Genomic DNA, 144,179 nt, shown 5'->3' with positions numbered 1-144,179 from the left:
GGGATGATTCACATCCCAGCAGGACAGTGAGACGTTTCATCGCCCTACTCAAAGTGGAGCGCAATCGAAAACTTACAAATTGCTTATTTCTGGAATTGTCCATTTGAGCTTTTTTGGACTGGGGTTGAACATGGGTAATTGAGGCTGTGGAAAGTGAAACAGCAGAGAAGGGGGACGGCTGGAATAGACCCTCCCTTGCAAAATTGGTAATTCACTTCACATTGGATTTGTCTTCCACACGAGAACCTGAGAGAGAAATGTATCCTGCAGCTTGCTTGGGCACTGTGATAGTTACTTTATGTGTCAAACTGGCTAGGCCATCAGGTGCCTGGATAGTTGATCAAACATTATTCAGAATGCTTGGGATGAGATTACCTGAAGCCATTGCAGGAACTAGGAATAGCAGGAAATTTTTTGAAATATCCTGAAAGGATCACCTACAACTAACAGTAAATGACAGCACAAAGCACCCAAGACTCAGCTTAGCTGATTTTATTAAATAAGACAGGATACCATCATAGGACAATGAGAACTGGACTATAACCCACCACCAAGCCCTTTCCAAAGAAGAAAGAGAGAAAAGAAGAATCTTTATGGATTCAGTATTAACCAAAAGTCTTGGATTTAAGGAAGTCTAAGGGACTTATGAGATACCATCAATCAAACTAATATACTAATAATGGGAGTCCTATAAGAAGAGACAAAGGAGCAGAAAGCTTATTTATAGAAATAAGTAACAGAAGGAGAGGAGCTACTGGGAATCAGAAGATTAAGTCAAAGGACATGAAGGAAAATTTGGGGATGATGGCAATTATATCCTGATGGTGGTGTTGGTGGTGGTGATACAACTAAATTTGTGCAAACCTATCAAAGCATATTCTTAACGTTGCTGTTTTTCGTATGTCTATTATAGTTCAATAAAAGCTAATTAAATTTTAAAAATCAGAGTAAACCCACGGCTTCAATCTCCTATTTCTGTTTAACCCCCAGAGGCACCAAGTGAGAGAGGTCCTCTAGATTGTCCACTTCTTGAATAATAAAGTTTTATGTGTTCTGAAGTTGAGGTTAAATGTTAAGGTGTGTCTGACACCTGTAGATTGTACAGCCTACCTTCAAACTCCTGTGGTCTTAGAGCAGTGAGAGGAGCTGCTAGGGTACAAAGGACTCAAAAGCTACTCTGCTTATTATGTCTAGAATCATGTAGTAAATGAACATTACAAAGCAATGTTACAATGCTCTACTGAAAATATATCATCGTAAGTCATGTCTAAAAAGGAACACCAATAGCTTTTTATTGACATATCTAATTGTTGATCACTGATTTCCCCAGAAAAGCATTTGATTTTCAAATTATTTTCACTCTTTTTCACGGGATACTTGAAAATTTATTCTGTTGATTAACTCTGAGAAATCTAATCTCCTTATCTATCTGGTAAAACCGGGAATGTTTAATGTTATAAAATCCTACACATTACAGATATTTTGCCTGTCATGCTCACTAAACATTACATTTAATCTGTTTTGTGCTTGTATAAAATTTCAAATCACGTACCATATTGGTGTTTAGACTTTCTAAGATTTAAAAATAATTTGTAACTAAATCGCAGTTTGAGTTTAAAAAATGATCAGCAAGGCATTTACGATAAACTGTATAGAATTCAGTTTATTAAACACTGTGTTAAAACAAAAATCAAACATGAAACACATCAGAAAAGCTTTAGAGAATTTCCATTTCTTTCATTTTACTTTTCTAATGCAAGGGGGAGAAATGCCAAGACTTCACTGAAAATACAGGCCAAATAAAAACACCTATGAAATTAGGGAAGTAATTCCAATTAAAATTGCTACTTGGATAACATGTTTTCCATATTCACACATGTTACAATATTGTAAATATTTTTTATGATCAACGTGTGCATCTTCATAAAGAAAAATAATGGGTTATGAGGAGGCAGAAAACCGATCTTATTATTTGGTGTTTCAGTGACCTACTTCTCTCTTCCTCTTAAATGTCTGGCTGCACTTTGGTATAGGAAGTCCTGTATCAAGGGATTATCTGAGGCCAAAGCTGTACACAGATGTTCCTATTAGAACTGTAGTTCTTGTTCCCATACTCGGGGCCTTGTTCTCGCTTCCTTCTTGCACATTGATTTGCTCAAGTCCTGCCTTTTGGGTAGGATTGTCTGACTTCATCACATTTATAGACAGACCCCTGACTGAGACTTGCTTGGTCATTGTACCCAGCCCTGTTATACAAATGAGAGACCGGTCTTGTTCCTTGGCCTGGGGCTTGGTGTGGGAAATGCCTGAGGTCCACTCAAGGAAGAGCATTCCTTGTTTGAATGAACCCCAGAGGACACTCAGAGCTGGCCCAGTAGTGGGGGAGCAGAGATGTGGGGCTGTCCAAGGGGGCGGGGTACCATTTTGCAGTAGAAACAAAGCCCGGTGGACCGATGGGATGGAGGAGCCAGCAGGAAGGTGTGACTGACAGACAAGCAAGGGATGCCTAAGACTGAAGGTGAGCAATGGGGCCGAAGCTGCCGGAAACCACGGTGATATTTTCTTTTTCTTAAAATATATTTTATTGATGTTTTTATAGAGAGGAAGGGAGAGGGATAGAGAGTTAGAAACATCGATGAGAGAGAAACATCCATCAGCTGCCTCCTGCACACTCCCTACTGGGGATGTGCCTGCAACCAAGGTACATGCCCTTGACCGGAATCGAACCTGGGACCCCTGAGTCCGCAGGCCGATGCTCTATTCACTGAGCCAAACCGGTTAGGGCACAGGGTCAAGACTTAAACGTCAGATAAGAACCCTTCGCCATTTTAAACACATCAACACCCACCAATCACCTCTCTCCCTGCCCCATGGCTTATCTGCCCTGTGTCATCCTCCAGTTACAGAAAGCATTTCAGAACAACCAACAACAACAACAATGATGCAGGCTGGATGTAAAGGTTTCTTTCTTTCACCAAGGCCCGGCCTCGGGCTGAATGGGAGAGTTCTGCCAACCATCAAACTTAACAGCCTTTAAACATGTGCAACATTTCTCCAAGCAAATTGGTTCCTTAATATGGTCAACTGAGCAGCACCCAGGGGGAAGGGCTGGTGATCTCATAGCCCAAAGCTGACGGAGTCACAGTGCCCTGTTCCTGAAAAGCACTCAGACTTTCCATTTTGATAAAACCAGGAGCCAATGGGAGGGCAGTCGGCTTTGACATCCATTGTTCATTCTCCCTGAACTTTCTCTCTCCTATGGAGCAGAGCACAGTGGTTTAATTCATAGCTTATGGGGTTTTTAAAAATATCCACCTTTCAGATTTTTTTTTTCTATATTCATCAGTGGTTTCTAAAGATCCAGAGGGATAAATAAACGCTGCGAGCTGGCCAGGGTTTCTCAGGGCAAAACTGCTGGTAGTTATAAACAGTAAACAAAACGTAGTAACCGTTTTAAGAACAAGAGATTGCTATATCACACGGGGCATAAATCATTAGCTTCATAATTTCAGCAGCCGTGTTTCCATAGCAAAATTAAGCCAACAGTTCCCCCTGTGGCAATAATGAAGTACTGTAATGCCGAGAGGGGGGAAAAAAAGGGGAAAAAAAACAACAACCAAGAGAAGGCATTATTGTCCCTTGGAAATGATTGAAAAATCCAAGTTCAATGAATGATTTGTAGGGCTCTTGTCTCTGTGCCATTCTTTTGAGGGGTGAGAAAGGGGTTGCCTTCAAAACCCATGTCTATTCTTGTAGACCAGCGGTTCTCAACCTGTGGGTCGCGACCCCTTTGGGGGTCCAACAACCCTTTCACAGGGGTCGCCTAAGACCCTCGGAAAACACATATATAATTATATTGTTTTTGTGATTAATCACTATGCTTTAATTCTGTTCAGTTTGTAACAATGAAATTGGGGGTCACCACAACATGAGCAACTATATTAAAGGGTCGCAGCATTAGGAAGGTTGAGAACCACTGTTGTAGACGGTTTGACAAGCTCAAGTGCATTTGCATGCAAGCCCCCCACGGCCACCACGTGCTGGAGGTAGAGCACGAAAGCGATGACACATTACAATTGAGAAGATGACAAGTTTCTCTCAGCTGCACAGGCGGACATTATTCACGGATTTAGAGAGAGACAAACGAATGCTAGGCGTGGGGCAGGACAGAGGGATGACAAGGCTCTTCCCGCTCTTAGGGGCGCAAAAGCTGGATGGCCAACAACCTGAAAGAAAACACTTCCAATACTGAGCTGGGCCACTGGACCTAGCCAGGAGGTCAAAGCCGTCCTGATTCCCCCATGAACGTCACCAAGTGCCAAAGTTCATTAAAAAAAAAAAGTCTGGCCCCAAACTACAAACTATCCAAATGTCCACCAACCGATGACTGGACAAACAAAATATGGTACATCCATACAATGGAAGGAATAAAATCCATAAAAGGAGCTAAAGCACTAATACATACTACGCGATGAACTTAAAAACATGCTAAGAAATCATACACCGAAGGCCACAGAATATGTGACATTTACAGGAAGTGCCCAGAACAAGTATATCCATACAGATAGAAAGCAGACCACAGGCTGATGGGGGGAAATAATGGGACATGACTGCTAATGGGTACACAGTTTTTGGGGGGTTAATGAAAATTTACACAGCCTTGTAAATATGCTAAAAACCACTGAAATTTAAAGGATGAATTTTTGGTATGTGTATTGTTCCTCAATTTATTTGATATTAAAGAAAAGGTACCAGATACCATTCAACTTACTAAACCAAAGCTAGTAATTACCTCTTTCTTCCAACTCTGATTCAATGCAAAATAGGGTTTTAATTAAGTGATATCTTTCTATCCTGCTGTGTCAAGAAATGGTTCACATGACTGAGAGTCAAATTGGCTATAGCCTAAAGGAGGTTCTAGAAAAATAACCTGAATGGTACGTGCCAAGGTACTCAACCACCTTTTCCTAAGTCAGTGGTGACTTTTCTGGGAACATACCTCTTCACTTTCCCTTCACTTACTGCCATCCTTTATTATTCTTATAAAAATGAGACAAATGCTGTATCTATTCATTTTTGTTAGTTGCTTATTGACTATCTTCCCCTCTAGAATGTCAGCCCCCATGAACCAGGAAGCTGGTTTTGGCACAGAGCAAGGTAGGCACCGAAGAAGTGTTTGTGGGGAGGAAAAAAAAAAAACTGGAGTAAGTTTTTTTTCTCCCATTAGACGATGAGAAAGAATAAAAATGGTGGAGTTATCCACTACCTAAAGTCAAGAATGTCGAATACCCTGCCCCCACCCCCCACCCCCCCCGCCCTCTCCTTTCTGAAGGTGACATGCCCGTATCCCTGGGGACACCAACATTGAGCTCTTCTGCATCCCTGGCCCTAAGTGTTCCCAATGTCAATATCCCTAACTTCATCCTCTGCTTTCTATGTCTGCTTCACTCAGAGATCTCTTCAAGCGTTTCGGAACCCAGTCTGAAAACCTAATCCGTATTCCCAATTGAACTATTTGCTTGATAGTTTGGCTTGGGAACCCAAGGTCTGACCTGGCAATAAATTCTGAGCTCTGGTGTTCTGGTGGCCAAACCAAAAGATCAAAGGTCTTTCCCATGTCTACTACTGTGCATTCAAAATTCTATTTCGGCCAAACAAAACATTCTATTATGCACTATAAGGGTTTTGTAAGTCACAGCCTTTGGCCTTCGGAAGAAATTAAATTTGTCAATGAGATCCTCTTTAAACACACACACACACACACACACACACAAAAAAAATTCCATGGCCTCATTTCTGATGATACACTTGTTTTGCCCTAAGTTTGATCTAAGAATTCATTTTTAAATTTGTGCATGTAGGTCTCTGCTGAATTATTCCAGCTCATTCAATTCATTTATAGCTGCCTTCCTATACGTCTAATGCCATTGTGTGTTAAATAAAATACATTTGCCTTTCAGATAGTGGGATTAAAGGAACTAGATAACATTTATTTTTGAAAATTAACTGCTCCATCATTTCTTATACACAATTCTATCACTGGGATCCAAGTCGAAGCCCCTGTTCATGCTGTCAGGGCTACTGAAGCAGAGAACGGGAACTACTCCTCATCCTAATGCAAGTTCCTTATAAACGGAATGTACAGATGGCTTTTATGGCTTATTCCTACTTAAGCCTCTAGTTCAGTATGATTTCAACTAATGAAAATATCGGGGGGAGTACCCCACACCCCCCCCCAGTGATGGCCCTGATGACAACACACATCTGGAGGCTCTGAATCACCCCGATGATTGATTTGATTTTCCCACTCTGCACCTAGACTTCTGGCATTGGCTACACAGAGCTCTATCACTGTGGGCTTTGGGCTGCAACTTGCTTCCAGCTGTAAGCTTTGTACTACACTCTGATTCACCTTTCTTCTTGGCTACACTCGGCCCGGCCTCCATATGTTCCCCCTCCCACCCCCCCACACACACCTCCCCTGTGTCAACGTAGCCTAACTGCCAACCAAGCCTCACTCTGCTCCCCGTCCAAGACACACGTTTGCCTCCAATCCTGCTCACTCACAAGTCACTGGCTGTCTAATTGCTCTTTTACAGCTTCATAGGAGATAGCAATGGGTAGGACCCGTGTGATCAGAAATGCTCACCACCTAATTCAGCAGCCAATACACCTTGGTATGTGTAGCAGGCAACCAGGTCCTGAGCACCTGAATTCTGACTCCACTCTCTCACCTTACCTCACCGCCTCCCAGTGTGAGCTGCATAGAACAATGTCATTTGGCCACTGTGGACTCAAGGGCACACTGCTAAGATCCCTCAGGAGTTAACAAAGATCAATAGCACCCCTCCGCTGCCTTCAGGCCGGTTTCACAATACTCCTATGTGTATGAAATCCGAAATTATGAAAAAGTTGAAATTGTGGGGTTAAAGAAATGTGTGTGCCAACCTTGGAACGGATGAGAAATCCACTTTGCTGAATTCTTGCAGAATTGCAGAACTTGCAAACAGAGTTAATTGCACCCTGTTTATGCGCCCGCCGTCACCTACAACACAGTGAAGAGAAGCACAAGCCCTCTTTTGTCAGGGGCCTGAGACCCTCTCTTGATCCCTTGAATCAGAATTTCTGAAAGTGACTGTGGGTTCTCTGATGTGAGCAAGCACTGTGATTATCATTTCAAATCTCATTTTTTTTTTTAAAAAAAAAAACCTTTTCACGATGGTATCCAAATGCATTAAATGGTGCTGCTCACGTTAGTGCTGAAAACAAATCCCAAGTGGGTAACTTGGGAATAGAAGTGAGATGGGATACAGCACCACAGAGAGCAAAAGAGCGCCGACATCGATTTGGGAAGGAGCCCTCAGCAAAGTAAGAAAATGTAAAAAGTTAACCTCAACGCAAATGGACACTGAAATAATTATCGATGTATATGCTCCAAAAATGCATTCCTTCTTGGGGAGAATTTGTTTTGAACTATTTGAGTTTTAAGTTGGACAGAGTCTCCAGGAATAACATTTCCCTCCTTTGAAAAGCAAGTACTTAAATTTTATTTCCCACTGCTCTACCTTACAATCCCTACAGTTGAGCTAGAAAAGACTCTTTATGATTCCACACATCCTCTGCCAAGGAAACCAGTATTATCCCTCTCACTACTCCTTTCCTTTTGCTTCTCTTCCTGTTTGAAATATCTTCACTCGTCCTACCCACTAATCCAAATACATGGCCCAGCTTCAAAGGCCCACTCCAGCTCGACCTCATCTGCTACGTTGTACCTGACTTAGTAGAGTCACAGGTTTTATACTTGGAATGGACCTCAGAGACTATCTACTTCATATATTTTCTGATTGTGCAACACAGAGACACTCAGAAGCCTTTCAAAGGAGAGTCAGAAATAGGAGAGGGTGGGGGGGTGTAAGTGGACAGCAGAGTCCCGGGCCTCTCACACTCTATTCTAGCACTGATTCCATCATTTTCATCATTTTGCCTTTCCAAGAAATAAATTGCAGGACAATAGGTCCCAGAGCTTTGAGGGAGGGAAACCTCAAGTCCAGCATGATAAATGAAGAAATTAAGGTGGTCAGTGGAGTATCTTATCCTGGTTTTCAAACAGTCCAGGAGGAAATGTAAACTAAAATTTAAGATCTTTGGACTCACAGCCCAGCTACACTGATCTATTTTCTTTATAACTAAAATCTTATTTCCTATTGATGGTTCTCTGGTGTCTTGTGTTATTTATACATTTGACTGTTGTCTGTCCAATACACTGAGTGAGGCTGTGGCTGGCCCATGCCAAGGCATAATTTATGCTCTTTGTTCTTCTCCTGGCCCAGCCCTAGGTTCAGAGAATACACATGTCCTATACTCCCTTCTCAGAAGCACAGACATTCCTGATTCATATATAAAATTAGGCAAAAGAACATTCAAAAGATCAATATGAGGGTATTGACAGAAATAGCATAAACACCATCCTACATAGACACTGTCTTCCGTATCCCAACTTTATTCACTCAAGTTGGCATAAAGCATAGTCAGTACAGACTTTTTTGGCACAAAAAAACGATATTTCTGTCCTCATTTATATTTGTGCCCTGATTAGCACTGACAAATCTAGACTTCATCAATTACACTCCTTGTTCTAAGTTCCATTGTGTTTTCACCCCTCGAATCTTGCTTTGGTGACCTTTTACAATTGCAACTCAACACTTCAACAAGAAAAGATGACCTCTGATAAAAATGCTTTTAATTTTTTAAAATAATTAAAAACACTTCTATTCTTCATTGACTATAAGCTCTTTCCTCCCGCTGCTCCTTTCTCCTGATAAACTTCCTGAAAGTGTACCCTGCACATGCTCCCTTTGTCTCCTCTCTCCTTCCATCTTCAGGTTCTAAATTATTTACCTCTTCAATGTAGGTGCTTTTCCTCCATCTCTGTTCTTCCTCTACGCAGTCTATTTCATCTGCTCTCTTCTCATCACTGCCTTTAGAGCAGGGAAAGAGGAGTGTGTCTTCTGGATTCCACCCTGACTTCTACAGCAGTGGTTCTCAACCTTCTGGCCCTTTAAATACAGTTCCTCATGTTGTGACCCAACCATAAAATTATTTTCGTTGCTACTTCATCACTGTCATGTTGCTACTGTTCTGAATCATCATGTAAATATCTGAGATGCAGGATGGTCTTAGGCGACCCCTGTGAAAGGGTCGTTCGACCGCCAAAGGGGTTGCAACCCACAGATTGAGAACCGCTGCTCTATAGGGTATGTAGCTCACAGTGCACATGGGATGTGCTCACCTGGAGCCTACACCTCCCCATCTGAACCCCACTCCGGATACCCAGGACTTCAGATTCCTTATCTGAATCTTGCTGTGCCTGCTTCTAGGGCTCAAGTGTCTTCTTCTGGACTTTGGGACCACACTCCTGATGTGCACGATGTATCCAGGTCCTGGAAGTGGCCCAAAAGTGGCTGTTTGTGAGAACGGGGGTTGCAGGCAGTGGGGATGGGGGACACAGCTTGAGTCTGTAGGCTGGAGCTTCCCAGAAGTGCACCTGAGGCCATGCCATTCACGGGAAGGGTCAGAGTGGGGGCAAGGGGAATGGGGAGATTCTTCCTAAGCTACAGCCACCAGGTTCTAGCACAGAATTCTAATTCACACCCGGCCTTCCAGGTAGACATGAAGGCAATTTTGCCATGATGGGAGGTTAGATTATATTTTATTTAACAAATGGCATGTGGTCCTCCATTTTCACTCTTACCTAAGGACCTACCAACCTTAGGGAAAGACATGAGCCTTTTCTAAGTCAAGATTAATTTCTAACCTCATACTAACTTCATTCTTTTTAAAGGTGCACATCCAACTTAAAACATCCAAAGCTAAATTAATCTCTTCTTTCTCATCTTGCACCCACTTGTCCAAATTTGTGTCTTTTCTTAATTAATAGCATCACCATCTGCTCAGTTACCAGCAAAAGGTCTTGGAGTAGCCATTGACTTTCCTCTTCCCTAATCTTCAGGATTTAATAAGAGATAAGATGTAGCTGACGTCTGAAATATCTGACTTTTTTCAAGCCACATCATTCAGTTGATTCATTATAATCGTCATTCGACTGCCTTCTCTTTCTGTCCCTCCCTCCTTAAATCACTGACCACATTTCCACCAGAATTATTGGGTTTCCACTCATCAGCTGTCCACCATCCCTGCCCCTATTTTCTATAGATTAGAAAACAAATTCCTTTTCAGTTTCAAGGTCTTAATAATCTGTCCTCTAGCCCAGCGGTTGCCAACCTTTCAGACCTCACAGACCACCCGAACCACTGGTTGGCTGGCAACCACTGCTCTAGCCTAACCTTCCAACCTCCCACAGTCGATCTTGTCTCTTAGTCTTCAAACCCATCCATACAGTCACACACAAGTGCTCTTTAATCTAGTCAATCCCAAGTACTTGGTGATCCCAGATGACTTGCTAATTTATAAATTTGTCATAAACTTTGACATACATGTATATTTACTTAAGCTATTCCTTTTGTTCATATTCCTTGTACTTCTATAAAAATCCAACTAACTATTCTATCGCCATTTCCTCCATGAAGCCTTCCACAATTACTCCACCAAAATCACTTCCTTGCCTATGTTCACCTAACATTAACGTATGCCACTTTTACAATGCTTACATTTTTGCAAGTTATGAATGGATGCCTTTCTATCCCTTAAGTACAAATTCCTTTAATGCAGAACTGGTGTGTACTCATTTCTATATAATCCTCATGCCTTTCACTTTGTCCCACACATAGTAAGTGCTTTTAAATGTTTAATTTCTAAGCCAAATCTAAACAGAGATAGTTTTAATAAAATTAAAACAAATCATATACCGTATTCACTTAAAGAGGATTCTCAGGATGTCTTTGATCTGTTCCAATCCAGGGGGAGACCCTTAAACATTTACTTGATCACAAGATTCTAAGATTTCTCTCTCCCAAATGGGTTTACCATCTCCTCTCAACGCTGCAGTGATAGGTCTGCAAAGCTTGTCAAGAAGCGCCGATGAAAGGCAGGGCAGGGCCGCGAGCATTATTACAAAGACAGGTGGAGCGTTCCCTCCAGCACCAGCCACCTGTGTGTCCAGGCCTCCCCGAGTCACTTATCACCCTGAGAACAATGCTCCTTAGATGGGGACCATCTGGGATTGCAGACTTTTCCAGCCCCAAGTCCTCTAATTTTTCAATCACCTGCTCTGACATAAGCCTGGTTTGGTTTTGTGTTTATAGTATGTCTCCTGGGCAGTTTATGAACCTGTGTCTGGCTTTTCCCTTCAAATCATCTTCGGTATCACAGGATGAAGTTAGGGGAGAAGTCCAAGTCGCGGGATTTGCACATCCTTTTGGTTTTCAGAGCTGGTGAAAGTCAAATGCGGTGTCTTGACTCGCTAAACAGGCAGGTGAAAACCAACAAGTCTAGTAATAGTGACAGTATTATAAAGTACCTGGCAGCTCAGAGGCAACTTTCATGTATATTGTCTGATTAATTTCTCATTACAGTCCTGAAATGTATGCATCCTGTTTCACAGATCAGAAACAACAGCTCCCAGGTTTTTTCTTTTCTTGGAAATACAGAGCTAGTAAGTGGCTAAGCTAGAATGTCAGTCTTCTGAATCCAAATCTCATGCTCTTTAGAACATGTTGCCTATAACATACAGGCAACAGCCCAATAATTAAGTGTTCTGTTTATTTGCAGAACTAAAAGTAATTTACAGGCATAGTAAATTCTCGTTCAGACATGACAAAGTGTATTTGTGAGGAAGTACAGTTCAATGAGGAAAAAAGTTCAAATTGCATTTCTAAGGCAGTTTTATTCCTAATAAGCCTGGTGTACATGACAAACTAAAAAGTAAATAAATAGTAAGTATAGTAAATACTTTCAGTAATTTTCATGTAATTATATCAGCAACCATTGTTGTTATTCCTCCTTTTAGATTGGTTAATTGGGCAGAACAACCAAATCTACTATTTTACTTGTCTGCCATAAACAGAGTCTAAGCCAGAGTGAAATAATGTATAGGCAATCCGAGTCCCTTTAGCGGCCATTATTAAGAAGAGGGGAATCAAAGGAAGATTCTTGCAGCTCTTGCATATCCACTCCCTACCTGTTTCTACTTCACTTCCTACATACTTAGGAGAGATAAGCTTTTCCTAAAGCCAAGTCCAACAAATTATATCATCAGTTGCTGAGGGAATAACAACGCAGTCAGTCAGAATGAGGGATTCTTGGTTTTCATCCCAAAATGGATTTCCCTCGGCCACTCCTGTGCCATTTCTCCCTCTCTTTGTACAGATTTATAATCCGTGTGCCTAATTTTCATGGCTCCCTAAGTCACGTGGAAGACACTAGCATTTTTACCAGAATAATTCAACGGGTACGTGACAGCTGAAATTACATCTTCTCCTTTAACTCTATATTCTCATTTTACTCCTCTCCAAAAACAAAGCTCTGTTGACAGAGAAGAGGTGAATTTGATTTGTGCGCCTGGCTACCATTTGTGGGACCCTTGCTACTTCTGTCTCCTGACAAAGCCTGAATTGTCATGGCAACATCAGTGTCTCCATCAACAAAGAGAGAGGAAGACCAACCATTAGAACTTATCTAAATTAACCTCTCGTCAAATGTCCTCACCGCTCTATTTCACTTAAGTTTGAATGTGCCACTTAAGGCACTGAAGTATTCTTCTAATGGGAAAAGCCAAGAAATAACGAAAATGCCAATAAAATGTGATTTGAAACCAAATATATTTAAGATGAGGTTGAGTTCTATACACATATGTGCATTATTGGTCAAGTAAACTTTCTACATCAACAAAAGAGTACAGTTTTTCCCCTGCAAATTAATAGATTATAAAATCAGTAGGCTTTTCAAGAAGGCAATTAAGAAAAATGGAGGCAGAAACAACTTCAATCCTTTTAGAATATTTTGCCTACAAAAAAAAAAAAAACCTTTCTGTAAAATCACCTAAAATGAAACCTAAGTTAACTCTGGTTCTACGAGTCCGGTGGAGTCAAATTTAACTTGAAAACATCTTTCATTTCTATAGCTACTTTATTATATTTATACAAGACTACAAAAAATTAATTGGGTGATTTAAGTGAGTCAACTGTCACATATATTATGAGCTCTGCATGTGTGTGCTATGAAGCAATGCTGACTATGAGTTCAGCCTTTTACCAATTTATTTAGCCAAGGTTGCAAGAAGTTACTTAATGAGCATGAACACACAAACTGTCAATAAACCAACAGGAGGAAAAGTGGTGCATGACCTAAAAGGACCTCTCTGTTAGGCTAGGGAGATGATGAAGTAAGTTAAGTCACCAAGTCCTCTGGGTGATGCTATGTATGCTGCCAAGGCACGTGTAGCAAATGTGTAGATTGGGGGACTGGGGTAGGCAGGTAAGAGAAGGTCAATCCCTAAACACGTATCTCACAGTGTGCATTAAATAAAATGCCTGGGAGAAATACTCTTTCTCAATTTAAATGGAAGAATGTATGAATATTTGCAGCAGCATCTAGTCTTTGAACTCTCAGTACCTCAGCGATTCCTGGATTGCACTTGTCAACCTGTATTGAACCTTTCAGTTTATTGAATACTAGAGGCCCAATGCACAAAGATTCGTGCAAGAATGGGCCTTCCTTCCCCTGGCTGCCAGCACCGCCCTCGCTCTGGCCAGAGCCGCCTTTCTGCCTTCCCATGCTGACCAGAGGCCCGGAGCGGCGTCTGTGTATGCAAATTAACCCACCATCTTTGTTGGGTTAATTTGCATACTCATTCTTGATTGGCTGGTGGGCGTCGTGAAGGTACAGTCAATTTGCATCTTTCTCTTTTATTAGTGTAGATTAGTGCCAGGAAAAAGGCTGACAAATTATTAAAAATATGGAAGGGTTAAGATCGCAGTTCAAGAATCGGGAATATTGTGTCCTGACTCCACTATTTATTTACAAGCTGTGTGGCACACTATTTAAAGTCTTGAAGCCCCAGTTTCTTTATCTGCTAATTGAAGAAAATAAATAGTGCCTGTTGGGGAGAAAGTTGTAAGAGTAAGCAAACTAAAACAAATACTAATAGACTTTCATTCCCTCAGAGTATTACCTTTCTACACTTGTTGGGGTTTTAAGTAATAGTAAATGACTTTGGTTCAGTTAAACAGAAAAGGAATGAATTGGCACTATCATCTGTAACTTAGAGAATCAACTGAAAGGGTGGGGGATGAGGCTCTGGCAGAAAATCAAGGGAAGCTGGTCATAGGCACATAGTCCGCTCAGAACACAGGAATGGATACTAGATTCTGGCTGCCACACCACTGGCCTCTCAACTCCTCCATATTGGCTGGGGGAAGATCTCTAACTGACCCCAGCCCTGCTTTATTCAAAGCCATGGGCAAGGGAACCTTACTGGCTAAACTTAAGACATATTTCCATATTCTACAGTTCAGAGGGCAGGGACCCCTGTGTTTCTATAATGGAAGATGGGTAGAACCTGTTTCCCCATCTTGTAATTCCTCCAAATAGGACTAGAATGGGATTCAGGGCACATCACTAGCTTGAAAAACAAGCCTCACTAAATGTCAAGGAATCAACATCAACTAAATGGATTCTCTGACCGCAATTCTAATTCCATTAAACTAGAAGGTGGTAAATAGGGGATAGATTTTAAAACCCCATATATTGGTAAATTTTTAAAAAGTGCTTTTGACTTGATTCAGTCAAAAAAGAAATCCTAATGAAAATTATGAACTACTTGGAAATGGATGATAATAAATATAGCAAAACATAGGGTACAACAAAACTGGTAATTTGAGGGAAATTTATAGCCTTAAATTTTAGAAAGAAATAGAGTCTGAAAATTAGTGACGCGACTATCCAGTTAAGAAGTTAAGACAAGAATGGTCAAATAAACTACTAGGGGCAATCAATGAATAGAAAACTGATGAAAATTGGAGTAACAACAAACCAAAAGTTGGTTACTTGAAAGAATTAATAAAATAAACAGACTTCTAATAATATTGATCAAGAAACAGAAATGCAAACTAATCTATAGTGACGGACAGCAGAGCAGTGGTTGCCTGGGGAGCGTGGGGCAGAGATTATAAAGAGCACAGAACATTTGGGGATAATGGATATGTTATATTTGCTCTCTTGTTTACAGTGATAATTTCATAGGTGTACACAAATGTTAACCCTTACAAAATAATTCCCTTTCAACCTCTTTGGTTTATATTGTATTTTTACTATATTTGAGTGGTGTTAAAAATAGTAACTATATTATAAGAAAGAGAAAAGGAACTCCATTCCAGATATTGACCAAACTCTAAGCTACCCCAAAACCCACTAAAACTCAGCTAAGGATACAATGACTGCCACTTTTTCATTCACTGTTCACTCAAGAAATCCTTGAGACAAGCACCCAATACAGCAGTGAGGGTCTAACAGTGAACAAAACAAACTGCTTGTCTTCATGGAGCTCATATTCTAGTGTGGTGAGTTTTATAGCAAATAAATAATTAAAGCAGGACGAAAGTAGGTTTACAGTTGCATTGTGACATTCTTTTGAGTTAATATAGCTATTGCAATAATCATAACTTGCATTTTTTTCCATACAAACAACTATAAACCTAATTTTTCCAATCCCTTTAAGTACCATCAGGGCAATAAATGTTAGAGAGAGAAAGCAGAATCATTCTTCCTGACACTATCATATTTCCTCCAAATTCACCTATTTGCATTCTTTATACCCTCACCCCGTTGAATTGTTTTTATTCAATTGCATTTTTGGAGTTATGTGATCAACACACACTGAAGGATTCATAAGAAACAATTTCACAGAAGTCAAACATAAAAGAAAATAGAAGATGAGTCCACTGCTAATTGATTTTATACAATAAAAACTTATTTAACAAATATTTTATAGCACTTCATATATACCAGGCACTATTCTACATGCTTTGTAAAAATTTGCTCATCTAATTCTAATAATGGTGCTATGAGATAGAAACGACCATTCTCTCCAGTGCAGAAGGGTAAACTGAAGTGCAAAAAGATTGAGTTACTTGTCCAAATCCCCATCGCTAACAAATGGTGGAGGTAGACAGCTGGCACGAGAGGCCATACTCTGAACTCTTACTTTATGCTGCCTTCTTTGAAACAAGAAAGCTTTGATAGAGATGACAGCATTTCTGCTAGAGTTCAGCAATGATGTTCAGAATAGGCATATTCCAGAGGTGGTCAAGAGGGATAATGGAGGTTAAGAAGACAGTGTTGTATAGAAAAAGAACAGTCTCAGCAAAGAATACAAATAGGAATTGCCAAAACATTCAATTTTGCAACCAATATTTAGTAAAAGCCTGCAAAGAGCTAAGTTCAGTTGCTGAGGTGATAGAAACACAATCACTATTTAGGGAGTTAAGCACTAAGAGTATTAAGCATAGGGAGTTAGGGGACATCTGGGAGAGTCACCAGTTCCAATCTTTTTATATATATACTAGAGGCACAGTGCACAAATTTGTGCACGGTTGGGGTCCGGCCAGCCCACCCCACTCAGGCCAATCCGGTCGTGGGGAGGGGCCGCTGGAAGTTGGCCAGCCAGCCCCACCCCTAATCAGGGTTTGGGGGGCCAATCGGGGGCTGGGCCAGCCAGGGGAAGGGGCCGCAGGAGGCTGGTTGGCAAGCCGCAGTGTGCGTGCGTCATAGTGACCAGTCGTTCTGGTCATTCCAGTCCCGTCGGTCCAGCCGCTTGGCTTTTAAATATATTTTATTGATTTTTTACAGAGAGGAAGGGAGAGGGATAGAGAGTTAGAAACATCGATGAGAGAGAAACATCGATCAGCTGCCTCCTGCACACTCCCTACTGGGGATGTGCCCGCAACCAAGGTACATGCCCTTGACCGGAATCAAACCTGAGACCTTTGAGTCCGCAGGCCGATGCTCTCTCCACTGAGCCAAACCGGTTAGGGCTCGCTTGGCTTTTATACATATGTAGATAGATAATTTTTTTTTTATTGATTTCAGAGAGGAAGGGAGAGGGAGAGAGAGAGAGAGAGAGAGAGAAACATCGGTGCTGAGAGAATCATTGATTGGCTGCCTCCTGCATGCCCCCTACTGGGGATCGAGCCCACCATCTGGGCCTGTGCCCTGACCAGGAATGAAACCATGACCTACTTGTTCATAGGTCCATGCTCAACAACTGAGCCACACCAGTGGGCAATCCCAATCGTTATAAGATTGGGGAGATGGAGCGAATGGGGGAAAGGCAAGCAGAGGTCAGAGAAGCCATCCATCTTAAACAAATAACCAAAAAAAAGGAGGCAGTCAATTGTAACTTCCATTTTCCTCTCCCCATATAGACTCCAGGGAGAACTACAGAAAACAATTTTTTTTCCTACCCCAAATGATTTTGTTTTCTTGACATATAGGTTTGTCTCCATTTTATTATTTCACTCATCTCCACATGAATCCAAAAGGGCGTGCAGCTAAATGGTTACAAGTGGCACCACCCTTACACTATCTGTTTCTAATTAGGAAATGCAGGCTCTCTCTGGATAGATGACTTAGCATGACTCTGCAGCCTAATAGTTTTTAAAGAGCCTGATTATTTTATGGCACAATTAAGTTCTATCACACAAAGCTAACCCATGCCCCGTTAACCAAAAAATATATGTCTTAACCTTGAACAAAGAGGTTACCAGTAAATTGCTTGTGCAAAGTGCACGTACTGACAGCTGCCTTTAAGGCATTTTTATTTATCTTAAAACTAAGTGCAGGCTCTCCGATAAGCAAAGCCTGAGTTTGCATTTTCCGAGGGTTCTTCTTGTAGCACAATTTCTCTCAGCAGCCTCCTTTGTTCATTTTTAGGAGCTTAATCCAAGTTGCAAATAAATGGATCTGTCATCATTTCTCAGAATGTGTTGTTTTCAACATGACCTGCTGATTTTCCCAAGTGCTCTCTGTTATTGCGAAGTCATGGTAGCACGGCCCATCAAACCCCTTTCACTTGCTTTTTGGCCACCAAATCCCTTGCCTTTCCTTTGACCTCCACCCAAGTATACAGCCTTGCATCATTCTCTTCTCCAGATGTCTCTCTCTTTTTTTTTTTTAAACTCAAGTCCAAAGTATTTTCACTTGAATTTTCTTGACTTAACCCAAGAATAAGAAAAGCTGCTGGAACAGAGCCCACTCCTGCACGGGGAAAGCTAGGTAGTAGAACTCCCTAACATGCATGGCAACTTCACCCTCAGAGTTCTGCAAACAGCCCCACCCATTTTCTTTCACTCCCCACAGCCTTGTGGGAAGAGTCAAAAGGAGATCCAATATGTGAAACTGCTTTGTACACTGTAAAAATATTAGGGGGGGTGGATCACTTTCTTGTGGCTTTGTTCTCTATTTGAATTAGCTTTGTTCATCTGGAGAACGGTAACTTGAGCAAATGGCGTGTTAGATTGGGATGCAGAGCGACTGATTAATGGTGACATCTGCTTTATGGACTTCAAGGCTTGTCTCAAGGAATCGCGCCCTCCAAGAACCTACTACTGCGAAACCTGGATTCTCATCATAGCTGCATTTTACAGTCAGCCAAGGGGGCTTTTAAAAATCCTGATGCCCAGGCCACACACCTCAGAGCAATACATTAGAAATTCTGGAAGTCGGAGCCAGGCATCGGCATTTTTTAAAAAGCATCTCAAATGATTTCAGTGTGTGGCCACACATGAGCATCAATGATCTAGGCCCCTGGTCGGCAAACTGTGGCTCGCGAGCCACATGCGGCTCTTTGGCCCCTTGAGTGTGGCTCTTCCACAAAATACCACCTGCAGGCGCACACGTACAATGCGATTGAAACTTCGTGGCCCATGCGCAGAAGTCGGTATTTTGTGGAAGAGCCACACTCAAGGGGCCAAAGAGCCGCATGTGGCTCGCGAGCCGCAGTTTGCCGAACACTGATCTAGGTTCTTACACACCATGTGCTGATCCTTGTCACAGTCCTCGGCACATTATATCAAACCTGTCCGTCCATGTGGCCATCTCTCCTACTTTATATTATTTACTTCATGTCATGTCTAGAGTATAGCACAATGAATACCATACGCTAAGCATTCAATAAATGTTAAATTAAATGAAAGAGAATTGTAAATTGCTCCAGATTCCTGGAGATGATTTTTCCTATGATACAGACCAGAAAAGGCTCAAAAGATGGGAAAAGATGACTGGGTAGAAGTTCAATTTTTTCGTTTGTTTTCAATATTTAAACTATTGGCTGTGAATTTTAATAGATAGTTGCAAAGATTATTAAAGTTTCATCTCTGGGAAATAGCTTTTTGATATGCAATGTTTAACTTGCTGAGTGAAAGTTACTGAACTGAAAACCAGGTGGTCAATTTGTTAACAACTTTTAACCATTTTAAAATAAAGTTATTAGAGTTCTCTAAAAATAATATTTGCTTGGTATTCTAAAGCACTGATCCTGGGACTCAGCATGCTGAAGGATGAATTTGCAACTTTGTTCAAAATACAGGGTTCCAGTCGTTAGCCCCAGAATTTCAGATTCAGGGGTAGAGCAAAGGCATTTATGTAGGTAGTTTGCTGTTGTTGTTTTTCTATGACTGAAAAATGTTTTATTCTCTAGACAAATGTATACTGTCTCAGGCACTAATCAAGATCATGGAGAAGTGATGTCTGAGATGACCACTTTACAAAATGAGATGCCACCATCAAAATACCAGACTAATATCAGAATAGCTCCATGGGCAAATATTTTCAAGATACATATTCTACATTACATCAGGAGCATTATTTTACAAGAAATGAATAGAAGAGAGCCTCGTTCAGATGCTCAAATCATCTTGTTGGCCATACAAAACTAAATGAGTGCGGCCAAAGGAGTTAGATCCCCCTCTCCCTCCTCCTCCCTCCCACCCCCCTCCCCCCAAGCATTTCCCTTCCTGCCTATGGTCTTGCTATTATTCCGTTTGGTTTGGTCCCAGTTGAAAATAGCTGCCAGCGATGTTGTCAGCCCTACAAGAGCAATTATCAGATAGACTAATCTGCTTAGTTGTGATACCAGAATCCATTCTACTTACTTGAAGAAGAAAGGGTTTTATTAGGAGATTTGGGTGGCTCACAGAATCCTGAGAGGCCAAGGAAACAGACTTCAGGCTCAGTTCCAGGAAGGACTCCCAGAATCACACTTCAAGGGGCCCACCCAGGAAGCAGATGCTCCTGCCAAAATAAGGAAGTAGCTGCTGTTAACAGCTCTGCCACAGCCCGCCTGCAGAAATGGAGGCATCACACCCATTGGTTTTCTCTGCATGATTCAGTTCCAAGCCAGAGTCCTCCTCTGATGCTTCCGATTTCTCGAAACCATATTAAATGTTTGTTCCCAGCAAGGAGAGGTTCTGCCTGGAAGAGTAGGATCTACCCATAGGGAACTATACACGTGTAGACACGGTATGCTCCAAAGTCTGGGGGTCGCTGATGCCCTGTACTAGGTAAGACATTACAATGATTAAGGTTTTGCATCCCGAAACACCCCTAAAATGCATTTTGCTTTTTGTGGAGTATCCTGAAATGGAACAGCAAAATCCCTAGGTGTTCCTCTAAGCCAGTGGTTCTCAACCTTCTGGTCCTTTAAATACAGTTCCTCATGTTGTGACCCAACCATCAAATTATTTTCGTTGCTACTTCATAACTGTAATGTTGCTACTGTTATGGATCATCATGTAAATATCTGATATGCGGGATGGTCTTAGGCTACCCCTGTGAAAGGGTCTTTCGACTGCCAAAGGGATCGCGACCACAGGTTGAGAACCGCTGCTCTAAGCATCACAGCGACTTCAAAATCAACGCTTGCACATTTTTTAGTTGCATCGGGACTATTCATCTCATCCCTGGAGATGGGTTTATTTCTGGTTTTGTATGGATAACAAAATAGATTTCGTCAGAAACGTTTGAGTCAGAGGTTCCATTTTACACTTATACTTCATCTTCAAGGGTAAAGATAATATTTGTCTCATTTTGTGAGTGAAGAGTATATTAAAATGTTTAATTCTTGAGTGGAAGTAGGAGACCAAAACTTGCCTACAGAATGGGCTGCAAACAGAATTGCCAATATCCTTTAATTTAACAACATATACCTACTAGTGGCCCAGTGCACGAAATTCGTGCACGGATAGGGTCCCTAGGCCTGGCCATCGATCAGGACCGATCGGGGCTTTCTGGCTGCCAGCCAGGGCCTTCCTTCCCCAGCTCATTCTGCACTGCCCCCTGGTGGTCAGAGCACGTTATAGCGAGCGGTCGAATTCACGGTCAGTCGAACTCTCAAGGGGACAATTTGCATATTAGCCTTTTATTATATAGGATAACATGTATGCAACATACTTACCAATACTACCCTATATTCACCAGTACAAAGGCTGATTCAAAATATTGAAATCAAGGAAGAAAAGAAAGAAGGAATGAAAGAAGGAAGGGAGGGAGGGAGGAAGGGCAAAGGAAGGGAAGAGGAGGTGGGGGAGGAAAGGAAAAGAAAGGGAAGGAAAAGAGAAAAGGAGCAAAGAAAGACCATTTGCCTTAGTTTAGACCAGTGGTTCTCAACCTTGGCTGCACATTAGAATCACCAGGAAAGGCTAATATGCAAATTTCTTTGAGAAACAGAATTTCCGGAGGATGAGGCCCAGAAATCAGGATTTTAAAAAGATTCCCAGGTGATTCTAATGTGCAGCCAAGGTTGAGAACCACTGGTTTACACAAAGCTACCTGACATCTGGGATGGATGCCAATTAAAAAAATAGACAAAGTTCAGCCAAATGTGATAATTACATAAAGCAGCATGGGTTTCCTTTAAACAGAAAGGGAGGTGGCTTGAAATTAATACTGGGCTTAGCTCATTGCCTCTCATGTGAATTATCTAGTACAAATTCAATGCATGTGCAGAGCTGCCGGGAGCCCATTATCACTTGCTATTGGGATCCCTGCATGTGCCCGTGAGGAAAACTTCCCAAGTCATCTCATGAAACCCAATCTGCTCAAACTTCATTCTTGTGAAAGGTTTTTCTCTCCGTATTGCATCACCTGGCCAAGACTTTGAAGTAGCCACAAATCTTTATTCTCAGTCATCTTAGTCTCCCTGACTCAGAGCATAACTAGGCCCTTTGCTCCACCTAGGGGACCAGGAACTTGAAGCATCTACCTTATCCTTCATCTCCAATCTATTACCTGATTTCATTCATGTCAAGGAAAAGGCAACTGGTAGCTTAAGGTTCCATATCCTATCAGGAGGTCACTGTTAGGGTCACCGAAGGAGGAATGCACAGGCCGAAAGGGGTGAAGAGTTGTGAATTTATTAGGTCATCTGGAAAACCAGATAGGCTGAGCCCCAAAATGGCGCCAGCAATGAGGGACAGGGAGACGGAGATTTTAAAGGACTCTATGCGGGCTTTTTCTGGGCGGAGAATTCTCTGGGCGGGTCCTGAGGGTAAAGATAATGGTCTTAGCAAGAGGAATGTGGTCTAAGCAAAAGGGAACATTGGCTGTGAAATGATCTAAAGCAGTGTTTCTCAACCTTCCTAATGCTGCGACCCTTTAATACAGTTCCTCATGTTGTGGTGACCCCCAACCATAAAATCATTTTCGTGGCTACTTCATAACTGTGAATTTGCTACTGTTATGAATCGTCATGTAAATATCTGATATGCAGGACGTATTTTCATTGTTACAAATTGAACATAATTAAAGCATAGTGATTAATCACAAAAACAATATGTAATTATATATGTGTTTTCCAATTGTCTTAGGCGACCCCTGTGAAAGGGTTGTTCGACTCCCAAAGGGGTCGCAACCCACAGGTTGAGAACCGCTGATCTAAAGGTTAGTTCCCAGGGGAAGGGGGATCCATTCAATTATTTGATCAGACCTAACAGTAACAGAGCTAAGTCTTACATTTAAAAGAAGAGAAAAAAAGACACTAATGGCAATCAAGGGTATTTCCCAATTAACAGAAGGATTTTAATATAGGTTTAGGAGAAAGATGGATAAACATCTAAAGAATCCATCTCTCCATTTAAAGGTGAAGCTCAATGATCTGTAAAGGAACACATGTAATGCAACTGTCTTTTCAAAAAGTCTTAAACCACATCTTTTTCAAATAAAATAATTCATAAAGGAATAAATTGGTATACCCTATTTCCACCCCCAATGCCATTAACTCAATTCAACCCATTATCAGGTAGCTCTTAGTAAGGCAAAAAGCCTCCTAGGATTCCAAGTTTGCAAGCCCTCCATAGCACCACCAGAGTCGTTTTCCAAAAATAAGTACTATGTTTGTTCACTTCTCAAACTTCTTCAAAAATTACTAGTTGCCCAAACAATAAAGCCTAGATTTTTCATGATGGCACAGAAAACCCTTTGATTAATATCAGCACAGCCTCTTTGGCTCCTACTCAGTCACAGGTTCCAAAGATTTTTCACTCCAAAGTCTCAATCCTGCTCAGGTTTGGAAATGATCCTGCACGAGCTAGTCATATCTTTTGGGAGGATCGGGCCCTTGGGGTCTGGAACTAGCCTTGTTCCCCTAAGATTGGCAACTGGTATATGTTACAAGCCCACCAAGAATCAGCCTTGTCAATGACCTCCCAATATTTGTCTTCTCCTTATGACTGTATCTAGGCTTTAATTTCCTATTTTGCCCTACACTTCTACCACCAGGACTCCAGCCTTGTTCAGAAGCTCATCCTATTTGTATAGGCCTATAAAACCCTATAAACCCAAGGCAGATGCTATATGACCAGAACCATCTTAATCATCACCTTACGAGGAACTTGGTTATCACCATCTTGAGACTCCGGTGCTAGCCAATAGGTCCAATTCTTTAGCATGTCAATGCTAACCCAGATGGCACCAAATTATCTTTTTTTAAAAAAAAAAATTCTTTATTGGTTAAGGTATTACAAATGTGTCCTCATCCCCCCATTAACCCCCAACCTACCCCCCCCTCCCACTCATGCTCTCATCCCCCTATTGTTGGTGTCTATTGGTTTGGCTTATATGCATGCATACAAGTCCTTTGGTTGATCTCTTCCCCTTGCCCCATCCTCCCCTACTTTCCCTCTAGGGACTGATAGTCTGATCGCTGTTTCTCTGTCTTTGGATCTGTCCCTGTTCATCAGTCTATGTTGTTCTCTCCAAATGACCTTCTGAAGCCAAAAGTATGGTGAATTTTCTCAATCCTAGCCCTACCTGCACCAGGCTGGCTCCTTAGTTTATACCTAAGAGGTCTCAACATGCTTTCTGTGTAATCCACATAAATGATGGCTCTACAGTAGCCACTGATCCTTGCATACAACATGATGGTCTTTTACATCAACCCTGGTCCAAGTGGTTTGCTCTGCCTAGACTTTTCTTACCTTTGTCCCATCATCTGACTCCTATCAGTCTGTCACATGCCACTCCTATGAAGTCTTCATTAAAACCCTCAAGTTTGCTCCCACTTGGCACATGCCTTGATTATAGAACTTCTCCGATAACATTGTAATTTTCTTTTTTTGTTCTCACATATGTTTACCCCAAAAAGATTGATACCTCCTTAAGGACCAGCTTAGCCCTTAACAGCTCCTTCCTCACTCACAGCTGAGACCATATGTGCCCTGTAAAAATGTCCCTGGGACAACTCCAACTTTTCCTGGAGCATGTCCAGGGTCCGCTCCCATTCTCTTGTCCAAATCCCTTGTTCTAGGCTAGTACTCACTCGCCTCCTAGCCAAATGCCTTGTTCCTGGATAAGCGGGTGGGTTCTGCCCCTCTGGCCTTGCCTCTTGAGGCTGAGCCTTTAAACTTTCTCCCTGGCTTTGGATTTCCATTCCATCCTTGGATCTCCTTGAGCAAGTTGCTCTTCTACCCACTGGCCAGAAACACTCCAGCCTGCGTCCAGCCCAGCCTCTAGGGACTCTCACTTAGGTCCTGCTTGTCCAGGCAGAAAGTTGGAACAAAACAAATAAACATCTTTGCGGTTGGGGAAGCTCTTCCTAATGAAAGAGAACAAAGGCTTCCTTTTCATAAGAGTATTGATTTATGTCTTGAAAAGCAGAGCAGATATCTGCAAACCATGATTTCAAGCCAAGCCAAGGGCTAGAGGCTCCATAGATGAAACGCAAGGGACATCAGGTGAAAACGAAGACCATTTCAGATACTAATTTATTCAGTGAAAAAGATGACCACAATATGAACAGTCATGGAAATACTTCATCATTTCATCCCTCATACTTCCTACCCTGCATACTGACTTTTCTAAATTCCTTGAACATGTCATGGTTTCCTCATGCTGTTGAGTCTATTAAAAACTCTCCATCAAACAGTCTTGCCTCTACCATTTTCCCCCTGCTCGTATCATTTTCATCTTTCAGGTTTCAGGTAAATACCCTCTCCTCCTAGAGTCCTTTTCGACTACCTTATTGCACACAGTACTCCTCTCATTAAATACATTCCTTGTTCATTTGTTTGCAACTCCCAGTAGACTCAGGATGGGGATGGTGAGTCTAGATACCAGAGCACCTAGCACAGGTTATGGCATTTCGCTCATGTTCAATAGGTATTTGTTGGGTGAATGAGTGGACAGCAGTCATTGCTACCTCATATCGAATGGGGCGGATCACAGGAGGAATAACACTTGTATACAGATGTAGCCAAAACAGACTGGATGTGTTCACTACAGGAGAGGAACATGGGAAGGGGAGGGAGAAAAGACAAAGGCCATTGATCAGGTGAAGACCTTGAGCTGAGACTGTGATGTGTGGCACATGTCACAGCCAGAGAATGGGCTGATGTCACCACTGATTGTATGGCTTATCTGTTTGTGGCTTTTATCTCTCTGACTTTTTGCAAAATTCTCCTCTTAAAATTTATTGTTGTTATTGGAGACGGACAGAGGAAAGAGGGTATATGTAGATATATATGTCTTAGTATTTGTCCCAAATCAGGGTCTAGCTGAATCAGTTTGAGAAATTAGCCTTTGAGGCCTCAGTTTCCTCATTTGAAAAATGGGTTAGCCCTAGCAGGTTTGGCTCAGTGGACAGAGCTTCGGCCTGTGGAACAAAGGGCCCTGGGTTCAATTCCGGTCAAGGGTACGTACTTTGGTTGCAGACTCCTCCCCAGCCCGGGCCCTGGTCGGGGCTCATGAAGGAGGTAACCCAGTGGTCGGCAAACTGCGGCTCGCGATCCACATGCGGCTCTTTGGCCCCTTGAGTGTGGCTCTTCCACAAAATACCGACTTCTGCGCATGGGCCACGAAGTTTCAATCACACTGTACATGCGCGCCCCCACGTGGTATTTTGTGGAAGAGCCACACTGAAGAGGCCAAAGAGCCGCATGTGGCTCGCGAGCCGCGGTTTGCCGACCAGGGAGGTAACCAATTGATGTGTTTCTCTCACATCGATGTTTCTCTCTGTCTTTTCCTCTCTCTTCCATTCTCCTTAAAAATCAATGGGAAAACAGCTTCAGGTGAGAATTAACAAAACAAAACGAACAAACAAAAAATGGGATAATTACTAACTTGCAGATAATAATGAAGATTAAATGAAATAATGTGCACAGGGTGCTTGTATATAATAGATACTAAAATGGCAGTGGAGGAGGGAGGAGAGAGAGGAGCGAGGAGGAGAAATGATGCCATGTGATATTTGCAGGAGTGAAAATAACAGGATAGTAGAGTAACCTCCATGGCCAATGAAATACCAGGATACTGACTTCCTTAAAGAAATGAAAGGTTTTTGTTGTTGTTTTTGTTGTTGCTTTGTTTGTTTGTTTGTTACTATGGAGATCTTTGTAGTGAAGAACAAGAATATTTTCTATAATTTTAAATTCTTTAATCATACTCTTTCTTGGCTTTCTGTTTTTCTTAGCCTAAATCTGATGCCCCATATTGTTTGGAAAGTCGTCTATAGTCATTGTTCTCCCAATTCCTTTGTGGGAATATAGTGCTTTATTTTAGCATGAGATGTTTTTTATTCATGTCTTTTTTTTTTAACATTTTGCCTCATTTGCTTTACCCTTTATGTATGTCTTCTTTCTTCCTTGTCCTTGTTTTCTCTCTCTCTCTCTCTCTCTCTCTCTCTCTCTCTCTCTCTCTCTCTTCCCTAATGTTTTTTTTTTCATTTTAAAATATCTATGGGATAAAAGATGAGCTCAAATATTTTTTATATAATAACATTTCAGAAAGTCATGGTAACAACTAGATTGAGAAAATACAAGAGTCCTGGTTTCAGAGGCCAAATTTTATATTATATAAAATGTATTTGAGGGCAAGAAACCACAAGGAAAAAACAGAAAGAAACATTCATGTATTTTATCCAACTTTCAGGAGAATGTACATAAGATGACCAAATATGAGTTCAATAGCCAGCTAAGAATATGACAGGAATCAGCAAAGAACTGGCTTTGAAAGAGAGACAAAAGCACCCTGATTGGTTTTTCTGAGAGCTCCTGGGACACATACTATAAAAAATTTTTAAAAAAAGAAATATAGTTAAGAAACTGCTAAAGATCCAGCCATTGAAAATGTTTAAAGTTAAAACTCACCAGAGTTGGAATAATGCAGGCCACTACAGTAAAGTGGAGAAAGGGATATAAAACTTTTATATGCAGAAAGCCTTCAAAAATATATAGAGAAATTTAGTACAAGGGGCTTGGAGGTGCCATGTGTAAAAATAAGCAGAAGAAGGAGAGATTTTAGCGTTAGCCATGAGTGAAAGGGTTATAAGCCAAACCACAGGGAAATATTTCAGTGGAAAATAATGGGGTCTTGAAATATATTTTCAGAATAAAGGAGCAAAGGTAAAAGCTGTCCCCCTGACAAAACACTAATGAGAAATTAAAGACGGGAAGAGAAATGACAGGGATACTAACCCCAGGGATTGTTACTTCCCTGAGAAGCAATAGCAAGAGAAGGAGAGCTGGCCAGCACTGGGAATCCATTTCCTGGAACAACTGGGGAAATGTTTTAAAGTAAGAGGGTAGAAATGAAAGCAGCAGTGAAAAGGCTAGGAACTGATAAGGCCACATATACACCAGGTCTTGATAGTATATCATTGTTATTACTAGATTAACAGCTCGCTGTTCCACTATATCAAAACCTTTTGTGCTACAGGATCATATAAAAGGATCAATAAAACAACTCCTTAAAACAATAAAGCAAACATATTCCATATGTTTTAGAGGAAATGAAGAAAAAATTAGTGAAGATTTAAGCTTGTTTAGGTCTCTTTGGCCAGGTTAGATTAGTAGAAATTCAAAACAGAGGTAAACATTATTTTTGTAAAGGTTAGGGATTTAAAATCAAAGGAGGAGCCTGGGCGGTATGTACTGAAGATCGGGCAATTTTCTGGTTAATTTGTTTAATGTGGAGAGCCTCCAAATATGTTTTTTTTTAACTAGTCCTGTTAAAATTATTTTTCCATAATATTAACAATGTATTGGCAAGTTTCCCTTTTGTTCTTCATGAATAGCACAAGCATGGATGTATAACTTAACATTTTTCAGCAATATTTGTACCAATAAATTATGATATAAATATATATTATACAAATATTATGTATTAAATCCTGTGGATACAATATGCATGAGAGACTACTTAAACATCTAAGTCCTTTATATTTATGAATTTATTCATTCCTTAGAAAATGCCTATAAGGTAAATTTTATTATCATCCACATCTTATAAGTGAGCACACAAAAGCCCCCAAGATTAGAGTGAACTGCCCAAGATCACAGAGCCAGGAGCTTAGATTTGAATCTAGGCTGTCCGGCGTTCCTGGTCTCTTAAGGCTGTGCTATGTAGCCATCAAACAAACAGGGAGGTCTATATACTTATGAAATGGCTCTGTTAAAAATATGAAAAGCATGGCATGAGAGCAAAGGAAGGCGTATCTAACTGCATGATGGGAGGAAGGGAGGGTTGGGAAAGTCTTGCTTGAAAGATAAGTAGGAATTCTCTTAGGTAGTCAGTTGGAGAATGACAGTTCTTGTCAAGATGTAAGTACATGGTGTGGAAGAGAGAGCATGCCTTTGGAGAAGGAGGGGTTACAAATGCTTCAAAGTCGCTAGTACAGAAAACTGAACCATGCACATTCACTAGTTTATTTTTACAAATCTGTGGCACACAACGAGAGTTTTCAATATGCTCAACTTACCCTTCTTAACCTGAAGCCAAAAAAATGTATTCCCTTCAAGTGAAGTAGACTTTCCTGTTAACTTAGAGCAGTGATGGCGAACCTATGACACGCGAACTCATTTTTTTTGGTTGATTTTTCTTTGTTAAATGGCATTTAAATATATAAAATAAATATCAAAAATATAAGTCTTTGTTTTACTATGGCTGCAAATATCAAAAAATTTCTATATGTGACACAGCACCAGAGTTAAGTTAGGGTTTTTCAAAATGCTGACACGCCGAGCTCAAAAGGTTTGCCATCACTGACTTAGAGAGATGATATCGATTGGTAGGCTGAAGGTGTATGATCAGGATGATGACGGTGACTGGCTAATCATTTTAAATCCCAAGTACTGTGATTTTCCCAAAAAGCAAAATAGATAAAACATTTGATTCAGTGTACTGGTCAGTCTAAACTGTAAAGAGACAGATCATTCCAAAAATCGAGTTTTTTACATCCTATCTATGGAATCCAGCCTTCCTATGGAACACAGCTCTTTTTGTTTCCATTAGCATGTCTGTTTTTATAGTCCCTGTTTTCAAATTATTCAAGCATTTTTGTAAAAATACCACAATACATTCTATTTTTCTAACAGAAGCTTTAGTGAAATCAGAATACAAATGATGGCAACAATATTATGAAGTAACTCCCTATGATTAAGGTAGACAAGGCTGCTATATTTGAAGCCTTTCCCTAAAATCATTGGGGTCTCCTTTCTTTACTTTTTAAATATTGAATCATATTCTCAATAAGATAGGCTTCTTGGAATGCTTTAAAATTTTCTCTAAGAAAAGACTTCATGTTTAATGCTCTATACGTAACTGGTGTCCCCAATAAACAGAATTGGACAGTTAATTTTGAGATTGACCAAATTTCACTTCCACTACTCACTAGCACCCCAATGCTCTACTCCCACTCCCCTCCCGTTTGAATTCTTTGATAGTTTCCTGAAATGCAAGAGGACCTGAATTCTGAAGCATGACTGGGCCTCTTATTTCCTGCCACTATTTCCACCATTCCCCGTTCCCACCCCACCGCGGTCATCCTTCGCGGGCAATGACTTATTGAGGTCTTCCTCATTGACAACACCCAGCATACCCTTGTCAAGAACCAAGGTTCCTTCAAGATAATGCTGCTGTCCTTACTCAGACCCACGGGTAAGATCTCAGGTATGGACACCAGTGAAGCCAGAATCTTCATCATGCTCTTGAGAGAGCTCCCAGTTCCTGCTACACACTTCATCCCCCCAACTGCCTCCAAATGTTAGTGCCATAAGGCCCTCAAATCATGCACTTTGTAGCTGAACACGTACTGATAATGAACAAAACACTCCCCCCTACTTGACTTCCTGTGCAGACTGAGAGTGCTGGGGCTCTACTCCTCCCCCCTTCAGAGTTGCCCACCCCACCACCTCCCCCCAGGGCCTGGAGTGGCTCCCTACCTCCCTACTGCAACCTGCTTCAAGCCAGCAGCCACCACCTTCGGGTTTTGATGACAGCCATCCCTCCAATGCAGTGGTTCTCAACCTTCTGGCCCTTTAAACACAGTTCCTCATGTTGTGACCCAACCATAAAATTATTTTCGTGGCTACTTCATAACTGTAATGTTGCTACTGTTATGAATCGTCATGTAAATATCTGATATGCAGGATGGTCTTAGGCGACCCCTGTGAAAGGGTCATTCGACTGCCAAAGGGGTTGCGACCCACAGGTTGAGAACTGCTGCTCTCTAATGGGATGGGACTCAATCAGATCATACAATTGCCTAGACACCAACTCATGGCAGGGGCCTGAAACTACCACAGCTCCCAAAGAGACTCAGTTTCAAGGAGTTGCCTCTATCAAAGGCCACTGGCTGATGGATACTGTCAGCCTAGGATGTTGCCTTTTCCAAGAAAAATGAAGGAAGAAGGTTTGGTCTCTTCAAGACAGCTAGAGAGCCTGAAAATAATGAACAGCATGACACCTGTATGTTGCAGCAGAGGTAAGCACTGCCGTGCATATATCCATCAGTGTAGATGAGTAATATAACTTAATGAGATTTTTTTTTACAGTTATCATGTATTGCTTTCTGACACTTAAAGTCTAGTTTTCCCCTACAGTCTTTTCAGTTGCTAAATGATGGTCCTTAGTGTGTTGTTGTTGTTTTTATATTGCTGTTAGAAAGTAAACAGGAAGTTAATCTGCCTTCTCTTCATTATGCATTTACTGTTGCATTATGTTCTATAGTGAAATTAGACATATTCACTGGATGACTCCAAAATGCCAATGACAAGAATACAATCTAATTAATCCAATATTCTCTTTCACTCGGGGGAATATTAATAAAAAACCAGATTATCTTCAAGAGTTTCCAATAGAGGGTAATTCCCACCTCTTTTTAGAGTGAAAAACGATTTACTTGTGGTGTATGCTAAATTACATGACCATTAACTGCATGAATTTCTGTCATCTCTGCACATGGGTAATGGACTCTTCCCTGCTTTTATAAGAGTCACTTTACAAAGAAATCTGGTAAAATTGCTTTAAGCTGTGTAGTAAGGAAAACCATACCTCTGATTTTAGGATAATTTAGCATGGGCTGTAACAGCCTTATATATTCCTTAAGAGCATGATCCATGTCTGTTTTATTTATTTTTCAAAATGTGCCTGTCCCCAAACACGAAGGGACAGTGCCTTAAACAATGTGAATGCTGATGGAGGAGTTAAAATAATTCATGTACTTGAAAGGATTCGGTTCAATATATTATATAATTTGACTTCACCGTTTCACAATTTAGCTTCTTTGTAATTGGTCCAAATTCCCTTGGGTTTTGAACATAGTTGAATCATTAGCTGAGCTAATCTTCACTACTTGGGATTAATATAAGTAAACAGATTGGTAAATTCACTGTAATATATTATTTTTATTTATGAATCACATCACCTAAAGATTTAAGTTTAAAGTAATTGAGAAAACACACTATTTGAAAAAAGAATAAACGGGAACAGACTCACCAGAAAAATGTTCAACTATTTTGGTGGATTTTGGTTTTGCTAAGTTCTTAAATATGTTTGGCCTAACACATTTCCCTTTAATTCCCTTAATATACCCTGTGGATTTCCACAGAAATGTGAACCGTATGTTTCTGATTCGGTTATACTTAACTCATCAACATGTTTGCTAGGAGTGATCTGAAGCACAGAGCCTCGTGAACAGTCTTCGTGGGCTCTTTCATTTTAGTTAGTAAACAACTGGAACCTGAACCCAGAAATCTTGGGGCTTCATTTAATACTCAAATTCCGTAACGAATGAGAGAGTTCTTAACTGGACCCGGCACACTCTGACTTTGCCGGTGCCTCACTCCAAATCTTACAGCTGGGAGGAATTACTTTGATCGTTCACTCTATTTCTTGTCACTTTTACTTTAGAGAATATAAGCCTTTGATGGCATAAAACTTGTGAGTCAGGACTAGATGATACCTCTCCAGTTCTGTTTACATAGACCTGGGTAGGTAGGCGCTGTAACGGTCCCAGGAGCCTGTCCATCAAGACACTCTGAAAGGGTGGCTCTCCCCTCCCAGTCGGAAATTAAGAGGATCGAGCATCCTAATTCCATAATCTCTTGCGACCCACCCGCTACAATTTATTTATTTAGAGAGGAAGAAAGACAAATGTTTACCCGACTCTCCCCAGGAAGTGGGTGAACAAGTATAAAATTATCTATTTCATGCCTATGTTCATCGAGGTAATTATGCCTTCGTTTCCTAGTCCAACACTGGCATCTTTCATGAAGCTTAGGGACACATCCATTCCCTTTCCCTCCCAACGTGAGAAACATACATTAAGGTCTGTGCCTGAGAAATTAATGAAAGATGCTTAGTCCCAACATAATGACTAGTTGCTCTCTGCCATTAGTTTCTCATTGAAATGGCTGACATCTCCTCTTTTGGGAAACCAGCCACCACACCTCCCAGCAACCACACCTCCTGTTCCTCCTCCTCCTTCAAGGGCATTCCTCCAACAGCTGTCAGATGCCGGGTTTCCCTGTGGTTTGTATTTATAAAGACCCTAAACACGCTGCAAAACATTAGAGATAATCTGCTTATGTTGGTGTGGACTTTTCCCTCCACTCCCCCTGCCCCCCACTACCTCCTTCATTGCCGAACCCCACAACTTCCCTGTTACTTCTAAGGACTCCTTTGGAAACCAGATCTTAGGTCTGGAGGCATTTCTTTCCATCTGCTACTCACTGCAAATTAGAAATAAGAATCCCCTGGCTCTGAGATATATGTAATTTCTGCAGAAGAAACTCAAAAACAGAGGATTAGCCTACTGAAATAAGAACAATCCGAAGGAAATTCCTAAAGAGAAAAACAGCTCTCTCACCGGCTCTCTCTGGAATTAAGGAGAGATGAAACAGATATGTGCGGTATTTGCAGGGGGGAAAGCATAAAAATCTACCTTCTGAGCTTCATAAACATAGGTCCTGATTCGTTTGCTTTTATCAAACTAGAGTGGCATAACTTATCAGAAAAATAAAAATAAAAAATAGAGTGAAAGAAATCTGTGCGGAAATGGGTCCTGAACTACTCATTTAATAAACATTCCTGGACCAAGGTGTTGTGGAAAATAAGGCTCCAGGGATGGAAGTGTGTCACCCCTCATTTATAATCATTAAGGACTTTTTATTTCCCTGTTTACATAAATCATTCCACCCTATTAAGATAAAAGTCTGAGTGGCCCTGTTCCAAAGGGGGGAGAGGAAAAACATTCCTAGGATGTCCATTTATTATTTACTTTTAACTTCATCCTTTAAATTTTTCGTTTAAAAATCTATGGTATGACATGAACAATACACTAGTTTAGTACATGGACATGTCTTACAGGTAAATATACAGATGTTGGAAGAACAGACTCAAAATTCCGGATTTTGTTTTAAGCATGTTTTACATAGATTTATGTATTCAATCTCCACATTAACCCCTATGTATTAGGTTTTGTTATCTGGTCCATTTTGCAGATAAGAAAACTGAGGCGTGCGCACACACACACACACATACACACACACACACGGATATGTAACTTGCCCATGGTCACACAGTTAGTAAATGGTAGAGACTGGGTTCAAGGGTAGGCAATGTGGTTCTAAAGCCCAACCACTTAACACTAGGCTACACTGTAAAGCAGTGGTCGCTAACCAGTGGTCTGTGGACTACTGGTGGTCGGTGATGTCCAAAAGGTTGGCGACCACGCTGTAAAAGACAAAGGTCTAAGGCAGTGATGGCGAACCTATGACACGCGTGTCAGAGGTGACACGCGAACTCATTTTTTTGGTTGATTTTTCTTTGTTAAATGGCATTTAAAAATATAAAATAAATATCAACAATATAAGTCTTTGTTTTACTATGGTTGCAAATATCAAAAGATTTCTATATGTGACACGGCACCAGAGTTAAGTTAGGGTTTTTGAAAATGCTGACACGCTGAGCTCAAAAGGTTCGCCATCACTGGTCTAAGGAGTTCAAGGAAAAGAGAGATCAGAGTGCTGCCATCAAAAGAAGCCTTTGAGAAAATAGCAGTGATGTGCTTCTGTGTCTGTGAGTTATTAAAAGCTGTTGTGAAGATATGATTTAATAGCCTTTTTCTCAACAGTTGCTTGGCTGTTCTCACCCCCTCTACACCCCTGTCACAAATGTCATTCTTAGAGTTGGTGGCTCTGGTTGATCGTAGTATGAGTTGTCAGAAGACTTGGGTTCTCAGGGTGGGGGAAGTCTAAGAGTTATAGGAATCGATATCTAAGTGGCACCTGAAGATTCCATATAGAACATAAATAAAAAGGTAATTTTAGGGGAACATAAATTAACATAGTCTTCACTGTGGACACACTAGAAAATGGGAGCAAGGCATTTATTTGCCTGGCTGCTGGACCAGGTTATGTAAGATTTATCAAAAATGCAAAAAAACATGGAAGTATAGACTCCAGACTAATTCAACCTCACCAGCCTGAAGGTTGGTGGAGAATGCAATTTCCTGGGGTTGGGAAGTCACTGTTTGGGTCTAGAGCAGTGGTCGGCAAACTGCGGCTCGGCAAACCGTGGCTCGCGAGCCACATGCAGCCCTTTGGCCCCTTGAGTGTGGTTCTTCCACAAAATACCGGCTCTTCCACAAAATACCGATCTCTGCGCATGGGCCACGAAGTTTCAATCACACTGTACATGTGCGCCCGCACGTGGTATTTTGTGGAAGAGCCACACTGAAGGGGCCAAAGAGCCGCATGTGGCTCGCGAGCCGCAGTTTGCCGACCATGGGTCTAGGGTAATTGCACAGCCAGAGTAGGTGCCAATAGGCCTTTAACACTTTAGTTGCCTCTGAATAGGAAGGGCTGAGATGCAGTCATTGTTTCTCAGATTAAGGCGAGACAGTTCTGGTTTTGACACCCAACTGTCATTGACAAGAGGGATATAATATCAAATACATCCTTCCAAGGCGGCTTCCTGATGCGCTGATTGCTCTTAACAAGACACGAGGGACTTGGATCTCAGTGATCAGAGGAAATGGATCAGTTTAGAAGGGGTCTACGATAAGAATTACCTGTGTTATGGAGATCGACAAATGCTTTAAGTCAGTGGTCGGCAAACTGCGGCTCGCAAGCCACATGTGGCTCTTTGGCCCCTTGAGTGTGGCTCTTCCGCAAAATACCGACTTCTGGGCATGGGGCACAAAGTTTCAACTGTACGTGCACGCCCGCACGTGGTATTTTGTGGAAGAGCCACATTCAAGGGGCCAAAGAGCCACGTGTGGCTCACAAGCCGCAGTTTGCCGACCACCGCTTTAAGTCATCAAGCATTTTTTGAAGGCCTGCCATATTCCAGGCATAACACTAGACTCCATGGAAGAATATCCAATAGGACAAGAATTGATGGGAATAAGGCAGGTTCTGGTCACTACATCTAGTCAACAAACACAGGAAAGGACATAACATACAGCATTTTTCTGAGAGATAGCCTTGAACGCTGATCAACATTTCATGGTAAGATTTATTTCTAAAAAATTATCTTTCCCTCAACAAGGTAGGATGATTTAAAAAAAAATAAAAAAGCAAATCCTACACATAAAGTTGACAAAGGGGAAGGTTCTTGGGGAAGAAAGAATATGCACCAAAAAGTACTTTTCAGCATTTGTATTTCAGTATAATTCACCCTGCACTGAAAATGAAATGTGAATTATTCATTATCAAGAAAGTTCAAAGCCCCTTCAACTGAATTTGTTTGACCTGCTTGGCAGCAAAATAAATCTGGTGGGTGGTCTGACTCAGGCACCTGTCCAAGTGCAGTCACATTACATTTTCATAGTCTCAACATTTACAAGCCCCATCCCTACTGCATCAGTAACAGCACATGGGAATGTCTCCGGAACACACGGCACCCGAAACGTTACACAAACAAGTTGTCCAGGAGCCAGAGCCTGTAGTTTCCCAGAAAACACAAACTCAGCAAATGAAGAAGGAATTTGCATGTGACGACGCCTCGGAGCTCTACCAGTTGAAATCCATCACGTGAACTTGGGGAGTGACGATTCATCTCCTTAATAGTCAGGACGCTTGGCAAGAGCCTGGACATCCTCCTCCAGCTCAAATGGCAGAGAAGAGCTTACATGCAAGTTTTCTTTCTTTCTTTTTTTCAATTATAAGAGAAAGTTTATTTAGAAAGTTACAGAGGGAGTAGAAGCGAGCCAGCTGGGCTGCGTAGGCTCAGGAAACAAGTTAAAGAAGCAAGAGAAGCCCTTTGGGAGCATAGGATAGGGAAAGGCAAAGGTAAGGCGCCTGGGGGAGGGGGCGGGATGAAGAGGGGAAGGGAAAGGTGTGCGCATGCTCCAGAGAAGGAGGGCACACCAAAATGCAAGTTTTCTGACTTTTAAATCAGTATATTTTCCATGACATGGGATGCTTCTCAGTTCAGTTTTTCATATCACCGAAGCTGGAGATAGAGTTACTGACTATCAACTTTTCCTCTTTTCCTTTAATACATATGGTGTGGCCTGTAGATCAGATAACCTAGACTTGGATGCATTAGTCTGCCATTAACTCTGTGTACCTAAACTTTCTCTCAAGTTCATTGTCTAGCCTATAACTACAAGTCACCTAACTTCTCTCAAGTTAATTGTCTACTGACTACATCGAGGGCCTTTAAGATAGTCATAGAAAGAGTCTTACAAATTGTAAGTACCATACAGTATTAATAATATTCATCACCTCCCTAAGGTTAAGCGTTATGTATACTTAATCCTTAAGTGTACATTTGTTCAACTAAAGTACCTTGTGTATAGTAGTACTAATTGGCCATGATTAAACGCATGCTATGTGTCAGATATTGTTCTAAATACTTGCATAGATTGATTTAATCTTTACCAGAAGTCTAAGAGGAGTTACAATTATTATTCCCATTCTACATATGAAATATTTGAGGCTTGAAGAAATCATCAAGGAACTGAGATTCTGATCCCAGAAGCCCGACTTCATGACCACTAAGGCATAAGGCGTATGATATAATCCATAGCATAAGCTAGCATATCTTCGCTCTGCTTCTGGTTTAGGAACCTTCTAGCAGAGCCTCCGTGTTCACACAACATTTACTGAACTTCTTACAGATGACCATCATGTTCTTTCACAAGTCTCTGAATCCCACCTCATCCACCCACCTCCCTGAGAGGAGTGAGGCACAATGAGAACACAGGGGTATGAGCAGTATTTGTGAAGACACAAACGATAGCCTTGAATAGACAGCGAGTCTGGTTTGCTACACTCTAGTCTAGCACATGATGAATTCGGCTTAGATATCAGGATAGAACTTACTGATCATGCTCCCAGAAATAGAAGAATCAGGAGACTTTGGAAGATTCATGCAAGGCCAAGGATCTTGCTGTGAGTTCATCCAATAAACCCACCCTGGAACATGGAAGGCCCAAGGGATGGTTGTACTGCCAGATCACTTCCTGTGCTCTGTCCTGAGGCCTCCACAGTGTCAGGCACTCATCCCCGGAGGCCCTCCTCTCTACAGCTGGTCGGGCCGATGTGAAATAAGGCAAGCATGAGACCATATTATTCCCACGTTTAGTGGGCTGAAGATTGTCATTCCCCCAATCTGATGTCTATACAGAACTTCAGAATGTGACTTTATTTGGAAATGGGGTCTCTGCAGATGTAATCAGCTAAGGATTTTAGACAAAATCATCCTGGATGTAGCATGGACACTAAATCCAACTATTGGGGTCCTTAGAAAAGAAAGAAGAGGGAGAGTTGGGCACAGAGACACCTAAACACATGCCGGAAGCCGGTCCATCCTTGCTGCTAGACACAGTCACTGCAGGGAAGAAACAGCTGCACAGCATATGTTTCAAGGGACCTGGCGTATATGGCATACTGTTCTTAATATGTTTGCTCCCCTTCTTGGCTCTATGTGTTTTAACCAAAGTCACCTCTCTGAGAAAGGTTGTTTCCCCAGGTAGGGATTTTTCCCTGAAGTTAGGGAGGGAATAAAACCCCTTAACTAAGTGCCAGGCGGGTAGTTAATCACTTTAACTACGAACTATCACACTTAAGCTACATAATCTTTACTCCCTAGAATGGATATAAGAAACATCCTAACCTTTGGAATAGAAATTGATAGGATTAAAATCAACTGGTATAAATACAGATGTAACAAGACAATAAAAGACAGAGCTTGGCTAGAGAATCTGGCTGGAGAACCTGGATGGAGAATCTCACTATGCTGATCAACTGAACGCTGTCTCTGTGTCATTCCTTCTTCGCCGACTCCGTCCACACCTTTGGGAACCCCTGGACCTGCTGGGGCCGAACCCAACAGGAATACAGGGAAGAATGTCACATGAAAACAGAGGGAGAGATTGGAGTGATGCAGTACAAACCAAGAAAGAGCAAGGATTGCCTAGAACCACCAGAAGCTCAAAGAATCAATGAGGAATACTTCCCTAGAAGCTGAGGAGGGTCAATGGCCTTGACCACATTTGATTTCACACTTCAGTCCCTCAGAACTGTGAGAGAATAAACTTTTGCTTTTTAAGTAACCCAGTTTGTGCTAATTTATTATGGTGGCCCTACGGAGTCAATGTACCACACCTACGGCTCATTCTATAAAGAACTAGAAAAAGTATCTCAATGACTTTAGAATTCACCAAAGAATCAGAGATCCTAAATATAGAAGTAAATGAAAAGTTCTGTAAATCACACTCTAGGTGGGGAAAAATTCTGTTAATCACACTTCTCATGGAGAAAACACAAGTCATTACTGGCAACATTTACTTTTACTTTTGATGGGCTAATAACAAGAACAAAACCCACTTATAGTCGAGCGACCTTTTTGCTTTGTGTAGCACACTTCCACATAATTATAAAACAACATGCTCTTAAAAAGCATGTTCCATAAAAATAAACTTAAAGGAAATATTTTAGAATGAATTCCAAAAATATAATAAAATACTGTCATATTTCTGCCATCAAACAACCATTTCAAGGAATATTTTTTATTACCCTTGGTTACTACTGATCTAGCCCAGTTTGAAATCTATTACACAGTAAAGTTCATTTAAAAGAGTCACTAATTCACATTTTTCCACAACCTAAATAGCTAGGGTCCATCTAAGATCATTTTTTAAAAACATACTTAGCTGGGTCCATTTATGCACTTTTGACTATTTTGTCATGGATTATTACCCAAATGAATCATAGAAGAGACCCCAAATTTTAACTTATTAAGGAGGAAAAAAAAGCCTATAAAAATTTTATGCTTTGTAATCAAAGGTAGGGCTCCCAGCATGGTGCCTGCTACCCTGGTGCAGCTGTGACCAAAAAAAAAAAAAAAAAAAAAATCAAGGTGTGATTAAATGGTCTTTTTCATATTATCCTCTCTTAAAGCTTTTGAAATTGGAATGTAGCCATCATTAACAGAGCCAGTTCCCCAGAAATCTCGGCTCCAAGGGACGAAAGGAGCCACCCAACTTCTTTTTTTTTATTTAGCTTTTTAAAAAATATGTTATTGAATGTATTGGGGTGACATTGCTTAATAAAACTATATAGGTTTCAGGTACACCTCTTCGTGCCAGGCTAATGCATGCTACTGTCACCTCTCCACCGTGTACTCCTCTGTCGCACGCCAGTTTTCATGAAGAAAATGCCATGCTGATAAGTTCATATAATGAGTTCTTGACATCCTGTAGCTTCATCAGATTTATTTTTTTCACGGCACAAATAAGCAGCATTGGGTGGGCCCTATAACCGGTCTGGCTCAGTGGATAGAGCATAGGCCTGCGGACTGAAGGGTCCCAGGTTCGATTCTGGTCAAGGGCATGTACCTTGGTTGCGGGCACATCCCCAGAAGTGGGTGTGCAGGAGGCAGCTGATCGATGTTTCTCTCTCATCGATGTTTCTAACTCTCTGTCCCTCTCCCTTCCTCTCTGTAAAAAATCAATACAATATTTATTTTTTAAAAAAAGCATTGGGTGGATCCTCTTGGGTGGAACATTTTCCCCTGACATGTGCTACCCTACACACTCTTTTGTCCAATGTCCGCACATCCCCCAGTGGTAGCGTTATTTTCTGGAGCCCTGGCCTGATAACTTTAGAAGCACCGTAGCTCTTCCCTTCTGTATGTACCCTGCCATCAAATGCCATCATCTCTGAACTGGTGCTGTCTCATTCACAGCATTCCTCCAGTTCTCAGACCTCCCATCTCCTGGCACCTGAGCCTTCTAGATGACCCTCTTAGGCATGGATTCCGTCTCTCTGAAATCCCTTCCACAGTCTCCATCCAGGTAAATGTGCCTCAGACATTAATTTCTTCATGGCATTCCCCTGCTTAATATCTTTTTTTTTTTTAAAGGACATAAAGCACATATGTCGAAATGACGGAACTTTTAAAAAAAATATACTTTATTGAATTTTTTTTTTTTTTACGGAGAGGAAGGGAGAGGGATAGAGAGTTAGAAACATGGATGAGAGAGAAACATCGATCAGCTGCCTCCTGCACACCCCCTACTGGGGATGTGCACACAACCAAGGTACATGCCCTTGAATCGAACCTGGGACCCTTCAGTCCTCAGGCGGCGCTCTATCCACTGAGCCAAACCAGTTAGGGCCCTGCTTAATATCTTGTTATGGTTGCCAGTGGTCCACTAGATAAGAGCCCTAATCCTGTAATGGATTTTTAAACCCTTCTATAATGTAGGAGGGCTTGAAACCCTATTTAGAATCCATCTTTCTTTTTCTCATCATCTCCACTACAACTTCTGTTCCAGACAGTTGGATGTTCATTCTGCTTTCTTTCCAGCTAGACCTCCCCCTCCTGCTGGCCTCATGATTACTCTTTCAGTCTGTCCCCACTGCTTTTTATTTTTATTTTTTTTACTTTGGACACACAATGTCCTCCTTCTTCCCCACCATGAAAACTCTACCAGTTCTTAAAGATCCTGCTCAATCCTACTTCCTCAAGGTGTCTTCTCACACTGCCATACTCTACATGATAACAGTACATCTTGGCTATGCTTCACTCTCCATGTCCTTCATTGCATGTAACTTCCTGTCCTTCACCCCTCTCATTCCCTGCTTCTCACTAAATTGGCTCAGAGACCCCAATACAGACCTGCAGGCTTTATCCTCTCATTGTCTTCCCGCTCTACCTGTCCTTTCTTGCCTTACTTCTTTCCCTACACAGTACTGCATTCTCATCAACAATGCCCCTCACCTTGACCTTCTGTCCTGCTATCGACAATACAAAGTCAAAGAATTGTTTATTTCTGCTGTTTCGATTCAGTCGCTACTGGTACAAATTAGATGACAATGTAGATGAGCTCCTTTAAAATGTCTATATGCATTTATGGCTGTTGAGCTGTTCTTCCCCATGCTTACTCACTTCCCTTTCCTTTGTAAGTCCTTCATCTTTTATTTTTTTAAATATATTTTATTGGTTTTTTACAGAGAGGAAGTGAGAGGGATAGAGAGATAGAAACATTGATGAGAGAGAAACATCAATCAGCTGCCTCCTGCACACCTCCTACTGGGGATGTGCCCGCAGCCAACGTACATGCCCTAGACCGGAATCGAACCTGGGACCCTTCAGTCCGCAGGCCGACGCTCTATCCACTGAGCCAAACTGGTTAGGGCCGTCCTTCATCTTTTTTCCCTGAGCTTGTCAGGTTAGCATGTTGCCCCTTTTTTCGTCCACACTCCTATAGCCTCTTGTAACCTACCCGATATATCGTCCCTGAAGTTATTTCTATGTTGTCAGAGCTGGTCTGTGACACACGTGACCATGTCACATATATATATATATATATCAACTCTGAGCTGAGAGATGTTTCTAAAAGCTAGCCTTCTTTTGTGTCTTCCCGGGTTAAAACAGGGTGTATACAGGAAGGCTGGTGAAGACCTGCGTATAACTTTTGCCCATGTAGCTGTTAATTGAGAGATGGTTCCTATTTTCTCCCACTGCTCAAAGCACCAGGTGCTGTCAGTGAAACCGTTTCTTCCTCTTGCCAAATGCAGTTCCCTCTGCTCCAGGTTGGGTCTCTCCATATGTCCATCGCGACTCATTTGCCTGCTGCTGCAGTTTCCTGGGAACTCACAGCCCTGATTAAAGGTTGGGATTTGGGCTTCAGAGAGGTCTCTTAAAGATGCCTCGCTTATTTCTACACTAAAGTCTCTTCACTTGGCAGAAGGGTTAATGTCACCTTTAGAAATGCCTGCTGAAATGTCCAGTGTCCTGGCTTTCCATCTGGGATAAGATGAGGAGTCTGAGGTTTAAAAGAACTCACCCTGCTGAAGATCGCCCTGGATTTTCAAGATTTTAGAAGACTTCATGATGGTTACTTTGCATGTGACATGTGCAAACAAAGCCGTGAGGCCCATTCAAGCCACTGCTAGTTTGCTCTGAGCACACGAAGATGCTTTACCTGCTGGCAGGGCCAGCCTGGGCGTTATGCAAGCCCTGGCGCATGGGTCTGGCTGGCTGGGAGAATCTGGCATATTTTCCAAGCCCTGTTGAGGATTTGTAAAGGCTCTTCCATGCTGCCTTCCAGTGTGAAGCATGGAGAAGGCTGAAATACTCATTGTGTGTTGACTTGTAAGCCTTTCACACAATGTAAATACGAAGAGTTTTACGTGAGTGTACGTGCCCTGTCTCACTCACGATGGATCTTGGAAAAATGCTCCGAGAATCTTCCCTTTGCTTGTCACGCGTTCGGGTGTGTGAGAGAGGCCCAACGCAGAAGTCAACGATTCCGTTTGTTTACCTTACAATTTTTAGCCTGTGGTCAATCGTTTCATTTGAATGAGCTACATCATGCGGCGGTAATTGTTTTAACCCATTTCCTCCTGGCAATGCCAAACCTTCTGGGGCAGCAATTTCATTCTGTATTTTTGGAACTGCTTTCCAGAAAACAAGGAGAATAAAGAACTGAAGCCAACAGATGAATAATTACATCTAAATCCAACTATTTAGGTCGATTTTGAGCTTTTATTTTTCTCTACTGGCCCAGTGTTGAACATACTTATCAAGCAGGGCATATAAACATATCTATTTTGCAGGAAATAAAAACACTTAGATTAAATGGGTCAATTAATTCATCAAGTAATTCATTCAGTAACTTCCTGCTTCACTTTTCCTCTATTACATAGCTATTAATAATCGTAGGAGAGCCAACGCCGATACACTGATAATCATTTCCATAAGGCACTAGTTCCTGTTATACAAGTTTTATGATGCAAAATCACACAATTATAATGTCCTTTAAAAGAAAAGAAAAAAAAAAAGAAACCCTTCCCCCACCCAAAAGAAAAGGTATAAATTTAAGCTAATATAAACTTGTCAGAGTTCTCCCTCGCAATTTCACACCAGGGCGTGGTGCGACACAGCTGGGGAGCTGAGCTAATAAGTGTTGAAAAATGAAAAATGCTGCTTTATGGCATCACATAAACTGGCAAAACGAAAACTTTTACCTCCACCCCATTTTTTGACAAACAAATGCCAAAATGTAGATGCCGTAAGAACGAAACTTTATGGTATGAGACCCGTGGGGCGAACAGAATTGCCGTGGGGGATTTTCTTTTTATTGAGGACTGTGCAATCAGGAGTGGCATAACATTTATAACATCTAATCACTTTTTGTTCCTTTCTGAACCTCAAAGGGGTCATTTCTAGGAAAGCTGTGGGAAACCCTGCGTAATGATCTATTTATCCAGTAGTGAAACAGGATTATCCCTTTAACAAGGAGACTGAGCTTGCCCTAACAAGATAAATACGTAATATGAATGCACAAATTGAGGATTTTGAGGAACACTACGTCTCACAAATATTTATTGAATAACGATAATCGCGTTCAAAGAATGATGCAAAGTGTTCTCGTGTAACTTATATTAAATAATAGAATCGGGATCCAGCTGTTTTCTTGGGCTGGTTGGCTTCCTAGCTGATGGCCATTCATTCCCTCTGTCACCCAGCTATTCACTAGGCATTCATTTCACACACTCAATCAGCAAACATATATTGAGAGTTTACCATATCCTAGTCACAGCGGCCTACTAAGTCATGCAAACTACACCATTACAGCAAACGTCATAGGTTAATCTTGAGAAGAAATCCCTTTATCAGGGCCTAGATATTAACTGGATGGAGCCAGAACAAGTTTAGCAAGAAAAGAGAGGCAAGTGCATTTGCAAGCTCAAAATCTACCTAAATATCATTTGGTAGAATAAATGACTTCAATAGACTCAACCATTATATAATCAAATACTCAGAGTGTCAGATATTTATTAGAATAGTAAACAAATACAAACATATAAGTGCTAATTGAGAGAGTGAAAAGCATACCTAACATTTGGAAGAAGTGCCATTTGGGTAGTCCAAAATCCTGTGCCAATTACTCAGTAATAGGATGAAAAGGGGGAATTCTGATGAAAGCATTTAAAATGTGCAATTACTGTGAAAAGTAACCTTTTTCAAACTCCCCAAAGTATTTGAAGTGTATTTCATTGGACACAATTAAGGGCTATAATTACATGAGCTGGGTTGTGTTACTATTTTTATCTTCCATAATTTACTTAATAAAATGCATCACTGAAGGACTTTCCTCTTAAAGAAATGCAAATCCTACAAATGGCAAATGATTACCAGTAACAGATCTATTTCCCTATCAATAATATTACTCTAATGTTACTACTCAATTTCCCTCACAAGAAGCACTTGGTCAACTGTAATAGGTTCTAACTATGAAGCAGACAGCCTGTGGCTATATTTATCCTCTGAGCTACAGAAAGCAAATGTACATTAAGACTTGTCAATTATCTTGGTTCTAGTGCTCAGGTTATAGATGGCAATCCACCAGTGCTGTTAACATTTTAACTTACTTGGTTACGCTGAATGAAAAGTTCCCCTTACCAATCCTCAGGTAGCAGTTACTAGGTTGATACCCAGTTGAACTTCTTGACTCACAACAAAAGGCCATAATACCCACATCATCTCTAGGAAGCCAATGCTAATTCCTGACTTCACTCTGTATGAGAGGGTTATCATGATTGCGTTTACAACTCGGACATTTGAGAAATAGAAATACTGGACCATAGTACGTGAACTTGAGACATCTGGATATGTGAGAAGTCACCGATTTTGTATCATTTGCCGTGAGATATTTTTTTCATCCATGTGAATTGAAATGCTGGCCATCACACAATACGGTTTCACTGGGCTAGGCACACAAACCCCAAAGACTTAAGAGAACTTAGGGGAACCAACTGCCAATAGCCAAGCCAGACAGGAACACTCTTAGAGATGCAATCAAGCATTCTTTCAAACAGTGTGGGAGGTGAGCAAGAAGCTTCTGCAGAACATCTTGGAATGTAGTAATGGGGAATATGGTGACATCTTGAAGAAAGGATTTAGCCAACCACAGGCCCCAAAAGACAATAATTATAAACAATGACAACCTCTGGGAACAACAGTCACAGCCACAAATTCAAGTTCTCTCTTCAAAGGGCTTCATTTTAAGCTTCAGATCCCCAAATAATTGCCATGATTAGCATAACCTTTGAGTATAAAAGCAAGCTTTTTTTCTAACATATGATATAGACCATTATTTAAAAAAATATACATATAGGGTGGCCCGAAAAAATATATATACACACTTTGAATAATTATTAAGTCAGGTTTATTAAAATACATTTCACTTTTAAAATGTAATAGAAATCAGTTCTTAAAGCAGGCATACATTTCTTTGGAGACACCCTGAATATTGGTTCTTCACAGTATTGTGGGCCGTTTGTACAAGCACACATGAATCTTTTTTTTTTTAATCTTTTAAATGAAATCCCTAGAGGAGGTTCTTGCATTGACCCTATTGGAAAAGCCTGAGAGATTTGGGGAACATGGTTAAGAAATGAGCGCTGTTGTGTACAAAGAGTATGGTTGGACTTTTCATATCACACTCTATATTTTTCTTCTCTCTCTTTTTTTTTGTCAGAAATGAGAAAGTCCCCTTAATGATGTTATAAGGGAAACAGGGTGCTTTACACAAAGTACAACTTGTAGCGGGAAAATGCATTCACCTTGTGTTTATGGCCAAGGCCAAGGGTCAAAATGAAAATCATGGCCGGTGTGAACTGAAATAATCAAGAGGTTGCATGTGCAGTGCATTTTTTATGTTTTCTGGAAGTTTGTTTTAAGACAAAGAACATGTTTATTAACAGTTCGGTCTTTTCAGGGGACTAAATAAGGGCTTAAAGACAATGATGAGATTTGTGTCTCTGTGTGCGTATCAAGGGAAACACCGAATTTGCCTTCTCGACATCCGTTCTAGTATGTCTTTGCTGAACAAGCAACAAGTTGGTGGTAGCTGTTACCCCGAGTGGCTTCCAGATGTTAGCCATGTGACTGAGCAGAACTAGTCCCTGACGAGAGTGGCAAGAGAGAGCAATTGTTAGTATATTCAGCGATTTTAATAACCATGAAATACTCTTTCTCGTCTATCAACTCCACCTGCACAATGTAAAAAAAAAAAAACCTACATAAGTAGCAATTTTTTTAATGGGAAAGGGGAAGATTTAAATCTATATAACATATGTGAATCTACTCTTTTTAAAAAAAATAAAAATATAAATAACTAAGTTAATGTATGCTGGTTACTATTTATTTTCTAATGTTTTAATTTTTTAGATTTTTAAATTTTATGTCTATGCTGGATAGAAAGGAATAAACATTCTTATAGTCTATGTTAAGATATTAAAAGCCCTTTTAATGTTTTACATAGTTTAGGTAAAAACTGTCATTAAATTGTTTTCAGCCTGAGTTGAACATTAGTGCATTTTTTGTGAAGTAAAATAAATAATTCATACTTTTGCAAGTAAAGGTATGTACTTTTTCTGGCTTTCTTGAAATTATATTTCAAGTGCCAACATACTTCATGGGTGGCATTCCTCACTGAGAAGCAAGACAGGAATCGATATTTTTACTACAGTCAACCACTTGTCTTCGTAAACAAGATATTGTTAATGTTTTTCCACTTAGACTTTAATGTTAGCAAGAAGAATACGTAAATTGTTAGAAGAGAGAAATACATTACACAGTTTTTTTAAAGATCATCATTGGTACAAACTGAAGCAAGAAGTTGAAATAGTCAATTGTGGTTCCAAACGCTGAGGTTTCATGTGTTTTAAAAAATGTAAATTATTCAGTAGATGGTTTGTTCATCTCTTGTACTTTTCCTATTGACACAGGTGTAGTTAGTGATATTTCTGAACATCTTTTGTCTATTATGCATCCTATAATGACCATGTAAATATAAACTAGTGGGAAACATGGGAGAAAAATTACGTGAAAATTATCTTCACACACACACACACACACACACACACACACACATCTGCAGTCTGCTTTCTAGTAAGAGAATACTTACTAAGGATTAAGCACAGTGGCAACATTAAAGAAAAACTCTTTATTTTTTGTTGATTGTTTTAGGCCCATTGTATGAGAGTGGGGAATGGGAAAGACAGAAAAGTAAATGATCAAATGTACAAATGTTGTAGAGCAGGTATAAAGGGCATTTGAGCCCAGATCAGGAAAATCTTTAAGATCCCAAGAACAGAGGCAATGGCTATGTTAAAGTTTATAATCTCACATAGCCATTCCTTTCTAAAGCGTTTAGTTCTGTTTTATACGAATTCAGGACCTTTAAGTTTTTTCCTAGTGGGTTTTCACAAATGGACAAGGGGAATGTATAAAGAAACTTACATTGTCAATTTATAAAATTTTTAAAAATCTAATGCTGGGCATTTTACCCGATGTATACCTATTGTTTATGTACTGTCCATGTGTTTCTCTGTCCCTTTGAATAATGCAACAGATAAAAACCAATGGCCTGGCTGGCGTGGCTCAGTGGTTGAGCATTGACCTATGAACCACAAAGTCACAGATTGATCCCCAGTCAGGGCACATGCCAGGGTTGCAGGCTGGATCCCCAGTAGGGGGCATGCAGGAGGCAGACACCTGTTGATTCTTTCTCCTCCTTGATGTTTCTATTTCTCTCTCCCTCTCCCTTCCTCTCTGAAATCAATAAAAATATATTTTTTAAAAGAACAACCAATGGAGAGGATACAATTGGATGCTCAAAAAATGAGTAAAACAACTAATGGATAACTGTGCAATGGCTGCATGACTAACGTGATTTCATTTAACTGCAATCATTTGAAAATACCAAACATTTGCTATCTAAGTGGCTAATATTTCAATCACTTTTTTAAGCCAACGAGTGTGCCCTAAAGGATTTCTAAACACAGAGTGTAACAGCAAACTAAACTCTGACCCTGACATTTATGTTTAGATCCCAACAGATATTGAAACTTTTGCAAAAAGGGAGACTTTTCTGTTTTGTTTTTATTTTGTTTACTTGATTCTCTGAGTTTAGACATTCAAGTTAGCAAAAAGAAGTGCATCCATAATGGGCACACAGACTGGCTGAAAGCAAATGAGCAACAACAAAATAATTAAAAGATACACAAAGAATAAAAGAATGTACCAATAAAAACCTTCCAGGGATAATTTCCCCCCCAAGTTCAACAGGGCAAAAGATCCACCATAAAAGAAGCAAACAACCATCCTGAAACTTAATTACATTTCAAAGTACTGCAGTCACATGAAAGGAACAAAACATTTTTGTTCGATAGTTTGCCTACCAGATGGCATTTCTAAATATAGTCATCTAAAACCTTCTGTTTGTTCTATAAATAAAGATGAAAGGAATAGCAACAATAGCTAAGCATTTAAATCACTGGAAATAAAAGAGCACTTTGATTAGTTTGGAAGAATCTGGTTTGATGCTAATAATGATCCTGAATCTGGGAAGGCTCAAGTTCAAGGTGAAACTCAGAATCTCAACCTTCAGGTACTGCTCAAACAGGTGGTCTCTGTGATGGAGGAGTAAACCAGGAACTAACACCAAGAGAATTGGGGACATCTGAAGAAACACAGGAACTCCTAATCGACAGAGATTCTAAAGGGCCACAGTCCAAATTCCAGAAGCTTTGTTTTGTTTTTGTGTTTAAATAACATAGTTGGGACATGTCTTGTCTTATTTTTGTGAGCTAATGTGTAAATGTGGGTACCAGTGAAGGACCTGAAGTCTGGAGTCAGATAGGCCCTACGTGTGGAGTCCAGACTCTACAAAGGACTGGTAGGAGGACCCTGAGTCAAGATCTTTACCTCTCTGAGCCTCACTGGCAAAAACAGATAGTAATAGTTCAGAGTTTTATGGGATTTTATTTAAAATGCTTCTTGGCACCTTGAATATGCAATGAATGTCAGTTGCTTATTATTATTACCAGCAATCATAATAAACACAGCTGTGAGGGAATTGTTTCTGATTTTTTGTTGTCTCAAAGGCATGGAGTCATGCACAGCAAGGTTTGTGAGTAGAACTTAGAGCCTTACCTGGCCTGTCTCCACGTGGCCTGAGTACAGCCCTATCCTCTTCTCACCTGGCTGTTGGAGGTTAACGAGATCCAAGTGGGGAAGGCGGGTCTAGCGAGAGAAGAATTGTTGTGAGAATTCATCATCAGCGCTCAACCCAACCCATCCTGTCCTCCTTAATGACTTCGCTCTCAAGATCTGTAGGTTTTAGTGAAAGGACTCAAAAAGCTCCTTTTTGAGCTGGGTATCAAATGGCCTGAGGATTCCCATCCACAGCATTGGTATTATAGTGGGATAGCATAGAGCAGCCATGGGCAAACTACGGCCCGCGGGTCAAAAAGTTTGCCCACCCCTGGCATAGAGCTTATCTTGGCAACCCACCCAGGATGATAAGCAGTTCAGCCACTTGGGAGTAGGGTGATTACCTTTAACCAAAAAGGTAAGTTGTAATTGCTTAAATATGATGTAGACGACAATGAATGGAAGTCAGGTGTTTAATAGCACTTAAAGTTCCACTGGGTTGTTTAGAATTTTACACAAGGTTAAGAGCCACCTGCTAGGGCTACAGCACTCAGTATTAAAAGATGTCTGTGGTTACATATTTACATAGAAAGTAATTCTATTTGGAGGGAAGGAGTGCTTTTATAAAATATGATAATATATACATAACATTAAATTATCCATTTGGCCCAACCATTGTGGCTCAGTGGGTTGAGCCTCAACCTATGAACCAGGTGGTTATGGTTTGACTCCCAGTCAGGGCACATGCCCAGGTTGCAGGCGCGATCGCCAGAAGGGTACATGCAGGAGGCAGTCGATCAATGATTCTCTCTCATCATTGATGTTTCTATCTCTCACTCCCTCTCTTCCTCTCTGAAATCAAATATGTATTTTTAAAAATTATCCATTTGGACCATTTTTAAGGATATAGTTCAGTGGCTACAGCCATTAAAGAGTAGCTCCCCATTCTTCCCTCCCCTCAGGCCTTGGTAACCACTACCTTACTTTCAGGCTTTTATAAAAACTGTCTACGCTAGATACCTCACGTAACTGGAATCACACAATATTTGTCCTTTCGCGACTGGCTTACTTCACTTAGCGTAATGTTTTCAAGGTTCACCTACGTTGTAGCACGGATCAGAACTGCATTCCTTTTTAAGGCTGAATAATATTCCATGGTATGTCTATACCACATTTTGTTTTCCATTAACCCATGGACGGACATTTGGGTGGGTTATTGTGAATAATGTTGCCATCAACACTGGTGTACACGTATCTGTTTGCGGCCCTGCTTTCATGTTCTTTGTGTGTGTTTTTCCTTTTGTTTTTACGTCTCGAAGCGAAATAAGATCGTGTGGTAATTCTGTTTAACTTTCCGAGGAGCTGCCAAACTATTTCCATAGCTGCTGCACCCTTCTGCAATCCCATCAACAATGCGCAGGACTCCAAGTTTTCCACACCATGGACATGGCCTACATTTATTTTCCATTTCTTTCAATAACCCACGGCTGTGAAATGGCCCCTCTTTAAATTAGATTTGCGTTGTAAACTATTTTTTTAAAACTATACAAAGAGTTATTATTACATGGCCATTGTATCCCGAGTATAAATAACTAGCTAGCTTCATCTTGTTCAAGCTCCAAAGTAGAAGGTAAGATAGGCGGATACCTGTTCCATTTTAAAACCTATGAACACCGATATATTCCCAAACAAAACAAAACACACACAAAAAATCCTGAGTTTAGGATTTCAGCTTAAAATCCTACAGCCAAATATATATATATACATATTCCTTGCCCTCACCGAAGCTGTCTCCTTTATAAAACCATTCTTAGCCAAAAAGCGAACTCACAGCATCCACAGAGCTGCTGGCTGCAGACTTGGCCCAGAGGCGGGACAGCGCCAGGCCTGCCGCGCATGCGCGTTTGCAGGCGCGCCTCGCCCCCAGCCCCGGCGCGTGCGTACGTGCGCGCGCGCGGGCACGTCGGTCCGACGCCGGAGGGGCGGGGCCTGCGGGACTCGGGGCGGGGCTGCAGCCATGGCGGCCGTGTCCGGGTCAGTTCGCCTGCAGCGCTGCGTGGTGTCGCCGGCGGGGAGGCACAGCGCCTCCCTCATTTTCCTGCACGGCTCAGGTGGATCCCAGTTTTACGTCCTGGTTTCCTGCCCCTTGGGAGCACCCTCCCCGCGGTCCCCCCACCCTGCCCCCCAGTGTTGCCGCCGCCGGAGCCAGCGCCGGGCCCGCTCCCCCATAGGGCCCGGCGGACTCGGAGAGGGCGGCTGCCCTTCGGTAGCTCCGCTTCCGTGGACACACGGGCAGCGTGGTCACCGGGCTCCAGGAGCCCCGCTTTGCCATCCTTTCTTCCCTGTTGGGGGTCACCGGCCCCGCGTCCTGGCTTCCGGCCTAGGGGTCCAGCCCTCCGTCCGCAACACGTGTCCGTGAGGGAGTGCGGGTTCCAGCAGCAGTGGGTTCCCTGCCATGGCTCCCTCCGGCCTCCCACAGGGGTGTAGGCCATTGAGACTCACAGTTAATGTAAATAATTTTTATTCATCTCTTTCCTGCTCCCCCCCCACTTCCTTTCCCAACCCCTTCACCTCCCCTCACCCCTTGCTGTCACCAAGCACCCCAAGGTATAGCACAAAGCCAAGTCCGCCTGCCTTTGCCATCCTGTCCTTCATTCTGTAGGTTTCTGAAACTCCTGGGTAATTCACACTCATGTCTGTCCTCCCCTCTGGATGTGGAGCTTTTCGGGGAGTAAGGACCCTTGTTTTTAGTCTTTGCGTCCCTAGTGCTTGGCCCAGGATAAGCTCTTGGGAGATGGTGTTTAGTTTTGGGGTTTTGGGTTTTTGGGGGTGTTTTTTAGGGGGGAGGAGGGTTGTTTAAGAAATGAGATGCAGCCATGCAGCCAGTGTTCGCAGGGGGCCGCCTGCCTCAAGTTAAAAAGCAATTCAATTCGTTCGAGTCAGCTGTGAAGGTGGGAGGGGGGAGGTGTCACTAGATGGTGCCTGGTTTACTGCCCAGGGAGTTGCAAGGGGAAAGCTGCGGGTTGGCCCTTTTTTAAAGGCTTTTGGAGGGTGAAGGGCTCCTGCGATTTGGCTGGGAACGTGGCCTTGGAGCTGAGACTTAGGTCGCCTTCAGGGGGATGGTGGCTGGATGGCGGAGGCCTGGGAACAGGCCCCGGTGCGAAGGCTTGTCATTTTGGAAATGAGCCTCAGGTGGTTGAAGAGCTGGCCCCGGGTCACGTGGATGCTATCACCTTTAAGTAGTGGAGGAGCTGGGGCTCGAACAGAGAGCTGTCTGGGGCCAGGGTCAGTGTTCTGGAGAGGTAAGGTGAAAAAACAAAATGCACACACACACACACAGAAATTGAACTAGGACAGTGGTCTGCAAACTCACTAGTCAACAGAGCCAAATATCAACACTACAACGATTGAAATTTCTTTTGAGAGCCACATTTTTTAATATACGCTATTGGAGCTGGAATTACCGCGGCTGAACATTTTTTAAAACTTAAACTATATAGGTAGGTACACTGTTATTAACTTAACTAGGGTACTCCTAAGGCTTAGGAAGAGCCACACTCAAGGGGCCAAAGAGCCACATGTGGCTCACGAGCCGCAGTTTGCCGACCACGGATAGGATGTTTCCTTTTGGAAACAGAAAAGGGCCCACGACATTCAAAGGGAAAGACTTGACTGATGGGGCATAATTAGGAGGTGAGGTGTCTACTACTAATTTTGCTCAGGGCTCCAAGGGTATTCATGGATGAGCACCCAGAAACCCCCCAGCACCATACTCCTTTTTGTAAGTTGATTATTTTACAGTGTTTTTAGGTCACGCTCCTAGGCTTTGGTTCTGTTTTTCCTTGGGCCAGTTTGCTTAAATGAACTATTCTTAGCTTTTTTTTTTTTCAGTTTCAAGATGGATGACATTTTAAAAACTTGTAGCTTTATAGCTCTGAAAACTTGTAACTATACAGCTCTGAGTTGTCCATTGTGTGTGTTTGTGTGTGCGTGTATATGTATATGTGTGTGTGTGTTTTTCCCTTTGTACTTAAAGAATTTATCCAACGAGTTCTGCCCATTTTACAACTAAAATGCAATTTCTGTACATTTCGAGCTCCATTTAGCGAATAAAACTCCTTATTAGGAGTATGATTTTACATTGAACTTGGGTATTTGCGGTTATGGGATAGGAGATGTTTGGCTTCTGGTTAATCCAAATATGGGTAAACCAGTTTTAATAGCTTTACCATGCTCTTGGAATAAGGTGCTGGCTTAAAAGGGGGACTTGGCGACTGGGTGCATGGGTGTTGTTCTGTAGCATTCTGCTTTGCTTCTCAACGTTGATGAAAAGAATTTAGAGGCACATTTCCGGTGTTTTGTTTTGTTTTAAGAGTTGGAGGTTCTCTTCTAGAATACTTATGGCAGCCATAGAAGGAATGGGAGGGAGTGGAAGTTATATAAAGCCAAATCAACTTAAGCCTTTCCTGCTACTAAAATACCAAAGAAGTACTTTTTCTCAGGACGATGAAAACAAATGATAGTTAACTAGCTTTGTTCAGCTTCCCAGATGACATTAATACACTGTTATATATTTCCTTAGGACCCTGTAGTTCAGTGGTGTTCATGATATTCGTAATGACCTAATTTAATGTCTGTGTACTCCACACTAAGTTACAAGGTTCATGCAGGCCCAAACTGTGCATGTCTTGCTTTCTCCACAAATGGTCATGTTACGTCACTGAAACCCCGGATTCTTGCGGTCTCCCGGGAGAGAGAGCACCAGAAACGAATGCAGAGCCTGGTACATTGTCTGAGAATTGAACCCAGGCCTTCCCGGTCACAGGTGAGAGTCCGACCACTCTCACGCTGGGTTCTTGTTATTGCTCAGAATAGAAATCAGAAGCGCTCACCAGAAACCAATGTCGAGAAAGGAGGTTTACTTGTGCACAAGGAAACCAGCACAACCAAGGGAAAGAACACGGCTGCTCCCCCAACAAAGGCAGGGAGAAGTTTAAAGGGGCTTAGGTGGGGAAAGTGACGGCTAGGGATGTAGAGGCCAGGTTTGTCTGGTTCTTGCGCAGTGTGACTGCATGCTTCTTTATGTGTCACGTGTCTCGGTACCATGTTATATCTCCACCCAGGGGTATTTTTCTTTAGCAGTTCAATGAGGGGAGGTCAGGAAAGGATAGCCTTTCTTGCTAATGTTCGTGTGTGAACAAGGGGAAAAAAAACTTAATTTCCGTCCCCACCCCACCCCCTGCCAAAAAAAACCCACACAAAATAAATGTTACAGGCAGCAGTGTACTTCAGCCTGGTGATGATTGGTTGTAAGGAGAAGGGAAGGTCTTGGCTTCCTGCCAGCTGGGCCCAGGGAGTACTGCCTATCTCAGTGAGCCTTGGCCAGCCGATTGGGTTGGCTCTTCAAGTTGCCAGTGTTGCTAAGTAATGGACATTTTTCAGTCTCCTCTTATTTGAACTGTCAGCAGCATTCGGCTTTCTTGAAACGCTGTCCTGGTTCTTTCTGCCTCTGTTCGCTTCTTCTGGTTTATTTTGCAGCCTCGTCCTCCTCTGGCTATTAATGTTGAGATGCCTCAATATCTGGTCCTAGGTCCTCTTCTCAGCCTACATTTTTCTCCCTGGGCTAACCTCCATGCAAGCCCACAGATTCTATTTTTACCTAAATACAGGAAGCACGGATGTGCACCTCCATTTTAGGTCACAGTTGAGCTCCAGACATGTTTCCCCAATAGCCTAGTAATCACTCGTTCATTAATCCACTCATTCAAGAAATAGCGGTTACATGGCCACTCTGTGCAAGGACTGTTCTCAGCGCTGGGCTCACAGCAATGATCAAGGCAAACAAATCCTTGCTCCCCTGGAGTTTACAGGAGGAAATATATAGTAGGAGATAGTACGTTCTATTTAAAAAAAAAAAAAAAAAAAAAAAAAGCAGGAATAAGGAGTAGCTGCTCCATGCATTTCCTGTCTCTGCACTATTTGTTCACCAGGTGTCCTGGCCAAAAGCCTCACCGTCAGCCTTGAAACCTTTCACCATTGACATCCCCCCCCCCCCGCCTTATCTTGCCAATTTCTGTTCATTTTACCTCCTAATATCTCTAGTTCCTAATTCTGTATACTCCACTGCTGTTCCCCTCGTCTAAGTATCTGTCACCTGAACAGTAGTCTCGGAACTGGTCTCCCCCATCTCCTTTTGTCCTTCATTTCCGTCTTCACAGTTTCCAGGGTGATCCTTAGAGGCAAGCCACCTTCCTGCCCAAAAATATGTCTGGCTTCTCTATGCTCTCAGGATTTGTCAGGTGCCTTCAGCTTCTCTAGCCGCATTTATTTTCTTCTAATTGCAGCTTTATTATATGGTGTAAGGATACAAGTTAGAACCGGCCAAAAGAAGAGCCATATTGGCAAAGCCTGGGAGGGTTCTAAACCTGAATCTTTTGTCATCCTCAGTAATGAATTAACTCCCAGCGCTGAGGTATGACAATACTCAAAAGAATATTGTCACAAAGGGAGCTTCACCTGAGCTTTTTATCCAGAGTTTTTATTTGGGTTTTATTGCATAGACATGATTGATTTGGCGTTGAACTCAAATCTCCAGCCTCCTCTATTCCCTGGAGGTCAGACTGATATCATATGGTTCAAAGCCCCAACCTTCTAATCACATGGTTGGTCTTTCTGGCTGGCCAGCTCCCACCCTGAGTCATCTTAGTGAAGCTATCCTGTGGTTTGCGGCCCTTCCATGAATAACAAAGACACTCTAATCGCTCAGGAAATTCTAAGGGTTTAGAGGTTACCTCTCTCTTAGGAACTGGGGACAAAGGCCAGCCAAACTCTTCATTACAGTTATTTTTATTTTTTTTTATTTTTTTTAAATATATTTTATTGATTTTTTACAGAGAGGAAGGGAGAGAGATAGAGAGTTAGAAACATCGATGAGAGAGAAACATCGATCAGCTGCCTCCTGCACATCCCTCACTGGGGAAGTGCCCGCAATCCAGGTACATGCCCTTGACCGGAATCGAACCCGGGACCTTTCAGTCCGCAAGCCGGCGCTCTATCCACTGAGCCAAACCGGTTTCGGCTACAGTTATTTTTAAATGGGTGTCTCTAACCTCATCTCGCATTCACTGCTCTTCCTTTCATTTCCTGCTCTTCAGTGCTTAGATGGCATACTGCTCCTTCCTACGGAGGGTCCTCGCGCATTGGCCTTATGCTGTATCTGAGATGCTCTTGCCACCATCCTGTAGATTTGAGTTCACACCATTCCACAACCTCCCGTGGGACGCCCGGTTTGTGTCCGTCCTGTTGTAAGCATTAAGTGAGCAAATGACTCGGTGGATAAAACGCAGAATGAACCTTGCAGAGCTTGTATTCCAGGGAAGTTACTCCTGAACTCCTTAACTGGGTCATTTCTTAAGACTGTAAACCCTGGCAGCACCACAGGTCTCGTTTTTGCTGTGGTTACATGTCTTTCACATACATGTATATGATTATTGGACTAATGTCTGTTTCCAACACTGAACTTATACTCCAGGAGGATAGGGGTTCTTTCTCCCCTCACCTTCCCATCACTGCCTCTAGCAGTGAACACAGTGCCTGACACATTAATAGGTATTCAGTAGGTGTTTTTTGAATTGTTGTCTTACTGAATTGATTAAAAAAATTAAAGTTGTTACCGTTTAAGTTTCCTCTTCAGGGTAGTATAGGGTGTCCCAAAATTCACGCAAGAAGTAATTTTGATAGAAAACCAGGTTTATAATTAAAAATTGAAAATTTTTTGTTGATTCATAAAGTATACAGTATAGGGTTATGTATGGAAAAGCACAACGGGTAAATGGCCTCCACGGCTTTGCTGGCACATACGCAAAGCCGTGGTCTTCATTGGTCTTCACTGTCCCTGCTCCTGGGCCATCATTGGTACTTGGTAATGCTTATCAAATTGCAGGGATTGAAATCAAAGGGCAACAGATATTAGAATCTGATTCAATAAACCAAGTAAAATTAGGCTTTTATTTTGTTGTTGTTGTTGTTGTTAGTGCTCACACAAAATTCAAATCTTGCGTGAATTTTGGAACACCCTATATAAGATGGGCTATATTCATTTTTTTAATGGATATACACATACATTTATTCTTGCATGAATTTTGGTGATTTTTTAGCCTTGGAACATATAATCATTATTTTAGGTCATGTAAACATGTTCTCAAAATTAAATTCTGATTTCTTGAGTTTAAAAATACAAACATGCTGAATACCCCTTTTGAAGGATTTTATTATTTTAACCAAGAAAATAGTTTTAGGTTGTTTCAACTATAAAAGTTTATAAGCACTTTAGGGATTAACTATTTTTAAGAGTAAAGATAAGAAATGGCTATTTAAAGTCAGAAAAAAATAGAATTTTTATTTAGAAAAATTTATTTACTTCATTTATTTGTTCCTATTATAACCTTTAAACAAATGAGGAAACTTACAACTCAAGCTTAAATAAAGTCTTTAAAGTGATCAGTGGTGAAATTAGGAGTAATCAAAATTATTCCTACTCATTGATGCCTGATCAGTTCATATTGATAAATCAGTTTCTGCAGTTACTTTTATGTATGGAGATTTTTTTTTATTCCTTGTTCCATCCTCTGTATGACATGAAAGTTTTAGACAGTTTTTAAATACACCGTATTGTCAAAATGTTTTATCTTAATCTAGATTTTTTTGGTTATTCATCAGGTGATTCTGGACAAGGATTGAGAAAGTGGATCAAGCAGGTTTTAAATCAAGATTTAACATTCCAACACATAAAAATTATTTATCCAACAGCTCCTGCCAGGTAAGTAGTAATTGATCTCAATGCTCAGGATAGCTCTTTGGCATACAATATACATATGTAGATGTACTGGCTACACATTCTTTAAGCTTAATTCTGTATTTTAAATTCGGATACCTTTTTTAAAAGACTTTATTTATTTGGTAATTACACTATCGGGCCAAGTTTTGAGAGGTGAGTAATTTATTCCCTCTTTGTAAAGCATTCTCTGGAGCTCTTATCTTAAACTTTGTCGCCAGCATGGCCTACAGGACTCCACTTCTGGCCCTGCAGATTGCTCCCCTGCAGCTGAGATATCACCAGACCTGCAGCTGCTGTGTGCAGGAGCCCAGCCACCCCTTCCCATTGGTGCACTTCCTACCAGTCTCCTTGCAGTCTCCACTTTCCGTCCTTGGTTATCAGTTTCTCTCCAGCGAATCTTCAGCTGAATTTTCATGGTGGTTCTTCTGTATTTTAATTGTATTTCCAGTTTGATCCTGGGAGAGTGTCAGAGTAGCTTCCACTTACTCTACCGCCATTTTGGAATATCCTAAGTTGTTTTATTAGGTACTGAAGAATGGGTATTAAAATCTCCAATTATGATTATAGATTAGTCTCTTCCTTCCCTTAGTTCTTTCTCTAGGTATGTTTTTAAGTGATATTATTAGGTGTGTGCCTGTGTGGGATTATTGTCTTCCTCATTAATAGCTACTTTTATATTATAAAATGGGAATTTTTATCCCCACTAATACCTGGACATGACATGTACTTTGTTTAATAATAATATAGTGTATAGCTGCCTTCCTATGTTACACTGTTTTTCCATCCTTTTGCTTTCCTTTGAGGAGTGTTACATAGTATGTATTTCTTTGTCTTTTTACCTTTAACCTATCTCTATCATTATATTTAATGTGGGTTTCTTATAGACAATATTTATTTGGGCTTTATTTTTTTCTTTAACCAATCTAAATAGTCTCTGTCTTCTAAGTATTTGTTTAGACCATTTGCATTTAATGTAACTATTAATATGTTTGCATTTAAGTCTGTTTTTTTTTCTGCTTTTCTCTTTCCATTTTCTTTTTTTATTATTTGAATTTTTTTAATACTCCATGTTCATTTATGTATTCTTAATTTTTTCCTTATTGCCTAAGGGGTATAAGATATTTATCAAAGCTTTTACCTATTTAGAGTTGTTATTTTAATCACTTTACATGAAATATAGAAACCTTATAGCCATACAGGATCCTTTATCCTCCCCTCTTTATGTTATACTTGTCATATGTATATCATCTGCAAACTGAAAACTCTATCAAACAAGGTTATGATATTTGCTTTCAACAGTGACACATACTTGAAAGAATTTAAAGAGAACAGTAGCATATTATATTTACCCTGCTGTGGTCTATTAAAGCATATCAGTATGTTCTGATTAAATTGTAAAGTGCCATTTCCCTATAAGGTATTCCTTTCCTCAGTCTTACTTAATAGTTTTAATCAGCTCAGTTGGGAGCATATTAAGTAAAATTCAGCAATTAGCTTATTGTGTTGATTTAAATGGAAAATATTGCTTCATTTTTTCATTATGTTAATTTGGACTCTATTTAACTGAAGTGCTCAATAAATATTTTTATTTCTGTGACATACTTTAATTGTATTTGTAATTAGAATTTTTCTTGGTTTGAGTTTATTATTAGAATTTCCATTTAAAAAATAACAATTTTTTAACAAGCCATTAATAATTTATATGATGATATGTAGTTTCTCTTGGTGTTTTAAAAAAATTTTTAAGTTACAAGTTTTGCATAGTGCTTCTACTTTTTGATTCACTTTTTTTTTCACATGAATTGCATGTTTATATTTTTCATTAAACATGTTTTCCAAAACAGTGTTAGGCACTTTTGATTTAGGTCCAAAACAGCTATTTTGAAGAAATAGTTTTACTTGTTTGGTTAGTAAACAGCATATTTAAATACTTATTAGTATGTAAAAACTTGTTTTCTTAGAAACATGTTCTTTTTTGAAAAAGCAACAAAAGAAAAATTGACCTTTTCCTAGAAATTAGAATATGGATTTTAGAAGAATTAAAGGGAAAAGAAATTCAGAGCAAAATAAAAGTTTTAGATATTTTATTATTTTTAGTTGACACAAATTATCCAAGTGACATGAATGATTATTGACATCCATTATTCAACAAAGACTTGTTCTTGGCACTGGGGATATCCCTGTCGGAAAGAAAGTCCCCACTCTTAGGGAACTCATACAGAAATAGAAAAAAAGAGAGAGAAATTAAGTATATTAATTTCAAATAGTGATACATTCTGTACAGTTAAGTAGGATAATGGGATAGGGAGATTATATGTCTGCATTATAGGGTGGAAGGGAGATACACTGTAAATTGTAGAGTCAAAGAAGGTTCCCTGCGGAAGTGACAGTTGGGTTGAGCCCGCCAGGCAGGGATGTGGCAAAGAGCATTCCAGCTGAGGGAAGATCAGGAACGGGCTGTCCTGTTTGAAGGAAAGCAGGAGGGGAATGTGGACGCTGGGCAAGCACCGTGAAATGAGGATAGAGAGGAAAACTGAGTCAGATGACATTATCTTAAAGGTTATGAATGAACTTTTGATGTTATGACTTTTAGGGAACGCAGATCAAAACAGAACTTGGTATCAGGCTGAATGTCAACTCTCTTTTTGTTGCTGTTAACTTTGGGCATTTTATTCCAGCTTAATATTTTGCCAGTGTGTAATAGTTTGATTGATTGATTGATTGATTTAGGAGCCACACAGATGTTCTGTGCCTAACATATTTATTTATTGTGGTAATGTCTGAGCTCTTTTATACCAGCTAATAAAGTGATTTATTTGAGGAAGGTAAATGAGTATAACATATGTACCAGTTTGTTAGCTGTTTTAAAAAAACAATCTTACTTTTATGCTTTATGTAACAGTTATTCTAACATCTTAAGAGAATTATTCTTGATTACGTTTTCACAACAGAAAAGTTCTAAAGTATTCCTTGCCTCAGTAAATTTTACCATTATCTTCTTTGAACAGAATTTTAATTTTCTTAGATAATAGAACCAAAAGCAACCATATTAGTAAAACTTACATTGGCATTTCACCTCCATGGAGCATCAATCCCTAATTAAGTAAGGCACTGTCAGAGACAAAAAGTTAAATGAGTGTCATTTTTTCTATTAATGGCCGAGTTCCCAGAATGATTCATATCATAGCCTATGATATCATCCTTACTTAAGTGCTTAGGCAGACAAATAAACACTTAGAGAAAGAGCAGAATAAAATGAAAAGGGAAGTAGAAATAATTCAAGCGAATAACCGTCGAATTCACCTTTAAAGTGAGTGATATGTTCAGTTTTCATTCAGAAGATCACTGTAGTTTTCAAGACAAATTGAATCCAGTCTGGAATTTCATTTTGTCTGGCAGTGACGTTAATACGAGGTGGAAAGTACCTGCCTTCATCTTCAGAGGACTTGAAGAAAGTTAATCCTGAGAAAGGGATTCTGGGATGTGAGAGCCTTGAATGTTTTCGATCTTCTCTCCCCTTCTGATTCCACTTTATTTACCTCTCTTGAACAGAGGCTTCTGAGGTCAGGAGGGTTGCAGGAGTGTGAGAGAATTTAGGCTCCATTGGAGCCCAGTATGAGCCAGTGCAGGGTTTGATCTCTGCACCACTGAGAGCCTGGGACCAAGGCAGGAGGACCTTTAGATGAGGATCAGAATGGGCCAGTCCTGGGAGAAACTAGTCTGCAAAAATCTCCCCTCTCAGACCTATGTCATAAAATGCAAATTCCCAGGCAATCATGCAAGATTCATTAAAATCCCACAAGGATTTTTTTAAGAAGAATTATTTTAAATTATTTTAAAATTGACTAAATATTGGATAATTTTTTTAGGTGGGTAAAAAAGAATGGATGCCTGAGAATAGGCAGGACAAGTCAGGTGCTGATGGTAGGAGAGGGGATCCACATTACCCCCTCAGAGCATACTGGGAAACCACTGAAACGTAGTCAGTAGGACTCTAACGCAGTGTAGGTAGGTAGAGCAGTAGAACAGCAACAACAATAATAGAGCCTTCTCAATTCGTGTTTTCACCTGAATCTCAGGACACACAAAAAATGATTTGAGTAACTATTTTCTTGGTTTTCCCAAGGATAGTATGGAACTAGCACCATTCTAGATGCATTAGAGAGAAGCCATTTATTATACATAGTGTATGTATTAAGCATCAGAGCTTAATTCTCTCATAGAACCTGGGTGAGAGAGACTAGCTAACTCAGAACTGTAGAATTAAATAAATAGCAAAGATGGAATTTTGCCTTTGTGAGGGAAGGTGTTAGTTTTTTTCTTTAATAGTTGTACCTATAGGCCCAATTGACTATCCATATAAAAGATTAACTTGAACCCTTAGTCATTTTATGCACACATATATTCCAGAAAAATTCAAGACTTAAATGTAAAAATGAAAACAATCGGAAGAAAATCTTGTGTTCCATATGTTCACCCCCACCTTCCCTTTTGAGATTCTACAGTCTGTTCCATGCTTCTGTGTCTCTGGATCTGTTTTATTCATCACTTTATTTTATTCACTAGATTCCACATATAAGTGAGATCATATGATACTTGTCTTTCTCTGACTGGCTTATGTCACTTAGCATGATACTCTCCAGGTCCCTCCATGCTGTCTCAGAGGGTAAGAGATCCTTTTTTACTACTGCATAGTATTCCATGGTGTAAATGTACCACAGCTTTTTTATCCACTCGTTTACTGATGGGCACTTGGGCTGTTTCCAGATCTCAGCTATTGTAAATTATGCTGCTAGGAACATAGAGGAGCATACATTCTTTCTGATTGGTGTTTTGGGTTTCTTAGGATATATTCCTAGAAGTGGGATCACTGGGTCAAATGGCAGTTCCAGAGTTAATTTTTTGAGGAAACTCCATACTGCTTTCCATAGTGGCTGCACCAGTCTGCATTCCCACCAACAGTGCACGAGGGTTCCCTTTTCTCCACATCCTTGCCAGCACTTGTCATTTGTTGATTTGTTGATGATAGTCATTCTGATGAGTATGAGGTGATATCTCATTATCGTTTTAATTTTCATCTCTCTGATGATTAGTGACTTTGAGCATTTTTTTCATGTCTATTGGCCATTTTTATGGCCACTTTGGAGAAATGTCTATTTAGGTCCTTTGCCCATTTTTTAATTGGATTGTTCATCTTCCTTTTTTTTAAGTTGTATGAGTTCCTTATATATTTTGGATATTAAACCTTTATCAGATGCGTCATTCTTCCATACGTTGGGCTTCCTTTTCATTTTGTTGATGGTTTCTTTTGCTGTGCAAAAGCCTTTTATTTTGATGTAGCCCCATTTGTTTATTTTCTCCTTAGTTTCCTTTGCCCTAGGACAGTGGTCAGCAAACTCATTAGTCAACAGAGCCCAATATCAACAGTACAACGATTGAAATTTCTTTTGAGAGCCAAATTTTTTAAACTTAAACTATATAGGTAGGTACATTGTTATTAACTTAATTAGGGTACTCCTAAGGCTTAGGAAGAGCCACTCTCAAGAGGCCAAAGAGCCGCATGTGGCTCGCGAGCCGCAGTTTGCCAACCACGGCCCTAGGAGATGTATCCATAAACATTGCTACAAGAGATATCTGAGTTTTTGCTGCCTATGGTTTCTTCTAGGATTTTTATGGTTTCACGACTTATATTTGTCTTTTATCCATTTTGAGTTTTTTCTTGTATATGGTGTAAGTTGGTGGTCTACTTTCATTTTTCTGCATGTATCTGTCCAATTTTCCCAGCGACATGTATTGAAGAGGCTGTCTTAACTCCATTGTATGTTTTTCTTCCTTTGTCAAATATTAATTGAGCGTAATGGCTTGGGGCCGCTTTATGGGGTCTCTGTTTTGTTCCATTGATTTATTACCTGTTCGTGTGCCAATACAATGCTATTTTGATTACAGTAGCTTTGTATCCACTCGTCTACTGATGGGCACTTGGGCTGTTTCCAGATCTCAGCTATTGTAAATTATGCTGGTAGGAACACAGAGGTGCATACATCCTTTCTGATTGGTGTTTTGGGTTTCTTGATATCTGGTACTATGTCCAACTTTGTTCTTCTTTCTCAAGATTGCTGCAGCCATTTGGGTCTTTATAGGTTCCATATAAATTTTTGGAGTATTTGTCCTAGATTGTGAAATATGCTGCTATCTATACTAATAAAAGAGAAAAATGGTAATTGGCGTACGACGATACCCTTTTCATTGGCTAATCAGGGATATATGCAAATTAACTGCCAACTAAGATTGGCAGTTAACTGCCAACAAGATGGCGGTTAATTTGCATATGTAGTCACAATGCAGGGAGGCTAAAGGGAAAGCAGGAAGAAGCCCCCTGCCACTGACAGTGATCGGAAACCCAGGGGGGAGCTAAGAGCTAGGGGGCAGGGCAAAGGCGGCCCTGGGGCCACCTTTGCCCTGTCCGCCAGCCATGATCGGAGAATCAGGCGCCTTTTCCGCCCTGGCCAGTGATAGCAGGAAGTAGGGGTGGAGCCAGCGATGAGAGCTGGACACGGTCGAAGCTGGCAGTCCCGGGAGCTAGGGGTCCCTTGCCTGGGCCTAAAGCGGAGCCCATGATCGCGGGGCCGCTAACGCTGCGGGTCCCCACTGCCCGAGCCGAATGCCTCAGCCAGAGGCGTTAGGCCTGGGCAGGGGCGGAGCCTGCAACCACGGGGAGCTGGGGGTCCCCTGCCCAGGCCTGACACCTCTGCCGGAAGCCTCAGGCCTGGTCAAGGGGCCGATCCGGTGATTGGTGATCGGAGGGTGATGAGGGTCAACTCCTCTGGCCGAGGCATCAGGCCTGGGCAGGGGGTGGAGCAAGCGATCAGAGGGAGATGGGGGTCCCCTGCCCAGGCATGATTCCTGGGCCAGAGGCCTCAGGCCTGGGCGGGGGCCAGAGCCAGTGATCGGGGGGAGATGGGGGTCCCCTGTCCAAGCCTGACACCTCTGGCGGAGGCATCAGGCCTGGGCAAGGGGCCGATCAGATGATCAGAGGGTGTTGGGGGTCTACGCCTCTGGCTGAGGCATCAGGCCTGGGCAAGGGGCCGATCCTGCGATTGGAGGGTGATGGGGGTCAACGCCTGCGGTCTCCCAGTATGTAAGAGGGGGCAGGCTGGGCTGAGGGACACTCCCCCCCACACACACCCAGTGCACGAATTTTGTGCACCAGGCCCCTAGTTTTATATATTTAAGTGTCAACAATAAAGCACTCTTCTAAATCACTAAACACTTAAAAGCACAGTAGCAACAAGCAAATGATATGACCAGGTAATTCCATATATGTGGTGTTCTAGAAGAGGCAGCACTGATCTGTAAGAGAGAAAAATCCCCAGTGGTTGCCTGGGAAGGGAATGTGAATCGCTTGCCAAGAGACATGAAGGGGTTTTCTGAGAAAAGGGAATGTTCTGTATCATTGTGGCAATGGTGGTTAAATTGTCAAGTCTTTGAACTATATACTTAAAATGTGTATTTCTATATCTTTAAATTATTCCTCAATAAAGTTGATTTTAAAATGATAGTTGATACCCTTCAGAGGTAGCATTTTAAAGGGTGTTAGCACCGATTGCTGTTAGGGCTGTGGGCAAAAGGCTATTATCTTTTCCTGTTGAAAGGTTAACTTAGAGCAGTGGTTGCGACCCTTTTGGCAGTCAAACGACCCTTTCACAGGGGTCGCCTAAGACCATCCTGCATATCAGATATTTATATTACGATTCATAACAGTAGCAACGTTACAGTGATGAAGTAGCAACAAAAATAATTTTATGGTTGGGTCACAACATGAGGAACTGTATTTAAAGGGCCAGAAAGTTGAGAACCACTGACTTAGAGCCTTTATGGAAATTAAAACACCTTTTAAGATAAAAATTATACCTTTCAATCCAGCAAACCTGTTTTTTGGACTCTTTCATAGGAATAAAAGTTCCATTAGGTAAAACATACATATACAAATATATTTAATGTAGCATTCTTAGTGGCTAAAACCTGAGTACCAAATCAATGCCAATTAGTAGGGGAATGGTTGACTACACTGTGGACCATCTTTATAATATAATACTAGAGGCCTGGTGCACGAATTCATGCACAGGTGGGGTCCCTCGGCATGGTCAGTGATCGGGGCCAATCGGGGCCATCTCGCCCAGTCCCTATCGGGGCCGATCGGGGCCTGCCAGCCAGGGGGAGGGACCGCAGGAGGTTGGCTGTGGGAGCACACTGACAACCAGGGGGCAGCTCCTGTGTTGAGCGTATGTCCCCTGTGGTCAGTGCACATCATAGTTACTGACTGGTCGTCTGGTCATAACGGTTGCTTAGGCTTTACATATATAGATTACATAGCCAGTTAAAATGATGGGGTACAACTATATGAGGCGGAAAGATTTCCATGAGGTAAAGAGAAAAGGCACACAAGAAAACCAAATAGGCTGTTTAATTTTTGAAAAGCAATAGTGCTCTAAAAAGTGTCCTGACAAGATGTTTATTTTAATGTACATACAAGAAAAACATTCAAGCATATATTTTAGATAATAAAAATGGTTTACCTAGTGCAGGGCTGGGGAGTGTCCAGCCCATGGGCTGTGTACGGTCCGCAAAATCATTTGGTCTGGGCCTGACAAGGCATTAGAGGTGAGTTAATTAAATATTTGATGAAATATTGCAGGCTAATTTTTTTCAAGAAAAATGATTTTAAATATAATAATTTACATGCAATAAACAATAATTCAAGAAAAATGATTTTAAATATAATATTACCAAAACTGTACTAACATAGTATAATATCACAAAAGTTGTAGGAGATATTAAAAAACTGCAAATAACAGGATTACTTTTATTATATTCTAAAATATTTTTCTCTGGCTGTATTTTTGTTCATCACTTTATGTTGTTCATTATATTCCACAAATGAGTGAGATCCTGTGATATTTATCTTTCTCCAACTGGCTTATTTTGCTTAGCATAATGCTCCCCAAGTCCATCCATGCTGTTGCAAATGGTATGAGTTCTTTCATTTTTTATAGCAGTGTAGTATTCCATTGTGTAGATGTACAACTGTTTTTTAATCCACTCATCTACTGATGGGCACTTAGGCTATTTCCAAATCTTGGCTATTATAAATTGTGCTGCTATGAACATAGGGGTGCATATATCCTTTCTGATTGGTGTATCTGATTTCTTGGGATATATTCCTAGAAGTGGGATCACTGGGTCAAATGGAAGTTCCATTTTTAATTTTTTGAGGAAACTCCATACTGTTTTCCACAGTGGCTGCACCAGTCTGCATTCCTACCAGCAGTGCAAGAGAGTCCCCTTTTCTCCGCATCCTCTCCAGCACTTGTCATTTTTTTATTTGTTGATGATAGCCATTCTGACAGGTGTGAGATGGTACCTCGTTGTTTTGATTTGCATCTCTCGGATGATTAGTGACTTTGAGCATGTTTTCATATGTCTTCTGTATGTCCTCTTCCTCAGAGTGCCTATTAGGTCCTTTGCCCATTTTTTGATTGGATTGTTTATCTTCCTTTTGTTGAGTTGCATGAGTTCCCTGTACATGTTGGAGATTAAACCCTTACCAGAGATAACACTGGCAAATATGTTCTCCCATACAGTGGGCTTTCTTGTTGTTTTGTTGATGGTTTCTTTTGCTGTGAAGAAGCTATTTATTTTGATGTAGTCCCGTTTGTTTATTTTCTCCTTAGTTCCCATTGCCCTGGGTCTGTATTGCTAAAGATATTGCTACGACATATGTCTAATATTTTGCTGCCTATGGATTCTTCTAAGATTTTTATGATTCCCCATCTTCCTTTTAAGTCCTTTATCCATTTTGAGTTTATTTTTGTGTATGGTGTAAGTTGGTGATCTAGTTTCATTTTTTTTGCATGTATCTGTCCAATTTTCCCAACACCATTTATTGAAGAGACTGTCTTGACTCCATTGTATACTCTTATCTCCTTTGTCAAATATTAATTGAGCATAATGGCTTGGTCGATTTCTGGGTTCTCTGTTCGGTTTCATTGATCTATATGTCTGTTCTTGTGCCAGTACCAGGCAGTTTTGAGGACAGGGGTTTTGTAATACAGCTTGATATCTGGTATTGTGATCCTTCCAACTTTGTTCTTTCTCAGGATGGCTGCAGCTATTTGGGGTCTTTTTTTATTCCTTGTGAATTTTTGGAGAGTTAGTTCTAGGCCTGTGAAATATTCCTTTAGTATCTTAATGGGGATTGCATTGAATCTATAAATTGCTTTGGGTAGGGTAGTATGGCCATTTTAATGATGTTGATTCTACCAATCCATGAACATGGTATATACTTCCATTTGTTGATGTCTTCCTCTCTCTTTTTTCAGTGTCCTGTAGTTTTCCGAGTACAGGTCTTTTTACATCCTTAGTTTAGTTTATTCCTAGGTACCTTAATTTTTTTGGTGCAGTGATAAATTGGATTTTTTTTTTAGTTTCTCTTTCTGTGAGTTCATTATCTATATATATAAAAGCCTAACCGAGTGGTCGTTATGACATGCACTGACCACCAGGAGGCTGATTTTCAATGCAGGAGCTGCCCCCTGGTGGTCAGTGCGCTCCCACAGTGGGAGCACCGCTCAGCTGACTGATGGGCACCAGACACCAGGCTCACTGCTGGGGAGCTCCCCTGAGGCGGCAGGAGCCTCTCCCGTGTCTCCGTGCGCACGACCAAGCAGCAGCAGTAGGCGCAGCGGAGCTGGGATGAGTGGGAGCGGCAAGAGGGCACAGGCCAGGCTGAGGAACCCCACGGTGCGCGAATCCGTGCACCAGTTCTCTAGTTGGTGTATAAAAAAGCCATAGATTTCTGAGTGTTAATTTTGTAACCTGCTACACTGCCGAATTCATTTATTAAGTCTAGTAGTTTTTTGATGGAGTCTTTGGTGTTTTCTATGACAGGCTAATTTTTAAGGTTATCATTTGGTATGGCCCTCGAACGATGTTATAAATATACAAATGGCCCTTGGCAGAAAAACCTAGTGTGAAGGACAAGGTGTGGGGGGAGTAGGAGTGGTGAAGAGAAATGGTGCAAAAAATAAGATTTATATGAAAAACATCAAAGATACACACACACAGATTTATATATATATATAAAATATCATGTATTGTCATTAAACAGAAAATGTTAGGTTTTTATATACTGTCTTATAGGGATATTCAAGATATACATTCCAGTTTTGTTTTGTTTAATGTTGTGGAGGTGTTTTTTAAATAAATTTTTATTGATTTCAGAGAGGAAGGGAGAAGGAGAGAGAGATAGAAACATCAATGATGAGAGAGAATCATTGTTCAGCTGCCTCCTGCATGCCCCACACTGCTGATCAAGCCCACAACCTGGGCATGTGCCCTGACCAGGAATTGAACCTTAGCCTCCTGGCTCATAGGTCGATGCTCAACCACTGAGCCATGCCAGATGGGCAAGATATACATTCAAGTTTTAGAAAGCATGTTGCAAAGTCATGTTTATAACATGGTTCTATTTTAGTAAATAAAAGGTCCTGTGTAGATGAGTTCTTATTTCCAGATTTCTTTCAATTTGTCTGAGAAACTTTCCAAATGTCTTCCTCTTGATTTCCTGGCTCCCAAAGTAGATGCCCATGTATTTTGGAGTGGTCTGATCAATACAGAAAAATGATGGTGTCGCTCTCCTGCCCCTTCAGTCCTACCCATTGGTCTAAAAGCTTGGATGCTTCCCAAGGCAGATCTGCCCAGATTGAGGGTCCTTTTGATACAGTGGATAAGAGAATGAGAATTCAATATTTATAGCTCCCTGGGTCGCTGAGGTTCCACTGGGTTTCACTAGAGAAGATGAAGGGAAGCACCATCAGGGTTCATCTGGTGTCTCGCATTCTCCAATGCTTTGCTCTGGTGTACATTTTACACTGTCTCACTGATTCTGGAGGTGAGAGTATACAGCTAACCAAAATGGAGTAGATGTGGGAGGAATTCTGCATCTGTGGTCATCACTGGTTTACATTCCTTTCACATCGTGATGGGTACCTTTGGCACTTTAACTTCATTCAGAGTATGAATATCCTGTGAATGGGTTAAGATTCACTAGTACTGGAACCATCCCAACTTTACAAAAATGTAAAGAATTTTATAAGAGTAACCGTGTTCAACAAGACATCAATTCAGAGCATCTTATTACATAAAATGTCTTGTAAGTCCAACAAAGCACCCAATTTGAGACCCAAATTATTAGCTCACCTTTGATACTTGAGTGCTGCAAATTAAGCAACTTTTAAAAGCACTTCACTGGATTATTTTTCACTCTTGGGGTATTGAATTTTTTGCATGGACAAACATTCAGTTAGCTGTGTATACTAAAATATTGATTCTTACATTAAAGGGGAAAAACAATGCAGAAAATTTTAAAAACATAGTAGATCTGATGAATCATTTTTAAATACTGAGCAAAAAATATACACATACTATGTACATATATAATATATATATAAGGTATATATATATATATATATATGTATATATATATATATATATAAAATTCAATTTTTGTAAGGAATTTTGGAGAATTTATGAATCTTAAAGATGGAGAAACTAAACATGTACTGGTATTAGTAAATGTTAATGGAATCGACATACGTATAGGTGAGCTAATGCCATATAAATGGATGTGCTCTTAATAGGAATTTTTCAATTTATAAAACTTGGAGGAAATTGAAATGATTAATTCAAAACACTAGAAATTTAAAAATCTACCTTAATGTCATCCCCTTTTTCTTTTCTCTGGTTTTAAACAGGCCCTATACTCCTATGAAAGGAGGACTCTCCAACGTGTGGTTCGACAGGTTTAAAATATCTAACGACTGCCCAGAGCACCTTGAGTCTATCGATGTGATGTGTCAGGTGCTCACAGACTTGATTAATGATGAAGTAAAAAGTGGCATCAAGAAGAATAGAATATTAATAGGTAAGACCTTCAAATGTTGGAACTTTAATTTTTTTTCCTTTTGTTTAAATTCCTTACATTGAACTTTACTTGGAATATTATTTAGAAGCACTTATATATCATTTGACCTGTTTATAGTTTTAATAAACTATAAACTATGTACTAAGGGTTTCAAAGATATTAGAATTATAAACAATAACTCATGAAACTTTAATGCCCTTTCATTTTAATAATAACAGTTTGAGAGCCCCATGTTTAATTTTAATTAGATTATTCATTGCAGTTTTTAAAACAATTTATTTTAATTCGCTTAAGTTTTAATATATGTTTAAATTACTGTTGCCATGATTAAGATAAAGTACACAGTCAAAATATAACATCAAATTTACGAAGTTAATTAACTCTTCAGTGTTAGTATCACAGGAATAACGTATTTATAAACTTTCGTTAACTAACTCGAGCAACCTCTATTCTCACGGGGCTATAATGTGCCTTTACATAAACTCTTTATTCTACTTAATGCCCTTTTTTCGGTAATCATCAAATACATAAACTATAATATCTCTATTTTTATAATACATACAAAAATGAGATTGGATGTTTACAGTAACATCACCTTTTATGGGCCTCTGTTTTCTCATCTATATTTAACTCTGAGTTTCTATGTATCATATTTAACAACTATGTTTAACTCTAATAGAGATAAATATATAGCATTGTGGGAGTGCTGGGTAGAGCACAGGAAGGGCACCCAACTCCATCTAGAGCAGTGGTCGGCAAACTCATTAGTCAACAGAGACAAATATCAACAGTACAATGATTGAAATTTCTTTTGAGAGCCAAATTTTTAAAACTTCAACTATCTAGGTAGGCACATTGTTATTAACTTAACTAGGGTACTCCTAAGGCTTAGGAAGAGCCACCCTCAAGGGGCCAAAGAGCCGCATGTGGCTCGCGAGCCGCAGTTTGCTGACCACGGGTCTAGGTCATTAGGTAACATACTTACAGGACAGAATTAAAAATGTGTGCATGTATGACCGATTCCATCTTACTCAGTTGTTTACCAAATATTTTCTAAGTTCCTCCTGTGTGCAGGCAATGTGTCAGATGCTCAAAGGGACACATAGCTAAATAAAACAGGAGCTATCTCACAATGATTTACAACCTGGAAGAGCCCATGAGGTACTTACATTGACAACTGTAAATAAAGCAGCCGATGACGAGTGCCCTACAGCCCAATAACTGCCTGCTCCTCAAAGAGTGATCACATATATTCATTACTAGAGTCCAAGTGCACGAATTCGTGCACCAGTGGGGTCCCTCGGCCTAGCCTGTGGGATCGGGCCGGAACCAGCTCTCTGACATCCCCTGAGAGGTCCTGGATTGTGAGAGGGTGCAGGCCAGGCTGAGGGACCCTACCGTTGCACGATCAGGGCCGGGGAAGGACCACAGGAGGGCTCAAGGGCGTGTCTGGCCTATCCGGACCCCAGCAGCTAGCTAACCTACTCGTTGGAGTGTCTTCCCCCTGGTGGTCAGTGCCCGTCATAGCAACTGGTCGATGGGTCGACTGCCCCCTGGTGGCCAGTGCACGTCATAGCAAGCAGTTGAACGACCTTAGCATATCATTAGCATATTACGCTTTGATTTGTTGAACGGACAACCATACACTTAGTATATTAGGCTTTAATTATATAGGATTATTTCCCAGGATTCATTGCCATTCCTGGCACAGAGCAGGTGCCTAGGAAAATTATCATGGGTGGAATGACCTAATCAGTGAATTGTTGACTTCAGTAATTAAGTACCACAGGGATTCAGAAGAGATCATAGGTGTTTGAGGCTGAGAAGTCTAGTGGGAAGGCAGCTGGGGGTATTGGAGATTTTGAGATGTATAGATAAAATTTCATTCATAGTGTGCAGGGGTAGGCACAGAGAAGTATATGAACAGTACATACAAGCAGAAAAAGAAGTGCTTGTTTGTCTGGACATTACATGTTAGCAGAAAGTTTGTTGTTTGAATGGAAAATTACTTGTTGACTCTGGTAGCTGGACTAGGAGGCTGAAGAGCCCGTTAGTGACTAAAACGGGTTCCAGTCTAAGCCTATCGCTGCCTATTTGGGTTCTGTTGTCTCAACGGTAAAGGGGGCTAATGATACCTTTTCTACTTACTGGAAGGTGGTGTTTATAAAACACATGGGCCCTCTAGACTATCAGTAAATTCTTTATGGTTTCCTTTGTATTCTTTTTTTAAAAATATATTTTATTGATTTTTTTATAGAGAGGAAGGGAGAGGGATAGAGAGTTAGAAACATCAATGAGAGAGCAACATCGATCAGCTGCCTCCTGCACACCCCCTGTTGGAGATGTGCCCGCAACCAAGGTACATGCCCTTGACCAGAATCCAACCTGGGACCCTTCAGTCCACAGGCCGACGCTCTATCCACTGAGCCAAACTGTCAGGGCTCCCTTGTATTCTTTATTCTGTGGGCTAGGGGTCCAGTGCACAAATTAGTGCACCTTGAAATGAACTGTGGGCTGCAAGGCTGCGGTAGGCACAGGGGCGGGTCTCGGCCCATCCTCCACGGCCCCTCCCGCCGCGGCCCCCAGTTCCCTGTCTGCTGGCAGCCTGGCTCCCGCCACTCCCACGCGCTGATGGTGTTGGCCCCGCTCACACCTACTGAAGGTGCGGAGCAATTAGGGCCAGCGCCAGCAGCGGGTGTGAGCGGCAGCTGCCAGCCCCGATCGCCCCTCAGGAGCAGGAGAAGGTGGAGAAGCCCTCAGAGGCAATCGGGGCTGACAGCCACCACTTGCATCTGCTGATGGCGCCGAGCCATCAGGATGGAGCCAGGCATCGGCAGTGGGTGCAAGCGTCAGCTCTGGCACCTACTATGGGTGCAAGCGGGGTCAGCGCTGGCAGAGGGTGCAAGCAGTGGCTCTGGCACCGGCAGCAGGTGCAAGAGGCAGCTGCTGGCCCCAATCGCCCCTCAGGAGCAGGGGGAGGTGGAGAAGCCCTGAGGGGCTATCGGGGCTGGCAGCCGCCACTCACACCCACTGACGGTGCCTAGCAATCAGGGCTGGCAGTGGGTACGAACGGTGGCTCTGATGCCAGCAGCAGATTTGAGCGCCAGGTGGGACCATGGTGCAGAAGCAAAGAATTTTTAGTAACCACCAGAGGCTCACCGGCACCCTGCCTTGGTCTGGTGCCCCCCGCTCACCTGCTCCACCATCCTGCCATGGCCAAAGCCTGCCATGTTTCACGCACGCCCCCTGGTGGTCAGCGCATGTCATAGTGACTGGTTGTTCGGTTATTCTGCCATTTGGTCTATTTGCATATTAGCCTTTTATTATATAGGACTAGGGGCCGGGTGCACGAAATTCGTGCACTGGGTGTGTGTGTGGGGGGGGGGGGAGTGTCCCTCAGCCCAGCCTGCCCCCTCTCACATACTGGGAGCCCTCAGGCGTTGACCCCCATCACCCTCCAATCGCAGGATCGGCCCCTTGCCCAGGCCTGACGCCTCCGCCAGAGGTGTCAGGCTTGGACAGGGGACTCCCATCTCCCCCCGATCACTGGCTCTGGCCCCCGCCCAAGCCTGACGCCTCTGACCCAGGCTTCAGGCCTGGGCAAGGGGACCATCATATCCCCCCTCAACCCCCGGCTCTGCCCCCCACCCAGGCCTGATGCCTCGGCCAGAGGAGTTGACCCTCATCACCCTCCGATCACCAATCACCGGATCAGCCCCTTGACCAGGCCTGAGGCCTCCGGCAGAGGTGTCAGGCCTGGGCAGGGGACCCCCAGCTCCCCATGGTTGCAGGCTCCGCCCCTGCCCAGGCCTAACGCCTCTGGCTGAGGCATCCGGCTCGGGCAGCGGGGACCCGCACCTGCAGTGGCCACGCGATCGTGGGCTTCGCTTTAGGCCCAGGCAAGGGACCCCTAGCTCCTGGGACTGCCAGCTTCGACTGTGCCCAGCTCCCATCATTGGCTCCACCCCTACTTCCTGCTATCACTGGCCAGGGCGGAAAAGGCGCCTGATTCTCCGATCATGGCTGGCGGGCAGGGCAAAGGTGGCCCCAGGGCCGCCTTTGCCCTGCCCCCCAGCTCTTAGCTCCCCCCTGGGTTTCCGATCACTGTCAGTGGCAGGGGGCTTCTTCCTGCTTTCCCTTTCACCTCCCTGCATTGTGCCTACATATGCAAATTAACCGCCATCTTGTTGGCAGTTAATTTGCATATAGCCCTGATTAGCCAATGAAAAGGGTATCGTCGTACGCCAATTACCATTTTTCTCTTTTATTAGATAGGATAATTGGTGAGAGATGATTGAAGAAGGTGTTTGAGTCATATAATTAATTGCAATTAATTTAGGAAATTAATCTGGCAGGAGGGGTAAGTGATGAGATATGAAGTTGCATGCAGAAACCTCAGTTACTGAATTTATATGGTAATGCAGTCCTGAAGAAATGTGATGAGTGGGAAAAGGAAAGATTAGGATAAGAAATTGCTTTAAAATAAAATCATACAATCTTCATTCATACAAAAGTAGAAAATATTCTAATTAGTACTCTTAATTTACATGTTAATAAGGTGTAAGTGCTATCCTATCTAATAAAAGAGAAAAATGGTAATTGGCGTATGACGATACCCTTTTCATTGGCTAATCAGGGCTATATGCAAATTAACTGCCAACTAAGATTGGCAGTTAACTGCCAACAAGATGGCGGCTAATTTGCATATGTAGGCACAATGCAGGGAGGCGAAAGGGAAAGCAGGAAGAAGCCCCCTGCCACTGACAGTGATTGGAAACCCAGGGGGGAGCTAAGAGCTGGGGGGCAGGGCAAAGGCGGCCCAGGGGCCGCCTTTGCCCTGCCCCCCAGCCATGATCGGAGAATCAGGTGCCTTTTCCGCCCTGGCCAGTGATAGCAGGAAGTAGGGGTGGAGCCAGCGATGGGAGCTGGGTACGGTCAAAGCTAGCAGTCCCAGGAGCTAGGGGTCCCTTGCCTGGGCCTAAAGCGAAGCCCACGATCGCAGGGCCGCTGCAGCTGCGGGTCCCCGCTGCCCGAGCCAGACTCCTCAGCCAGAGGTGTTAGGCCTGGGCAGGGGCGGAGCCTGCAACCATGGGGAGCTGGGGGTCCCCTGCCCAGGCCTGACACCTCTGCCGGAGGCCTCAGGCCTGGTCAAGGGGCCGATCCGGTGATTGGTAATTAGAGGGTGATGAGGGTCAACTCCTCTGGCCGAGGCATCAGGCCTGGGTGGGGGGCGGAGCCGGGGATTGGGGGTATATGATGGTCCCCTTGCCCAGGCCTGAAGCCTGGGTCAGAGGCGTCAGGCTTGGGTGGGGGGTGGAGCAAGCGATCAGAGGGAGATGGGGGTCCCCTGCCCAGGCATGATTCCTGGGCCAGAGGCCTCAGGCCTGGGCGGGGGCCAGAGCCAGTGATCGGGGGGAGATGGGGGTCCCCTGTCCAAGCCTGACACCTCTGGCGGAGGCGTCAGGCCTGGGCAAGGGGCCGATCAGGCGATCGGAGGGTGATGGGGGTCTACGCCTCTGGCCAAGGCATCAGGCCTGGGCAAGGGGCAGAGCCAGCAATCGGAGGGGTCTGGGGGTCCCCTGCCCAGGCCTGACGCCTGGGCCAGAGGCATCAGGCCTGGGCTGGGGGCAGAACCAGTGATGGGGGGAAATGAGGGTCCCCTGCCCAGGCCTGAGGCCTCTGTCTGAGGCGTCAGGCCTGGGCAAGGGCTGATCCTGTGATTGGAGGGTGATGGGGTCAACGCCTGAGGGCTCTCAGTATGTGAGAGGGGGCAGACTGGGCTGAGGGACACTCCCCCCCCCCCCACCCAGTGCACGAATTTCGTGCACCTGGCCCCTAGTTATTAATATTTTAATGAAGGATTCAGTAGGAATTCAAATAAAAAATGCTTTGATATTCTGACCAATTTTATTAAACACACATCAGAATGATGATAGGTCACTTTAAAAAATGAATTATGTGAAAAAAACTAGAAAATTATGATTGAAAATGAAAATATAGAGGTAATAGGTACACAAACTGTCCTTATTGCTTTTGTTTAATATGTGATAAAATTTCCAGCTTAATATCACTCAACATATACTCTGTGGTTATAATTGCAACCAGTGTAACTTTGTAAACAAAACTAGTCTCTATATTTGAGTAGGTGGGAGCCCATTCTTTCTCCGTGGTTTTATTTTGATTAGTGGCATTTTATTAAACTTAGTGTTTTAAGAACAATTTTTTTAGTATGTGATATCCAACCTTCTCTCTGTCAAGTAAAAAATGGTACTTCTCATACTAAATTCAGTCTCCAAATTGTTAATAAAAATTTTAAGCCCTGGAGTACTAAAAAAAACCAAAAAACTATCAAAAATGTTACAGTCTAATGAGGGAGATACAGAAGTCAAGTGTTCTAATACGATACAAGTGTTATTGTAAAAATGTGTTCAAGGTACTGGGTGAGCAGTGAGGAAAGAAGTATTGAACCTTTTAGGGAGTTAAGAACTGCTTCTCAGAGATGATTCCAACTGAGTTACAAAGAATGAGTCAGAATATGACTGATAAACAGGAGGGAAACATTCATGAAAGAAAGCGAGAGGCATGTCAGAGTCTCTGGAAATACTGGTTTGGTGCACGCCCTGACCCCTAGGGATTTTGAATTATATGCAGAGAGTGACATGAAGAGTGTGCATTTTAGAAAGACTGTGCTTAACAACACCATGGAGGGCGGCCAGTGTGAAGCCAGGAGAGTAGCAAGAAGGCAGATGTGTGGAGCCACTAGAGCAGTGGTTCTCAACCTCCCTAATGCCGCGATCCTTTAATACAGTTCCTCATGTTGTGGTGACCCCCAACCATAAAATTATTTTCGTTGCTACTTCATAACTGTAATTTTGCTACTGTTATGAGTTGTAGTGTAAATATCTGACATGCGGGATGTATTTTCATTGTTAAAAATTGAACATAAAGCATAGTGATTAATCACAAAAACAATATATAATTATATATGTGTTTTCGATGGTCTTAGGCGACCCCTGTGAAAGGGTCATTCGACTCCCAAAGAGGTCATGACCCACAGGTTGAGAACCGCTGCACTAGAGGGGTGAGAGACGAATGCATGCTCTGTGTCAGGTTTTGGAAACAAGGATTATTAGGAGGATACGTGAGGACAGTCGACTGCAGGTGTTAGCAGTGAAAATACATTCTTTGTTTTTAGTTTTTATCAATGGAAATATATTACCTTCCTAGTGGAAAAGATAAACTATGGCCTGATACGAAGAGCTGGGCCAAAGCTCACCACCTAGCTCAGTGTCTGATAAGAGCGATAGATTTTCAGTGCAATGTGCTTCTCGGAGACATTTGTGAGTCCTCGCTCTCTGCATAAGAAGTGTGTGTATTTAATTTCATATATTTATACCAAACGTGATTCTACAAAAGGTATAAGGAAGGGGGAAGCACAGGCAAATAAATTCAAAATGACTTTTGAATTTTGTTCTCAATGTTGGCAATATAGTCATAAATAAAACCTGGGGCAAGTCCTGTATTCTGAGAAAATTATTAATGACGTTACGTTATCCTAGGGGTGGGGAACTGTTTCTCTGCCCAGGGCCATTTGGATATTGACAACATCATTCTCGGGCCACACAAACTATCAGTTTAAAAATGACCCTGCTGTATTTGGTCAAACATTTCATGAACTCGCCCTGATGCCTTGGCAGGGCCAGGCCAAGTGATTTGAGGGCACCACAGGGCCCGCGGGCCGGACGTTCCCCACCCTGCATAATCGGCCTTCTGGTTTGATTAACAAGGTGAGGTGTCCAGTGTGCAGAATGTAAGTGCATTTCATAGTACAGTCTGCTTCCCTGTTCCTGTCTTGAACGCTTCCTTTCCTTCTGATGTGCTCCTGCATAATGTGAGAAATCAAAGCGGAAAAGGTGTACCAGTTTCCTTTTGTGTACTTTTGTGCTTAGAAAATATATATGGTAGTGACACGACTAAAATAGTTGACATTTCCATTACAATTGACAGGTTTAAAATTGCCGTTATAGATCATAATGTTTCATATTTAGTATTTAAATTATACAGGTTGTTTTCATATCTCTCTCTTGGGCCTTGTAATAGGTTGAGTGGGAACTTACTCTCATTTCAGTTATGATGAAACTAAACATCCAAGAGGTTGCTGGCTAATGCAAAATAGCATTGGGACTAGAACCCAGACCCATGCACTCAGGCAAGAACTTTGTACAGAATGAGATTCCTTTTTTGGCCACTAGGTGGTGATGATTTGTTATTAAGAGAAAATTGATGTAATTTAGGTTTAACTTTGATCTGGGATGTATAGATCTTGACAAATGCTATGACCAGATTATAAGAATTTTGATAATATGAGCATACTATGAGAATTTTGAAACAGGGAGAAGTGCTTCTGGAATTATACCTAAGTAGAATTCTAAGTATCCATCATGAGGGTAATGGTTAAGGGAGTTTTGGTCTGTTAATACAGATGAATATTATGTAACCATTAAATACTATGTATACTGTCACATAGAAGACATTTATTAAGTATGCGTTCAATGAATAAAAGTATAATTAGGGAGTTTTGTGATTCTTTTGAAAGACTTTCAAATCAGTATTACATGAAAAAGGTATAAAATTATACATTTAGAATGTTTAACTATTAACATGAATTTTTTTAAAATGTCAAAATTATGTAGGAGTAGTGAGATTTTAGATATTTATTTGTATGATGGAAACACTTTACATGATGGGTGTATACTAATATATCGATTTTATAAGATTTAAAATAAAAATGAAAGGATAGTTGGAATTACCAAGATGAAGCCTGCCACCAGCATTTCCAGGATCCCTTGTCCTGACTTAATACAAGTATCTTCTGCAGCTCTTTCTTGGAGCTAAAACTTAAGAATGACAGCATCCTACTTGCTTTTAACTCATGCATGTCTTAATTAAGCAACTTACGTTTCTTTAACAGCTATTATCAGGATTTTCAAGCAGTGGAACTGCTGTTCTAACAGTTTTGCATAGATGATGATAAATATTTTGGTTATCCTATAAATTTTGTGTGAGAAAATATACAAATATATACATATATATTCTCAAGTCTTTTGAGACTTTGTCACAGTTCAGTCTGAAGCATAACATATAATTAAATAGAAGAATTGTTGAAATTTGGAGGGAAGGCAGATTTTATTACATTTTAAAAATCCTATTCAATTGATAGTAAACTTGAGTTGTAAGTATTTTTTTCTCTGGATTTTGTTTCAGATAGATTAACTTATTTTTCCCAGTACAGTTTTTTTATATATTGTTTCTGTTTTATTTTATTTAAGGAGTTCATAAAAACTAGGTTTATTATTTTTTAACATGTTTTATTCAGCTCGTTAATCTTAAATGTATGTTGAAATGTTAACTCTTGACATTTTAATACTTTGCCAGCAACTATAAATATACATTATAACCATTACCTACAATGAGTTTACTATTTGGTATTTACTTATTGGACAGTATATTTTATATTGCATTTTAGACATTTAGATGGAAATTGAATTCAAATAACTAGTCCTTTGTGTTAAATGTTTTTCTATTCTAAAAAAATACACAAAGTCCCTTTTCATAGCAGTGTCCGATGCTAAAGGTGACTGCATTGTCAGAGATGGCTGGTGAGAAATTGCAGATTACCTCCCGAGAGTATAAGTGGGTAAGGGACATACATTACATTTTTAAATAATAAGATTTCAGTCAGTACATTTGTCTCCCTTGTAAATTATGAAAATTGAACTTGAGGTTAAATGCTTTCGGGATGCATTTATATTTGTTTGTAATTACATTTCCTACGTGGAAAATGTTTTCTGTTTGTGGTTGTTGTTGGGCTACATGTCCTGATGATGTAAATTTGTCACCTTGCAGAAATACCCTGATGGGAACTGCAATTGACCGTTCATGTATTCACTAAGTATTTATTAAGCACCTACTATGTGCTAGGCACTGTTCTGTGCCTAGGGAGGGCACATCAGTGAATAAAATATACAAAAACCCCTGCTCACATGACCCTGATAGTCTAGTGGGGGTTGTCTTCTGCCCTGGACGGTTATAGAGTCAGAGCAGAAGTGGCTGCATGTAAGAGGTCTGATAGTAAAGATCTACTTGATAAATTCCACCCAGTGATTCAGTGCTAGGAAAAGTTTCCAGTACAATTTGGTTTGCTTGCTTCTGTGAAGGAGTATTGCCTTGCTACAGGGAAGCAGTTACATGTCTTACCCCTAATTATGCTGCCCCTCCCTTTCTCTTTTGTTCTTCTTGGCCTCTTGGTCTCTCCCCAGCCCTTCTCATCCTCCCTTCATTTTAGAGATGTAATTGTATTGTTAACAATGTGTTTGATAAGCAACTTTGAATTCATTTTGTCAGTAAAAGGTGAAAAGGGGAGATAAGAGAAGGAAGTAGAAGGTGAGTATTTGCTAAGATCAATTTTGTGAACTTTAAAGAAAGGCTAAGAGTATATTCTAAGAGGTATGGAGTCTTATTCCCAAACTGAAAGTAAAGTTCTGTAATTATAATAACTGTAAATTTTGAAAGTCCTTGCTGTTTGAACTTTTACAAGTGGTTATTAAGCATTTATAGCATAGGTTTTAAAATGTGATGGAAACCCTAGAGATCTTCTTGTTCAACTAACTTTACTGGAAATGAAATAATCTTGTATACAGTAAGCTCTTCATGTTTTAATGGGACACGGCAAAGATGTTTCAGTGCACAAATTTGTAGGTAATGGTGCCCGTGGCTTTTAACATTGTTTGTAATGTGATGCACAAATGCAAAGTTTACATACAATTCTAAGACATTTATGCTCCCTACTCCCCCACCAGGCTTATTTGTGAGCCTCTAATTAGATGTATCTGCATCTGGGAGTGGTTTTGAAAGAGCCTTTCAAGTGGTTCCCATCCATGGTGAGCTGCTGCTACTGGTGAGCCCCTTATTTCCTTCTCATTCTCTGCTGAAAGCCACAGGTGTAATATGTATCATACTGCGCCCTTTGTAAAAATCTGAACTTCCCAAGGCTGGTGATCTTGACTCATAGATTTGTATCCTGGGTCCAGAATACTATGACCAGCCTGCCCCAGATAAAGTAGTTCTACTTTAATAAATACCAGCACGAAATCTGGGTTTCACAAGTCCTAGCTTTACAGCTGAAATTAGGGGTGCAGCCTTACCCAGGTCATCTGATCTCCTGTGGCTAAAGCTCCCTTCATCTCTAAAGGAGATTGCAGTAAATTCAAATGTACAGTCCCTAAGGGCTCAGCTTTATACTTCGTTCATTGAAATAAAGCAGGAAGCTGGAAATTAAGAGCTCTGAATTCTATACCAAAGTATATAGTATATTTTCATATTTCCACAGTGTGCAGCTTACTTTTTGTATTTCTCATGAAATAACTCTGACTCAGGACAGAGAATATCATACCAAGTCTCTCACCTGAGGTTGGGTCACCCTCTCTGCTGTGTCTCCATTATGATGTCTCTGTTTCCCCTTCGAACATGAGGTCCATGTGTTTTCACACATGTGCTGCCCAAGGGAGCGCTAGGTTTGTGTATATTAATCTGGGTACTTCAATGTGCAGCACAGTGCTTGGCACGTAAAAGACAATAAGGTTTGTCAAGTGAGTACATTGTTTTTTAAACTTAACATTTGCGTGTGTGTATATATACCATCGTCAGGCAGTTTTCAAAATAATATTGTAATCCAAAAATGTTTTAACTAGCCCACCCAGTCTTTTGAGTGTCTTCCCTAGTTCAGAGGTCACTAAGCATCTACTGGTGGCAGGCACTAGAGCAGTGATGGCGAACCTATGACACGCGTGTGTCAGGTGACACGCGAACTCATTTCTTTGGTTGATTTTTCTTTGTTAAATGGCATTTGAATATATAAGATAAATATCAAAAATATAAGTCTTTGTTTTACTATGGTTGCAAATATCAAAAAATTTCTATGTGTGACACAGCACCAGAGTTAAGTTAGGGTTTTTCAAAAGGCTGACACGCCGAGCTCAAAAGGTTCGCCATCACTGCACTAGAGGTATAGCTTCTAACTTGGCAAAAGATGCATGTGATTAATTCTAGTGGCACTGTGAGGACTTACAAGTATAAATAATGCACTGTGACTCATATTTTGAATTATAAATCTTTTTACTTGAACATGATTGCTTTGTTCAATTCCAGCTCTTTTTTTTTTATTATTAAATATCCTTCCCAGTGATGACATGGACGGGACTCATAGCTGGTCTTTATCTGTGGTAATTGAAGTAGACTAAATTAGTGCCACGTCTTTAAAGGTCTGTCTTCATCTGCTTTTATAAAATGTTTGCGGAAGACGGGCACAGATGGATCTTGTTGTGAAGTATTGCTGCACGTGTTCTGTTCTGAGAGTGAACTCTTGCTTCTCCTAGGAGGCTTTTCCATGGGAGGGTGCATGGCGATGCATGTGGCGTATAGGAATCACCAAGATGTGGCGGGAGTGTTTGCTCTTTCCAGTTTCCTGAATAAAACCTCTGCTGTTTACCAGGTAAGTTCCAGCTTTAAAAATAAAAACAACAGGAAAATACATGAAATATTCACACGTTGAAACTAAAACAATTAACATGGTGATAGGCCAAGTTAGTCATATGGTTTATTCCAGCCAGTAATTAAGCAAATGTCCTGCACGAAGAATATGGTTAAGCCAGGTGTCAGAGGGGAAGGATAAAAACAATGCATCTGTGGTACATGTGGAGCCTTCCTGTACAGCAGCGGTTCTCAACCTTCCTGATGCCGCGACCCTTTCATACAGTTCCTCATGTTGTGGTGACCCCAACCATAAAATTATTTTCGTTGCTACTTCATGAATCGTCATGTAAATATCTGATATGCAGGATGGATTTTCATTGTTACAAATTGAACATAATTAAAGCATAGTGATGAATCACAAAAACAATATGTAATTATAGATGTGTTTTCCGATGGTCTTAGGCGACCCCAGTGAGAGGGTCACTCAACCCCCCCAAGGGGTCGCGACCCACAGGTTGAGAACCGCTGCTCTACAGGGTTTCCCAAAAAATGTGTACACACTTTGAATAATTATATAGGCAGTGTTTATTAAAATACATTTCATTTTCAAAATTAAGCTATCGTCTAGTAAAGCGAGTATACATTTTTGGGGGACACCCTAGATCAGGGGTCCTCAAACTACGGCCCGCGGGCCACATGCAAATACAAATATTGTATTTGTTCCCGTTTTGTTTTTTTACTTCAAAATAAGATATGTGCAGTGTGCATAGGAATTTGTTCATAGTTTTTTTTTAAGCTATAGTCTGGTCCTCCAACGGTCTGAGGGACAGTGAACTGGCCCCCCGTTTAAAAAGTTTGAGGACCCCTGCCCTAGATGATTCTAGCTGTTGGCTTATTTCATGAACAGAATCAAAACGACCTACTGCATTGTTGACAGCTGTTTCACAGCAGCGTCCCCTTATGACTGTGGTCGTGTTGCAGCTTTATTACCAACAGCAGAAATGGCAGATGTAGAAATGAGAACTAGAACGTATTTTTCCCCTTGATTGCCTCCCTCTCCAAAGAGGTCTGTCTTCCCAAGTCTCCTTGGGAAATGCGTGGACCGGGTCTGAGACAGTCCTCTGTGGAGTGAATGCAGGTCACACACAACAGAGCCCAGGCCAGGCCCACCGGTGCGTACCTGGGACAGCACAGTCTCCTTTTTCCCTTTCAATATTGGAGTTTTCCCCGCTTTCTCTGACTTCCAAGAATGCTGTCCTTTAACCTCTCCACCGGTCCGTCCTCTTCTCTAGGCTCTGCAGAAGCGTGCTGGGGCGCTCCCCGAGCTGTTCCAGTGCCACGGGACTGCTGACGAGCTCGTCCTTCATTCTTGGGGGGAAGAGACAAACTCGGCCTTACAGTCTCTAGGGGTGAGCACCAGGTTCCATAGCTTCCCGGGGCTTTTCCATGAGCTAAGCACAGGGGAGCTAGAGAAACTGAAGGCCTGGGTTCTTGCAAAGCTGCCAGGAGAAGTGGAGAGGCACAAGGAGTAAATCGAGACTCACTTGTTGCCCTGGCTGTTGTGGCTCAGTGGTTAAGCGTCGACCCACGAACCAGATTGAGGTTCGACTCCGGTCGGGGCACATGCCCGGGTTGTGGGCTTCATCCCCAGGAAGGGGCGTGCAGGAGGCAGCCGATCGATGATTCTCTATCAATAAAAACATGTTTTAAAAAAGGATTCAGTTGTTAACACATGTCATGCCTTCATGAAAAGTGAATTTTACTGCCAAATTTTATGGTTAATGGTAATTAAAATATTAATAAATATCAACAGTTTACCAACTCGTTATTGTAATGCCTAGCACCATAGAGAATAGTACAGTGTTATTATGGCAAACATTAATTTAGACAAATGTATATTATTTTTAGAGTCATTTTTTGTAAATACAGTGTATCCCCCCAAAATGTATACACACTTTAACAGCTGATTTCTATTACATTTTGAAAATGAAATGTGTTTTAATAAACACTGCCTTTATTCAAAGTGTGTATACATTTTGGGGGGACATCTTGTATTTGTAGACCTTTTAAGTAAATATTAAAAATTTTTAAAGTATTCAAAATAGTTTAAGAGCAATAAGGAAATATGAAAAGACCTAACATGGTATTATTTATCTTTCCTATTACTTTCTTTAAATTACCTTTCCAGAGAGACTTATGTCTCTGTAGTTTTTGACAGAATAACCTTTATTCCAAGTTTACAAGGTGGCTGCACAGGGTCTCCCTTGACCATCACAAGAGCTTGGTAAAGCAGACTGAGTAGCTGTCACTGGTCTTTGGGAGTAGGGGTAGGAGGGTGAAAGACTTCGCCGAAGCCTCCAGAGCCAGGCCTCCTGAGTCTCAGTGGAGCTCTCTCTGTTAGAAGCCGCTGCTCTAGTCCTGGAGGTCCAGGTATGCTCCATCTTTTCTACTTTATCCATCTAGTCGGTGTATCACATGGCGCATTCTCCTGATGACATTTCAGTTTTATGTGCCCACTTGTAATCTGCATACATTTTTTGATTATATATCTAACAAATTCTTTGCCCATTTTTATTAGGATGCTTGTCTGGATGCTCTGTAAGAGATTTTCCATACATGCCAGGCACCAACTATTTTGGGGGGAAACGAATCCTTGGTTAGATGTTCTATAAAATTTAGTCTATGGCTTGCATTTTTTTTTCTTGCCAGTGTAATTAAAATAACAAAAGCTTATTAATATTTTAATTTATATTATGTGCTTTTAATGTCATGGTTAAGAAAGCCAAGGTCACTAAGATTTGTCTTCTATATTTTCTACTGGAAGTTTTATAGCTTTAGATCTTAGATGTAGTCTGTGGTCAGTTTCAGGTAAACTTCTATATACGGTAAGAGTTAAGTATCAAGGGTCATTTTTTGCATATCCAATTATTCCAGCACCACTTGTTGGAAGGACTGTCATTTCTCCACCGACTGGCCTTTTGCAGCGGTGTTGAAATTTCAGCTGTTGAAGCACAAGTAGGTTCCTTTCTGGACTCTTTTGTTCCATGGATTTACTGTCTGACTTGATTTCTGTAGCTCTGTAATAAGTCTGGAGAACAGATTGCAGTGTTATTCCTCTTTTATCAAGTCTTTGATATTTACCCACTTATTTACCTACCTTTTTCATTGCTCTTCAATCCTTAATGTAGTTTCAGATTTCCACATGGTCCCTTTCTCCTTCTGCCTGAAATAGTAGATACCATTTGTGGTAGTGCAGGTCTCTGCTGCTGTTGAGTTAACTTCTGCATGTCTGAAAAAATAGTATTTTTCTTTTTAAACGCTATATAGAATTCTAGGTTGATGAGGGTTTTTTCTTCCATTCCTTTAAAGACCTTACACTGTTGTCTTCGATGGTCCCAAAGCAGTTTTGCTCAGGACTGTGTCCCACTATCAGACACCATGTCTCAGGACTCGAGCTGCTGCTCGCTGCAGCGTGAGGTTTCGTTCTGGCTGGTGGGAGCTTCCACTTTCCCAAGCCCTCCGTGAGCCCACTGACTGTTCCTTTCGGTGGCTCCTGCTTCCCCCACACTCACCTGATGGTCTGTACTTTGCTGAAGTGTTGAGGGGACCCTCTGCCGCTGTGTAACATCCTGTTCTGTAAGCTCTGGGCTCTCCCTCCCCACACTGGCTGGGCCTTGCAGCGCTCACCTCATCTGTTTCTCCTTCGTAAGGGATGGCGGTCCTGTGCTGCCAGAGTCCAACATCTGGAAACATGCATGTGGTCCAGCTTGTTAGCTGTTTCAGGTCGAGTAAGTCTGGTCCCTGTTTCTCCATCTTGGTCCCAAGCAGGGGCCTCTTCAGGTCTTTTATTTGAAGTCAGAAACTTTACATTTAGAGGAAGGGACAGAGAGAGGGAGGGGAGAGAGATAGAATTTAATAAAAATCCGAGAGATTCATTCTGTGCAGTTTTAATTATCTTACGCTTTTAATAACCTTCAACTTCTTCACGTTTTAAACGCATTGGATTGAGTATACGTGGGTCACGATTGTTTAAAACCCTTAGGGCTATAGTTTGTTCTAAGAGTAACATATATGCATGTCATAGATAAGGGTGTCAGGCCTGTAAGTGTTGAGTGTATACAAACCAAATATAGTATAAGGGAAAGGCTTCCAGATTTTTTTTAATGAATACTTGTCCTGCCACTTAATAATCGCATATTCCAGAGTAAATCTCAGTCTCTGCTACGGTGTACTCCTTGGTTAAATTTTTGTGAGAGGATCAAGGTATATAGCATGTATAAGTGCTTTTAATAAAATGTAAAGTTAAACAAATGTAAGGTATTACTCATTTTGCCAGAGAGGGAGGGGCGTGTGCATGTAATAGTTACAAATCTTTCTCCACAAACTAATCTGTGTGTAGAATATATATCTAAATACTTTACATAGATAATCTTCAATCCAATTCTGGTCCCCTAGCCACTGGGCTCAGAGTGTACTAGTATTCGTTCTCCGTTATCCTGAGCTCTTTTACCTCTTTCCAAATCATGCAAGACCTGGGCCCCTTGCACATACAGTTGCCTCCCTAATTTCCCCTCATAAAGAGGAAATAAGGTGGAAAGCCATTGATTCCCCAGTTGACCATAAAGTTTGGCCAACATGCTCGCTACCACTTCCCATGGTCTCCCCTCAGATTCTGCTGTTCACCCTGCAAAGCCTCCATTCTTTCCTGTCTAGTCCTTGAGTGCATTACAACGTGAGTGTGCAATTTCTTTGGAGATACTGAGTGGACTTTTATAAAAATGTAAAACATTACTTCAAGATATATTTTCTTCGTACTACCCCCAAATTATCATGTACATTGCATTTGTGATTTTATTTAGGTCTTTTGTTTTGAATGGGTTGTGAAACCCATATGTGATTTTTATATTAGGGATTGAATTAATGGTTCTATGATGAATAGTGGACATCCTGTTTTGAAGAAATCATATTTTGGGCAAAATGCCCATTAGTGACTTATGTTTTTGCCAGTAGTTTAGTTCAGAGCCTCTGGGATCTTTCTCTCTCTTTTTTTGTTTTGTTAGGAAGTGATGAGAAAGTTTGATTCTTTTGCATTCTATTTTAAATTCCTGTAGCAGTGATTTCAAAATAGCTTATTACTTCGTTTTTTGTTAGTGCAGCTAATTCATCATTGTTTCTTTGTTTTTGGTGCTTCACTTCCTACTTGTAAGAGCATAGTACTACTTTTAAAATCCCTGTTTTCATTTTGTTTCCCTCTTACCATCCCAGTTTTTCTAGTCAGTTGTTGGCTTGTCCAATTGAAGCTAGAGACACACTTGACATATTAATTCATTGACGTATTAATTTTGGCAAGTCTTGGTATGCTCTCTTTTGCCAATAAAATTATTGAAATTGAAAAATTGGGTGGGGATGTCCACGAAAGACAGAAGTGTTTCCCTTGGGCATTAACTATTAAGCCAGTTTCTCTATGACATAAGAGAGAAGTGTTAAACCAACGTTCACGGCATGCCACTGGTGGAAGCAAATATATGGTTCTCTCTAAAAATTTCACTTCAACAGCAATCATCTCAAGTCAAGTCTAAAACCAGGACTTTTCAATAGCTAATGAAAAATATAGCAATTTCCAATAGTAACTGAAATGCGTTTTGTTTTTTTCTGTTTGTTTTTTTAGGTTTCTTAATTATCCTGTGAAATGTCAGGCAAGAGTCAGGACAGCTGGTTAGCATTGCCTTAGTTCTGCCATAGAATCAAAATCTTTCCATTGCTGGAGGCAATTCAGAGATTGCCATTTCACACAGGAAACTGAGGCCTGGACAAGTGAAGTGAACACTTAGCTCCTGGGAAACAATCTCCCTTCTCACACTGCTCACTGGGCCACCCTGCCATCCCGGTAGCATTCAGAAAGTGTGGCTAAACATTCACTGAATTGCAAGCGTTTTAGATTCACAGCTATTTCCTTTCCTTTGTAGACATCTTACATTCCTGCTTCTTTTGTTCTGTTTTCTAAAGCAGCGGTCGCCAACCGGTGGCCCGCGGACCACTGGTGGTCTGTGAGGTCCGAAAGGTTGGCAACTGCTGGTTTAAGGAAACCTTTGGAGCAGCGGTTGCCAACCGGTGGTCCGTGAGGTCCAAAAGGTTGGCGACCGCTGTTCTAAAGGAATGTAGCGGTCTCTCCCTCTGCCTCAGTGTAACAGCAGGCCTAATCTATTTTGAAGAGAGAGTGAGCAAGGGAGAGACAGAGAGTGACAGACATCTATGAGCTCTATGTATTTATGCGTTCATTGGTTGATTCTTGTATGTGCCCTGACTGGGGATCAAACCTGCAACCTTGAAGTGTTAGGATGATGCTCTAATTAGGCTTGGCCAGAGCAGCAAGCCTAATATTTAAGTCAGAGTTTTAAGAGATTACATATCATTTCTTTCAATTTCTGAATCCCATGGCCTCTTACAGTCCTTACCCTACTTGCCATCTTTATAGGACTTGACACTTTGCTTATTAACCCCTGATTCTAGACACTGATGCCTTCTGCTCTAGTTTTTCTAGGCTCTCTGGACCATGACTGCTCTGCCAGTGGCTCCTTAGTCCCTTCATGTGGAGGCTCCTCCTTTTGGCTCTGTTTTTTCTATTCTCTCTCTAGGTCAGTGGTTCTCAACCTTGGCTGCACATTAGAATCACCTGGAAATCTTTTTAAAATCCTGATTTCTGGGCCTCATCCTCTGGAAATTCTGTTTCTTTGTTACTAATGATGAGGCATATGAAGACACACACTCACTCCCCCAATGCTTCCCCCATATCGAAATTCCCTAGCCATGCCCATCTTTTTCACAACTTCCCTTTTATCATATTCCCTCCACTTAACATGCCCTCCCCCCCTCCTTCCACTGACAGTATCTTAACATTCCGGATACAGGCTTTGAGTAACCCAGTGCCTCACCCACTTGTCTGTGGCAGAAGTTGCTATTCTCCATGTTTGTCTTTATCCAAATTTTGAACTCAAGGACAAGGGCTACCTATTTTTTCTCCTCAGTACCTAGTACAGTAATTGGCACACAATAAAAATGCAATAAATGGATCATAACATACTTATGTCCTGCTGGCTTCTTTAACTGTTAAATTCAAAAGAAAATCCAATGAAATCTATTTTATAAGAATCCAGGGATGTGGTCCTTTCTTTCTCCTTAGTTCCCCCTGAGTTTAGATTTAATTTTTATAAAGACAACACTTTGCAGTCAAAATGTTGGCAAATAACAGCAAAAGAAACCATCAACAAAACAAAAAGGCAACGAACCAAATGGTGAAAGATATTTGCAAATAATACTTTCAATAAGGGGTTAATATCCAAAATATATAAAGAACTCATGCAACTGAACAACGAAACAATCCTAGTAAAAATGGGCAGAGGACCTAAACGAACACTTTACCAAGATATGCAAATGGCCAACAGATGTATGAAAAGATGCTCACCTTCACTAGCTATTGGGGAAATGCACATCACAAAAACCACAATGCGACATCACCTCGCACCTGTTAGAATGACATTATCAGCAAGACAGGTAAGTGCTGGAGAGGTTGTGGAGAAAAGGGAACCTTCATTCACTGCTGGTGAGAGTGTAAAATTAAGAATAGAGTTACCATATGATCTAGCAATCCCCCTTCTGGATATTTACCCAAAAGACTTGAAAACATTTGTCTGTAAACATATATGTACTCCTATGTTCATTGCAGCATTATACACAAAAGCCAAAGCAGAAACAATCCACATGGCCTTCAGCGGATGACTGGATAGAGATGTTCATATCCAGTGGTCCTCAACCTTCCTGATGCCGCGGCCCTTTAATACAGTTCCTCATGTTGTGGGGACCCCAACCATAAAATTATTTTTGTTGCTACTTCATAACTGTCATTTTGCTACTGTTATGAATCGTTATGTAAATATCTGATATGCAGGATGTATTTTCAGGGGTTGAGACCCGCTGATTACTGGAATACTACTTGGCCATAACAAAAGATGAAATACTGCCATTTGCAACCGCATGGATGAATCTTGAGAGTATCACGCTAAGGAAAATAAGTCAAATGGAAAAGGCAGAACTTTCTGATTTCACTTATAATATGGAATATAAACCAGAAAGCAACAAACTAACAAACTCATAGACACAGAAAACAAAGGTGTTACCAGAACGGAAGGTAGGGGAGGATGAAGATGGTAAAAGAAGTAAAATATATGGTGATGAAAGGAGACTAGACTTTGGGTGATGAGCACACAGTGCAATGTGTAGGTGATACATTATAGAATTGTACACTTTAAACTTACATAGTTATTAACTAGTTACCCAATAAATTTAAAAAACTTTTATAAAACTATGGTGACCTTCCAGGCAAGATGACAAAGGGGGTAAACGCAATACTCGCCTCTGCCCACAACCACATCAGAATTACAGCTCAACTACAGAACAACCATCATTGAAAACCAACTGAAGTCTAGCTGAACAGGTAAGTCCTATAACCAAGGATATACAGAAGCCACGACAAGGCTGGTAGCAAGAGCAGAAACACGAATAGGCAGGTCCCAGGCCCACATGTGGCATCTAAAAAGTGGGAGGGATATCTCAGCAGTGGAGGTCACCCCTGAGGAGCCATTTGCCACAACATGGGTACCCCCCAGCCCAGGGGTCCAGGGCCAAGAAGAGAAATTCCCATAATTTATGTCTGAAAACCAACAGGGACTGTGGCTGAGTGAGACAGGCTGCTGGAGTCCCAGGCATTCCTTGTGAAGGCCTCACAGACTTAACCTGGTAAAGGCCTTTCTCTCAGCTCCAGCGCTGGGAAGAACCTCGAAATGCACCAAAAACATGCAGGGAGGAAAGGAGCCGCATTGTCCAGCAAGAGCTGGGGGAAGGAGGTGCAGGTGCAGGGGGGGGGGAAGGAGAGCGGGGGTGCAGCTTTCTCCCAGACAGCACTGCTGGCAGAAGCCATTACTCTTTTGTTGAGCCCTCCCCCTGCAGGCACAGGTGTGAGCCACATCCCAGTCCCCATCCACCTGGCTAATGCTGTTGGCCTTGCCCTGGTGATTCCGAGACCACCCCACCCAATTTGTGGGCCCATCCAGGCTATATCCAATGGCTTTTCCATACAAATGGCCTGTCTTGGCTCATGCTGTGGGCTTTCCTAAAATCTCTCGAGTCCACAAACCCTAAACAAGCAGCACCTTGCCTTGGTGTGCCCCGGACCTCTTGCTAAGCAGCCCCAAACAGCACCAGCGGCAGCCGCGCTGCGCTCCATTAGAACAGTGGTTCTCAACCTTCCTAATGCCACGACCCTTTAACACAGTTCCTCATGTTGTGACCCCCAATTTCATTGTTACAAATTGAACATAATTAAAGCATAGTGATTAATCACAAAAACAATATGTAATTATGTGTTTTCCGATGGTCTTAGGCGACCGCTGTGAAAGGGTCGTTCGACACCCAAAGGGGTCGCGACCCACAGGTTGAGAACCGCTGCGTTAGAAGCTTAGCCTCTCCCAGACACCTTCAAGCCCAGTGCAGGTGCTAACCATTGCAGGTCACTTTGTAGCTCATACCAGGTGGCCCAGGCAGGGCACAGGTGGCAGGTGATCTAGGCCTGACCTCTCAAGAGGCCTCAGAACCAAAAACCCAGTGGCCGCTTCAGACCAGGCCAGAGCACCACCCAGCCACCTCCCCAAGTGACACCCTCAAAGGGCAGACTCAGCGGGCAGCAGGGCCCCTCAGAAGCAAATCCTGTGCTCCATAGGGTCAGGCCCTGCACAGCAGCTCCTCCACTGTGGTCACAGCCAGTCCTCACAGCCAATCAGCCTGCGGGTCAATCCCTCACAACCAATCAGCCTGAGGGTCAATCCCTCACAACCAATCAGCATGAGGTCAGTCCCCCCAGTGAAGTGCCAACATCAATAAGGCTCAATTACAACAGGAGGGCACACCACACACAAGGGACTCTCCTTGAGAACCCAGATCAGGTGACCATGAGACTGTGCCACTGGCCCCCACAGGACATCTACTATGTAAAGCCACTTTACCAAGACTGGGAGACGTAGAAAAAAAATAGAATCCAAAAGACATGAGGATAGTTTAAGGGGCTTCTGGGACAACATCAAGCTTACCAACTTTTGCAGCATAGGGAGGTCAGAAGAGAGAACAAGGGGTTGAAAACCTATATGAAAACTATGGCAGTATCTGATGCCTCATCAAAATTTTACTGATTTACTCATATCAGAATCAACTTCCTATCCAATGGGTTGCAACATGTCATTGTCATTTTTTTTCTGTTTTGGATTCTGAAGTTGTCCCTTGGAATTGGCCAGTTGGAGTCTGAGTTGGCTCCAGTCTCCTCCTCACATGTTCCTTTTATTCTCTGAACATTGCGTTATTTTATAGCTCGGAGAGATGTATCAGGCTCATCTTGTACTTCTCTTGCCCTAGCCACTGAATCAATCATTTCTCCAAGGCCTGCTGGTTCTAATTTCATGGAACATGAAATTTAGAAATCAAGATCTGGACAGTAAGTAGACTCATTCTATCAGGGTGTTGCTGTTACCAGGCCCTCAGTGGAAAGAAATGGGGATAAATGTATTTACATACATATACACATTTAAAACTATTTGTGTGCATGTATATGTATATTTTCTATGTATACTATATACATATACAATATAAATACATCTATTTGTATATGTAATGAGTTCATGCATGTATCTCCAATTTCAATAATGGTGATTATTCTACTTCTTAGTTGTTTTAGAGCCTGGCTTCGAACTGTAAATTTTTCAGAAATTTTGCAAGCTGATACCTTGAAATTGGTCATGATGGGAGTCTTTACATCATGGAAAGCATCAAACACTCCCCTCTATGTGTCTAGCTCACATATTTGCAACTGAAACTAATCTTGCTTCTGAACACCAGACCCAGTCTTCCTTGCTGAGTATCTACCTTGAGTCCATCTGTGAAATGGTTCTTATATACCCCCTTTTTAAATCCATACTACCGTTGGCATAGCCTTATTTTAGCCTTTTCCTTGTCTGGTCAACTGAATTCATAAACTTCTTACCTTGCATGAAAGATATTGTATGATAATAAAATACCTCTGACTCTTCTGAAACATTAAAAATTAAAATGATCAGAACAGAGTGATTATAGCTGTAGAAATTCTGATCAACTGTGACCTAAACCAGTGATGGCGAGCCTATGACACGTGTGTCAGAGGTGACATGTGAACTCATTTTTTTGGTTGATTTTTCTTTGTTAAATGGCATTTAAATATATAAAATAAATATCAAAAATATAAATCTTTGTTTTACTATGGTTGCAAATATCAAAAAATTTCTGTATGTGACATGGCACCAGAGTTAAATTAGGGTTTTTCAAAATGCTGACACGCCGAGCTCAAAAGGTTCGCCATCACTGACCTAAACAGTGAAAACAGTTACTAATCTCACATAGTGCAGAAGTGTTCTTAGGTTTGGTGTAGCTGCCCAACGCTGTCACTCAAGACCCAGCCTTTTCTATCTGTTCATTCTGCCATTCCCTGCATAGTGGCCTTTTTCCTGACCATTGTCATCCTATGGTCGCCAAATGGCTACCAGAGGGCCAACCAATGCATTCTCACCCCCCAGAATTCAGTGCAGGAAGAAAGAGAAGGTGTGACACGGGAAAGGTCTCCTCGCTTCTCCTTTTTGAAGTAACATACTCTTTCCCAGAAATCTCCCAGCTGTCTTCCCCTTTCATCCTAGTTTTCAGAACTGTTACCCAGCACCATCTTCTCGAAGATGAAGTCATACTTAGCCAAAGTTCTCTGCCTGTGTGAACAATATGTTTATATGTATTTTAGATATATTTGTATTGATTTCAGGGAGGAAAGGAGAGGGAGAGAGATATAGAAGCATCAATGATGAGAGAGAATCATTGATCGGCTGCCTCCTGCATGCACCCCACTGGGGATCAAGCCCTTAACCCAAGCATGTGCCCTGACCGGGAACTGAACCATGAGCTCTGGGTTCATAGTCAACCAGGCTATGAAGGATAAGGAGTAAATAAAAACGATTCTATTATTCAACCACTGAGCCACACCGGTCAGGCTCTATGTATTTTAGTTTGAAACTTAGGCCAACTCTTCTGTCTTTCTGCTGGGGCAGTGAGATATGGAGAAAACAACATTGGTTCTTTCTAAACTATCCAAATCCCTGTGGTGGGGCCCGATTCCACCAAGATTACAGAATATGTATTTATTAATCACTGAGCTCTCACAGTCGGAAACCCCTGCCCTGAGGGAACTTACACTCTAATGTGGCACGTCCGTGCCCGCTTAGAGGAGATCTCCATCTGATCAGAAGGGATCAGATCTTTTCAGAATGACCTCCACTTACTTCCTGGCGCTCTGTCGTCCTCTTTCAAAAACAGGAGTTGGGTGTTGATTTCTGGTGTGTTTGGACTCTGACCTAAATTATATTTTTCCTGGCTAATATTTCTTAGTTTGTGATGAACTTGGGTCCCTTCCGACTTTTAAGTACTAACATTTGCAATGCTTTTTTTTTTTTTTGCATCTTTTTGTTCATTTGGCTCAGTTGCAGTGTTTGAGAATTTTCTCGTCCTGCACATTCAACAGCCCCCTCTTCCTTAAATTTACTGTGTCCCATCTGAGAAGGAAAACATAGTATTTAAATGGAAACTTTTGCTGTACAAATGGTTTTGGAAAAGTGCCACAGGAATGTTTTTAGATTGTATAGGACTTGGCTATGAAAATAATTGGTTGAAGGATGACATTAAAAAATAATCCTGGGATTTTGACACCTTATAGAAGCAAAGGGGGAATGTTATTGTATCACTCTTTCTCCACAATGTGGTTTTCTTAAAGGAGAATAGTATATGTTTAAATAACAACACATTCCTTGATGTCTATTTTTAAAGGATATTTTATCAGTTTGGATGCTTTGGAACAACATGAAATAGAAAACATAGACTCTGTCTTAGGTCCTTTAAGCTGCTGTAACAAAATACTACAGACTGGGTGGATAATAAACAATGGAAATTTATTTCTCACATTCCTGGAGTCTGGAAGTTTAAGATCAAGGTGCCAGCATGGTCAGGTTCTGGCAGAAATCCTTGTCTAGGTTGCAGACTGACAACCTGTGACTGTGTCCTCTCATGGTGACAGGGGAGAGGGATTGCTCAAAGGCCTCTTCTATGAAGACACTAATCCCATTCACCAGGGCTCCTCCCTCATGACCTGTTTACCTATTCATGACCTAATCACCTGTTCATGACCTAATCACCTATTCATGACCTAATCACCTATGCATGACCTAATCACCTACTCATGACCTAATCACCTACTCATGACCTAATCACCTACTCATGACCTAATTACCAAAGGCCCTCATCTCCTCCTCTCATCTCATTGGACATTAGGATTGTCACATATGAATTTGAGGAGGACGACACAAATAGCCTATAGCAGTCCATTTTTCCTTTTGGTTAATATTTTAATCTGTGTTTCTCCTAATTTTTCCAAGTTTGCTCTCATGGACTGTCATGAACCATTGTGTATGGAGATCATTTTGAAAACAAGAACAAAAGACCTGAGTTAGTTCTACTATTTAACCACTTAATAACTGCCAGGTCAGTTCTTGCTGCTATTTGATTGGTTTAACAATGTCAATCCATTAGTCGAAAGAAAATTTGTTTAGCTAGGATTGTATTGTCCTGACCATCTATTTCAATAGCATGGAAAAGCAAAATACAGGTAAAATACATACAAAGTTAATCTCACGTCATTAAAAATCTTAGGTGTAATTGTAATCAAAATTTAGCAGGCAACTTTCAATCCCCAAATGAATACCTCCATCTATGTCTCCTTTAACCTAATTCTATTACCTCAGTTGGTTCTTAATACTTGAAAGGTTATCTTAAGTGCTCAGCTAGGATCTATATTTGGTTTAAATCCCCAGGGATTGGTACAGAGAAGCCTTTTAGGGTGCTGGTGTGAGGTTGTTTTAATAAGGGCACTTCTAGATGAAGAGCTGAATTCTGTAGGAGAACCACGCCAGGGCAAATCCCAATTCAGTCATTATGCAGAATCCCACTCGGCCACCCACCCAAGTGGACATGGTTCAGATGCAGAAGTCACTTTCAGGGGCCCTTTCAAAAAATCACTTGTCAAAATTTGGTTATAGTAATTCTTGGAAATAGCTAATGAAACCGCCAACTATGACAATGAACTTGTATGGAGCATTTCTAAAGAAATAGGACTCTACTTTTAAATTAGTCTCTCTATTGCCAGAATATTGAAATGCTTGGAATTTTAAGTAAGTCATCCTTAAGATCCCCTAATAATTTTGTACAGATGGAGGGCCACGTGGGTGAATATCTTGCATGCCTGGGGATGAGATCCAGATGACGAGAATGTATGCAGGGTCGTTTGAAACATGTTACAGGAGAACATTGCAAACATCAAACACTGCAATTATAAGCAGTGGCGAAAACTGTCCTAAGCTCTAAAACAATGCATGAATATGAAGACATCAAAACCTATGGTATCTATCTCCATTTAGTCTTCCTCTGCCCTAAAAATATTTGTATTTTCCCTCAGGAAGAGATTAGCTTGACATAAAAATATATGGATACATGCATACAAGCATGCATATTAATAAACACACATAGTATGGAATGTGTTACATGTATGACATACATTGCATATATGTGTGCATATAGATGTGTGATTTTTAAAGGACAAATGTCACTAGTAAATGATAGAAAATGTTCATTATTGTACCTTTACTTTCTATTTTTTTTAATAATACCACCCAAACTAGAAAACATGAAAATAAAAAAGATCTTCATTTTTTGCCTGGCCTGTGTTGTTCAGTGGTTGAGCGTTGACCTAAGACCCAAGAGATCATGGTTTGATTCTTGGAGGGACACATGTCCAAGTTGCAGGCTCAATCCCCAGTAGGGGGCGTGCAGGAGGCAGCTGATCGATGAGTCTCTCTCATCATTGATGTTTCTATCTCTCTCTCCCTCTTCCTTCCTGTCTGAAATCAATAAAAATATAGTTACCAAAAACAAAAACAAAAAAAAACAGGATCTTCATTTTTTAACTAGATGGGAAAACACTGGAAAAGTACAATCAATCTCTACTGGCAGCTACATATATGTTCTCATAAGGGTAAAAGCTATGCCAAACAACTACCAGTGTGTATATGTAATTATTTCTATGTGGCAGGTACTAGCTCTCTTATTTTCACTAAATACTAAGTGCTTTAAGAAAGAGAGAGCTTTCTCCCCTTGTCCCCCATGACACACAGAGAATACTTAGTACAGAATTTTCACTATAGAATCTGTCCATATATGTGTATTTCAAATTACATATTTCGACTATAGGTATTTTTCTTCCATAAAAATGGCCGTCTGGTTTCAGGAAACAAAGATTACTCTTGAAATTCTAAATTTTAACGTCTTAGCTGTCATAAGGTGTTGGTTTCAGAAACAAATACTTTTCCTTGTAAATAAACAGGTATCACCTCTGTCACCCAAAGCCTGTGGGTTCTAGGCAGATATTTATTACACAGATTCGGGTAAAGTGGTATTCTCTCCTCTAGCTGACTCACTCTTCTGTAAATCAACAGAATGCCCAATCCCAGACAGCCCACCACAGTTTATTTAAACATGTGTGCACGCACATGGGCACACACACACACACACACACATTTTTTAAAAGCAGTGTAACATCAAGTTGGACTCTTACATTACGTCATATACAAAAACTAACGCAAATGGATCCAATACCTAAACATAAGAGCTGAGCTATAAAATTCTTAAGAGGAAAACACAGGAGAAAGCTTACTTTTTTTTTTGGCATTGATTTCTTGGATATGACACCAAAAAACATAGGCCACAAAAGTAAATATAAATTGGACTATATCAAAAGCAAAAACTTCTGTACATCAAAGGACACAAGCCACATAGTGAAAGGCAGCTACACGATGGGAGAAAATATTTGCAAATCATACATCTGATGGGTGGGTTAACATCCAGACTGTATAAAGAACTACAACCCAACAACAACAACAACAAAAAGATTCAAAAGTGGACAAAGGACTTGAGACATTTCTCCTCCAAAGAAGATGTGTCCATGGCCAGTAAGCATGTGAAAAGATGCTCAGCGTACTAGTCATTAGGGAAATGCAAACCAAAACCACAGTGAGCAACAGGACCTCACAACCATTAGGATGGCTACTATCAAAAAAAGAAAGCAGCCCTAACCGGTGTGGCTCAGTGGATAGAGCGTTGGCCTGCAGACTTAAAGGTCCCAGGTTCGATTCCGGTCAAGGGCATATACCTTGGTTGCAGACACATCCCCAGTAGGGAGTGTGCAGGAGGCAGCTGATCGATGTTTCTCTCTCATCGATGTTTCTAACTCTCTATCCCTCTCTCTTCCTCTCTGTAATAAATCAATAAAATATATATTTAAAAAAAGAAGAAAGCAAGCATTGGCGAGGATGTGGAGAAATCGGAACCTTTGTGCACTGTTGGTATACATGTACAATGGTGCAGCTGCTCTGGAACAGTACACTTCCTGAGAAAATTAGAAATGGAGTTACTTTATGACCAAGCCATTCCCCTTCTGGGTGTTTATCCAAAAAAGAAAAAAATGAAAGCAGGGTCTCAAAGAGATATTTGTACACCCATGTACGTAGCAGCATTATTCACAATAGCCAAAAGGTGAAGCAACCCAAAATGATTGTCATAAAGTATTCATTTTTCACCCTGGCTTTCTATGTCGTTCTTACATAGTGAAATGCAAGATCTCTCATTTGTACATCATAATCCACTTCGACCAAGATGTCTAGAGAAAAAGAAAATATTAATTCAATTAAAATATTGTTGGGGCTTGACTTTGATCATATGGTTCTTTTTTTAATTATAATTTTACTGATTTTAGAGAAGAAGGGAGAGGGAGACAGAGAAAGAAACTGCCTCCTGCATGCCCCACACTGGGGATTGAGCCCGCAACTGGGCATGTGCCCTGACCAGGAATCAAACCCTGACCTCCTGGTTCATAGGTCCACACTTAACCACTGTGCCACACCGGCAGGGCTGAACATATGGTTTCTGATGAATGACAAGACACTTTGCAGAAGTGGAAGAAATAACCACACCATTAAATCACACGCTAACTGATATATTTGCTCACAACGACATCTGTAAGCAAGAATGTAAATATCTGCAACATAAAGGTGACATTCTTGAAACAGAGAACTCCTTTCACTGAGACCTTACGCCTTCTAACGTTAACCCTGAGGCATCTGTGATTACCAACAGACCAAGCAGAATGAGAGGACAAGGAGGTTGTCAAGCCAAGCCTTTGTTTACAGAACAAAATCTAATTACCTGAGGATCAGTGTGGGGAAACAGGCCAGGATCTGACCCGACAGCAACGCGCTTTTAATATTTCAGACCATCTATTTTACGTTCAGCCTTGAGCGCGTGACTGGACCCACAATGATTGTGCAGAGTAGCTCAGAAATCGAGCTTGCCATTTCTACTACACACACACACACACACACACACACACACACACACACACACACACACACACACACACGGGGCATTCACAAATAAAATGGCCTGCTTCCTATACAGTTTTCTAAGACATATTCATTATGTATGTGAGTTTTAAATCCAAGTGTAGTCTTGGCATCACGAAGAGGTCTCGGCGCCAACATGGAGATTAAGCACACCATGCTTGTTTTATATGCGAATTGCCAGCATTCAATAAAGTTCTGTCCACCTTCGGTGCATGTGCACAGGGAGCCAAAGGAGTAGGTTGGCCCTGGGGGCCTCCATGATGAGGGGAAGGACCAAAGGCATAGCTCGGAGGTTCGACATTTATTTGTAGTTCCAACAATATTGTTTTCATTAGAGCGAGCGTAAATAGCATCAGCAGCCTCTCTATCAAAGAAATTAGTCCTTGTGTGAATGGCCTGTAAATGAAATGGCTCTACAGTGGAATAATAAGAGCATGTAATGAAACTTGACTTCCAGCCAAACAAACACATGGACATTAAAAAATTAAAAAAAAAAAAGGCAAATGTGAACTACAGGGATCCCATGTGGGATGACTTAAGTCATCCACTAACACGTGTGTCCGGATTCTATCCATGTGAGAGTTCAGGATTCTCTCAGACGGGGGACTGCTCTTACTGTCTAGGGGTGTTCAATGTGAAAAGATGTGGTTTCCTGTGGGGAGAAGAAAGGGTGAGGCAAAGATTTCAACAGCTACCCCAGTTTTGCTCAACACATTTCATTGGCTAATGGGACACTAGGACTCACAGGCAGCCTTAGCAATTAGAGCATCCGCAATTATCTTGAAGCAAGTAACAACGCCTGTATTTTGTATGAAGGCTTATCTTACATGTACCTGCAAGGTTTTCATTGTGCACATCAGACCTCATGCTAATTTCATACATTCACTTATGGTTTTAGACATTCATTCATTCGAAACCTTCATCGAACACCTATTGATTAGACAATCTAACAAACAAAAAAGTATCATCACCTTACCTATCTCTACCGATACGTATCTCTCCATTCATTTATATAATCCTACAAACAATACTTTTCAAGTACCTCAAAGCTTCCCTAGTCTTCTGTGATAGTGAAAAGTACCAAAACAATGGACCGAATTGTCGTTGAATAATCTACTTGAATTTTTTGTGAAATTTTTAATAAGTGAAAGGCCAGGTGAATGTAAGAGAACGCATTTTTAAGGTCTTTTGTTGTTGTCACTCCTAAAACTGGGTTCATAGAAAACTCTAATGCTGTTAACTGAGTATTTCCATAATAGAGGAAATTGATGGCTAAAGTGACATTAAAAAAGTCAGCACAGATAAATATACATATTAGGAAATTCCCTACTACACATTGAGGTTGAGAAAATTTTGAGTGTGCTGAATAAATCATGAATAGAAGTGCACATTGTATAAGGTACAAATGTCACTGTTTAAATGTCTTGTATTTCCTCCCTAGTACAATAGAAAATGATCATTTTTTTCCGAATAACATTAATTTGGAAATCATATTGTCCAAACTATGGCTCTTAACAATGATTTCAGACCCTGTGTGTGGGAGGGGGAAAAAGTGGTAGGGAGAAATTTCCAATAGTTCCCAAATATTTTATCCACACATTTTATTGGATAATGTGATGCTAAGCTTCATGCCTTAGGCAGGATTGATAATGATAACATCTGGCATTATCTCAGAGCAGTAATGACATCTCTACTTTGTATAAAGAAACATGTTAGTTATATTACTGCTGTGCCCAGTACTACTGTAAACTTCCCACTGGTTTTATCTACTTCCCTCTTCCCTTTGTCTGGTTTCCATCTTTTTAAAGATTTCATCTGCCCTAACCGGTTTGGCTCAGTGGATAGAGCGTTGGCCTGCAGACTGAAGGGTCCCAGGTTCAATTCTGGTCAAGGGCGTGTACCTTGGTTGTGGGCACATCCCCAGTAGTGGGTGTGCAGGAGGCAGCTGATCGATGTTTCTAACTCTCTATCTCTCTCCCTTCCTCTCTGTAAAAATCAATAAAATATATGTATATTTTTAAAAAAATCATCTTAGACGTCTCTTGCTTTAGGAAGTTTTCTAGGAGTAACAAGGCTGACTTGGGCTTCTCCGGGGTGTTCTCATAGCACCCTGTACTTACTCTTTCATTTTAGTGGCATTTCCTTGTATAATATTCTATCCATCTCCTTCCCGCTCACCCCAGCATCTAGCACCATCCCTGGAACATAAAAGTTGCCTGGTGTACACTTACTGAATGAATGAATGAAATACAGTGAATGAAAAGTGAATGGCTCAATCTATGAATGAAAATATATCTGTAGGTCTGGCTTCCAGACCTTTCCATGAACTGTTTGTGGGGCTCCTGGCAAATCACTCACATCTCTCTCTCTCTCTGCCTTAGTTTCCTCAAGTTCAATATGAGAGGTGTGGGCAAGATGATTTCTAAAGACATTACAGATCTCAGGGTATATGCTGAACACCTTCAGAATAACCCTTCCTTGAGAGAACCATTGTTTGCCTGAGGAGTGTTTCTGAACTTTGTATGCCATGTGGAGGGAGAATTGCCTCCATGAGCAAATTTATACTTAATAACCCCAATTATAGAGCATTTCTTTAGCTTTTGAGGCAAGGTCTAGACCAGTGATGGCGAACCTGTGACACGCATGTCAGAGGTGACACGCGAACTCATTTTTTGGGTTGAGTTTTCTTTGTTAAATGGCATTTAAATATAGAAAATAAATATCAAAAATATAAGTCTTTGTTTTACTATGGTTGCAAAGATCAAAACATTTCTGTATGTGACACGGCACCAGAGTTAAGTTAGGGTTTTTCAAAATGCTGACACGCTGAGCTCAAAAGGTTCGCCATCACTGGTCTAGAACTATTGCAAACTTTGTACATACTATCTGGTCTTACCATGTTGAGACTATCACATAAAATCAAATAGTAGACCATAAAATAATAGAGCCCTATTTTACCTATACCAGCACAGATTAATAACAATATAAATATCATCTCATGTAACAATTTTATTAGCCATTTAAAATATAAGCTTAATATAAAATAAGGCTATTGGGTTATGAAGATGAATATATAACCTTAGTACCATTATTTAAACAAATATATCTTGGCTACTGTCCATGTGAATTCAACCAGAAATGAGAAGAAGAACATGGCAGATGTTACCTTGCGTGTAGAGTGAATGACCTTGAGAAGGTGTTCAAATGCATGTGGAGTATGTACTGAGGAGGGTCTGCCCAGGACTTCTGTACATCAGGAGAAATTACTTTCATTATCTTTTAATTTGTCTGTCTTAACCATGCTGTCCCTGGCCTAGCCAGGGAGCCTGTCAGATAGGAACTGTGAGCCTTCACTCCGACTTTACTATATGGCAGGCACTGTGACCGGAAACGTATTATTTCCAGTTTACAGGTTAGGGAATCATAAAATAAACAGGAGCGCTGAGATTTGCATGCCGCCGCTGCTGCCTGCTGGCTCTGGTTGTGTTCCCAGCATAGCTCCTGGGACACAGTAAGTGCGCAGGGTGTTTGTCGAATTAATAAATGAGTAAATAGATGAAGAGAGGGGGTTGCAGAAGTAGACGGGGAGGCGGGAAATGTGAAGATGGTTTAGGGAGATCCCCTTTAACAAAGAAGCACCATCTTGCGATAGAGAGAGAGGATTTTGTTACAGAAGTGTGTTTGTGACTTTCACTATGTGTTTGTGACTTGCAGTGTGTGTGTGTGTGTGTTCGTGTGTTAGCACATATAATCGTTTTAAAATGATAAGGTCTCAACTGAAAAGTGAGATTTAGGTATTATATTCCGATTTATAGCCAAACTAAATGTGACAGAATGTAAACTCCTGACATGAAAGGATTATAATGGAAATCTTGGCAGCCCCTCAAGTATGCTCCCAGAATACATCGTGATATGTTAACTCTTTCTATTTAGGCCTGGAGTGAAATCACCACATTTTCCCTACTGGCATTTAATCCAATCACTGTAATTGAATCTGCTTGCTTGCTCATTGTCATGTGATCATTGCACTTTTCCCTACTCAGACAGGAATCAATAGATTCACAAAAGATTCATTAAGGGGGCAGATCTGTTAACTGGGTCACAGTCTTTCCACTACCATGAAACCCTTGTCCAACAATGACTCCAAATGGTACAATGTCATGTGAAATCCAAGAAGTTCCTGGTAGAGTCAGTAAATGAACTGGCAAACCAGCTTGAAGACTGAACATTAATTATTAGGTGACCTTGGTGGTGACACAGTGTGGCAAGGGGTGTGGGGGCAGGGCTGCAGTTGGGGCGCATGCCTGGAAAGAACATGCCCAGCAAGAAATATAAAGGCACTGGGAGGTGGAAGTTCCCGCAGGAAAGCCAGGCGGGACAATGATGAACACAGTGGGTCTGGGTTCGACGTTGGTCTGATGGGAGGAATAGGTGTTAACAAGAGAGACCCCAGAAACAACAACAGCTCTATCAGGGAGAAATGGGCCAAAGGGGAGCATACTGCCTGGGTAGAATCCCCCCACTCCTGCCATTGGTATAACACACACTATTTAAGGGCTGAAAAATTCTGAAGTAGAGGAAGGAGTCTGCTTGGTGGAGCACATGATGGAGGAATAGGTCTTAACAAGCAAGACCCCAGAAGCAGCAACAGCAATACCAGTGAAAAATGAGCCAAATGGGATTCTCCATCTGGAAAAATGTACCTGAGTTCTAATTGTTCCTACAATTCCATAGGCAGAGGCCACAGTAGTAACCATGGTACAGGTCTTAAGAGGACTACTTGTCATGAATGTACCATTCATTCTTTTATTCGCTTCGGTTTAGGTCTTTAGAGAGAGCTCATGTTCAGGATACCTTAGTTTCAGAATCATAGGGACCAAAGAGGAAATGCAATTACAACTGGGAAGCATTTGAGTCCTCTGGGGAGGGAGACCAACATCTCGGGGTGTTGACACTGCTCAACCTCCGGGTCCTAAAGGAACTTCATTCTCACCTGCAGTTACTGAAGGGGTCTCAACTCTGCCCAGGCATTGGAGTGACCATCCAAACTGGGGAGCATGCTGTCCGATTTTAATGATTATGAACTGACGTTTCACTGCATTTTAACTTACAGCGAGGCCATTTTTACTTTATTCCCTGCAGATCTGGTCATGAAAGGGACTCTACAATCATATTTGAGACATCTCTTATCCTGACTTGCTCTGTGCAATGGAAGAATCCGTGTCGTGTCATTTTCTTTTATGCATTTGCTCTGATAACAGAGCTATGTGTCTCGACATAATCTGAAATAGGAACTAGAGTGAGGACAGAATTTGCATCCTCGGCTAGAACTGGGCTTGGCATTAACTTGATCGGTTTAAAATTGGACCCATTTCAGTGCTTTCTGATGACAAAATCTAAACAGCACACTATGGATTGAGGTGTAGAGTGGGTAGGGTTTCATGAGGACAGGAGTTGGACTCCCAAGGGGATCCCCTGTGTGTGTATGTGTTAGGGGGAGCAGCTAATCATACACTGAGTTTATTTCAGGTTAAATGGTTAAGAAAATAAAGTGCTGCCCTAACCAGTTTGGCTCAGTGGATAGAGCGTCGGTCTGCGGACTGAAGGGTTCCAGGTTCGATTCTGGTCAAGGGCATGTACCTTGGTTGTGGGCATATCCCCAGTAGGGGGTGTGCAGGAGGCTGCTGATCAATGTTTCTCTCTCATTGATGTTTCTAACTCTCTATCCCTCTCCCTTCCTCTCTGTAAAAAAAACCAATAAAATATATTTTAGAAAAAAAGAAAAGAAAAGAAAGTGCTGGATGATGTTAAGAGAGAATTGCTCTTCAGTTTGCCCCCCGAGTTCTCTAAAAAACTTGTGCTAGCCTATCAGTCCTGGCTGCTCACCCCATCCCTTGTACCAGAAGAAGAATGGAGTGATCTGATTGGTAGATTGCATGAATGGTCCATATTTCTCACCCGAGTACAAGTGATGCACGAAAGACACAAGCCCAGACCAATGTGAGGCAGGAATCCTATTCCCTAGTTCTGAAAGTGCCCGTAGGCAGGCTGGCCAGGATCTAGACCTGAAGTGGACCAGCAAGGCCCTGTCACCAACACATCTAAAGTCACGTTATCCAATTCTCCTTATCAGTAATAAAGCTGACATTTTCATCTCCATCTGGGTCTGATTTCTCAAGTGGATCTGAGCACGAGAGGAGAAGAAAAGGCTATTACTTACCGCTACCCTGAACACCCGGACACCTCCCCATGCAGCTGGGTTGTTACCCCACGTGGCCAACTCCCTCCCTTTATGACAAACAAATGCCTAACATATGAGCAGACGTAACCTTAATTTAAATTTTCCATAAAATAAAGAAAATGGGTAGTGGGAAGGCCAGAAACTTATAGAGAGGGACTCCTAGGTTAGAACCCTGGGTCCATGAGGAATGAACTTGGTATAATACACCATCTTCTATGAACTTGCTTTCTGACTTAACACTGAATATTAAATGAGACACAGTAAAGAAGCATCTAGCATTATGCCCAATATGCTAGTTTTTCTCAACAATATATATCATTCTTTTCCGTATTAGTAATGCCTTCTTACACAAAAGCAAACACTCGAGGTAACGGGTCACAGTTCTTTCATACCTTATAGTCCATATATGTCCATTCACTGTAATTCAGTCTTTGCCCCTGAAGAATGAGTAACAGAATCCAAACTAAAGAAGGTTGGCTTTATTTGTTATATTAAAAAAGTGCAATGAAAAAAAATATCCTTAAAGAAACATCTGTCTAGTGAAATTCATAAGTTTCTTCGCTCGGGAAAGTTCTGGTTTGTGCTGCGCTATTTACGGTCCAGGGTTAAGATCTCATTGGGTGGCCCAGCTGCTTCCCCTATGCATTTGCTCTTTCCCCCACGATCCTGCTCAAGATGTAGTTCGACTTCGTGGGACCAAAGGTTGAGTAGGGTCATAAACCAAGGCTAGGCCTTGCCTCTTCCAGGTTGCCTGCTTTGGGTGGTTTATATGTGATCAGTAACCAGGAAAGCTCAATACACCCAGCTCATTGCATCTGGGGGGAAATGCGCGCGGAATTACAAACACTGGCAACAGGAGAGGCACTGTGTTTATTCAAGAACATGGCATGGTCATCCAGCCCCTGGCATATGATTTATTTCTTAAGGCCCCCAAATCAAATAACCCACCTTCGAAGTCCTTTATTAAAGCCTCGGGCATGTGGTACTCATTTGATTTCTAGAAGGAATCCATAAGATATATAGGTGAGTAAAAGGGGGAAAGAGTAGAGAGGGTTAAAAAAACAACAACAACAAAAAAACAAGCTCTTGTTAACATGAAGTCAATGTTAGAGATTTTTTTTTTAAATCTTTGAAAGAGTGATTTTACTGGAGCAAAGGATAGTCTCTCTATAAAGAAAAACACTATACCACTTCTCAAAGTATTTCTTAATATGCATCTAAAGTTTCATTGTTAAAGAGTCACATTTTCCAAATCAGAGAAAAGTATTACTTCATGGTCCCCGAGTTTCCAATCGCACCGCGTATGAAACGTTGAGGTTTAAGAGGCCAAGGCTCCGAGTGGAAAGCATCTGTTTGATGTCGGCGAGGTCTCTGACAAATTCAGTGTTAAAAGACTCCGTGCCGCTCTTTGAAAATATATCACTTTCTAATAAATCTCTGAGCTCTGACACACTCAGCGACGAGGTTTGCTTTATGGACTCAGGCAAGAGCATCTGTGAGCCGCACCTGGCCCTCCCTGAGCTGAGAGAGGCAGATTTTAAAATTGCCACGAGCCTGGCCGGTGAGGCTCAGGTTTTGAGTGCCTAGCTATGAACCAGGAGGTCAGGAGGTCATGGTCTGACCCCCCATGAGGGCACTCCCCAGTAGGGGGCAACCAATCAATGATTCTCTCTCATGGTTGATGTTTCTATCTCTCCCTTTCTCTCTGAAAAAAAAATAATTTTTTTTTAATCAAAATGAATGGACAGCTTCAGGTTCAGGTGCTGACCTAGTACCTTTCTTTTCTTTACTTCCAGATCATACAGTGTCAGGATTCGTGTATTCGCCTGACTTAGCTAACATCCTTTTTATTTAAATTTTCCATAAAATAAAGAAAATGGAAAAGAAGGTAAGTTGGAGAAGATGCAAGGAATTAAAGCTGAACTATTCATTATGGTCTTTGCTGGGGCTGTGTCATCATGGCACATGGGTTTCGAGGTTGTTGGTACCATTATCTCAGCCACTGTGGCGGCTGGTGGATTTTCACAGGCGACGCCTTCAGTGTAAAATGTTCTATTGTGTAGCTGCTTCAGGGCATGAAGACTGTAGTGAAAATGGATCTCTTACTCAACATTGAGGAAGAGCGGGATGATGAATTAGACACCTAAAAGTAGCACACTTATTTAAGAACATTGTACTGTACCTTCACTATAGAATCTTTAGATACCACAGGTAAGTACAAAGGAAATGAATCCCACATCTAGAAATAGCCACTTTGGCATACACTGGTTTCTCTCACACACACAAATTCACAAACACACACAAATGTGTACACGTGTATCTTTTTAAAAAAATAACGTGGACTCCTTCACAAATTATACAAGAGAGTGGTTTTGTTACGTAATATAACAGAAACATCATTCAAAAGCAGTTTCTCTGTGATGTGTGTGTTTATACACACACGCATATATCCATCGTAATGGTTGCAGAACGTTCCATTATATGGATATGGATAAGGATGGGTGCCATCTTTTAATGTAAGAAAGGCCAGCCAGACCTGTCTTCCCTGTACTGCTTTCAACAATCACAATCTATTAAGCCAGCAACTCCCACCACAAAGCATGAGCCAGATGAGGCTGGAGTCTGGAGGGGGGCACTTCTCACAGTTAAAGAAAGACACTGAAGTGAAAATTCAGAAAGAAACCAACACCCAGCCAAATCCCTAGGAAACTGTTATCAGAAGGTTTTGGGGTTTCTCTAGCATTCTCTTCCTTTTTAAAAAAACTACACACACATACACACACACACACACACGCAGGCGCGCGAGCAACAGCAGGTGTGATATGTGGCTTATTTTTTCTGATGTTCAGCCTTTTTGAAAATGGGATCATCTTGTGTGTGGCCTTCTTTCTTTTATCACTTAACATCATGAATGCTTTTTAGTATTCAACCACATTACTGAATGTCATTCATTCCTGTTAAAATATCCTTATTTCTCCATTCTGATGTTGGAAGACATTTGAGTTGTTAGAGATGGGTGCGATGTGTGTTACCCTTATGAACACTGCTAATATGAATATTCTCATGCATGTCTCCTCACACACTTGTAGGTGTGAAAACACTGGATCATAGATCATGTTAATATTTGGCTGCCCAATAAAACGTCAAATTATTTCCCAAAGATACCAATTTACACTCCCACCCAAACTACAGGAACCTGCACAAAAGTACTATTTGCTCCCTATTCTTACTCACCCTGGGTATTTCCTATACTTCCCCCTTCAGCACTCTTGCGGGGGGTAGTAGTGTGGACTGTACTTCTAGAAGCATTTCCTGAGCACCTGTTCGCATGTTTGTTACACATCCGGGTGTTTTCTTTGGAAAGAATCTGCTTATATCTCTTACCCATATCCCACTGTCTTCTTTCTTTTGTTTTCTAATTGCAAAAAATTTAAAGAACACATTGTGAGTTTGTCATGGAATAAATTGGTGGGGATATTTTCTCTCGTTCCCTGACTTACCATTTTATTCTATAGCATCTTTTGTTGAACATAAATGAGTTTATCTCAAGAATGTTTTTTGTTTGTTTTTAGTGTTTAATGTAGAGACCATTTGCATCTTTTATTTATTCAGGGATGTCTGCTTTTTTTTGATGGTGTTGTAAACATAGTTTTTAAATGTAATATTCTATTTGTTTATGGCTAGTATATAGAAATACAATTTATCAATCGGGGATGAGACAAACTTCCTAAATTCACTTAATAATTCTAATAGTCTGGCTGTAAATCATTTGGATTTTTTATGTTTGAAATCATTTTGTCTCCAAGTATTATAATTTTATTTCTTTCTCTCAAATTCTGATGCCTTTCATTTCTTTTTCTTGCCTTTTGCACTAATTAGGATCTCTAGTATGATATTGACTAGAAGTGACAAGAGGGACAATGCTGCTCTAATCCCAGTATCAAGGAGAAATCTTTCAATAAGTGACAACTAAATATGATATAGATGCCCTTCACTAAATTAAGGAAGTTTCCTTCTATTCCTAGAGTCTAAGAGTGTCTACCATTAATGGATATTGAAATTGTTTGGCATCTGCAGAGAAGATATAAAAGGAAGGAAATCCACATGATTTTTCTCTCCTTTTTCCTTATTGTGATAAATGCATTGATCAAGTTTTGAATTTGAAAGCCCATTTGGTCATGATGTACTATTCTTTTTATGTATTGCTGGATTTCGTTGGATAATATTTTGTTTAAAATTTCTCATCTATTTTCATAAGATAAATTTGCCTGTAATTTTCCTTTTTCTAATGCTCTTATCAGGTTTTTCTATCAAAGTTTAATTGCATCATAAAACGAGTTGGGAAGTGTTCCTTTTTTCCTATTCTCTAGGAGAGTTTTTATAATATTGGTTTTATTGCTTCCTTAAATGTTGAGAGAATTCACAAGTGAAACCATCTGGGCTTGGCGTTTTCTTTGTGGGGAGGTTATTTAATAACTAATTCAATTCCTTAATAAGAAAAGGACTATTTTGATTTTCCCTTTATTCTTGTGTTATTGTTGGTAAGGGGTGTCTTTCAAGAAATGTGTACATTCTATTTTAGTAATTATTGACAATTTAAACGTGTTAAATTTTCAGATTTATTGGCACATAATTATAATTTTCTTTGATTCAATTTGAATATCTGTACAAAATGTAGTGATGGCCCCTTTTGTCAGAAGGCTAATTTTCTCTCTCTCTCTCTCTCTCTCTCTCTCTCTCTCTCTCTCTCTCTGTCTGTCTTGTTAGTCTTGCTAATTTTCCTTTTGAAATAACCAACTTTCTGCTTCATTAATCCTTTGATCGCACACTTGTTTTCAAGTCTCATTAAGTGCTGCTTATTATTTCCTACCTTTTTCTTTGGGTTCTACTTGTTGAAATCTGTCTATTTCTTTAAAATAGATATTAAATTACTGGCTAAGCCTTTCTGCTTTTCAATATATGTGTTTATACTACATGCTTCCCTCTGTGCATGGCTTTAGCTACATTCCACAAGTTGTCATATTTTAATTACCATTTAATTTAAATTGTTTTTTAATTTCCACAGTAGTTATTCTTTTTTTTTTTTTAATATATTCCATGGATCTTTTACAGAGAGGACGGGAGAGAGGCAGAGAGTCAGAAACATTGATGAGAGAGAAACACCGACCAGCTGCCTCCTGCACACTCCCACTGGGGATGTGCCCGCAACCAAGGTACATGCCCTTGACCAGAATCGAACCCGGGACCCCTCAGTCCGCAGGCCAACGCTCCATCCACTGAGCCAAACCGGTCTCGGCAACACAGTAGTTATTCTTGATTCATAAGTTAGAAGGAAGTATGTTCCTCATTTTTGACACATTTAGAGATTTTTCTGGCCATCTTTTCTTTTTTGTCACTCCAAGCCCATGGTGGTCAGAGACTATATTGCATGATGTCAGCTTTTGAAACTGATTGAGGCTTGCCTGAAGGCCCGGCATTCTGTTGATTTTAGTAAATGTCCCTCGTGCACTTAACATCAAGTGTGTATATTATTATTATAGTTTGTCAAATAGATCAAGTTTCTTAATCGTCTTTTTCAAACGCCCTGTATTGTTACCTACTTTTTTGGTCTCCTGTTCTATCTTTTTTAAAAAATTAAATATTTAAGTCTTTTGCTGCTATGAGTGTTGATTTCTCTTTTTCTCAACTTACTTTCGTTAATTTAAAAAAATATATTTGATTGATTTTTTACAGAGAGGAAGGGAGAGGGATAGAGAGTTAGAAACATCGATGAGAGAGAAGCATCGATCAGCTGCCTCCTGCACACCCCCAACTGGGGATGAGCCTGCAACCAAGGTACATGCCCTTGACCGGAATTGAACCCGGGACCTTCCAGTCCCCAGGCCGACGCTCTATCCACTGAGCCACACCGGCCAGGGCCCTTTCGTTAATTTTTAAGCACTGAGGCTACAGGCTAATAGGTGTACACATGTGGGTGGGATTATGAAGGACCCTGGGCATCTAGATGCTCTTTTCTCCCATTAGGTTTTTCAAGGGCCCGTCGGTGGATCACTTCAATGCCTCCCACTGTTTTCCTTTGCATTTTACAATGTCTGTGTGAGCGCCAGGAGGGAGCAGGTTTATTGCGCATGCCATTCACTTTAGATTCTACTAGAGCAAATGATTGCAACAACCCAGAGGGGAAAAAACTGGAAAATAAGTCCCTCATGTAAAAGTGGTCACAGGGCCAAAACAGTAGTGCCAATTATGATTTCAGGGCCTTGCGCACGTCGCTTTGCCAACAGGCTTTTAAACAATATATAATTTATTGTTGGTTTGGGCGGGCGCATTGAGCAATATTTTTTCTTTAAGCCGCCAGTTGACTTCGGATTAAGAGTCAATACTGAACGTTTCAGTTCGCTTTGGCTAATTTTACTTGTTTTGTTTTGCAAGGAAGGGTGTTAATGAGAGAGAGAGAGAGAGAGAGAGAGAGAGAGAGAGAGAGAGAGAGAGAGAGAGAGAGAGAGAGAGAGAGAGAAGGGAGGCCTAGAGGGCTGACTCAGCATGGGTGTGGCCCTGAGTGTGTGTGTCATTTTCTGTAATCTTCTAGCTTCCTTTTCCTTTCCTGGATGACATGGATTATAAGTGACAAGCCAGTCACTGGAGCAATAAAGGCCCATTGCCTTCTTCCAAGCCTGAAGTTGGGGATGCTGGCCTCGGGGAAGTCTTGAAATGCAGGACACAGGACCTGCTCCTACACCAACACGTTTTCCAGCAGGTGGATCCTAACTAAGTAGATGTTAAGACATGATAGACAGTGAGTGGCCCATTCTGTAACGATAGGTAACCCTTTGCAAAGAAGCGCCTGATGGTTCGATCAACTAGGTGGGCAGGTACTGGGACAGGACTGAAAGGATGTGGACGATGGGTAACCCTTCGAAGACGGTTCTTGTTATTCACAGAAGAATCCGAGTGAATTCATGGATGCATTCCTTCATGCGGGAAAGTACCACCCCAATTAATCTTTGAAAAATAAACTTCAACATTGCAGGAAAACTAGGTTTTGTGCGGTCGACCCTAAGAGCATGCCTAAATCCTGCTATTTCTTATGGATCCGGCGGGGGGCGTGGATTCTCTTTTCATGCCCCCGGACCCTCAGGAGTGACACAATCAGGTCAAGAGCACACAGGGTCATTCCCAACACAGCCGCTCATTGATAGGCCAGCAACATACCACTTTCTTCCTTGTCTCAAAACGTACCTGCTGCTAAACTTCGGACACTTTCCAAAGAGCTAATGACATGGAACTTCTGGCCAAAGCCAACGACAACAAAATAATGTGCCATCCTCAGCCAGCCCTGATCTGCTGCAGGACAGGGATTAAGTCCCAGCCTGGATAAAGCCCAGGACGCTGAGCCTTTGCCAAATCAAGAAAGCTGAAAGGTGGGCGAGTTATGCCTCTGCTTATTTGTGAAATGCAACTGCCTGGAGAAGGGGCTGGGCACCTGGGTGCTACCTGCTCTACTTGTATGTCTTTCCAACTCCTAATACCATAACTGGTCCGAAACACTGAAGTAACAATAATTCATTTGACAACCATTTACTGAGCACCTATGTCACTGGAATTGTTACAGGCATGGCGGTGAGCAAAACGTGCTGCCCTGAAGAAACTCACATTCTAGGGTGGGGTGGAGGTGGGTCACATGGGACAGACGAAAATAAGATACATGAGCAAGTTATGCATTATATTATGAGATGGTAGGTGCTAAGGAAAAAAACAGAAGTTGAAGTCCAAAAGATAAGAAGGGAAGGACCAGGTAAGCTCATGGTGGGTCTTAGAGGCTATTGTATTTTTACTTTTACTCTCAATGAAATGGAAAATCATTGTCACATCTTGGAGCAAAAAAGTTACGTGAACCAATAAATTGAAAAAAAAAAATTCCAGTGACAAAGACCAGAAGACCGATTTTGAAAAACTTCTCATCCAGACTCCAAAAAAATAAAAAAATAAAGGCAGGTGTTTTTCTACATGATTCCAGGAAAACTGTTAAAATTTCACATGAAAGCAGGCTTCCTTAGTTAGTCACCCATCCACTCTTTTCAACCATTTGTCAACCAAGTATTCATTAAGTCCATAGCCTCGCCTGTGTCAGGTACTGTGCTAAGTGCAGAGGGCTTGCTAGGATTTATGACCTGGCTTCCAAAGAGCTCAGGGGCCTCAGGAGCAGTGTATGTGGTCCAGGCTGCCTGTGAAGCAATTGCTTATTCCCAATCTAATCACTTCCACTGCAATTAAAGCCCCTTTCCTTTGGCTGGTTGTCAATGGGAGATGTAGTTGGTCAAAGTGCTCTTCCGGCTCCAGGCCTATGACAAGCTCTGGTTGGCTGTCTCTCCCAGAGTTTTACTGGGAGGGAAAGGGTCATGTGATTGGGAGGACTGGAGATTCTTGGCAAAGAAGAAAGAGCATTAGAAGTTGGAGGGATCTCAGCTGGTGTGGCTCAGCCTTTGAGCTTCGACCTATTGAACCAAGAGGTCACAGTTCGATTCCTGGTCAGGCACATGCCTGGGTTTAGGGTTTGATCCCTAGTGTGGGGCACGCAGGAGGCAGCCAATCAATGATTCTCTCTCATCACCGATGTTTCTATCTCTCTCTCCCTCTCCTTCCCTGTCTGAAATCAATAAAAATATTAAAAGAAGAAGAAGTTGGAGAGCATGGGCAGTAGAGGTTGAAAAATAGCTCTTGATTCCTTGGGTTGAAGGTAGGGGAGAGGTTGAAGGTGCTGCCGTTTAGGGCATTTGGAGTATAGGAGGGAAGCACGAATCAAACTAGCTGCTTTGTTCTATACAGTATATAGTTTGAGCTGATTTCACTGCCACTGAATACGAGAATGCTTGAGAGGAACAGCAAAATATAGAATGAAGACTTGCCAAAGGAAAAAAGTCTTAACATAGTGACGAATTCTTTTAAAATGATTCAGCTTGCAGACTGCGCAGGTAGTGGAAACAGTGTGGTAATGGGCACTGTAACAGAATAATAGTCACCTCCGTTTTCTTACTCAAAAGCAATAAATGCAGACCCAGAAAAACTGATTAATATCTTAACTATGCTTTAGTACAACAATAGTTCAGTGGCCACATTTGAAAGGCTTTTCTTAGTGCTTTACCTCAGCCCAATCAATCTATGCTCACTTTATGGCATGATTTCGTTTTATAAATATGTCGGCCTAAGGGAGGGTTGGAGCTCATCCCACCTCCCCCATTCAGTCTTTTTTTACAAGGCATCTTGATTATAAATATATCATAAATCATACTTATAAACATATCCTACTATGAAGCAGAAAAATCTCTCTGATAAAGAAGGCATCATTTCCCAATGTCCTTGCCATTTTATTTTCAAGAGTAAAAATAGAAATGCCACTAGCAATCATAAAGGTACGAACTATTGTCTCCCTGAAGTGGCAAAAGCGTGCATGATTTTTTTAAAAATTACTTAGATGGGATATGATTCTTGGTTGAGGGTTCACGTCTGATAGAGTAGGAATATCAAGGTTAGATTTTGCTGACGGAAAATGGAACACAAAGGCTAGCTTCAGACCTCCCTCAAGTCCCTAACGGAGTCCAGATGGGAGAAGAATAGCGTAAAACCAAAGGGTACACTTTGACTCCGTCAGAGACGCTTAGCAGAACCACAGTAGGGGAAACAAACGAGAAAGAAAGTAGCTCACCCTGTCTTGTATGGACTTGGTGCTGCTATTTTTTCACTTATTAGACCCTTTTAAATGCCATTTTGTAAAGATTTGGTTGACTTTTCAAAAAAAAAAAAACAACAACGGGACCAGGAGGAATTTTCTCTAGAGAGCTAACCTGGGCCAATCCCCCAGCAGGAATGGAGTTGAACGTATGTCCACTGATTCGTGCTTGTTAAAGTGTTTCTCTCCTGAAGGCCTTTCATAATATTCCTAACCAGGAGACCAGCTCCGTGAGATTAAAAGATGAGAGCCTTTTTCTATTGACTTTCTAACACTACATTAAAAAGCATTCGGGAAACACTGTCAATTAAAAGACCATGCAGGTAATTGAGGGATTTGGAATTAAGTAGCTAACATTTTATAAAACTGAAATGCTAAGTCCTTTTCTGCCTTTACCAGGCTCAGATTAAGAGCATACTGGCCTGATAGCTGACCATTTTTCCAGTGCAGTAACAGGTGGCCACCTGTCAAGAAAGGATGCTCAGTGTCACAGGGAAAAGGTAAGCCTTTCAAATCTCTAAAAAAGAACATGATTCTAGCATCAGGAATGAGGCAGAACTTCCGGTCTGGAGGAATAAAGAGGTCAGCAAATCCTCTCTCCCCCAAACCACTATAAAGCCGAATGAATTGCACAAAATTAGTCACTCCAGTGATCTGGAACCCTACCAAAGCAGTTGTGAAAACGAGAGCTTTACTAATGAGACTAGAGGCCCTATGCACAAAATGCGTGCAAGAATAGGCCTTCCTTCCCCCGGCTGCTGGCACCGGCTTCCCTCTGGCATCAGGGACTCAGGCTTCCCTCACAGCCCCGGCTTCATCTGGAAGGTCATCCTGAAGGATGTCCGGTCTAATTAGCATATTGCACTTTTATTATTATAGATAGTCACTAAGGCTTGACAAGCACTCATTTGTCCCTGCCGGTCTGGAAGCCTGTGTGCTAATGAAGTGGAGACCTGAGAGGCTCCTCTCTAAGAAGTGGAAAGTAGGAAAGTAGAAGCTGGGCAGGCTTGAAAACTGCCCAGACTTGGAATGTACTCCCCAAACCAAACACAGACACAATGACAGAGAGTGGAAGTCTCACAGACTTGAAGTGTTTGAGCACAATTTGTGACCAGTCATTGGCTGACCACTAAGCTATCCAGACACATGGAATATCTCTAGAAAGCAAGGCTAAAAAATAATTAAAAAAAAAATCTAAGCAGAGACAGTAGGCACCCACTACAGGGACAATAGGTTCTGCCAGTTAAGTCTAGGCTAGTCAATTTTTTAAAAAAATAAAATAGGAAAAAGAGGAAGTAAACAAAATCCAGCAAGAACAAAAACCCTCAGAAGGAGAGAAAAAAATTAGAACCAGAGTTGTTATACTATATTATCTAAAATGTCCAGTTTTCAATAAAAAATTATGAGACATTCAAAAAGTTTGAAAAAGTATGACCCCTATTTGGGGGGGAGAAAAGGCAGTTAATGAAAACAGACTCTGAGAGGCCCTATAAATTGGACTTAGCAGATAAAGACTTCAAAGCATCTATTACTAACATATTCAAATAATACATTTTAGAACAGAGAATATGCTGACAATGACTCAGTCTATAGGGAACATCAACAAAGGAATCAAATCTATTAGAAAGTACCAGATGAAAATTCTAGCGTTTCAATAATCAAAATGAAATTTTCACTAGATGGGCTCAACAACAGATCTGAGACGAATGAAGAAACACTCAATGAACTTAATGATGAATCAATAGAATTTATCCAATCTGAAGAGTAGGAAAGAAAAAAAGCTGACGTTAAATTGAACAAATCCTCACAGACCCAGAGGCCACCACCAAGCATATCAACCTATATGTAAGGGGGAGTCCCAGTGGGAGAAGAGAGAGATAAAGGGACAGAACAAATATTTGAAGAAACAATGACTGAAAACATCCCAAACTTGATGAAAAATATTTAGCAATAGATCTAAGAAGGTCAAGGTATTCCAAATAGGGTAAACATAAAGAGATCCTCACCAGACTCACCACAGTCAAAACATTGAAAAACAAACAAACAAAAAGAACATCTTGGAAACATCAAGAGAAAAACAAGTGTCAAGAGCTTAGATGCCTAACAGATGCATCATGGGTCAAGGAGCCTGGAATGGAGCTCACCCAGGAATCCGGGAACCTGTTACCCAGATTCCTAAGACTTACGCTAAATACAAGTGAAGACTTGTCCTAGCTTTTATCCTGATGCTCTGGTGCACATCTTTGAGTAAAGCTTCTATTTGTATCCTTAGATGTCTTTTAAAAATAGGTTAATGAAAGAGGATCCATTAATGAAAGAGGCTATGCCTGACTTGACCTTGGTCAAGTAATCTGATCAATAATCAGCAGCACTGATTGTTCTTAAGGGTGAAAACTCTACCAAGAGTGGTGATAGAATCCTAGGGATTCGCCCTAGGATTCTATCCACAGGCATCCCCTTCCCCAAGGAATGACAACAGAGACAGAAATCGATTCTGGATGGTCTACACAGGTGACAAAAACATAGCCACGCCTTTTCCCATATTGCTAGAGTGTCATGGCCCTGACAATTGAAATGTATCCATATGGGTGGATGGATTATGAGAGCAAAGTGTACAGCTGTTCTCAAATAAAAAGAGCAGCTCTGTAATTCACAAAATGCTCCAGGTCAAGTCTGTGCCGCCACACTCAATATTAACAAGCAAACAAACCAAAAACAAAATTCTCTGCTGTTTAACACCATGTGTTCGGATTATTTAGTATATTTCGCTCTCCCCATGAGCTCACTTTCTGGATAATTGGAAAGCTAAGTAATTGCCTAGAAAAGGTAAACATTTGTTAAAATCCTTAAGAGGAGGCTTAACTTACTTGATAGGACTGCAATAAAATAGTGCTTTGTATCAACAGAAAGTCCTTCGTCTATCTATCATATGACGTCATCTGGAACTGCCAACACACACTTTTTGATGTGAGACTTTTTCAATACACTTCATTCATAATCAGAACCCCCGTTGTGATATCATTTCCCCCCCTAAACGCTGAAGAAATAAATAAAAGTGTGTTGACTTTGATTTACGGGTGTTTTCCTTAGGCACCTGATGACGTCACTTCGGAAGATTCAATTTACTGGTGCAATCGAATGAAATAACTGATGACTGAGGACGTGGGGCATTTTCCATTCTCAGTGAACAAGTTTAATTCCTTCAATATTTATGCTCTTCCTTTGGGTTCATGGCCTGTGTTCTAAAGTATTCTTCCCTTTGTTCTTTCTTCCCAGACATTACGGTTTCTGGGAGCCTGAACCATACATGTTCCCCCAGTTTCAGTGCCCCAATGGTGCTTCTTAAATATGTATACATACATTTTGTATTGACTTCAGAGAGGAAGGGAGCGGGAGAGAGAGAAACATCAATGATGAGAGAGATTCATTAATCCTGCATGCTCCCTACCGGGCATATGCCCTGACTGGAAATTGAACTGTGACCTCCTGGTTCATAGGTCGACGCTCAACCACTGAGCAACACTGGCCCAGCATCCTTTGGTGCTTTTTGAATGATTTTTATAAGTATCCCCTGACAGACTTGCTGAAAAGCAATGGGAAGGACCTTGGGCAGAGAATGGGAGCGAGATCTTGAAAATGGAAGGATTTGGAATGGAAATGTAAGGAAGTGGGAGGATGGAGTCAGTCGCTTCAGGCACTGAAAGCAGCACACCTGAATACCTTTAAGACAAGTGCACAGCTCACATAGGGGACCAGCAGCCTCACGCATTTAAGAAGAAAAGTGCACAGCTCACGGTGAGGGGAGGGGTGCAGGAGACCCAGAAATTATAAAATAGCAAAACGTGGGCCTCGCCATTTACCCAGGAAAACAGGGAGCATGCGGGGTAATTTCCTACCACGGGGCCTCTCACTCAGTCATCATCCTTCAGCTGGGCCCTCCTGAAGGAACACAACCTTAATTGAACTTGCCATTGTGTCTTGGACTATTCTGGCGACAATTTTCTGTGACAGGGAAAAAGAGTTGCTAATTCATTGCTTCAGGAAATGAGGGCCTAATGGCCTCACATCTGTTAAATTACAGCCTTCCTGTTCCTTGCCTCGGCAGCAGGACACGCGGCATTACTTGGAATAAAAAAAAAAAAAAAAGGAGCGAAGGAAATCAATTTTTACATTTGCAGTGGACTCTTAAAAAAAACCCAAAAACCAATCTACAAGCCAAGAACATTTTCTGTATAAAAGCATCCATTGTCTGAGACGTGGACTTGAGTCAGCCAGAGGATAAATTAAGCAAAAAGCCGTCCAGTATCTTGATGGAAATTCTGAGAGGTCGCTGTGGACCTTGGTCACGTGGCATTGCTTCTTGCCCCTGGGGGTGGGACCTGCGTAAATTACCACTTTTGCGCAAATAAAATGATACCGTGGGCAAGGCCTCTGGGGGAAATAACAAATGAAGATTGATTTTGTTTTGAGTGGGGATCGTGGCGTGGATATTGGGTGGGAAGTTCCGTTCAGCCCTACTGTGACACATCACCCAGACTGATCACTATTCAAAAGAAATAAAAGATGGAGGGGTGATCCCCCAAAGGACATGTACAAGACATGGCAGCCTCCGCTCTGAAGAATCACTCTGAAGGTCAGATATAGAGACAGAGGCGTCTCACCCCAGTTATTGTCCTGATGCTCTGATGACGGACTTGGGGGTGAATGCCTTTCATCATCATATCAACACCAAGTTGTACCAGGGACGTGTGAAATCACCCCCAACGACTGTCACATCTGCTCCTATTCAGTTCCCAAGGGAAGGTGAACTACGACGAGCAAACAGGCAACCTGGAGGCCGTCCACGGCGCCTAGAAGAGAGGTCTGGTGGGAATGAACCTGACCTCTGAGGACTCACTGGCCCGTGGAGGCAGGGCGCTTCCTGTCCTGGCAGAACAGGGACAGCCAAGCACAGCACAGGCCTCGCTCCTGCCTAATCCTCTGTAATCCCCAATTGGAACAATTACTTTTACACGGGGTCACGCTCCCTTTCTCTGGTATTTCTATTGAGAGCTTTACGAGGTGGACATGTGTCCATTCTGATGTATTTCGACAGCTCCTTTCACCTGGAGCTGAGACTCTCCGTTGACTTGGGTCAGTAAATTTTGGTGTCAATGGAGTGGAGGGGAAGTACCCCCTTGATCACAGATGCACAGAAACAGCATGTGCTCAGGGAGGGAGGGGGCGGGAGGGAGCGAAGGAAGGAGGGGATTTAGAAGTCACCATGCTTGGCTAAGCCTGAGCCCTCTCCAAGCAGTTGACACAAACAGGAAGCGAGGTTAGAAGGGCAGTGAGTTCAAGTCAGGATATCACACTGCGATCAGCAGTTCCAGGGAAAACCAAGAGTTTTAGGGGAAGCACCATATTTTCGGCTCAGAAACTAGTAAACGGAAGAACAGAGCCTCACACGCTGTCTGGATGGTATTTTTCAGTCGCTAGGAATGTCACTTACTCAATACACAGGTTCAGATGACTATTCACCTGGAGGCATTTAACAAATCAGTTTAAATAATTGATGTACTTTATGTAGCCTTCTCTTAACACGGGAAAATGATCATTGTGATTTTTTTTAAAAAAATTCCCTAGCACAGCTTTGAAAATGAATTCAATTCACTAGCCTATATCCAGGAACAAATCTGGGGACTTCAACTAAGTGAACCTTCCAGTCTCACAGTTTTCAAGGAGATGGATCATTTTTTTTAGTTTTTACTGTTGGAAATTCAGGGATGCAGGAAGATGTAAAATGCACAACATGAAATATTATCCCCGAAAGTTCCAACCCGTGATCATCATTTTTCAAATTGTTTTCCCATTTATTATCTCATTGTATCTTCCGGGTGACCTTACGACTTGGCAGGTCCAACACCCCCATTTTTCACACAAGGACATACAGGCCTGGATTGTGTAAGTCGCTCTGCCAAGGTTCCTAGCAAAGTCAGAACCACAACATAACACCACCCCAGGCTCTTGTCCATGCACCACTCTCCTGCCAGGTCTCACCCCTTTTGGAGGGGACCCAGGCCTCTCTTTGTCCAAGGGACTCCTAATGTGTCCTAGTCATCTTCAGCAGTAGGGAGAGGGAGAGGGAGAGGGAGAGGGAGAGGGAGAGGGAGAGGGAGAGGGAGAGGGAGAGGGAGAGGGAGAGGGAGAGGGAGAGGGAGGGAGAGAGAGAGAGAGAGGGAGAGAGAGAGAGAGATAGATGAAGGAGGCCTGGTCAAAGCCCCTTTATTGTTATAATTCATTGAATCACCCCAACAAGCTTATAATGTACATACTTCATTTGGGATATTTGACAGGTGAGAAAATGATGCTCGAAGAGGCTATGGAATTGCCCAAGTGCACACAACTCCTAAGTGACAGGGCGGGGATTTGAACCCAGGGAGTCTGGCACCTGGGTCAGTGGGTACCAAGCTCCCTGACTCCCACCACACTTTATTCCCTCCCTAAATTCAATGCAGTGTCTTTTTATCTCCCTTGATATTGTGAGCATGAACTTCACCACATCGAAATCATTTAATAAATAGCTGGTGAGCTGGGAAAGAGATGAAACCGTACCATTCTGTCTATTTGCCTCAGGGCGTTCTTTGGTGGTGGTGGTGGGGGGTTCCAACTTCTTTATTGATGCTGGGGCCAGTTAATCCCTTAGTGTGGGGGGCTGTTTTGTTTAGCAGCATCCCTGACCTCTACTCACTAAATCCCAGTAGTGTCCCCACTATTGTGAGCATCAAAAATGTCTCCAGACATTGTCAAATACCCAGAGAGGTAGATGTGTGTGTGTGTGTGTGTGTGTGTGTGTGTGTGTGTGTGTGTGTGTTGGGGGGGGGGGAGGAAGGATTGGAAAATCACAGGTTTGAGAAGTCCTGATCTAGGGCACAAAAAGGAGATAATTCTTGAAGGGGGTCTGGCTGGTAGGACCCCCTGACTGAGGGAAGGGCTTGTACACGGTTGCAGTTGCCTCCCCTCCTGGCATCTGGGAGGTACCACTTGCTGGAATCTAGCAATCCCTCTAGTAGAGAGGGAATGGTGGGTTGGGGGGGGGGGGTGGTCCTGATGGGGAGAGGGCTAAGGCAGTGGCACTGATGTTCCTGTATCACCACATGCTGGTCCATCTCACATATTCCCTAAAAGAAGAGAAATAAATGAGACTCCCTATAAGGTAAGGGGCCCGATGACCAGATGAACTGAAAGGTAGAAAATTTTCCCCAGTCAGGAGCCAACTTCAAGATGATGTTGCTTTGACCTAGAGCCGTAAGGGACGCTGGATGGAGAAAAGCCGAAACCTGCCTATCTTTCAGCACAGGCGATGCCTGTGTGTCTTCTGACTCATCTGACACAGAACGTGGAGGACTTTCCTGGTGGATAAGGAAACCCGATGTTCTCATTAATCATAACAATGAGGTCATTGGAAGACCCACAGAGCCGAGGTCTGCTATCCAAGTTCAGATCTAGTTTGTTATTCAGATCCTGGCTCCACGCTTATTTAACAAGCCCATTTTGACAGGTTGAATTTCTTTATAGGATGTTTGTTTAATTGTAGCGTAGCCATCCTATTATAAACAGCATTTCCAACTGTGTAGAGAAAACCAAAGTTAAGAGCATTTTTCGGAGTGAGCTGTATTCTTTCTTCAATGGAAGAGTTTCTAAGTCAGATTTTCATCAGAGATGTGAGAAAGGACTCCAAAATCTCTCTGGATGTTTCTAAAATTCACATCAGGAAAAAAAAAATGATGGAGAAGAAATTACCAATAGACTTGCAGTCACAGAACACAAGATATTTGAAAATCTGATTATGAATACACCAAACATCTTAACTTCCTTCCCTGAGATGAGGTGGCAGAATCGAATGAACGCTATGGGGACAGATGATTTCCAAGGGAAGTCACCAATGATTTTTTTAAAAACTTTATGAATGAATGTCATTTTCATCACCACCTACTGCAATATGGAGTAGATGGGCTTTAGAGACCATCAGACTGTTGTCCAAATCCCTCCTGGGCCTTCCCTGAGCCTCATAACTTTCCGCATTTCCAAGTAAACATGTAGATAACACCTATTACATAAGGCTTTTGATACTTGAAAAATATATGTATAAAGCTCAGTGAAATACTTGAACTGGTCACTCAATAAATAGAAGCTATTATAATACTAGAGGCCTGGTCCACGAAATTCGTGCACGGATAGGGTCCCTAGGCCTGGCTGGCGATCAGGGCCGATCAGGGCCTTCCAGCTGCTGGCTGGGGCCTTCCTTTGTTCCGTGTCACCCCCTGGTGGTCAGCGCACATCATAGCAAGCGATTGAACTCCCAGTCTCCTGGTTGAACTCCGGAAGGGACACTTTGCATATTAGCCTTTTATATATATAGATTAGTATCTCTAATATTTTTATGACAGTTCATTGGTTCGTTTAGACAAGCGGATATCTACCTGTCCAGAATTTGAAGCAGCATCTTACTCTTCCTGTTAAGCTACCGCTTTGCCTGTTTCCCTGAGATGGAGTGGGGAGGAGGAGGAAAGATGACTCTGTGTTTTTGTTTTTACAGTATTGGAATCACGTTTACAAGTTGCTTATTACTCTGTTACACATTCTGAACAAAGCATCTGCTTAATCTAGAAAAAGCACCCTGTTGATTTTCATAGCATCAAACCACAAATAATGACTGAAAACAATCCATCAAATCCTTGCCAGCTGGACAAATCATCATGTTGAGGACTCTCTCTGCACAGAGACGCCAACATTTAAAACAGTCAAATAATGAAGAGCGTGAATGAGACTCTGAATTAATTTAGCAGGACCCACCCAGGGCGGGTGAGAGGACTTCCCACTGGGAATCCCTGATCACCATGGGCCTGGCAGTTGGACTCCTAGAACGTTCTTCATAGCACACACCTGGCATCTTTACCTTTTGTCATGCAGCCAGATACACTAGCACATAGACACATGCCTTTCACCTCCCCACGGAGGCCCCCCAGTGACAGTAAAATCAAAAAATGTAATTATTAGCCCACAATGATCAAGAGAACTGGGGAAACAAGACAACAGTGGGTAAAAGAGCTTGCTGCATTTTTTCGAAATTGAAAAACAGTAGATGAAAATAGAGAGGAATCCCAGAAATTCTAAGTGCCTGTTAGGAAAATGATATGAAGTGAATGAATTCTGCCTGCAAAACCCCAGGAAGGCTCAGAAGGTGGAGGCTCTGGGTCCAGCAGAAGGTGGAGGCTATGGGAAGGTCTGCTCTAAGTCTCTGCCTACACTGCATACAACCATGTGCCTACCAAAAAATCACCCTCCCCACCCGGAGAGTGTCACGCTAAGCGAAATAAGTCAGTCAGAGAAAGACAAGTATCACATGATCTCATTCCTCTGAGGAATCTAATGAACAACATAAACTGATGAACAGAGTGGATCCAGAGACACAGACGCATGGAACAGAGTGGGGAATCTCAGAGGGAAGGTGGGGGAGAGTGGGTGGGTGGGAGGTAATCAACCAAAGACCTTGTATGCATATAGGCATAACCCATGGCCACAGACAATAGGGTGGTGAAGGCCTGGGGTGGGGACGAGGCGGGCTAGAAGAGGTCAATGGGGGGAAGAAAGGGGGGGACATTTGTAATACGTTCAAAAATAAACTAGAAAAAAATATATATTTTGAAAGAAAAAAATATCAGCGTATGCTTTCTAAATATTGCATTTGTCATACAATGGCATTTAGGCATAGCCTCATTTACATCCTTTTGCTTGGATTGGGTCACAAAATATTCACATCTCAAAGAATCTGGACGATCAACTTGGGCTGTTTTCCTCCGAGGGAAGGAGTTCGAGACCGCTGGCACATGTCCTCTCTGGGTTTTCTTTGGCTGCGTGAACCCTCTTTTGGAGGTACAGGCCCGAGGGGGTGTAACTGAGCTACATTCTCAGGGCACAAGGTTAAGGAGGAGGAGGAGGTGGCGAAGAAAAATTCGATAAGAATCAAAGGACATGCTTAATGCTGAAACCCGATCACTGCTTACTCTGCCCACGGCCCAATCCCAGCGATCTGAGAACCAAGAAGGCCCAGGAGAGGTGTGGCAAGATCAGACGAGGTGAGGCGTGTGAGGCTGTTTTGTCCATTGGACGGCACAGGACCTAGTGCTGTAAATCGTCCAGGGCCATATCTGTGCATTCTGATCACAGAATGCAAGCTCTGAGGAGAGAGTTTATTAGGTACAGTGGGAACAGAATAGAAAAGAAAGAGAATTCACAGTCCTGACACTGGAGGATCTTACACATTAAGAGCAGAGAAAACGAGGCAAGAAAGCCAGTTTCAGAAAATATTGTATCACATGCATGAAAATCTGTAAGCCATGAGGGCAGACCCCTGAGGTCTCTATGCGTCTCTATGGGTCTGCCCTGAAGTCTGCCAGCAGCCATTGCGACCCTGTGAGAGCCTGATGCTCAGCAATGATGAGGTGAGGCATGTATAAGCTGGTGGCACCCTTAGGGTACTCGAGGAGCACCTGAGATGTGCTGTGTACTGGATCAGACACGGCGGCTACAACCTTGAACAAGTTACCTCCTCTCCTCCTCACGTCCCAGGAGAGCCAGAAAGGGGGTATTATAAAAAGGTGGGTTTTATCCTTGGTGTGTTGAGAGGGAGAGAGAGGCGAGGGTTCCTGGCATCGACAGAAGGACTACTGACCTAGACTGGGGGGTGGGGTTTCAGAGTCACCCAATCTTCTCTGACTCCACCCCGAAGACCCAGGTTGTTACTGTCTTGTTAATATTCAGGTGGGCCCACTTGCTGCAGACCAAGATCAACAGTGATTGATAGAAATGTGAGGAGTCTGGCAGAAGGCTGACCAGGACTCCTTTGGATATTCACAGGGTGAATATCGACATTTTATTACCTGCTGCTGACTCAATGGCCTAAAGCAAACTCCCCCAAGACCTGACAATCTTACTGTTTGCTAAATATTACCCTTGATATGTCTGTTTGCACTCCTAAAGGCGATTGTGTATTCTAGCTAGTAAAAGCAGCTGGGAAAGGAGCAACAGGGAGAACTTGACTTCTTTAGTTGGGTTGTTCTCTGGTTCCCCCAGTATAAAAATTAATATTCCATCTTGTGTATCATTTGCGCATCAGCCCTCCCTCCAAGTCTTTGAACCTGCGAAAGCCACGCTGGCCATGGACTCTTGCACCCACTGAATGGGGTGGGGGAGGCTCTTGAGACCTCTGTCATCTTGGAGCTGTGGCTCCCAATAACTTCCACATGGTAAACCCAGTGATGAGGAAACCTAGGCCCATTGCCTCCGACTATTTCTTTCTGGGAATATAAAAATATCAGCCTCTTCCTCTACAACTGGGGTTGGACAGCTCACAGGACAGAAGTTCCTCTAGAGCAGTGGTTCTCAACCTTCCTAATGCCGCGACCCTTTAATACAGTTCCTCATGTTGTGACCCCCAACCATAAAATTATTTTTGTTGCTACTTCATAACTGTCATGTTGCTACCGTTATGAATTGTCATGTAAATATCTGATATGCAGGATGTATTTTTATGGTTACAAATCGAACATAATTAAAGCATAGTGATTAATCACAAAAACAATATGTAATTATATATGTGTTTTCCGATGGTCTTAGGCGACCCCTGTGAAAGGGTCGTTTGACCCCCCCAAAGGGGTCGTGACCCACAGGTTGAGAACCGCTGCTCTAGGGCATTCTGAGCACTTCCTCAGCAGGGGAGCCAGGAAGGCGGACAGCTGTTCTGCACAGAGCTTTGACACTTCTGCTCGGAGCAAACTATACAAACGCTGAAAATAAAAAATAAAGGAGGTGGGGGAGACGGTAAAAATGAGAAGGTATAGGGTATTTCCCCCCCCAAAAAAAAGATGAGTTGATTATGACATTATATAAAGCCCTGTTACCCAAACATTTTAATTATTACACCTCTGGCTCACAGTTGAAAATAAATCTCTCCACCCCCCCCCGCCCCGCCCCACCTCTCTCCCCTCCCACAATTCTGCATTTTAGTGCAATCAGATCATTGGGGTCCTTGTTTTTTCTTCATCTGTCACATTTTTTTGTTATTTTATTTAAACATGGAATCAGGAAATTCACATTGAAATAAAACATCTTGCTTCCTATGACTGAAAGCCAGGAAGAACTTGTCTTCGGAAAGCTGTTTACAAAACACAGAGCAGTGTTTTGTGTAATGTCTTTGCTGCTTGAGTTCACCAAGCGATGAGTAACTGACTATGACAGCCACTAGGCTTGTGCATACACAGAAACTAAAGGCTCGGGTATCTTAATGCACAACATATCCAGAATAAAACTAGTATCTATGGGAGCAGCTTGCATTTAACTATGGCCCCGAGGTTAATAAGAAACTAAGGTTTAAAGTAGAGGAACGATGCCTTTGGATAAGGGGATGCAAGCTTGGCTTGCGTTTCAGGAGGCACAACTTCTCTGTCTTATCATCCATGTGTGTCCGTCTCCATGCGTCACATGCTGAGCACAGAGCTGTGTACTCTCTGACACTGATTCTTGGAAAAACACCCAAACTGCAGATTACCCCACAAATAGCTCTCCTGTTGTCTCATTGTCTTCTTGTTAAGGCCACCATCAAAATGGAGAATTTTCTGGTGAAGGTTAACCAAGTAACATTTCATGCAAGAGGAGAATTGTGATAAAGACTGTGTTCGGAGGGACGCATCCTAAACTCAGCCATTGCTGCCCCTATTAACTCTGCCATAAGGATGCCCCGGGGCGGGCCAACACGTCACAGCTCTCCGGGAGAACCCCTGCCTTTCTCCCTTTCACCCCTTCTCAAAGCTTTCCAGGACCCTCCCTTATCCTTGGCTAACCTTATTCAATTAGCCAGCAACTCTTATGCATTATTTTAAATATATTGTTATTCATTTCAGAGAGGAAGGGAGAGGGAGAGATAGAAACATCAATGATGAGAGAGAATCATTGATTGGCTGCCTCCTGCAGGCCCCACACTGGGGATCGAGCCCACAACCTGGGCATGTGCCCTGACTGAACATAGAACCGTGACTTTCTGGTTCATAGGTCAACGCTCAACCACTGAGCCACGCTGGCTGTGTGAATTGGGCTTTTTAATATTTAATATGCCTTATCCTGTTGCTTTAAAAATCTAACTATGGCCCTGACTGGTTTGGCTCAGTGGATAGAGTGTCGGCCTGCGGACTGAAAGGTCCAAGGTTCGATTCCGGTCAAGGGCATGTACCTGGGTTGCGGGCACATCCCCAGTAGGGGGTGTGCAGGAGGCGACTGATCAACGTTTCTCTCTCATCGATGTTTCTAACTCTGTCCCTCTCCCTTCCTCTCTGTAAAAAAATCAATATATTTAAAAATCTAACTATGGCTCAGCTCACACAATTGTTCACAACACATAATCCTTGAGAACCATTGAACTGGCCTAGGAAATCTCCAAGGACAGAGATTGTACTTTGCCATCTTTGTACCATCCCCTTCCTCCCCACAAGAACATGCATTGTGCATTTGTTTGATTTGATATGGTTTAGGTTTAGCTCTGAAGTCATGCATCGGTAAAGAGAGATACAAGACAAATCCCCCGTATTTAAAAGCGATTCCCAGCCCCAGCTTTGAAGCTACATTCATTACCATGCAATAGGTCCGCTCCAGGAGAGTTATGCCATGAGGTCATGTGGATTTAATCTCTCTTACGTTTCCCAATATGTCCCATTCTTTCTTCAACTTCTCATTACGGCCTAAACTTGGGGGCTCCACATTGCCCGAGCCCTTCTACTGGCTTCTTTGCCATTGGTCTGTCCCCAACTCTAGTTACTCTCTAAACCCCAGCTAACATTAACGTTCCCCATCACAAACACCACGTGCTTTAGTTCTCTTTTGATGAATGGAATTAAGTTCAACATCCATGGCATTTGGAAGGTCTTTGCAATGGTTCTTCTTAGCACACACACACACACACACACACACACACACACACACACACACCCAGTGAGTCCTCAGTCCCCAGTGAACGGAAGCTAAGCTCCTGCCCCATTCACCTATTCACCTTCTGCAATATATCACGTGGCCTTTTTTGCCCTTAAAATTGTTTTGTTTTTTTTCTCTTTTTCAGGGTGCCCTTTCCGTCACTTTTCTACTTGGCATATAGTTGGTGTTAAATCAACATCTGATCAATAATAGATGCATGCATCCATGTTGAAAATTTAAGCTGTACAGTTTTGTGTCCATGGCATACAAGAGAGGTGGCATCTGGCATTCTAAAAATATGTGAATAAATGAATGAATCCATCATAAAGAAATAACATCTATGAATCCAGTCCATATAGACAGCTATGTATAGAACAACTGAGCTTCCACGGGCTGGACCAGGAAGAGGCCTTTGGTGGATCGGGGACATGTAGGTTTCTGGTTCATGTCCCAGCCATGACTCCGTTCAGGGCCCCTGGGAGTTTGCACCTGGGTAAACGACGCAGCCTTCCATCTTGGTGTGAATAGGCCTCTAGCTGGCAGACACGACAGGGGGAAAGGGTGAGGAAGGTGAGAGCCTTGGTGCACAGTGGTTGGTTTTCTTGGGCACTTAACCAAAGGGGTACTCGGGGTCTTGGAGACACCTCAGAGGGAATGATCCATCAACCAGGCACATAAGTGAAGGGGACAAACTCACGAAAGAAAAACATCACTTCGAAGACTGAAGACGGGTAGCTTGCAGGAGGTGAGGGAAGCCAACCAAACACCCTTGCTTTCTGAGTCACTTTTTTTTTTTTCAGGTCCTGCTTCCATTTTTTGTTTGAAAAAAATGTGATTTAAAAGGTTCAAACAGACGGGGGAAGTCAATCCATGCATACTTCCAACATTAGTTAATATTTACTGAGAAATCATGGGTTACAACAAATTAAACTTCTTGGCTCTCTGGCTGAGTTTTTCTGGCCAGCCATGTTCGTGAGTGTTCCTACAGATAGTTTATAACTTTTTTTTTTTTTTACCCCTTCAGAGTAACTAAAGTGCAAGGAGTCAGGAGAACTCCAGGTTCATGCGGTCCTTAAGCCAGGGTCTTAGGAAAATGGATTTGAGGTTGGGGAATGGACTGATGTGAACAGGCAAACACTAGACATGCCCACTACGAACTAATAACCGGGAAAAGTGAGTTAGATTTCTCCTTGTCCGAGGCAGAATTCCTTCATATAAACCTGGGCACCCTCAGAGAGAAATCGTTTCTAGTCCAAACTCATGTTTATTTTGGACTCTGCTTCCCTTTCAGCTCTCAGTGTGACCGTAGCAATGAGCTCACAATTGGAAGCCCATCCGTCTTCTGTTTCTACTGTTAAAGAATTACCTACCCACTGAAAAACCACATAGGCTTAACAATGGCCTTGTCCCAAATATAAGCCTTCTGGAATTGTACAAATTGTATTTCTGATGCTAGCAGAATTCAGTGCAACTGCTGCAATATTTCAGTAAGAGTGAACGGATCCTTAGTAACAGAAAGGCTCCTCCTGTTCAGTCTAGTTCTGTTGAATGCTGGGTGTTTGGTGGGTCTGACCCATTCATTACACATCTCTGGGATCTGTGGTTCTCAACCTTCTGGCCCTTTAAACACAGTTCCTCATGTTGTGACCCAACCATAAAATGATTTTCGTTGCTACTTCATCACTGTCATATGGCTACTGTGATGAATCGTCATGTAAATATCTGATATGCAGGATGGTCTTAGGCAACCCCTGTGAAGGGGTCGTTCGACCCACAGGTTGAGAACCGCTGTCTGGGATGCTAGCAAGGGCAGGCCATTTGGTTGTGATACGATGCATGTGTTTGGCAGCATCTCAGATGGAATTCCTATGAATAAAAATGGTCCTTAAACATTATTCTTAGCTTCCTAGGAACAGGCTCCTACTCGAGAAATGCATAGGGGCTCAGAATGCCTGCTCTCGCAGTACAAATCCTGACTTGGATTTTCTCTTTTGTGCATTTTAGTTGGTATTCAAAACTATCTGGTGACTTCAATGTTCAGAATCACCGAAGAAATAGCTAGTGTCTTTGTACTTCATTGATTTTGTCCTTGAGTGCGTTCCAATTATCCACATTGGATTAATATCCCCAATTCTCTGGACAGGATGGAGAGGGTAGAAAGAAGCAGTGTTTGCCGAGACCGGTTTGGCTCAGTGGACTGAAGGGTCGGCCTGCGGACTGAAGGGTCCCGGGTTCGATTCCGGTCAGGGGCATGTGCCTGGGTTGCGGGCACATCCCCAGTGGGGGATGTGCAGGAGGCGGCTGATCGATGTTTCTCTCTCATTGATATTTCTGACTTTCTATCTCTCTCCCTTCCTCTCTGTAAAGGATCAATAAAATATATTAAAAAAAAAAAAAGAAGCAGTGTTTCTCTCTTTTTTTTCCAAACAAAATTTTATTGGGTGCTAACCCAACGCTGAGCTAAATGATTTGCATATATTGTCAAGTTGACTCCTACCAACTCTCTGAAGCCCATTTTATAGATATGGAGACTGAGGCTCGGAGAGGTAAAGTCACTTGTAAATGGAGGAGCTAGGAAATGGAGGACCTGAGGTTTCCCTTGGGGTCTGTCATTAAAAATAGCCAAAGCTTTCCCATGAAGCATGCTGTCGCATGAATGTGTCTGGCATGGCAAACACAGCTAAAGGAGGGGTGTGGGGTCTTATTTAGGAACAACTAATCCCTCTAGCCACTAGGAGAATATATTGCTGTATAAAAACACCTATCTCCTCTTTGCCCAGTAGCTGAACCTCTCTCTCCCCCATATTTCCTCCTCCTGTCCTCCTCTTTCCCACCACCCAAGACGTGTCACGAACTCCCACAGCAGGCCAATGAGGGAACCTCATTTTGAGAGCTTCCTTTAAGCATCCTCCTGCTTTGACCAGCTCCAAGGCCTTTCAGAAGAGAGGATTAAATAGGGGAGTTTTCAGAAGAAGCAGACCTGGAGTTGCACAGAGGCAGCTAAGACATCTTCGAGGTCATTCTTTCTTTCTCCCCTGATGTGTTCTCTCCAGAGTGATAATAATCTTTTTTGAAATGCAGGTCTAAGACGGAAGGAATTTTTATCTGGAAGAGTAATATAAATGAGCTTGGCCTGCCAGTTTCCAATGAGGATTACTTTCCAGGCGGAATTCCTACAAATTCTTGAGACATGACCTCCAATGAAAAAATAAAACCCCTTTAAAAACTTGTTGAGAAATTCCAGATAACTTTCACAAGAGATTTAATTTTAGAGCATTAACACAGTCTTGGTCGGGAAGATAAAACGACAATGCAGTGATTTGGTCAAAGTCATTACTTCACAATGAAGTCATTGCAGAATATTTTACTGTGCTTATCTGTTGCCTCCCCCCCCCCCATTTTTTTTCCTTTTAAACTTGGTTCCTTTCTCCCCAAACTAATTTTATTACGCATTACTCAGTGCACTCTGGATTCACCCTTATAAAAGAATAAAGTGTTTCAACAGATAGCCTGCTGGAGGCATCCAACTCAAGAGTCAACCCACCAGGATGAGCAAAGCTGTTATAGGTTATTACATTTTAGTAGATGTACTATGCATTATTGCATACATGTGGTTTTGGAAACCAAAGATGAAAGTTTTTGTCCTTTTTTTTTTTAGAGCATTATATGAAGTAACTAGAGGCCCAGTGTACGAAATTCGTGCATGGGTAGGGTCCCTAGCGGTTGCCGGCTGTTGGCCAGGGCCTCCCTTCCCATGGTTGGCCAGCTGGCCCTGCCCCCAATCAGGGGGGGAGGTTGGGGGAGGGGCTGGCCTGGGGGAGGGGCTGCAGGCGGTAGGCCAGCCGGCCCCGCCCCCTGGTCAAACTCCTGGTTGAATTCCCAAACTCCCAGTGGAGGGGCCAATTTTCATATTAGCCTTTTATTATATAGGATGGATTCAAAGATAGTTTTGAAAGAGATTTAGGTGTGGGGAAGTGAGAGCATACCCAGGAGTAGTCACTAAAGGCTTAACAGGTGATAGGTGTGGAGGTTTGGGGGGAATCCCATGGGACAGATGGCGAAAGTGCAGATGAGAAAGGTGAAGTGATATGTCCAAGGACTCATGGCCTCATGAAGCAGGTGCAACTCAAGTCCAGGAATATCTGACTGTCAAGTTGGCTTTCTTCCCATTGTGTGTGCTGCTCTTTCTTCAGCTGGCCTGGATGGAGATGGGAAAACACGAGGCCTGGAGCCCCATGTGCAAAACGCATCAGGGGGCAGCGGGCCCGCAGGCAAAGGCTCTCACTACCTGGCATATTTCCTGAAATTTTCATTTATGTCCATTGATATTTTCATGGAAGTAATATTATGAAATGTTGCTATACAATCAAGATAGGCCAGCTGCAAGTAAAAGAACTAATAGATTAAACTGTATCGGTATAGCATACAGATATACTGTATATAATGTATATCTTTATCCTCTGGTATGTATATAAGTATAATCATAGAAGAAAATGTAAATTCCTAGCCGGTTTGGTTCAGTGGATAGAGCGTCGGCCTACAGACTGAAGGGTCCTAGGTTCCATTCCATTCAAGGGCACATGCCTGGGTTGCAGGCTCAATCCCCATTAGGGGGGTGCAAGAGGCAGCCAATCAATGATTCTCTTTCATCATTGATGTTTCTCTCTCTCCCTCTCCCTTCCTCTCTGAAATCAATATAATTATATTTTTTTAAAAAAGAAAATGTCCATTATTTTTATCTTTCAGTGCATTTAGTTGAAGGTGTATGATTATTCTGTACGCATAATGGCTATTTATTAACATAAAATTTCCATTTTCCTATGTAAACATTTAAAAAGTATTTTTACTTGCTACCCATGAACAGGTAAACAAAGAGATTTATAAAATGAGAAATAAAAAAGGGATTTTGTGAATCTATGAGATTTTTTTTATTTTATTCCTAAATGCAATTTCTCTGAGAATAAGCCAGCGATGGAAATCATCTTTTAGATATTAAATGTCTGTTTCCTCTTTCCAATAATATTTATATTTTACTGGCTGTTTTACAAGAAGTCAAAATGGGTTGTCTTTTTAAGAGTAATTCAACATTACTGTTTATTAAGCAATGAAATCTCACAGCATGATTTACATTATACTAGTATAAATCTATTCAGTCATTAACCTCATTTAATGAGCATCTTACCCCTTCAAGGCACCAGGGACACAAAAATAAAAAAAAAACACATCCTTCCCCAACGCATTCAGAGACCTAGGAAAACGGGTCCAAAGGCACCTAATCGTGGTACAAGATGGTGAGGATTTTGTCTGATATACAAACATATGGGCGAGCACAACCAGCTCTCTAAATTCGCACGTGTCCAGAAATAAGAATGATCCTCAATGAAAATTATACTAGAATGAACAGGGTAGGTGAGATGATAGAGTGTGAGGAAAAATACAAGTTCATTTGTCTCCCCTTCAGACCACACTCCCTTCTTTTAAAAGGTGCTTCAGGAAATATTTAGCCCTCCAAAATCTAAAGCTGTTTCACATACATTATGCCCCTTAATCCTATAGTATTTCAAGGAAGTAGAAAGAGGAAGTTTTATAATTTCTAATGTATACATGAATGTCCATCATAACTTCAGATAACAGAACCCTGTCCAGTAAAATCCCATCATGTTTCACAGCAGTCCAAAAATCTCCTCTGCACCCTGCCCTCTAATTATGGAACAGCACTCTTTTCTGTTAAGATATACAATTTAGCTCTTTTATTTGCCACTAGAGGCCCAGTGCACAAAATTCATGCACAGATAGGGTCCCTAGCGGCTGCCGGCTGCTAGCCAGGGCCTCTCTTCATTTTATGCCACCCCCTGGTGGTCAGTGCACATCATAGCAAATGATCCAAATCCCGGTTGGTCGAACTCCGGAGGGGACACTTTGCATATTAGGCTTTTATACATATAGATTTTTGGTGTCTTATAAATGACTCTCTTTACTGTTTTACATTTGAAAAAAAAGTGCCTGGTCACTAACTCTCCCTTTAAATTTTAATTGTAAAATAATCTATATTTATTTTGGAGAAAAATCTACAAAATACAGATAAACAAAGCATAGAATGTGTGTGTTGTGTGTGTGTGTGAGTATGTATGTGAGTGTGTGTGTTGATAAAGGGACTCTAATAAGAAGAAGGCACCACAGTAAGACAAAAGAGACGCAGGAATGGCAAACAGAAAGGCCAGCAGCATAAAGGCTGTGTGTGCCTCTTCACGTTGTCCCCTTGATGATCCAATAATGCTCTCATTCCTAAACTCAGGTGCACTGTGTTCCCAGTGCTTCCCCCTTCATATGCGTTACTCTCTGCTCAGAGATGTTACAGCAACTGTTAACTCCTCACCCTATTTTCTGTCTCTCCTTCAATCCATTCAGATTAAATGTTCTAAATCAACACTTTCAAAGAGTCACTTCCCTGGGTAAGAATTTTTAATATCTTCACTGGTCTTACTGTGTAGAACACCATCCAGGGCCCTTAGCCTATTCTAACACGTTAACTGCAGCCTAGTTTTTACCATTCCCTTACACACACCTCTGTTTCCCATAAACCACAGGCTCCTCCCCATGGGTGGCCAGGTATAGGACAAACCTGGTCCCAGGAATCAAAGGGATCTGGGTTCAAATCCCGACTCCACATCACCAACACTTGGGAATCTAGGCAAGTTCTCTACTTCTCAGAGTCTACGTTTCCTCGTCTGTAGAGCAGAGGTAATATTTGCCTTTCAAGACTGTGATGGGAGATAAAGGAGAAAAGCATCTGAAAACACATGATCTAGTGCCTGGCACACAGTAGGCTTTCAACAAGAGTCAGTTTGCCTTATCTTCTACAGAAGAAAGCACGCTGTCTGTGTAGAGGAGCTGTGTCTTAATCCTGGCGGTGCCCACTGAAGATAGGGCCTTGGATTACAGTGGGTGCTAGATATCACCCATTCAGTAAGGGTCACGGGTTCTGACACACAGAGAGAGGTATTGAGAGATTGTGTTGAGCATTGATAACCTCATTGGCACGTGTGGGTAGCCCCTACCCCCCCAGCTGGCTGCCTTGCTAGTGAAGGCATTCATTTGGATGTGTAAGACCTGGCATGTCATCATAAGCCATTCATTCATACGACCTCCTCAGCCATGGCACCTATTCAGTGGGGGATGCGTAGGTTATTCAGATGGGAAATTAAGTGGTTTGAGTGGGAATCAGAAGAAGCATAAAACACAGCCCAGACCTTTAGCAAATTAGCAGTTTAGACTGCGAAACAAATGCCCAAAAATATAAAGTCCTACATAATGAAGTTCTAAATTGGGTAGTGAAAGTGTGAGTGAGGCAGGAGGGCAGGTACCAGACCCTGGATTGCCGGTACCAAGCCACCTGCACAGACCTCGAAGGGAATTACCGCCTGGTCTACACAAGGTCACGGTCTGCACAAGGTCACCATACAATGAAGCAGTCAGAAGAACTACACGGAGAATTGCCTTTCATTTTTCCTATCGGGCAAGAGGCTTGGCTTGACACAGTGCCCCAGGTTTCAGGAATTCCAGTGTCGGACGCTGCTCCTAAAGGAGAAACATTCTGAGAACTTGTGGGAATGCAAAGTTGTCCTTGAACATGAGGAAGTCAGCCAAGGAGTTCCCAGACATTACTCACTAGCTCGGCAGATCCCAAAACCTGCCACTGACTCGGGCCATGTCACCGCGGGGACTGCGGTTTGTTTCTCACATGCACGCTGGCTGAATAAATTGGGAATGGCAAGGGGCAAGGTTTCTGATATGCAGATGCGAGGTACACGCCTCATAAGGAGAGATTACAGAAGACAAATGGTAGAGGACCAGGAATGCCACGTGATGAGATCTGACTTGTATCAGGAGTCATCAATCAGACCATCCGGGGCTCTGGACACACACACGCTCTCTTCTGGAATAAGAATGCTCCCTGGCTGGGACAGGAACCATAGAAGACATTGTTCATGAGCTTTTGCCTGAGGCAGAGAGTTAGGCCGATGTTACACAAGAGATGCGCTCATTGCACAAAACCGCTGAAGATGCTGCTTTCCCCAAGCATCTCCAAGAAAAGAGGTTTGGACACAAAATTGGGTGGTACCTCCAGGGGCAAAAATTGGGAGAGGCTCTATGTCACCTGAAGAAACGGTCATGCGTGAACACACCGGGACCGTGTTGGATGCTGAAACTATAGATCCCAGGTTGACCAGCAGTCTACTCTCCTGGAATGACCTTGATGAGGAGCACCAATGTTCTAGAACAGTGGTTCTCAGCCTTCCTAATGCCGCGACCCTTTAATAGAGTTCCTCATGTTGTGGTGACCCCCAACCATAAAATTAGTTTCATTGCTACTTCATAACTGTCATGTTGCTACTGTTATGAATCGTCATGTAAATATCTGATATGAAGGATGTATTTTCATTGTTACAAATTGAACATCATTAAAGCATAGTGATGAATCACAAAAACAATAAGTAATTTATATGTGTTTTCCGATGGTCTTAGGCGACCCCTGTGAAAGGGTCGTTCGACCCCCAAAGAGGTCGCGACCCACAGGTTGAGAACCACTGTTCTAGATGGAAACCAGGAAGCTGGCACATTCCAAGATCAGCACAATGTCAGCAGTCCTGTCCCCACCCCCACACCAATCCTGATCTTGGGGATCATTTACACATGGGGTAGCCTTGCCTACCTCACGATGTCCTAAGGTCCTTTCACTGTGGGCACCAGGGTACACAACACAGATTTTAAATGTGATAAAAGGCCTCAGTAAATTTAATCTGACTTATGGTTAAAGAGACGCATCACTATTATCCTGTCAGGCCGTTAGACGTCAATGGTGAGAGACTGAATAAACACATAAACCAGCAAACATTTCTTGGGCACCTGCTCCCTGCCTGGCACTGCATTTTTCCTCACCTGTATTTCATCGAACCCCTAACTGAAAACAGAATTGACTAAATAAATGTTTAATAGGCAATTTCCTGCTGAAAAACTCCTATTCTGAAATATCTTTGACTTCTATATATTAAAATAGGTGTCTTTTGTGAACCAGGAAAACCTCTTGGAAGGTTACAGTGGACTCATCCACTGTTCTGACTTTAGTGCAATGTAGTTAAATCCTTTTGCTTCCAAAAAAAATGACTGCTATGCAGTCGTGATCTGGCTGCCTCACTTCCAAGTTCAAGCAGAAGGGGAAGGGCTAAATGAAAAAGGCTACACAAAATAAAATGCCTTCTCTTTCAACCAGCATCCCCAGAAACCCTACCCAGGGACCCCTCAACAGCCATCAAGAAGTTGGCCTGAACTGTGTAACCGGGCCCTGCTGACCAGTGAGGAAGCCCAGGAAATGTCACCACTGAGGCTATTCATCAAGAAGAAGGAAAGAATAAATACTGAGTAGGCCAGCCCTGGCCGTGTGGCTCAGTGGTCAAAGCATTGGCCCGTGGAGGAGAGATACTGAGTAAGCCACCAATTCTCCTTGTCACACTCCCCATTTGTCAAACTGAAACAATAACACCTCCCCTATCATGACTTGGGCCATTTAAAGCAAATAGTGCATTTATATCATGCCAGGCTCTCGGTAACATGTGTTTTCTCTATTTCCTTGCATTTAAGCATTAGTCAAGAGAGTGAATTTTGATAGCATCTTATGGTTTTCAGAGAGCTGACATGAGCATTATTTCATTTGATGATATATCGTCAACCTTGGCCTAGGCAGTGGTCGGCAAACTCATTAGTCAACAGAGCCAAATATCAACAGTACAACGATTGAAACTTCTTTTGAGAGCCAAATTTTTTAAACTTAAACTATATAGGTAGGTACATTGTTATTGACTTAATTAGGGGACTCCTAAGCCTTAGAAAGAGCCACACTCAAGGGGCCAAAGAGCCGCATGTGGCTCGCGAGCCGCAGTTTGCCGACCACGGGACTAGGGTATCCTTATTGATCCATGGAAGTAGAGATTTTGACTCTGTAAGCCTTGAAAGAAGACTTAGACTCTTAATTTTTAACAAATCCTGTAGATAAAAGACTCACCGAAAGCTGTCTAAACAACAGTGTCTTAAGAGAAGTATGTGAGTTGTGTTTTTCGGTTTTGTTTGTGGGTTTGTTGTTATTGCTGTTGTTCTGCTTTGTTTTGAGCGGGATGGATCTTATGAACTTAATTGGTGGTACAAAAGCAAATCGCAGCCTAAATAAGAATATAGAAATTTTGAATATTATCAGGAATCTCCAATTTAAATTCAACTGAAAATGTTTTGTTTTGCTTAAGAAGTGTGACACTATTATTATAGAAATTAGTACCTTGCAAGAATAGTTAAGATGATGTGCAAAAGCAAAGAAAAACTATTTATGTTAACGTCACCAGGATTCATATAAATTTCGACAAGTCAAAATTTGTATGAAATTCAGGTCGTTCTTTCTAATTAGGCATTTTACAGTTGGCAAAAGGTACACTTTAGTCAATCTTCACCTAGCAAATCTGACTTTCTGTTTCGAAGAAAAAAAAAAACTCCTCTTAAAAAAACCTCATAAAGTAACTCCCAAGGCTTTTTTTGCACATCGAAAGCTGTTATGGAACCAAATTTTGATGAGGTAAGTGTAAGGAATTTAGTAACATATGGATTAAATTTCCCTTAAAATAGACATCATTTTCAAATTGAGGCAGAATAAAGTTCTTGGTAAAATATGAAAATATGTTTTGGTTTTCCTTGAACCCTAAACACAATTTGAAAAATAGTTCAAGATGTTCACCAAACCCTTAGCCCAGCTGCTTTCACCATCTCTAGTTCCAAGATCTGAACTGTTGGGAGTTCTGGTAATTACACATATTACACAATTATTAGCAGATAGTGGAAAAATGTCAGAGAGAAATATGGAAAGAGCACACATTTAGAAATAAACAAATTTAAAGTTATAGTTTCTGCCTTTAAAAGCTTAGGGGTAGGCATTCTGACCCCTAATAGCTGATGAAATAATTTAAATTCCTTCTTCTATTTCAGAAGAAAATATTTAATAACAAATATGGATGGATAAATATTTTATGATAATAATAAAATGGGGGAGGGAAGCTTTATTACAAGAGAGAATTAGGTGACGAGCTATATCCAAAATACCCTTAAGGACAGGGCTACCTCAAAAATGCCATAAGATTCTTCTTTATGGGCAAGTATTCTTGCACATTTTAAACATAACCAGTGGCTCAGTTGATGGAGCCTCATGCTAACAAAATTAAATTATGATCCAATTGACGGTTAAATTTTTCCAAAAATGCCCCCCTTCTACAATGAGTCCTCCTCACATGTGCTAGAGCCATTTTTCTAAGATTCAAATAGTTCTTGTCACTTCATTGAAATCCTTCAGGGATTCTCCACTGCCTTCAGCAGCATGGCACCACGGTCCCTCCCGTGCACCTCTCACCACATCTGTCGCTCTCTCATGCTTGACTATAACCTGCTCCCCCCCTCCCCAACTCTACAGTCTATTCACATGAACTGTTTTCAGTCCTGCGATGTTTCCATGGTGGGATGTCCTGCTGAATACTTCACTTGGATTTTGTCTGTTGAAAGTAACACTGGGAAGTCACCTTGATGATCTGGAGAAGATTGAAGGATATTTAGGCTCTGAATGTAATGCTTCAATCCCAAGAGGGGTGTCTCTCTCTCTCTCTTTCTCTCTCTCAAGGATGTGCTGGCCATCACCTCTCCCATCCACAGCAGCAGGTCACTGGTCCATCATCACCACCTTTTGACCACTGTGCAGGTCCAACTGTCAACAGAGTCACCCAGTGGCAGCAAGAAGCAAAACAATCACACACAGCCCAGACCCTGGGCTCTTCACTCTCGGGTGTTAAAGTCAGACTGATGACCCCTGTCGGGCTGTGTAAGCCTTTGGAGTTTCAGCAAACTCCGAAAAATGAGGAACTTCAAAGCAGAGATAGTGAGATAGTGAATGCTCGGCTACTCTGGTATGTGTGGACTTGAGTAGTTTTCTACCGAGTTAAAAAATAAATAAACAAAAGTGGGTTCCCTCC

The 144,179-nt window shown here is 41.7% G+C and overlaps 1 protein-coding gene and 1 long non-coding RNA gene across 3 annotated transcripts; both read left to right on the top strand.

Moving 5' to 3' along the window:
* The first annotated feature begins 52,169 nt into the window (after positions 1-52,169).
* Positions 52,170-90,345, top strand: LYPLAL1 (lysophospholipase like 1). Its single transcript, XM_059677737.1, has 5 exons — positions 52,170-52,298; positions 58,906-59,005; positions 71,836-72,005; positions 84,440-84,555; positions 85,829-90,345. Exons 1-5 carry the CDS (start codon positions 52,205-52,207, stop codon positions 86,066-86,068), a joined length of 720 nt encoding a protein of 239 aa, XP_059533720.1. The 5' UTR covers positions 52,170-52,204; the 3' UTR covers positions 86,069-90,345.
* Positions 90,346-92,964: 2,619 nt separating this feature from the next.
* Positions 92,965-114,055, top strand: LOC132222585 (uncharacterized). 2 transcript variants are annotated; one of them, XR_009450267.1, is made up of 6 exons: positions 92,965-93,027; positions 94,995-95,073; positions 96,185-96,249; positions 110,192-110,283; positions 112,275-113,459; positions 113,703-114,055. It is a non-coding gene; the product is annotated as an uncharacterized LOC132222585 (long non-coding RNA). The 2 variants fall into 2 exon arrangements; XR_009450266.1 differs by lacking the exon at positions 92,965-93,027 and having other exon boundaries at positions 93,577-95,073.
* The last annotated feature ends 30,124 nt before the right edge of the window (positions 114,056-144,179 follow it).

The sequence above is a fragment of the Myotis daubentonii genome, chromosome 20 (genome assembly GCF_963259705.1).
Source record: "Myotis daubentonii chromosome 20, mMyoDau2.1, whole genome shotgun sequence".
Lineage (NCBI taxonomy): Eukaryota > Metazoa > Chordata > Mammalia > Chiroptera > Vespertilionidae > Myotis > Myotis daubentonii.
The sequence above is the reverse complement of the archived record's forward strand: the minus strand, read 5'-3'. Positions and strand labels throughout refer to the sequence as shown.

Coding starts and splice junctions, on each gene's coding strand:
- LYPLAL1 (XM_059677737.1), top strand. CDS start 52,205: ATGGCGGCCGTGTCCGGGTCAGTTCGCCTGCAGCGCTGCGTGGTGTCG. Junction 72,006..84,439: donor GAAGAATAGAATATTAATAG/GTAAGACCTTCA, acceptor TGCTTCTCCTAG/GAGGCTTTTCCATGGGAGGG. Junction 84,556..85,828: donor AAACCTCTGCTGTTTACCAG/GTAAGTTCCAGC, acceptor CCTCTTCTCTAG/GCTCTGCAGAAGCGTGCTGG.